Genomic DNA, 144,179 nt, shown 5'->3' with positions numbered 1-144,179 from the left:
GCTCAGTGGCCACAGTTATCTGCATGCAACGGTCAATTCCAACAGCAGGAACAAGATTTCGGCCACTAGGATTTGCAGCATGGTTGAATGCCTGTGCAAATGGTACCGTAGAGGGGATATTCAATTACATCCTCATGTGTCTTGGGGCAGGAAGTTAAAGCTGAAGTAAACCCTTATATCATTTTCAGCCATGGAAGCCGCCATCTTGGCCTCGGTTTAATATATTCAACTGCCATGATGCTGTACATGTGATCAGTTAGGACACCAGCCATTGGATGGTTTGACAGTTTGGTTGAGAGCACAACCAATATGATAGTTACATTCCAGGCATGTGCCAGAAATGTAAAATTTTTTGGAACTGTTAAATAGATGGGTTTACCTCCGCTAAGTGTAAAGCCTCGTACACACGATCAGATTATCGGACGATCTTTCGTCCGTTTTTTGTTGCACGCTAGTCTCATGTCGAAAGTGAAGAGGTTATTTTCATAAGAAAATTCTCGTACGACAGAATTCAACTTCAGGAGGTGATGTCATGTGTTGAATTGTTTTGTATGTGTTCTATGATATATGAGCATGCCTAGTCTTGCTCTTACGATTTTTTTCAGACGAAAACTGTACTAATTAAAATGAAAATCGGACGTTGTGTTGACGTACGATAAAAATTTTATAGCCTGCACATCCAGTTTTTGTCACCCGAAAATTTGTAATCGGCTGTCGAAAGCACCATACTAACAATCCGAAAATCGGCAGATCGTTCGTCAGACGAAATTTTACTTCCGATTTTCGTATCATGTGTATGGGCCTTAAGTGAAATCTCCCCAACAGACACAGAAGGGGGAAAAATAATCTGACAGGAGTTCTAATTATTCCCTTCTCTGTCCAAAACTTGTAAGCGTTTTTTTTTTTTTTGTTTTTTCTACACTTTAATGTTACTGGTTTATTTATTCCACCCCTTTTATGTAAATACGCTACATCAAAAATGTATGTAAAACATAGGCAGCTGCCTAGCAAATAAAAAGTTGATTCCAAAATCAAGCAAATACTATTTTTTCCCCCACATTTGAACAAGGCCGTGCATATTTGCCCTGCCTGCATAGAATCATACACATTGTGAGCCATAATTGGCTGTATTCCCTAGCTGCATGATTTGCCACAGAACAGACATATCTGCATGCACAGACACAAGCAAATTGAAATTTTTGCAAAGCACAGTCCCTGTTGACCTGACAGATGCATTTTTTTGAAAATGGCACAAATGGGATTTTTTTTTTTTTTTTTTTTTTTAACATAACAGCATTGGAATACAGTATGTGTTTGGGTTTAAAGGGATAAGGTGGCAAACCTAATTAGAAGAGTCTAAAAACATGTTGAAAATGCATAGAAACCACATCCAAAACACAGAAAAATACATACATTTCAAAGAATGTATACACATTTTCTAAAAATGCACATACTATATCCTTTTACACAATTATCCAAGTCATAGTAAACAGCAACTAAATCACTTTTTGTTTTTGAATTTGGGAAACATTGATTAGCAGTTCTGTAAATGTTACCATGTTATACATTTATTTTAAAGGCGTGTTTGGAATTTTAACATAATTTGGCCATCCTTGTTACCTTTCCTTATTATATTTAGCGACCAATAAAAAAAAAAAAAACTGAAAAGATTAAAAAAGGTAGATAACCAAAATAACTTACATTGCAAGCGAATTGGAGGATAGCACAGAGCGTGGGTCATGTAAACAGAATCCAGGTGGTGGAAGGGGAACTGCTTACCAATTCCTCTTAGGTATAATAAACCCATCAACCATACATTACACTCCTACTCCACACTGTACAGTTGGACTTAGATTATATACAGCTGGTTGCAGCCGTAACTTACTGAAGTATACAGGTTAGTTAGTAATTACAGAACTCTGGTTCTCAAAACCCCTACAGTCCATATATCTTAGATCTCTTCACAGACTCACAGGTGAGGTAATTAGTGTTTTCTTTAACACAGGTTCCTAATTTATTCAGCTGTGTCCCAGCCTGGCACGGAAGGAAGCATGCACTGTTCATGAGTCATTAAAATTGGGGTTGGGCATCACTGCAAAAATAACATGAGATTGTCCAATATATATATTTTTTTTACTGATAGAGAGCGTAGCCTTTCAGTCAATTTAAATCGAGCATCCATGGTCACCTGTACTCTAGCTGTTTTATTGGACTTGTACAGCATGGAGTGATAAAAAATAAAATCCTGTAGTACTCTTTCATCCAATACTTCTTATACTTTTTAGCTACTCAGGGAAAAGTTAACAGTGAAATGACTGAAGCGGCACGACTTCGGGGGCAACCTGTGAAGTCGCGCGCACCGCGACTTCGGCGCGACTTGCACGGACTTCATAAAATGAATGTCTATGCAAGACGCTCCAGGTCACCCCGAAGTAGTACAGGACCCTTTTTCTAAGTCGGAGCGACTTGTGTTTCTCCTATTAGAACCATTCCTGTACCACACAATGGACCGCGACGGTACACGACTTGTCAGGCTGACCAAGTCGCCTGACAAGTCGTACTAGTGTGAACCGGCACTTAGGGTCCTTTCACATGGAACGGAGTCCGTTCTGCTGAGCGGGGGATCGATCCGCCGATCCCAGCTGAGAAGGCAGATGACAGCTCCCTCTCCGCTCTCTGTGCGGAGAGGGAGCTGTCAGATTCCCGCTGTCCTCTATGGGGAGATCGGATGAGAACGGACTGCCTGTCCGATCCGAGAGACGGATGGAAAATAGGGTTTCCATCCGTCCGGATTTCACAGACAGGATCGGATTGGATAGCAATGGGTGTCAATGGCGATGTCTCCGCTGACATCCGCTGCTCCATAGGGATGCATGGAGCATCCGATCAGGTTCGCCTGAAAAACTGACAGGCGGATCGGATCGCCCGTGTGAAAGGGGCCTTACTCTACTCTATCTGTACTCTAGCTGTTTTATTGGACTTGTACAGCATGGAGTGATAAACAATTAAAAAATGTAGCGCTCCTTCATCCAATACTTCTTATACTTTTTAGCTACTCTGGGAAAAGTTAACCGGTTGCCGACCGCCGCACGACTATATACTGCGGCGGTCAGCCCCGGCCAGGCAGAGTGACGTATGGATACGTCACTCGCCTGTCACTGACTTGAGAGCCAATTGCGGGCGGGCGCGCGCCCGCCGCGGCTCGTTCATTGACAAGTCAGTGCGTGTGACCGGCGGACCCAATGTCCGCCGGTCACACTACGATCTCTCCGGTGAAGGGAGAAAGGCGGAGCGGCTTATGTAAACAAGCCGCCTGTCATTCTCCCTGGTGTAAAAATGAAGATCAGACGGTTCTACTATGTAGGACCGTTGATCTTTGTTTTTACACCAATAGCAATGTCCCTATACAGTTAGAAGCACGCCCCTAGGACACACTTAACCCCTCCCTGTCCAATAAAGTTAACCCCTTCCCTCCCAGTGTCATTTTTGCAGTAACAGTGCATATGTATAGCACTGATTACTGCAGTAATGTCACTGGTAACCCCAAAAGTGTCAAAAATGTCAGTCAAGGGTCCGATCTGTCCACCGCAATGTCGCAGTACCGAAAAAAAAATCACAGATCGCCGCCATTACGCGTTAAAAAAAACACCAAAAATGACAAAAATCTTTCCCTTTGTTAGTAAACGCGATAACTTTTGCGCAAACCAATCAAAATACGCTTTTTGCGATTTTTTTTACCAAACATATGTAGCATAAAACAAATTGGCCGAAAATGTTAAAAAATTTTGATTTTTACATTTTTTTTTGGGGAATTTCATATAAAAAAATGTGAAAAATATTGTTATTTTTGCAAAATTGACGCTCTTTTTTTGTTTATAGCGCATGATCAAAAAATCGCACAGGTGATCAAATACCACCAAAAGAAAGCTCTGTTTGTGGGAAAAAAAGGACATCGAATTCGTTTAGGTACAGTGTCGCATGACCGCGCAATTGTCCGTTAAAGTCAAGCAGTAAAAAATCGCAAAAAACCCCCTGGTCTTTTAGCAGCCAAATCCTCTGGGGCTTAAGTGGTTAACAGTGAAATGACTGTTACAAACAAAGCTTATCATAGGAAGGCAGATCTTTTCCAGAATGATGGATGAGGTAACATCTATACAAAGAAAAAGACAAAAATTTACATCAGTACTTTTTGGGGTGCTTGTTTTAGGACTGTGAGTACCACTTTCAATTATGATCATTTACATAGTAAAGCCCCGTACACACAAGAAGAAATTCGGCCGGGAAATCTCGTCCGACGACCGATCTGCCGATTTTCGGCTTGTTAGTATGGTGCTTCCGACATCCGACTGACTTTTCTGCCGAAAAAATCCTGGTGTGCAGGCTATATAATTTTTTGTCGACCGTCAACACACGTCCGATTTTCGTTTCGTTAGTACAGATTTTGACGGGGAAAAATCTTATGAGCAAGACTAGGCATGCTCAGAGACGAAAGAACACATAGAAAGCAATCCAACACATGACATCACTTCTGAAGTATAATTCTGTCTCACGGGAAAATTTGTGTGCAGTCTAGAGCACATTCCAACCAACAGACACGCATTCTGGACAAAAGACGGACGACCGGTCGGCGGAAATTCGTTGCGTGTGTACGAGGCTTTAGTCAGGTTGAAAAAAGACACAAGTTCACCTGGCTCAACCAATAAAAAACAAAAAACAGTAAAAAAAACCCAACCATACAATCTCATATACACAATCCTATACCCGCAGTTGATCCAGAGGAAGGCGAAAAACCCCAGCAAAGCATGATCCAATTTGCTACAGCAGGGGGAAAAAATGTCTTCCTGATCCCCCGAGAGACAATCTGATATTCCCTGGATTAACTTTACCTATAAACACTAGCATACTTGCCAACTGTCCCTTTTTTCCAGGGACAGTCCCTGCAAATTGGAGCCTGTCCCAGGTAATTTATATTGTCCCTGGAAGCGCCTGTTAATCAGGCTGCTCATAAATGTTACGCAGAAGTAGTGCAGCTGAAAGGGAGAATTATTCCAACTCTGCTACTGTGGCCTTAAGTTTGAAATGCCCTTTTTAATTTCCTGTAATTCTCTCTTTATTGAGTAGACTCTATAATTTGATAAGTAGGCGAGATTAATTATGCAGAGTGGGCGGGGCTTCAGGGAAGTGGGTGTGGTAATTAATAGCTGTGCTGCAATTTTTTTTTAAATGTTGGCAACTATGCACTAGTACCCATTTATATTATGAAATGAAAAGTTATGTTACCTTTCTCCTCAGCCTATTGCTTTTCACACACTTTTGTTAGAAGAAACAATCACATTTGTTATTTTCCCCTTCACACTTCCAGGCATGTTGTTTTCATTGGACCCCCCTGTGCTTTTGGCTGACCACCATAAAATGTACCAGCACAATGTTTCCAGCACAACTCAAAACAGTAAATGTGCCCTAAAACATTGTGCTGAGAGGGATGTGTGTTTGTTTTGGCAGTGCATATGCATTGGGGGCCGAATACACAAAAGTATGAATAGGCCCTAAAGAATTATGGGATGTTACATCCACAGGAAGTCAACTATGTCTTGAAAAAAAAAACCAAAGCATTCTCCACTATTATATATTATCTGTTCAGAAAACCTATTTATCGATGAAGTCTAATAAAATTCTTTTTATGCTAACCAGTTTATATCATTTTTTTTCTTTGGGAAAGCAAAACTGCTGTTTTGAAAATTATAACTTCACATAATGATGAAAAAAAAAAACACCTACTCTTGCTTTGGGGAAAAAAATATTATTTTGTATTGTGTCTCCGCAGTCCAGAGTTTTAACAGCCATATGTGGTGTGAAAGAAATACGTAAAAATGTGCAGCTTCTCCTCCTTAGCTCCTGCCTCTGCTGTGGGCAGAGACAGCACACCTCCCACTGCATCCTAATGATCTTTGTAGGGTGAGCAGAAAAAAGGTTTCAAATTCTAGTTGTTTGGTTTTAACCGCATACAGACAGGCTTTGTGCAGTCCTATAAGGATAGAGCTGCAGAGGTACTTTCCATGATACCATTTTTTATTTTCACTAACATCCAAATTTTTAGGACAAGCTTTTGGGGTATTCCCCCATCTTCAAGGTCCAAGCCGGTAATTATTACAAGCTTAACAACTTAAAGACCGGAAGGTTTTGCCCCCTTCCTGACCAGGCCCTATTTTGCGATTCAGCACTGCGTTACTTTAACGGACAATTGCGCGGTCGTGCGACGCTGTACCCAAATAAAATTGATGTCCTTTTTCCCCTCAAATAGAGCTTTCTTTTGGTAGTATTTGATCACCTGTGTGATTTTTATTATATAAACAAAAAAAGAGCGACAAAAAAACAATATTTTTCACATTCTGCTATATGACATTCTCAAAAAAAAATAAAAAAATCTAAATGTTTTAACATTTTAGACCAATTTGTTTTCTGCTACATATTTTTGGTAAAAAATTTGCGCCTACTAACTACAGGAAAGATTTGTCATTTTTATTGTTTTTTGTTTTTTTACTAGTAATGGCGGCGATAAGCGATTTTTTGCGGGACTGCGACATTGTGGCGGATCACAGAGGCTCTATGATCATTGCAGGGAGAAGAACGGTCAGCTGTGTTTACAACAGCCGACCGTCCTTCTCTCTCAGCGGGGAACGATCGTGGGTGTCAGGCGGCAATCAGAGCTGCCTGCGCCATGCATCGGCTTCACTGCTGACTAGTGGGGGCGGGAGCGTGCCACAGGCTAGCAGTCGCCCCCTAGCCATGTGTACGAGAGCTACGTACAGCTACAGCGATTTGCCTGGGAGCGGCTGCCTGCCGCTGTATAACTGCGGTGGGCGGTCGGCAACCAGTTAAAGCGGATCTTTATTTCTCTCTGAGCACCATAAACACTATTTAACTTCTTGCCGACCGCCCACCCCAGATATTCTGCGGCAGGCTGGTTTGACTGCGCGAACCCCTGTACCTGTACGGCAGTTCGCGGAAGCGCTCCGGGGGATGCGCACGTGCCCGCCCCCATTAGGCAGCGGGGAAGCTGGCGGCCACAACTGCCCCCAGGCACCCGCAATCGCTCCCTGTGGAGAGAGAGTCACAGTCTGCTGTTGTAAACACAGCAGACCGTTGATCTCTCTGGAATGAACACGGAGCACCTGTGTTTCTCCTATTTAGGATCACAGGTCTCTGTGTTGATTTCACAAGCCCACCCCCCTCACAGTTAGAAAACACCCCCTAGGTTCACATTTAACCCTTTGATCGCCCCTGGTTAACCCCTCCCCTGCCAGTGTCATTAATACAGTAACAGTGCACATTTTTAGCACTGATTACTGTAGTAATGTCACTGGTCCCCCCAAAAGTGTCAAAAATGTCAGTTAGGGGTCCTATTTGTCCACCGAAAAGTCGCAGATCGCCGCCATTACTAGTAAAAAAAAATTTTAAAAATAAAAATGACATAAATCTTTCCCCTAGTTTGTAGACACGATAACTTTTGCACAAACTAATCAAAATACGCTTATTGGGATTTTTTCTTACCAAAAATATGTAGAAGAATACAAATTGGCCTAAAGGATGAAAACATTTGATTTTTAATTTTTTTTTTTTTTGGGAATGTTATATAGAAGAAAGTGAAAAATATTGTTTTCCTTTTCAGAATTGTGGCCCTTTTTTGCTTATAGCGCAATAAATAAAAATCGCACAGGGGATCAAATACCACCAAAATAAATCTCTATTTGTGGGGAAAAAAAGTACATCAATTTTATTTGGGTATAGCGTCGCACTACCGTGCAATTGTCTGTTAAAGTAACGCAGTGCCGAATCGCAAAATAGGGCCTGGTCAGGAAGGGGGCAAATCCTTCCGGTCTTAAAGTTGTTAAGCTTGTAACAATTACCGGCTTGGACCTTGAAGATGGGGGGTATACCCCGAAAGCTTGTCCCAAAAATTTGGATTTTAGTGAAAATAAAAAATGGTATCATGGAAAGTACCTCTGTAGCTTGTTAAAGTACAGCGTTGCAAGACCACGCAATTGTCAGTTAAAGTAACGCAGTGCCGAATCGCAAAAAATGACCTGGTCATTAGGGGGAAAAAACCTTCCGGGGCTGGAGTGGTTAATTAATTTTTAATATTTAAAGCAAACTCCTCCATTCATCAAAGTGATCAATCACTTTGAAAAACAGCCACTAGCATTTTTTGGCTGTAGCCATCTTGAGTAAGGGCTTGTTGCATTTTCTTCCTGGAGTCCATCTGACCTTAGCTCAAGTATGCATGCAGAGAAGTGTGCTTAGCTGAGAAAACCCCTCCTCCTCTCCTCTCCTCCCCTCCTAATGACTCCTGGGATGTATAATTTGCCTAGGCAAGAAGCCAGGAAGTAACAGAAGAAATGTAAACAATTAAACCCGCAATTGATTTGCAGAGCCAACCTCCACCTCAAAGCACCCATCATCCCATGTTGAGGGCATGGGGCCTGGTATGGTTCAGGAGGGTGGGGGGCACTCGCTTGTCCCCTCACTTTCCTGACCTATCGGACTGCATGCTCAGACAAGGGTCTGGTATGGATTTTTTATGGGGGGGGGGACCCCATGCCGTTTTTTCTCAATTTTTGTTTTTTTGTGGGCAATTTTTTTTTTTTTATACATTCAGCTGTCAGTGGGGACCCCCGCTGACAGGTGCTGACTCATTGGTTGTTAAAGACGTGGCGGCTGGCTTCCTGTGTTTACAGTGTGTTTAAAGAGGAAACAACGTAAAACGCAAAATGTATGAAAAAAACGTATAAAAAAAAAGTGAAGGATTAAAAATGCAAAATGTGCCTGAAAAATGCATAAAGCGCAGCTGCATAGATGTGAACCTAGACTTAGTGGGATGTTAGCGCTAATCAGGTCCAACTGCCTTATGACCTTTTTATTACTACAGAGCAAATAGCTGAATGGTGTGTAAAGCAATCTATACGCTCACTATCTGGTCACAGCAGATAATTATTCAAAACAGTCACACCCAGGATGAGTTTTGTACTGTTTTGTAATATTTATGCAGGGGCCAAGAAGCTTGGCAGAAAACATTTATCTAATTAGAGAACTGCTGCACTGCCAACCCCCCACCCAAAAGAACAAACTAGTCACCACATGTAAACAAAAGGCATCATATACAGTATCTCACAAAAGTGAGTACACCCCTCACATTTTTGTAAATGTTTTATTATATCTTTTCATGTGACAACAGTATAACGGTGTAAATTTGCTGTCCCCTCAAAATCAGAGGCGTAACTAGATTTCTCAGGGCCCCGGTGCAAGAAATCATGAAGGCCCCCCCCCCCCCCCCCCAAAAAAAGCATGTTTTCGACACTTTTTTTTTTGCAAAGTATAACAAAGTAAGGTGGGTGGGAGCAGTGGTGGTGCGGGGTGTGGGATAAGAGGCGGTAATGGTGGTGCGGGTGCCCCCCCCGCACAACAATCGGGGAAGGCGGCAGCCAGACTCGTCTCTCAGCCACTAGTACCACTAGCGAACAGTCAGGACTCAGGCAGACGGACGGGCCCCCTCACCAGGGATAAGCACGGACCAAGGCTGTGGCGGACATTTTCCAAAGCACAGACCTTAGTGAAGGTACATTTAAAATTAAAACCATTAAAAAAACACTGTTTACTCTCTGGCTTTGTTCTACAAGTACAAATAGGTTTAAAATAACATTTATATAAAGACTGCTTGTGGTATACTGTTATAACAGTTTTCAAAATTTTTATATTTTTTGGCCAGGGCAGGTCCCCCATAGATCCCCTTTTGCACAGGCCTGGCCAGGGTGAGGTTCCCCCATATGGATTCCCCTTTAGAGCAGGCCAGGGTGAGGGCCCCCTAAATTTATACATCCCCCTTTAGAACAGGCATGGGCAGACAGGTCCCCCATAGATCCCCCTTTAGAGCAGGCCAGGGTGCGTGTCCCCCATATTTATACATTACCCTTTAGAGCAGGCAAGGGCAGGCAGATCCCGTTTTAGAGCAGACAAGGGCAGGCTGGTTCACATTCCCCCTATAGATCACCTTTAGTGCAGGCAAGTCTCCCATAGATCTCCCTTTAGCACAGGCAGGTCCCCCACAGATCCCCCTTTAGAGCAGGCCAGGGTGAGGGTCCCCCATATTTATACATCCCCCTTTAGAGCAGGCAAGGGAGGCAGGTCCCCCATAGATCCCCCTTTAGAACAGGCCTAGGCCAGGGTGAGGGTCCCCATATTTATACATCTTCCTTTAGAGCAGGCAAGGGAGGCAGGTCCACTGTCCCCAATAGATCCCCTTTTGGCATAGGAAAGGGCAGGCAGGTCCCCCATAGATCCCCTTAGAGCCGTCCAGGGTGACGGCCCCACTTATAGATCCCCCTAAGAGCAGACCAGGCCAGGCAGGGTTCCCCTCCCATATAAATCCCCCTCCTATATAAATCCCCCTTAGAGCAGGCCCCCCATAAAATAGATCCCACTTACTTAGTGACTTCTTCTTACTTTACTTCTCTTACCTTACCACACAGGGGCTCTCTCCAGCCTCTCTCCTCAGTCCCCCTGCAAAGAATTTAGTAACATACTGTAATATATATTTATCTCCAGTCCACCACAACCAACCGTCCTCCTTCACTTTTCCCAGGCTGGGCAGCCACTGCATACACAGAGTCAGACAGTCCCTCCCCCAGCCAGGGCCCAGAGTCAGCCGCGCACGCAGATCTCTCTCCAACACCACTCCACCTTGCGAGTGGTACCAGCAAGAGCCGAGCGGGAGGCGGGAGCAGCCAAGCCAAAAGGAGGCCTGAGGACCCGCCCCCCCCAACGCGAGGACCCCCCCCCCCCAACGCGCATCGGGGATTGATCTGAGACTCTGCAAAGTGAGTCAGATAGATACAACATAGTCAGTGGCGGCGCGGCGGACCCTGCAAGGACCGCTCACGGACACCAGTGTCCGTGTGCGCACACCTTGCCGACCCCTGCCCCTCACGCCGCGGCCGCGGTTAGAGAACGGGTGCTGGCGGGCCCCCCCTCAGGTAGCGGAACTCCAGGGCCCAGTCGCAGGCGCGACCGCTGCGACCCTGATAGTTCCGCTACTGCTCAAAATAACTTAAAGGGTAACTTCACTTTCGTGGGGGAAAAAAAATAGCAAATAAAAAAAAAAAAAACAATATGGCGTATACAATTGTGACACAAATCATATTGTAATTGAATGTTATTAAAAAAAATACCTTTCCTTTTCAATCTGCCGCTGTTGTAATTTTCTGAATATTTTCTGAAAATTCAATGCAATATGGCTACCTGGAGGTGTTCTGTACACAGAATGTATACTGACCGCACCCCAGAAACATCATTTCCTGCTTGTGTGATTGGCTCACTGATTTTTCCAGAAGTTTGCCTAAGATACAAGTCAGATTTCTGGCATACCCTGCAACAAAAATGTCATTTTTGGTGAGATACTCCAAATAGGAACATGTCTAAAGGGATGCAGGCCCAGCAGCTTCCCTCATTAGAGCCCTGCAGCTGCACAGCTGACAGATATTTATGAAACCACTCCCATTTGACCCACTCAGCACAGAGGCACAGAGGAACAAAACAATGATTTCTTCAGAATAACAAAAGGGAGGAATCTGCAACAAAGTTTGTTAAAATCCGTGTAATGTACAGAGATCACCCAGAGGGGAATGTTTTTTCTCAATAAAAGTGGAGTTACGCTTTAACACGCAGCCATTAATGTCTAAACCGCTGGCAACAAAAGTGAGTACACCCAAAAGTGAAAATGCCCAATTTGGGCCCAAAGTCTCAATATTTTGTGTGGCCACCATTATTTTCCAGCACTGCCTTAACCCTCTTGGGCATGGAGTTCACCAGAGCTTCACAGGTTGCCACTAGAGTCCTCTTCCACTGCTCCATGACAACATCATAGCTTTGCACTCCTCCACCTTCCATTTGAGGATGCCCCACAGATGCTCAATAGGGTTTAGGCCTATAGATATGCTTGGCCAGTCCATCACCTTTACCCTCCTTTAGCAAGGCAGTGGTCGTCTTGGAGGTGTGTTTGGGGTTGTTATTATGTTGGAAAACTGCCCTGCAGCCCAGTCTCTGAAGGGAGGGGATCATGTTCTGCTTCAGTATGTCACAGTACATGTTGGCATTTATGGTTCCCTCAATGAGCTGTAGCCCCCCAGTGCCGGCAGCACTCATGCAGCCCCAGACCCCCACCACCATGCTTGACTGTTGGGAAGACACAATTTTTTTTGTACTCCACACCTGGTTGCCACGACACACGCTTGACACCATCCGAACCAAATATGTTTATCTTGGTCTCATCAGACCACAGGACATGGTTCCGGTAATCCATGTCCTTAGTCTGCTTGTCTTCAGGAAACTGTGTGCGGGCTTTCTTGTGCATCATCTTTAGAAGAGGCTTCTTCTGGGACAACAGCCATGCAGACCAATTTGATGCAGTATGCAGCGTATGGTCTGAGCACTGACAGGCTGACCCCCAACCCCTTCAACCTCTGCAGCAATGCTGGCAGCACTCATATGACTATTTCCCAAAGACAACCTCTGGATATGACGCCGAGCATGTGCACTCAACTTCTTTGGTCGGCCATAGCGAGGCCTGTTCTGAGTGGAACCTGTCCTGTTAAACCGCTGTATGGTCTTGGCCACCGTGCTGCAGCTCAGTTTCAAGGTCTTGGCAATCTTCTTATAGCCTAGGCCATCTTTATGTAGAGCAACAATTCTTTTTTTCAGATCCTCAGAGAGTTCTTTGCCATGAGGTGCCATGTTGAACTTCCAGTGACCAGTATGAGAGAATGAGAGCAATAACACCAAATTTAACACACCTGCTCCCCATTCACACCTAAGACCTTGTAACACTAATGAGTCACATGACACTGGGGAGGGAAAATGGCTAATTGGGCCCAAATTGAACATTTTAACTTAGGTGTGTACTCATTTTTGTTGCCAGCAGTTTAGACATTAATGGCTGTGTGTTGAGCTATTTTGAGGGGACGGCAAATTTACACTGTTATACAAGCTGTCCACTCACTACTTTACATTGTAACAAAGTGTAATTTCTTCAATGTTGTCACATGAAAAGGTATAACAAAATATTTACAAAAATGTGAGGGGTGTACTCACTTTTGTGAGATACTGTATGTAATTTCCAGGTCTTTTACAATTCAGTTTTATAACACATCGGTCTGCAGCAAGAACAGACGCAGAAAAAAGATGTCTTGCAGAACGTCAAATACATGATCTTTAGCGCCCCCTGGCATCCATGGCAGAGCTATATGTACAAATGAGACACACACTTTGGTTCATTTATTAAACTTCTGACTTCTGCTAAAAATGAATCTCCATACTGTTTACACTTAAGCTGGCCATACATGTCAAGGTCTTTTCAATTCAGCCTGTAGGCTGAATGAAAAGAATCCAACTGATTCATCTGTCCAAGTTAGGCAGCTTGGGATGGATAAATCTTCCACTATGGCTACTGTCATTTGACAGCTGTGCTTGCAAAATGTCAAAATCTCCAAACAGTGGCTGCATCTGATTGGATGCAGCTGCTGTTAGGCTAACCATTTTACTACTCTGATTTGTAATTTGTGGGAGGGATTAGCTGACAAAGCCACCCACTGTATGAATTATGTGCCGTTCCATCATCTCCATCACTTTACCGGAGATATAATGTGTGAACTGCTCTAGGAGCAATGAACGAAAGCTCACATTTGAGTAAATCTGCCTTTAAATCAACTTTATTGTACTGTAAAAATGACTTTATAAACAAGTTCCCTTATAGGCCTTATTTAGACCATGGTGCCCCGGTGTGCTGCAGTAACACTCATTTGTTCACATGTATTCCCAAACATACTTTCCCTCACTGTAACCCTCTTCTTTTTAAAAAACCCAATAATTTTTGTATGTTCATTCACAGCTATTTTTTCCTCTGGCTTGCCCACCTGCCTCAATTTCAGAAGAGAATGACATGTGCTGCTCCTTCAGCCTCCTGGGATAACGTTGTCACATACCTCAGAAATCTGCAGGAGCAAGGACACGCAGTAGCTCTGGGGCGGACCTGGCGGTGCATCAATGGGGCTGACTGCAAAGGCCTGCAAGAGACAGCCAGCTCCTGATCATGTAGGAAGGAAAGATGAATGATACGCTTAGGTGCGGAGGCAAATAACATGCGTTGTGGTAACAATCTGGAGAGGTATGAATGGGCCCTTAGTAAAATTTACATTTATCCATGCTCCCTAGGCCCTTATCCTAAGCACACCTCTTTCCTCTTCATTTGTCCCTCATTTTGGTCTTATCGATAGAGTTGTATATAAAATGTACTGTGTCTTTAACGTCTCCTTTAACCGCTTGCCGACCGCTGCATAACTATTTACGTCGGCAGTCAGCCCCTCACAGGCAAAGCGACGTAGGGCTAGGGAGCGAGCGCGCGCCGCCAGAGACGAGCTCCCGCGTGGTCACGGACCGCCCCGCGTGTGTGCCTGGCGGACCCGATATCCGCCGGGCACTCACGATCGTCCGTTAGAGCGGGAGAAAGGCAGGCGGCTAATATAAACACAGCCGCCTGTCAGTCTCCCCTGTGTAAGAATGGAGATTAGACGGTTCTACTATGTAGGACCGTTGATCTCTGTTCTTACACTAGTAGCCCCAGCCAATCACAGTTAGAAACACGCCCCTAGGACACACTTAACCCCTCCCTCTCCAATACAGTTAACTCCTTCACTGCCAGTGTAATTTTTACAGTAACAGTGCATATGTATAGCACTGATTACTGCAGTAATGTCACTGATAACCCCAAAAGTGTCAAAAATGTCAGTCAAGGGTCCGATCTGTCCGGCGCAATGTCGCAGTCCCGCAAAAAAAAAATCGCAGATCGCCGCCATTACTCGTTAAAAAAAAAAAACAACAAAAATGACAAAAATCTTTCCCTTTGTTAGTAAACGCGATAACTTTTGCGCAAACCAATCAAAATACGCTTTTTGCGTTTTTTTTTACCAAACATATGTAGCATAAAACAAATTGGCCGAAAATGTTAAAAAATTTTGATTTTTACATTTTTTTGGGGGAATTTCATATAAAAAATTTGAAAAATATTGTTATTTTTGCAAAATTTACGCTCTTTTTTTGTTTATAGTGCATGATCAAAAAATCGCACAGGTGATCAAATACCACCAAAAGAAAGCTCTGTTTGTGGGAAAAAAGGACGTCAAATTAGTTTAGGTACAGCATCGCACGACCGCGCAATTGTCTGTTAAAGTCACGCAGTGTCGAATCGTAAAATAGGCCCTGGTCAGGAAGGGGGTAAAATCTTCCGGGGCTTAAGTGGTTAAGGAGGCGTGGCAGGGGTGTGTCCTATGCCTACATACTTTTGCTAATAGGTGTCCCTCGTTCTCATCTCAAAAAGTTGGGAGGTATGACTACTGAAATTTCTACTAAAACTTGGCTTTCCCTTTAAAGCAACCCTATCAGTAAGTGTACGGAGGTAAACTAAAACCAGCCTGTAAAAAAACGTAAAGGTATAACTAGATTTCTGGCAGCCTGTGTCTGATGTGTTTAATATCTGGTCCCTCACCACACCTTGATTCCCCCACAGCCTTCCAGGTCACTTCAGGAAACAAGGATCAGTAGGAGGAACCATAGCAAGATGTGTTATATGACTCATTCAGTGTTAGGACTCATTCAACTTTAAAGTGTATTTTCACTCTTACACCCAAATTGGGACAACACTAATTTTAAATGTGTTACCCATTACCATAGCACAACCTAAAAAAAAAAATTCAAAAATTACTGGGTACCTTTTTCCCTGCTATTTACATAAAAATCCTTGCATGCTCTCCCTGCTTTATAACGTTTAGGAGTGGGCTGCGGAGTAATGTTTAATGGCTTCTTGCCTGCGCCTCGGACTAAAGGGCCAATCACAGCGGCCCTATACCACACGATAAGCTGTCAGCCAATGACAGCTGATCACAGGATGTAAACACAAGCCAAGTATCGGCTTTTCTCTTCTCATGGTGACAGCGTGAGGAGAGAAGAAGAAAGTCAATAACCGACTTCTGTTACAGGGACATCGGTCCCAACAGTGCCTACCAGTGCTGCTAATCAGTGCCCACTAATGCTACTAATCAGTGCCACCAGTGCCACCTATCAGTGTCCATTAGTGCTGCCAATCAGTGCCCATCAATGCCTCATCATCAGTGTCACCTATTAATGCTGCCTATCAGTGCCCATTAGTGCCATCTATCAGTGCCCTTCAGTGCCACCTATCATTGCCCATCAGTACCACCTATCAGTGCCTCCTCATCAGTGCCCACCAGTGCCACCTCATTAGTGCCCATCAGTGCCTATCAGTGCCCATTAGTGCAGCTTATCAGTGCTATTAATTGCAGCTTCATCAGCGCACATCAGTAAGGAAGAAAATGTACCTGTTTGCAAAATTTTATAACAAACTATTTTTCTTTTTTTTTTAATTTTCGGTCCTTTTTGTTCAGCAAAAAATAAAAAACCCAGTGGTGAATAGATACCACCAAAAGAAAGCTCTATTTGTGTGAAAAAAATGATAAAATTTTGTATGAGTACAGCATTGTATGACTGAGTAATTGTCATTCAAAATGTGACAGCGCTGAAAGCTGAAAATTGGTCCGGGCAGGAAGGGGGTAAAAGTACCCAGTAGGCAAGTAGTTAACTTAACTAGCCCTGTCTGTACTGTGTTCGCAGTTTTTCAATATCAGCTGTAAATTTTGCATGTTTCCCCATCAACACAGATAGTGCTGTCAGGGGAATCAGCAATTGTCTTCTCCTGGTAGTGGGGGAAGCTGTCCCTGTCAGGAGAAGACTGGTAGCGGTTATAGCAGCCGCTAGCGTTAATCGCAAGAGAATCCAGCAGGCTGGTTGTACCCAAGTTGATCGATTAACGGTTCGAATCAGCAGGATCCGGGTGAGATATGAACCCTATATGGCCGGCCTAAGCTAGATTTGTACACAGTTTGTCCTAACAAAGGGATAACATTTAGGAAACCACCTCCTGCATTGTATGTTAATGAGGTATAGTTGAGACTGTCCACCACTGACAATGACACTTGAGACTGTCCAGAAATTCTTAACATTTTAAACTTTTGAAACGGCCCAGTGTCCGAAATAGGAGTGTGAGGTTTCCTCATACAGTGGAAACAGTGCCGCCCTGGTACAACATATACCGCCCCTCCTCCAGCGGAAGCTACAAGTTAAAAGACAGATAAGAATGTGATATTACAATTTCTGGATTTCCTTATAATGGAGCCCACCGAACTGTTATGTTCAACCTGTACAAATTACTACAATATAATTCAGTGCACTAAAGACTGTGTATAGAAAACATGGAAGATTGGGAAGGAAGGATTTTCCAGGCACATAATAGAGTTAAAATCAATATTTATTTGAATTACATAGAAGATAAAAAAAAGAACAGAACAAACAAATAAAGCAAACCTTTACAGTAAAAAAAAAACGATTGGGGCCCAAAATGGCTCACCAATCGTATGTATAACATACAGCAGTTCTAATGAATTTGATTCTACACAAATACATTGCTGTTAAACATGTCCTGAATATGAAAACTATACTGTAATACAGCAAAGAGATCCTGTCAGTGGTTGGTCCATAGAAGGCACCGTCTAGCCAGGGTCAAGTGATGATGACAAAAAGTAATAATTCAATTGCTCAACATGCTTCGCCTCATAAAGAGGCTTCGCCTGGAGCTTAGTTATGAATAAGTATTATAGATGGATTCTGTACGTTTATTCTGCAGGACGTGAGTCACCGCAATATAGTTGATAGTTAGTAACGAAGGGACACACATGGGTTAATCAGAGTTTGGTATCATACAGATAATTAGACGTGGCCCAGGAAAAATAGACACCTGTCTGCCATCAATAAATTGAATTTGCTGAGGACGTTTTCACATAACTATTTGGGTGGAACCCATAAGTTAGAAAACGTAGAGGTGATATTTTGAGAATTCCTTAAACCAGCTCTGTTTGTGTGTCCATGGTGTCCGCTCCGGATGGGGAACCGCCACCAAAATGTATTGATGGCAGACAGGTGTCTATTTTTCCTGGGCCACGTCTAATTATCTGTATGATACCAAACTCTGATTAACCCATGTGTGTCCCTTCGTTACTAACTATCAACTATATTGCGGTGACTCACGTCCTGCAGAATAAAAGTACAGAATCCATCTATAATACTTATTCATAACTAAGCTCCAGACGAAGCCTCTTTATGAGGCGAAACATGTTGAGCAATTGAATTATTACTTTTTGTCATCATCACTTGACCCTGGCTGGACGGTGCCTTCTATGGACCAACCATTGACAGGATCTCTTTGCTGTATTACAGTATAGTTTTCATATTCAGGACATGTTTAACAGCAATGTATTTGTTTAGAATCAAATTCATTATTGGTGAGCCATTTTGGGCCCCAATCGTTTTTTTACTGTAAAGGTTTGCTTTATTTGTTTGTTCTGTTCTTTTTTTATCTTCTATGTAATTCAAATAAATATTGATTTTAACTCTATTATGTGCCTGGAAAATCCTTCCTTCCCAATCTTCCATGTTTTCTGTTTAACAATTTTAGGATGTGGCACAATTATTAATTCTCCTATATGCTCAGATTGCTGCTGTCTGAAGGCATATTTCATTCGTTAAAGACTGTGTATGTTTACTCCTTGTCTGGGCCTATGTATCTGACTCCTCCCCTTCTGCCCACACACAGCACAGACTATGTACCTGACTCCACCACTTCTGCGCACACACAGCACAGACTATGTACCTGGCTTAACCCCTTCTGCCCACACACAGCACAGACTATGTACCTGGCTCAACCCCTTCTGCCCACACACAGCACAGACTAGGTACCTGACTCGACCACTTTTACCAAAACACAGCATAAATTATCTACCTGGCACCACCCCTTCTGCTCTTACCAAGGCTGGTGCTACCACTAGGCGAACTAAGCAGCTGCCTAGGGCGCACTGCCACCTAGGGTGCAGCCATGGCCAGTGCCACATTCCCCTCCTGTCACCACCTTATCCCCAGTGGATGTAACCTCTAGAGAGGGGGGCAGTGTGTACAGGAAGGGGCGTATAGGGTTAAAGGGGGGCAGTGTGTGCAAGTAGGTGGTGTTGCCTAGGGTGCAAAATAGTCTAGCACCAGCCTTGGCTTTTACACAGCATAGACTAGGAATCTGACTCCACACCCTCTGCTCATACACAGCGCAGACTATGCACCTGGCTCCACCCCTTATGCTCAGACACAGCATGAACTATGTACCTGGCTCCACCCTTTCTGCTCACAGACGTTGAATCTGATTCCACCCCTTCTGCTCACACAGCTCAGTGTACCTGATCTGACCCCTTCTGTGCTTCTACTAAGCCCATCGCCCACACTATGCTCCTGTGTTGTGTCCCACCTAATATGTGTTTGCTGTTCTTGCTATGTGTTGTATTGCATTATTTATGTAAGTCAGGAGTGGACATTTCATTTTCTCAAGAGGCCACATGAGAAACTAGGATTGTTGTGGAGGGCCTAACCAATAGGGTGGGTATTTATAAATTCCCTCTGATGTTATAAACTCCCTTGGCCCGTGGCATCACTTCTGCAGCAAGGTGAAAGTTAAGGCAGATTAATGGTGGGGGGCGTAGGCTCCACCCCTTACCTGTGGGTCTGAGAGTGGGACCTGGGAACACCTCCCCACACACCCTCACAGGTATTATATCTTTGTTGCCTACCTCCAATGGTCCATCCCAGTCGCTACAGGGGCAGCACCGCCACTCCTACATGTTCAAAGGCACTTGGGCGAAGTTCAGCTACTGCCATCTCCTTTAGACACCTGGTCTCCAATACTGTGAAGGTGCAAAGGCACATGTAAAATTGGAAGAAAATATCAGTCGGCTTCAAAATAAAAGCATTGCATGTGTTCTGTGTGCATGCATACACTTATTTACATTTGATTTCTAATTTCCGATTGACCTCACGTAGGCCAGCCAGGGACAGTCAAAGTGCCAGATGTGGCCCAGGGGCCATAAAATGCCCTGGCTTAATCTGATCTGTTCATCACAGAGACAAGGCCTTGGAAAGTAATTCAGGGGGAATTCAAAACCGAGAGAAACAAATTCTAAAATAATTACTGCCATTCTTATTCTAAAGAATTATATACTAAGAGATTCCCCAGCAAAAAACGAAATGTAAATGGGGAAACAAGTAACATCATTACTAAAATATGGACAATGGGCATATTTGGGAAATCCCTTGTCATTGAGTAGGCAGAGCCTGATGGGGAACTGAGCGACTAGTCCCTCTTCAGGTCCGCTTTACTTTTGATTTACAGGCCAAAACCACGAAAGTCTCTATTAGACTGAATAGCGGCTATAGTTCAGCCTACACACGTGTGCTGTCAATCAAAAGTGAAGTGGACCTAATGGGGGACTAGTCTCCTATGTCCCTATCAGGCTCAGCCCACCCCAGTAGAAAACTCCTTGACTATGCACCTTTCAGTGGGACAGACACAGTAGCTGGGAAGGGAGGGTGGCAGAGAGAGCACTGAGAAAGGAGTGTCCAGTGTGGACACTCCTTTCTCAGTACAGACATGGACAGATAAAGGTACTTGTCTGTGACAGGTACATGAATACGGTGCAAGCACCAACACCTTTGGTGCTGCACCCCGGTGGAACTATACTCACCTCAGCTCCAGCGATGCAGCCTCCCCAAGCTTCCTACCTGGCCGCTCACATCTTTGGGCGGCTACTTTCTGGTTGCTTTCTTTGGTCAGTTGGAAACAACATCACTCCCATGTATGCACAGGAGCTTAGTCATATACGGCATTTCCAAATTCAAACAGTGAGCTACAGGTGCTCTGTGCACTGTACAAGGGCGGACAGGCAGGTAAATATGCTTTATCTCTTCTGTATTAAAGTAGTCTCTTCTGACTTACAAATGCAGTATAATGAAGTATATATACCCCTTCCGCACACCACAACATTGTGTATACTGTGTTACTTTGACAATGCACTGAGGCTTGTTAAGAGTCAATAAAAAATGAATGGATTTCTTCAACACATGACATAATGTGCATGCAATGGTGTGACTGGGCCCCATAAATGAACTGACACATAGTTTATAATTTTAAGAACCAAATAGTTTGACTGTTTCTATAAACTCAGCTTAAAGTCAGCTTAAACTCAGCTTAAAGTGGTTGTTTAGCCACTCTGTAATCTCCATACAATCCTCTGTTCAATAATGACAATCTCAGTGATGCTATAGTGCAAATAAACAGTTGAATAAATTAATTCTGATGTACATAGAAGAATAAATTCATAAATAATACTAATTATTAAATTAAATAAAGTGACTAAGTGCAAAGAACGGTGTCCATGTGCAGAGAAGACTATGCACTATAGCATCACTGAGATTTTAGGAAGAGTGGGATCTATTCACCTATCCCCAGTTTACATCATTTCAACTTATCTATTTATATATAATTTCTTGCTCCAGGCAGCGCCATTCACCTCCTGGTTTTTATATTGATATTATATTCTCGATTGAGATTATATAGAGGTAGGCTGCAGCCAGGGAAATATATTAACTGTAGCACGGATTCCCTATACAAACAGATTTGAGAACTAGTTCCTGATTTTAATTTGGGAGGAACTGATATACACACAAAATAATTGTCTGTTTTATACTATCTCTAACCAATAGCAATATAAATGATAACCCATGTTCTGATATCCTGTATAATAATACACTGTATTTATATTGAATTGAAGATGATCTGATCCTCTGTTTGTCAAAAACATTATTAGTATTACATTTATATACAGACACAATAAGTTGATAGAATACCGATAAGGAACTAGCTTTAGATGGAGATAGCCAATCTCATTTTAATTTCAGTAGGCTCAATTCACAAAGATTTAGCACAAAGATAAGGATCTCGATTTTAGCCATGTGGACGTAACTAAAAATAATTTGTCATTTTTTTGTGAATTAGGCTTATTGTGTATTATCCGTTACTTTCATGTGGAATTGTGTATTTATTCAGTTCCTTCCTCCATTCATTTTTCCTTAATAATCAGGATTTTCAGAAATTTCTATTTCAGTGAATTTTTTATAAATATTGCTATTTTTTTATAAATACAAAATATATTTAAAATGAAACTATGAGCTAAAAAAAAAAGACAAATAATGCTAACAATAACCTTTTTTTTTTTTTTTTTTTTTTTTTTTTTATGAGCACTCCCTGTAACTTTTTTTTAAATCTGTTGACCCTGCCAGTAGAGCCTTTCAGCAGAATGGCAGTCACAGTTGGGAAAAATCATATTAGATTGGTGGGGGTACATTCATTGTTCAGCTTTTTATTCATATTGCCTAAACCTTTTCATAAAGAAAAAAACAGTTTAAAAGTAATAGCTGTGTTGGGCTTTAATGTGTCTAGCTTCTACTTCAAGCTGAATTCATTGTATGAACTGAATTGTATACAGTGCCTTGAAAAATTATTTGTACCCCTTGAAATGTTTCTACATTTTGTGATGTTACAACCAAAAACATAAATGTATTTTATTGGGATTTTATGTGCTAGATCAACACGGAAAGTGTCACATTATTGTGAAATGGAAGGAAAATGAGAAAAGGTTTTCAAAAGTTGTTACAAATAAATATCTGAAAAGTGTGGCGTGCATTTGCATTTAGCCCCCTTTACTCCAATACCCCTAACTAAAATCTAGTGGAACCAATTGCCTTCAGAAGTCATCTAATTAGTAAATAGAGTCCACCTGTATGTAATCTCATCTCAATATGTTCTGTTAAGCCCTCAGAGGTTTGTTAGAAAACCTTAGTGAACAAACAGCATCGTTAAGATCAAGGAACACACCAGATAGGTCAGGGATAAAGTTGTGGAGAAGTTTAAAGCACGGCTAGGCTATAAAAAAAAAAATATCCCAAGCTTTGAACATCTCACAGAGCATTGTTCAATCCATCATCCAAAAATGGAGAGTACAGCAGAACTGCAAGCCTACCAAGACAAGGCCCTCCACCTAAACTTACAGGCCGGGCAAGGAGAGCATTAATAAGAGAAGTAGCTCGGAGGTCCTTGGTAACTCCGGAGGAGCTGCAGAGATCCACAGCTCAGGTAGGAGAATCTGTCCACAGGACAACTATTAGTTGTGCACTCCACAAATCTGGCCTCTTTAAAAGTGTGGCAAGAAGATAGACATTGTTAAAAGAAAGCCATAATAAATCCCATTTGTAGTTTGCGGGAAGCCATGTGGGGGACACAGTAAACATGTGGAAGAGGGTGCTCTGGTCAGATGAGACCAAAATTGAACTTTTTGGCCTAAAAGAAAACACTATGTGTGGAAGAAAACTAACACTGCACATCACCCTGAACACACCATCCCCTCTGTGAGCCATGGTTGGTGCAGGATCATGTTGTGGGGATGCTTTTCTACTGCAGGGACAGGGAATCTGGTCAGAGTTCAAGGGAAGATGGATAGAGCTAAATACAGGGCAATCTTAGAAGAAAACCTGTTAAGAGTCTGAAAAAGCCTTGAGACCTTCCAACAGGACAAGGACCCTAAACATATATGAATGAAAATTGAAGTTCACAGATTCTCTCTATCCAATCAGACAGAGCATGAGCTTTTTTTTGCAAAGAAGAATGGGCAAAAATTCCACTCTCTAGCTGTGCAAAGCTGGTAGAGACATACCCAAAAACACTTGCAGCTGTAATTGCAGTGAAAGGTGGTTCTACAATGTATTGACTCAGGGTGGCTGAATACAAATGCCACTTTGTGTTTCACAGAAAATATGAAAAATATACATTTACATAATTGGTTATAATATAACAAAATATGGAAAATGTCAAGGGGTGTGAATACTTTTTCAAAGCACTGTATCTACAGTGGGGATCTAAAGTTTGGGCACCCCAGGTAAAAAATTGTATTAATGTGCATAAAGAAGCCAAGGAAAGATGGAAAAATCTCCAAAAGGCATCAAATTACAGATTAGACATTCTTATAACATGTCAACAAAAGTTAGATTTTATTTCCATCACTGAAACTTTCAAAATTACAGAAAACAAAAAAATGGCGTCTGCAAAAGTTTGGGCACCCTGCAGAATCTATAGCATGCACTGCCCCCTTTGCAAGGCTGAGACCTGCCAGTGTTATGGATTGTTCTCAATCATCGTCTGGGAAGACCAGGTGATGTCAATCTCAAAGGTTTTAAATGCCCAGACTCATCTGACCTTGCCCCAACAATCAGCACCATGGGATCTTCTAAGCAGTTGTCTAGAAAACTGAAACTGAATATAGTTGACGCTCACAAAGCTGTAGAAGGCTATAAGACGATAGCAAAGCGTTTTCAGATGTCAATATCCTCTGTTCGGAATGTAATTAAGAAATGGCAGACATCAGGAACAGTGGAAGTTAAAGCAAGATCTGGAAGACCAAGAAAAATATCAGACAGAACAGTTCGCAGGATTGTGAGAAAAACAATTCAAAACCCAAGTTTGACTGCACGATTCCTCCAGAAAGATCTGGCAGACACTGGAGTTGTGGTACATTATTCCACTATAAAGAGATACTTGTACAAATATGGTCTTCATTGAAGAGTCATCAGAAGAAAACCTCTTCTACGTCCTCACCACAAAAATCAGCGTTTGAACTTCGCAAATGAACATATAGACAAGCCTGATGCATTTTGGAAACAAGTTCTGTGGACCGATGAGGTTAAAATTGAACTTTTTGGCCGGAATGAGCAAAGGTACGTTTGGAGAAGAAGGGGCACAGAATTTAATGAAAAGAACCTCTGTCCAACTGTTAAGCATGGGGGTGGATCAATCATGCTTTGGGGTTGTATTGCAGCCAGTGGCACAGGGAACATTTCACAAGTAGAAGGAAAAATGGATTCAATAAAATGTCAGCAAATTTTGGATGGTAACTTGATAACTTTGTAACTTGAGAGGATGGCTTCTACAAATGGATAATGATCCTAAACACACCTCGAAATCCACAAGGGGATTATATCAAGAGGCGTAAACTGAAGGTTTTGCCATGGCCTTCACAATCTCCTGACCTCAACATAATTGAAAATCTATGGATAGACCTTAAAAGAGCAGTGCGTGACAGACAGCCCAGAAATCTCAAAAAACTGGACGACTTTTGTAAGGAAGAATGGGCAAAGATACCTCAAACAAGAATTGAAAGACTCTTGGCTGGCTACAAAAAGTGTTAACAAGCTGTGATGCTTGCCAAAGGGGACCGTACAAGATTTTAACTCTGCAGGGTGCCCAAACTTTTGCAGACATCATTTTTTTTGTTTTCTGTTATTTTGAAAGTGTAAATGATGGAAATAAAATCTAACTTTTCTAATCTGTAATTTTATGCCTTTTGGAGATTTTTCCATCTTTCCTTGGCTTCTTTATGCACATTAATACAAATTTTTACCTGGGGTGCCCAAACTTTCGATCCCCACTGTACATTGGTCCAGCAATATTTACTGTGCATAAAGAGGACAGTTTATTAAGCAATGTCTACAGTGTCTGGGAGATGCAGCAGCATCTTGACAAGTCCAAACTCACCTTGGGAGCTTTCTAAATACAGGAGCAGCTGGTAATATTGTTTCTAAGTCCCTTGTCAGAAGGTTTGCCTGTTCACTGGAGCTCCTTTTCCAACTCCTTTGAATCTCTGTTGTGGATGACACTATCTTTTGTTGGGGACTTTTCTTCTCTTATATAATGCCTGTTATGATGTCTGATGGCCTGCTTCGCCACAAGACTATCTCCTTTTTTCTTCCACAAGCTATGTCTACGGGTCACCCTGGGCTTCCCCTGCCTCCAAAATACTGCAGTGCTGTGCATTTTTGGCTCACTATATGAATGACCAGGATGTCTTTTCAAAATGCAAGGTGGATCAGTTGCCACTACATGATCCCTACGACTGCGCCATCAAACTTATTCCAGGCTCTGTACTTTTGCTGATGTACTGCATACTAAAAAGGACATATGACTCATCTAAGTGTCATCCAATGTCTGTGAGAAGACCTGTTTCTGTTTTCAGGTGCGTCAGTGGATGGTGGTCTTCAAGATAATGATAGAATTGCAGGAGTTAGCCACCACTGAACCTCTGGTGGCTGAGATGTTTGTGACTCGCGAGTTTAGACGTGTTTTTCAAAAACTTAATATGAACTTCTATTTGGGTCTCAATGAGTTTAAGGAGTTTGCGGTGTAGGTGTCTTGGTTTTTCTTGGGTTCTTTCTGAATATCACAGACTGGCAAAACTCCAAGGACTTTATATGGTGTCTGCAATTGTTTTTGCTGATGTGTGCTCTTTCGTTAAAGGTCAAAGTCTGATGCTTCCAGGAAACCGGAGTGTGTTCAAATTCTTCTGTGGGAACTGCAATGCATAGGATTGTGAGTCCCTTAAGATTATGGGCAAACAAATAGATGAGCAGTCTGTCGAGGAATGTAATGTATGGTTGTATTTACAGACCACTTTAGTTATGTTTTGGGTCCATTTTTTTGTTTCTGACTAGCTAAGTCTCTCAGCAGCTGTATCAGGGTGTAATTGAATCTTTTATATGCCCCATTGCATTGTGGATGGTTTAGGGTAGTGTGTGACTCCTCCTGACATGTTGAGTGTAAGTAAGTTGATGGTCAGCACTTCTAGTGGGGCAGACATGTGCCAAGTGAGAGGTGAAATTCAGACCTCAGTACCCTTTGACATTGAACAGACCATACAGTGTTGGCAAACTTGTTTACTCAACTGGAACAGACCTGCCAACATGACTTATCTCTTGAACCAGTTACCGTGAACAGTGTCCCGCTACCATGTGGAGTCTCTCTGCAACAAAAAGGGCATTGGCCATTGACAGTACAACTTTCCAGGTCACTGATGAGACATGCAGAACATTATTATGCAGTATCAAATACCATCCTAGACCATTCACTCAGCAGATTGACAGTTTCTGGTAGTAGCCTCAATCTTTCACTAGGATTGGGCTTATCGCCTCTATTAAGGAGGCCGCCCCTAGATCCTCACTCTGTGCTTACTACCAATTATGCACTTCTAGTACTTCCAGCACATGGATAAGCTTTACCTTAGACAAAACGGAGTGTGGCCTTGAGTAAAATCTTCAATAAAAACTCTCATAATAAAGGCTTCATATACTCCCAAAGGTGCTTAAAAGATAATTTTACCTTTTGTAAAATAAATAAATATTTTTGGTGCAATGTCAGGCTCTTGCAGACACTCAATATAGTTGTTTGCCCATGTCTCCTGTTACTGAATTGCAGGAAGAATCAATGGTGAGAGTGCTCATCATTGCATTTCATTGAGAGTTCAAGCCATCTGCCACGAGGGCCGACAGCACTTGTAGTTCATTCATTAACAGATCTGTGTAAATTAATGATCTGTGTGAATGAATGAATAATCTTTGTGAATGATTGATGTGGCTGTGTGGAAGGAGCTTCGCATAGATGCATTTTTTTTAAATGACAGTAGGTGCAGGGAGAGGAAACGCCCTGGGGTTGTGGGAACTGGAACACAGTAACATGCTACATGTTACACCCAACTGTAAATATGGATGCAACATGTTAAAAAAGGCGAACCTATCCTTTAAAAGCAAAGCATATCAAACATGGTATTCACCTAAATAAAAATAATGTCAATACACTGGATCAATATAACTAACTATAGAACTCGTTCAGTCACCCTCTAAAGTTGAATCTCTTGTGATGCAAAGAATTGATGTCAAATGGGAAAAAAAAAATATTTTTCAAAGCTAATGGTTGAAGAGTTCATTGTCTGGAGAGAGCTGGAAGGCCGAAGATATTGTCAGTTTACACTCCAATTGGATTATACAAAGTGATTTGTAAAACAATTTATCAGTGGTATTCTATCCATTTAGCACTTGATGCTGGCAGATTTTACACATTTTTATGAGGTTTAATTAAGGCTTACTCTTTGGTCGTTCTCCTGTCAAGTCTAGGATTTCTATTTCTTCAGCTTCCTCATCCACATTTTTGTTTTTTGAATGGGGAGACTTTCCACTTTGCTGCCCCACCACTTGGCTCCTGGCAGCAAGGTATTCTAGTCTAACGATTTTCACTGTGTATGTTTACAGCATTCTAACTGTTGATTGTAATATCTAACGAACAGGGCTCTCTGATTCCTCCTGTATTGATTGTACTGTCTGCCCTCACATTGTAAAGTGCTGCACAAACTGTTGGCGCTATATAAATCCTGAATAACTATAATAATAATCATAATATTTCTTAACTTGACAGTCTCAGCACGGGGATAGGGATTTTTGCTGCTTTCAAGGAGATATTCACCTATAAAGTGAGGCTGCTGCTATCACTAAATGTGTTCCCACATACAGTGCAATCGGTAAAGAAAAATGTTGTGATAGTGCTGCCCAATAGTGAACAATCAGTCATTCAATCGAGTGAAAAAACTAAAAATAGTGACTTCCATAAATATTGGGTAACAATAATCTCCTGTGCTATAAAATTGATATAAACATTGATAAATACATAAACACATATTAGGTAAATAGTTAAAGTCCCAACAATCCACACATAGTGCCTCTAGTGCATCTTCATATTTCAATATGTGCTCCACCATATAACAATAGTGTTCTGTCACCAGGAGAAATACTTGCTCACCTCAGGACAAGGCTCTCAAAAGGGCCAACACAACATAATGGTAGTCAACCCTGTACACCAGATAGTGGGTCCTCTGCTCACTTCCTCCTCTGATGATAAAACTTCCCCAGCTGGGATGAGTCCACAGAACTCTCAGAGTAACAGAAACAATCTCCAACAGTGCAGTATCATGGTTAAAATGCATAAGAGAATACCAGCCAAGCTTAAGGAAATGCACTCACATGTATTTAGTTAAAAATAAGCAATATGATATAACAGAGTAACAGGGTTTCGCAGCATCCTGACTAGTCTCCCAGTTCCTGCCGCTGAAAAACAACCCCAAAGCAATATGCTTCCACCACCATGCTTCACTGTAGGGATGGTATTAGCCAGGTGATGAGCGTTGCCTGGTTTCCTCCAGACATGATGCTTGCCATTCAGGCAAAAGAGTTCAATCTTTGTTTCATCAGACCAAAGAATTTTGTTTCTCATGGTCTAAGAGTCCTTCAGGTGCCTTTTGGCAAGCTCCATGCTGCCCGTCATATGGCTTTTACTGAGAAGAGGCTTCCGCCTGGCCACTCTACCATACAGGTCTGATTGGTGGACTGCTGCAGAGATGGTTGCTCTTCTGGAAGGTTCTCCTCGCTTCACAGAGAAACCCTGGAGCTCTGTCAGAGTGACCATCAGGTTCTTGGTCGCCTCCCTGACTAAGGCCCTTCTCCCCTGATCGCTCAGTTTGGGCGGGTGGTCCGCTCTAGGAAGAGCCCTCGTGGTTCCAAACTTCTTCCACCGTGGAGGCCACCGTGCTCATTTGGACCTTCAATGTTGCAAAAATGTTTCTGTACCCTTCCCCAGATCTGTGCCTCAATACAATCCTGTTTCGGACTTCATGGCTTGGTTTGTGCTCTGACATGCACTGTTAACTGTGGGACATTATATAGACAGGAGTGTCCCTTTCCAAATCATGCCCAATCAACTTTATTTACCACAGGTGGACTCCAATCAAGTTGTAGAAACATCTCAAGGATGATCAGTGGAAAAGGATGCACCTGAGCTAATATTTGAGTGCCATGGCAAAGGCTGTGAATACTTATGTACAAGTGATTTTCTCATTTGTTTTATTTTTAATAAATTTGCAAAGATTTCAAACAAACTTCTTTCACGTTATCATTATGGGGTATTGTTTATAGAAATTTTGAGGTAAATAATGAATTTAATCCATTTTGGAATAAGGCTGTAATATAACAAAATATGGAAAAAATTAAGCACTGTGAATACTTTCTGGATGCACTGTAGAACTGCACCCATCCTCCTTTGAAGCAGCTGTTGCCACACCCTCCATTTTTACAAGCATTCTACCCCCCCACCCCATCTTTCTAACCCCCTTATGCGGCTGAGAACAAAGATCATGTGATCATTTAGAAAACAAGAAAAAAACACAATTTATAATGATGTATAGTATATATATATATATATATATATATATATATATATATATATATATATATATTTAATATATATGAGAGAAGGGACACGATCTCCAATGCTGTTTACTGAGTAGTATTCTCCATACAATATGTGAAAATAAGCAGCAACTGTACAGTTCTGAGCGTACCATACTCTTCATCAAGCTGTGAGTGACTATATACAACACATTCCTACCTATATACTTACACAGCAGGGTACATCCTAAATTAACTCCTTCAGTTTATTATGTACAAAAGATTACAAAAGTGTATAAAGATTTGCTACACACAATAATAATTCTCTAGCTAAACATTAAAATATCAATTGTTTCCACTATACCAAACATGTGTCACATTTCTATACAATGTTTGTTTCCATATAATCGACTCCATCATTCAATCGATTATCTTTTTGTGTGTGTGTGTGTCTGTTCACACCTACAAGAAAGCATAGCAATTATCAAAATGTATCCCATTTACAAAAATGAACACAAATCGTCATCTCTATTCATCTCATTTCTTTATCGTACATCACAGGACACAGAGCCAAATTCATTAAGCATGGGTATAAGCTACCTTCAGGTGAATGGACACCGGCAACCAATTTTTTAATTTTTTTATTTATAAAGTTTATTGAATACAGCCAGGTACAGGTAATACAAAAGACATTAATAGGGGTTTGGCATCATCACATACGTGAATCAACCTCCCCCTTAAATACTGTAAAAAAAACCCTCTCTGGCATGCAAATTTTTCTTTTCTTTTTTTTTTAAGTAGACAGAAAGTCTACCACTAAGACCAAATAAGGAAAAAGAAAGTAGAGGAGAGAAAAAAGGAAGAGAAAAAAAAAAAAGAGAGAAAAGGGGAAGAGAGCAGGAAAAGGGATAGAGGGGGGGGGGACCTGTATCCCCAAGCCATATTTGACCCTGCCAACAGACCACGTGCTACCTTAGGCATGACTGTCTGTTAATTTAATCACTCCGCCATCAGATGTGCCCCCTTCTCCGGAAGTGATAAAAAGATCCCACATCCTCCATTTTTCTGCATGTCCATCTCCCCTATGCTGGGAAGTCGCGATCAGATTCTCCATCCTGTTAACCTCCTCAACCCTCTTGAGCCAGTGGGCAATCTGCGGAGAGGTCGTCTGTTTCCACAGAGGTGGTATACATGCCCGGGCGGCGTTCAAAAGAGTACAGAGCAGGGATCTTTTAAAGGCCCCAAATGGAACATCTACCACTTGAAGCAGAAAAAAAGCCGGGTCATCCGGAATCTTCCATTCCGTGAATCTTGCTAGTATTCTACGAGCCTCCCCCTAGAAAGATAACAGCATCGGGCATGACCAAAAAGTATGTAACAACGTACCCTTCTCACCTCTGCATCTCCAACACCGATCTGATGTCTCAGGGAAAAAACGATGGAGATGCTCCGGGGTATAATACCAACGTGTCAAGAGCTTAAAGTTCGTCTCCTGTGTCTTAGTGCAGATCAAAGAGTTCAGAACTAGGTGGATCATATTCTGTTTCTGCTGCATAGTAAGCTGGCGTCCAATATCTCCCACTTCTCAACCCAAGGTAGAACAACCTGATCAGGCTGAGGCTGAAGCAGACTATACGACTGAGAAAGGGTACGAGGAAGCACCTCTTTTTCCATACATAAAGCTTCAAACGGGGTCAGGGGCCTAGAATAGGCAGCCGGCGTTAGGAGACAGGCAAAGAAAATGATGAACTCTAATGGCAGACCAGAACTGGAGTGCAAAAGGTCCCCTTCTGACATCAATTCGAGGACAGTTGGCCAACGGGTCCCTATCAGAAAATGAGAGGCTTGATAAATCCCTCTATCCCGCAGAGCCACCAGAGCGCGATCCGAGGTTCCCGGAGGGAACAACGGATGGCCCAGCACCGGCAGGAGGGGTGAGGGTGAGGGGGCAAGGTGGAAAAGTTCACCCAGATGTTCCATCACTGTAAGAGTGACCCCAATCAGAGGATGTCGGCGAACCAAGGGTGGAACGTAACGGATGGACCATGGTGCTCCCCGTATTGGGAAGCCATATTGTGCCTGTTCCATCTGGACCCATAGCTTGGAGGTAGCATGTCTGCACCAATCCAGGGCCTGCAGAGGTGGGATGCCTGTTGATATTTATAAACATCTGGGAGGGCAAAACTCCCACCATGCATTTCGGCAACGTAAGGAGGTTTATAGGTAGCCTGGGTTTTTTACAAGCCCACACAAAACGAATAAAAAGAGAATAATCTGCCGCAAAAACTGCCTAGGGATCCTCACTGGCAGAGCCTGGTAACAGATACAGAAATTGGAGGAGAATGCACATTTTTAAGAGATTTCATCTGCCGAACCAAGAATGTGTTCCCGTCACCCATTTATCCAATAACAGCTGAGTCCGGGTCACAAGGGGAGGGAAGTTAAGAGAGTATACCTTCGAGGGATCCGGGGGTATCAAAGTACCCAGGTATTGAAGCGCGTTATCCGTCCACCGGAATCCAAAGCTAGCCTGCAAAGTGTTTGCCATAACAGTGAGCAACCGAACTCCCATCGCCTCCGACTTCCCAAAGTTGATTTTTAAATTGGACAATGTACCATACAGATCAAATTCTCTCATCAGATTCTGTAGGGAAACTACCGGATTAGAAATCGAAAAAAGCATATCATCGGCATAAGCCGAGACTTTATGATGACCCAGTCCAACCCGAATTCCTCCTATATCTGAATTTTGGCGGACCCTACCAAGGAAAGGTTCCAGGGTGAGGGCAAACAAAAGGGGCGACAGGGGACACCCCTGCCTTAAGCCATCCGAATTGCGAAATTATTGGATAATATACCGTTTGACTTTACTTGCGCACAAGGGTCAGTGTATACAGACCCAATCCAGTTATGCATAGTATCCCCTAGGCCAATGTGACGAAGTACTGAAAACATAAACCGCCAGTTCACACGGTCGAATGCTTTCTCAGCATCTATACTGAGAAAGACACTCGGGGTATTTTTGGTACTTGCCACATGTATCAGGTTAAGAACCTTGACCATGTCGTCCCTGGCCTCCCTCTTAGGGACAAAGCCCACCTGGTCAAGGTGCACCAAAGATGGCAGCTTTCCACTCAACCGAGGCGCCAAGATATTAGTGAAAAATTTAAGGTCTAGGTTGAGGAGGGAAATTGGTCTGTAACTGCCACAGGCAGTAGGATCCTTCCCTTCCTTAGGGAGGACGGTAATATGTGCCCGAAGCGTATCGGTCCGGAACAAAGAGCTCTCTCCTACGGAATTGAAAAGTCTCCACATTTTGTTTTTTCTAAAGAAGAAGAAAGAAGATTATGCTACAATCCCTGATCAAAGATCACTGAATCTAAGGGGGTGGCAATCAGATCCATCCAAAAATGTCAATGACTAAAAAGATGGCCTCAGGAAAGCAGATAAAAGGTTTTGCCTGTAACATTGTCCTTTTTAGGCACTGGACCCTGAGATCCGGACCCTTGTCAAAACCAATCTCAAAGGCGCTCCGGCAGGATACTCTAAAGGTCCAAGGGAGTCGCCCCTCAAAACAAGGGAACCCAGTCCTTGAAAGTCGGCAAGTGACAGTAACTCACCGTGATGGGTGAAGATTAGATTCTTGTTACAAAAACAGAATCCTGGGGCGGGACTGGTAAGTCCACTTTAAAAATATTTGTAAAAATATTTTTATGCACTGTTCCCTTTAAGATAACAGATACCGAGTGCCATGTTAGTCTCTACAAGAGAGAATAGGTGTATTAGCTATATCAAAGCACACCTGGTTAGTTTAAAAAATTTTGCTCTCCCTGTGCACGGCAGTAGGTGTATTAGCTGTGTCAAAGCACATCTTGTTTGTTTAAACATTTTCTTTGCTCCCTGTGCAAAACAGTAGGTGTATCAGCTTGTTTGTTTAAACACAATGTTTCCACCCTGGGCTGATTACCTGTAAGGTATCAGCTGTGACAAAGTGCATTTGATTGCTTATGCCGCTTTCACCCCATGTTGTTTGGCGTGTAACTTTTCGCCTTGGCGCAAAGAGCATGAGCATCAGTCTCCTCATAAGCTCCAGATCAAGCAGCGCCTTCAGTGGCATATCTGTGGCAAAGGATCATCCGCCACCATTTAAAAACAAGCATACGCTTGGAGCAGGAGATGCATGTCATGGCACGATTGGTGTGCACGTGGACGCCACATAGCAACTCGAGCATGCGCAGTACAACCGCAAACTGCACGATTTTAAAAGGAGATACTTCCTACGTGCAAGCCTCTGTCAGGGGGCTGGAGGGACACAGATCAGCAGCAGCTGGCTTGTGTGAGTCACTGTGGGTGCATGTTTACAGGCACAGTCAGGATCTGTATCTTTGGGATAATCAATGCTGTGTGCAATAAGCTGTATAGCTTTGCACAAGCCTTGAGTGCACTAAAGTTAGTACCTCAAGTTTGTCTTGCCTATGAGCAATGTCCTCTCAAAAGAGGAGTAGGGGGTGGGGGCACAGCTGGAAGAGGCACTATGGTGCCGCCATCAGACCTTGAAGGTCTTAGCCGTGCTTCCTCTGTGTCTACTCCCCCTGAAGGGACAGAGCCAACTATCCAATCTGAGCCATTACGGTTGTCAGGCATAGTGGCTACTCCTAGTGCTTCTGTCGCTACCTACGTCACTAAGGACAATTTGGAATCGGCGTTAGCCGGCCTTGAGGGTAAGATTGCTTCCATGATTGCAGCATCACAAGGAGGGAGAAAATGTGATAGATCCCCTTCACCTGAGCCCACCCCCTGTAAACGAAGTAGCTGTAAACAACCCTATAGAAGGTCAAGCTGAGGTTTCGGCTTCTTAGGAATCAGGATCTGAGGAGTTATACTCAGTTTCTCAATCCCAGAGATTGTTAATTGAGTCTCTCCCTGAAATGGTCCGGTTTGGATACAAATTACCTCCCTTAGAAATGTCTGAAGTCTCTTTTTCCTCTCTAGGCTCATTGCGCTCTCCTCATAGTCCTCAGGCTTTTTAATTACATCCACTCTTGGAGCAGGTAATGTATGCTGATTGGGATCATCTTGATAGGATTTTTATTCCTCCCAAAAGGTTTTCACTATTGTATCCAATGGAGGAAAAATTCACAAGAAAATTGAGGATATCTTCCGTGGATGCTGCCATTTCTTCATTTAACACAAGTTTAACTTGTCCTGTGGATAATGCCCAGGTTTTTAAAGATCCAGCTGCTAAGCTAAAAGCCTCCCTTGCTGTTACAGGGTCTGCGATACAACCAGCAGTAGCAGCTATAGGAGTTTGTCAGTCTTTAAAAGACTGTATTAAGTGAGTGTCTTGAACAGTTCCTTCTCAAGGGGAGTCTGTGGAAGATTTGACGGATCTTCCTCACACTTTATGTTTTGCAGTGGATGTTCTTAGAGACTCCATACAGCAAATGTCACAGTTTGCCCTTTTGACAGTGCATATGCGCAGAATCCTATGGCTAAAAGCTGGTCTGTGGAATTACCATGTAAAAAGTTGCTGGCTGGCTTTCCCTTTTGTGGAGAACGCCTATTTGGTGATGATGTGGATTAATATATATCAAAAAGATTTGGGGGGGGGGGGGGAGTGCATTGCTACCCTTTAAGAGGAAAGGCAAACGTCCTTCTTTTTTTTTTTTAATTTAATCATTTTTATTAATTTTTCAATCAAAGTATAACAAAAAACGAAATATACATTTTCCATGGCACAGTTACCCTTTATGAAGAAATGATCATGAAAAAGGAGATAAACAAATAAAAAAAAAAAAAAATACACCATTAGTGTTTGCCTAAAATATTTTAGATGTTGTGCTACAGTTGTTCTTGTCAGGGAGAAATGTAGATAGAAACCCACATCGTGGTCAGTGAAAAAATGTGAATATTAAACATCGTGATAGGGAGAAGAAAGAAAAATAAAAATAAAAAAGGGTTCAAACCGTATGATACACATTTCAACATTGTGATTTCCTCCTCGTGTCAATAAATATTAAAAATGCAAATTCAAACTTAAAACAACGTGATAAGTATACAAACTCCCTAAGTGAAAAAAAAAAAAACATATTAAATTGCGATGTTAGAGATCAGTGAAGAGAAAAACATTTTTTTTTCCCATAATGAGTCTCCTATCATCGTCATCCGAGTTAGAAAGGCACTTATCGTGCCTATCTCTGTGCCTTGGAAGAATGCCTACTATAATCTAACCCCAAAAAAAAAAAAAAAATCGGTTCAACATAGGGCCTTCAGGGTAGCCCAATACAAAAATCTAGTTCACTCCATAAAGAGCCACAATAAATTACTTCCAATTGATAAGCCTCTGTACCAGTGAAGTTCACCCAGGGCCTCCATTGGTGGCAGTTAACTCCTCCATCTTATAAATCTCATTCACTTTTGAGTACCATAATCTACTTCCCGGAGGTTGAGTTTGTCTCCACGTGGCTGGAATACATGCCTTTGCCGCATTAAGAAGTCGGAGTGTCAGGGACATCTTATATCTACGGATTGAACTTCTCGTGAGGTGAAGGAGACAATATGCTGGATCATCTCCCAGCTCAACTGCAGTCAGTTGCTTAATGACTGCCACAACTTTAATCCAAAAGGGTCGCAATAGGGGGCAAGTCCAAAAAATGTGGAGCATTGAACCCGCTTTCGACCCACAACGCCAGCACCTATCTGAACAATCTGCTCCCATCCTATGCATCAACACGGGAACTCTGTACCACCTAGTTAATATTTTATATTCCACCTCCTGATATTTGCAGTCCATAGAAGATTTATGCACCAGTGTTAGGATCTTATTCCTATGTGTTCTCGTCAAAGTAATTGCAAGTTCCCGCTCCCATTGAGATAGAAACGGCAGATGTTGTTCCTCCGGTTCCTCCGCCAGTATTGAATAGAATAGGGATAGAGTATGTTTGAGGGGATCCCCTGCTCTACATAAGGATTCGAAAGCAGTTAAAGCCCTTGGTATATAGCCCCTTTGTCCAACAGAAAGGAGGAAATGTCGTAATTGATAGATACTCAAGTGGTCCAGATCTAATCCGGGCCATGCAGCGATCTCCCCATGGGTGGGCACAGGGCCCTGCTGCCATACTTCAAATTATCGTATCTTTCCAATTTGGGCCAATCCACGTATCTTGGCACTTGTAAATCCCGGAGGGAAATCCGGGTTGCCAAGTATAGAGATAAGAGGGGAAGGCGCAGGAGCTATCTTTGGATGTTGTTGGACTCTCCGAGATACTCATAGAGTGGCACCTATCGTAGGGTGTGATAAGATAGGGTCCATAGGCGAAAAAAAGGACCAAGGGATCGGGGGGGTCAACTGGCCAGCTGCACCTATCTCCAAACCCACCCATCGCTTAGAGGCCAAATTACAATGCCAGTCTAAGACACGAACGAGGTGCGAGGCACGATAGTATCGGAGCATATCCGGAAGGCCTACTCCCCCCTTTGATTTTGGAAGAGACAGGACTTGAAGCCTGATCCTAGGAAATCTGGAGGCCCATAAAAAAGCGCAAAACATTATCCGAATCTGTTGAAAAAAGGACATAGGGACAGCAATTGGTAATGCCTGCAATAAATACAATAGTCTGGGCAAGATGTTCATCTTAAGCGCGCTACAGCATCCAAACCATGTCAGGGTTAATGATTGCCATATATGAAGGTCTCTCTTCACAATCCCCAACATAGGGATATGATTCTTCCTAAATAAATCAGCTGGATCAGCTGTAATCTGGATCCCCAGATAAGCTGACGATCCCTCAGCCCAATGAAATGGGAATGAGACTCGTAAAGCATGTTCCTCCTGCAATGATGTCGATACATTGAGAACTGCCGATTTCGTGAGATTAATCTTGTAATTAGAGAGGGTGCCATATTTGTTAATAGCAGCTAAGATGTTTGGAAGTGTTATAATCTGGTTGGTGACGAAAAACACAAGGTCGTCCACGAAAGCGGCCACCTTGTGCTGATCGCCAGCAACCCGAATGCCTGAAATGTCGCTAGATCGACGTATTGAGCACAAAAAGGGTTCCAACGTTAAAATAAATATAAGAGGTGATAATGGGCATCCCTGCCGGGTGCCATTCGAAATTGGGAAGTAATCTGAGCACCATTCATTTACTCGTACCGCCGCCGATGGTCTAGAGTATAGGCCTGGATGCATTGCTGCATCCATGGTCCCAGGTCTATATATGACAGGGTGGCTCGAATAAAGCTCCAGGCCACCCTGTCAAAGGCCTTCTCCACGTCTGTAGATAATAATACCATCGTAGTATGTGAGACCCGTGCTTCGTGTACCAGATCAATAGCCCTTATAGTGTTATCTCTTGCCTCGCGATGCGGCACAAACCCCACCTGGTCAAAATGCACAGGCGGGGATGTGTGGCACTAGACGATTCGCAAGGATCTTTGCAAACAATTTGGTATTGCAATTTAAAAGTGAAATAGGCCTATAGCTGCCGCAGAGCTGAGTGTCTTTCCCCTCTTTATGAATAAGGGCTATATAAGCCTTCAAAGAGTCAATAGGCAATATGGCACATTATTAAAGTGCTCCAAGAGGGGTTTACCTAAGTATGCCAAAAATTGCTTGTAGTATGGCAAAGAAAACCCATCTGGTCCAGGGGCCTTATGGGGTTTAGATTGTGAGAGGGCAGATGATAGTTCCTCAATAGTAATTGCCCCTTCCAAGGCAGATGCCTGCTCTGCTGTAAGGGTGGGCATTCCTGATTCTCGGAGATAGATCTCTGATAGTTCCCTCTCCTCGCTGGGGGAAGTTGTTCTCTTAGGGGTTGTTATGTTATAAAGAGAATGATAAAATTAATAAAACTCATCCGAGATAGCAGACGAGGTATGAACCTCTCGTCCACCAGCCGTTTGTATATGAGATATATGTGTTCTCTTTCTCAGGCCCCTTAAAGCCCGTGCAAGCATCGCACCTGTTTTTTTTTGAAAATTCATAGTAGTGTCTCCTAGCCCATGCCATACCTCTAATCGTCTTCTGAAACCAGAGGCAATTTAATTCTTCTCTAGCTTGAGTTAAGGGGACAATTTTTTTCCACAGCTAGGGATTGCTTATGTTGTTTACTAAGAGATTCTATCCGTGAGAAGAGGGCTATCAATCTACTTTCCTGTTCCCTTTTACGTCGAGCTCCTATTCGCATAAGGACCCCACGAATTACGCATTTATGCGCCTCCCAAATTACAGATGGGGATAATGAGTCATCCATATTGTCTTTAAAATAATTAGAAATCGCAGACTCTATCTCCACCCTGACTTCCGGGGTACTGGAGTAATGACTCATTGAGCCTCCAAATACATGGTTTTACATGGCCAGATTCCCATGCAATAACTACGTGGAGCGTGGTCTGATATAGAAAATAAATCGATATGCGAGGAGATAACCAAGGGGAGATCACTTTGAGGGAGTAAGATACGATCTATTCGAGTGTAGACATTGTGGGTTGGAGAGTAGTAGGTATAATCCCGCTCACCTGGGTGCATCAGTCGCCAAGGGTCAGTCAGGTCAAGGAGAGATAGTTCCCGCTGCAGTCGGCTTAGCCAGGTATGGGAAATAGATGAACTTCCCCTGGAAGAATCCAGGAGGGGTTCAGGTATAAAATGAAAGTCTCCACCCATCACGAGGTGCCCTTTTCGAAACCCCAAAACTACCGGAATCAATTGCTGTAAAAAAGATATATGATCTGAGTTAGGCATATGAACATTTAATAAAGTTACCATTATCTGACCGACCCTTCCCTTAATCAGCAAAAATCTTCCACCTGGGTCTATCAGCTCCTCTTTAAACACCCAGGGAAAACATTTAGAAATGAGAATACTCACTCCTTTTGATTTAGGTATTGGTGAGGGAGCATGATACACCCAGGGGAAATCCCTATTATATAGCCTGGGGATGGCATCTTTCCGAAAGTACGTTTCCTGTAGAAATGCCATATGTGAATGACTGTGTTTTAAATCTGATAGAAGACGTGACTGTTTCTCTGGGGTGGCTAAACCTCTTACATTAAGGGTGGTTACCTTATATCCTGAGACTGCTCGTGCAGGGCTAGGTGACATGGCTATCCTGGAGGCCCAAACCCCCCCCCCCTCCCCCCAACTATATACCAATACAGGTATTACTAAATTTGGTTATACCGTAACCGAGCGCAACCAGGCGCTACCTAATGTGGGAAAAGTGATCAGCAAAATGCCGTAAGATAAAAAGTGTTCACCGGCAAGCAAAAAATATAAAAAAAAAATAAATAAGAAAAAGAAAAAAGAGAAAAGATAATAAGGAGATGTGACCATAGGGTGTCGGCCTACAAAGCATCTTACTCATTTTTAAGCTACAACCCCCCTGCACAAACATTCAATACTTCATTTTTAAATAATCTGAAATAACAGTTATATCCCCCTCCCTTACCTTCATCTCCCCCCCCCCCCACCCCCAAAAGCAGCATCCCCACCTGATGTTTCCCAGGAATTACAGAAAAAAAAAAACATTGTGGAGTCCACAGACATCTCGAGTCAGTAGATCTTCAAAAATTGGAGAATGTATGGGACTCACACTACCAAACCTCATATCCTCAATGCGTGACCCCCAACCGACCAGGGAGAGGACATTACTCATCCGGGCGACGGGGAGTCAGCACCAGGGGGGAAGGGGCAAGGGGCAAGACAGAGGTCTCCAACAAAGTCCAGGATAATATATCTAGAGATATAATGAAAGAGTAAGAGAATATGAAGATTTTCCATGTAATTTTTAAACGTTATTAGGGGCCATGGCCTCCGCAGGAGTCTCTTCTTCTGACGGACCGGGACCCTCTCTCCGGGAATGTCTAAACTGTGACATGGGTGGTCCCCATGAGATCCAACTCCACGGATTGCTGAGCCAGTTGGGAATTGATATTGGAGGAGTCTCCAAGAAGGGGAATAGCTCTGGTATCTGTTCATGACATCTCAAAGCAAATGAATTTCCATTTCGTGAAACCACCAAATGAAACGGGTGACCCCAATGATATGTAGCGCCCACCTTTTGAATTTCAGCTAGCAATGGTTTTAATATGGCCCTCATCCGTAGAGTGCAACGTGAGAGGTCTGCTAGGAGCCGTGTTGGGGCTCCTTTAAAGTCTACAGGACCTTGATTCCATGCACGTCGCATAATATCTTCCTTAAGGGAGTAAAAATTTATTCTGACCAATGCATCACGTGGGTGGTCTTCTCCTACACTGTGGGGTGCCTGTACTCTATGTACTCTGGAGGAGAAGATAGGGGCAGTCAAGGGAGGGTTGCATGCAGAGGTTAGACCTGAAGAGGGGTGGAAATGAGATGTGGATGGGGGATGCAGAGGAAAGCAGCTGAGGAAGAAGGCTGAACTCTGCACTCTGTGTGTAGCACACCCCTGAACTCTGCACTCTGTGTGTAGCGCACCCCTGAACTCTGCACTCTGTATGCAGCGCACCCCTGAACTCTGCACTCTGTGTGTAACTACCCCACACCTCCCCAGAAAAAAAAGAAAACCCTGCACTCTGTACAACATGCATTCCTGGCATTTAGTGCCCCTTTATGACCCTCTCACTGTTAGTGTAATTGACCACACCCACTATTTGTTGCAGTTTGGGGTGTGTGTGTGTTTGCGGGGGGGGGGGGGATGGGCAGCGTGGACCAGTTCCTGCACCTATTTTCTGAGAAAAAAAAAAAGCCCTGTATTTAAATATATATATATATATATATATATATATATATATATATATATATATATATATATATATATACACACACACGGATGCACACACAAGACACACAAATCCTTTGCCTTTTATTTCTATTTAAAACTGAATGGGTGTGTTACAAGGTAAGGACTCATACATATTATAATCATTTATAGCTTAGGCAAAATCAATAGTGGTCCATCCCCAGTGGTTTAACACACCGCCTGTACTGTCACAACCGCTGTGTGGAGACACAGCTGTCAGAGCCCCATACATCTCTATGGGGGAATCGGATAGGAATGGACCGATCCGCTGGACGGATGGAAAATAGGGTTTCCATCTATCCAGATTTGACGGATCGGATGTCACGGACATGTCTCCGCTGACATCCGATGCCCCATAGGGATGCATGGGGGGACCGTTCAGATCCGCCAAAAAAACTGACAGGCGGATCTGAGCGGTCCGCCTGTGTGAAAGGGGCCTAATAAAGAACTAACTCTTTAGGTTCTCTGACTTTATCTGAGCTGTAAAAGCTTAAGCTATAATTGGGCTTTAAACATGAGTACTAGTACTCTATAATACACCATGTGGAGCTTTAGACATGATCCACTGCATTACCTGTACCTGCTGTTAGAGAGCGCTTCAAGTAGCAGGAATCAGACACCTAATTTCAACATCAATGGAAGATATTTATAAAACTAGGGCAAGCTAAAAACCGGGCAGTTTCTGCAGAATTAAAAAAAAGATGCAGTTTTGCTTATTATTAACACCTGACAAAATGGTATTAAAAGCAACTGTGTTCCATATAGGGCATGCTTTGTAAAATATACCATTTCTAAAAAAAAAAATAAACGCCACAGGAAAACATTTGTCTGGTGCAAAACAGTTTTTTTCAACTTGCCCCAGTTTTATATGCAAATAGCTTTGATGTGCACTGGCCCTTAGGACAGCTTAATGAAAGTTCCCCTTTAAGGGATAATTCAGCTTATGAGCAGACAAATCAAGTTAATTAAATAAGACTCTCTTGCAGGTAGTTAAGCAAGGATGTGTTTTCCCCACATGCTGCTGAGACTGATAAGACCCTGCTTTTCTGCTAATATTCGGATGCAGCTATAACTAACAAAGAAATACCTTTAATTTGTGCTTTTAGGCAGTTACAAGCTATAAACTGCATTGATAAAACCAAAGTCTGTGCAGGTAAGTTTATCAAATTCAATAAATATACTAGGTCTATACTATGAAGTTGTGTCCAACATGGTCTGTGTTAAGCTGGATACACACTATCCAACTTTTGTGGTTAGATTTCCTTCAGATTTACCTTTTCTATGTAGTGCAAGGGCCTGCCAGATTGCATACAAATTGAAAGTGTTTAGGTTTGACCTCATATTATATGGTTTTGGTAAGTCTAAAGGGAAAAAGTCTTCAGAAAATCTTATAGTGTGTATGGCCCATAAGGTTGGAGCAATTGTGAAACGGATGAATTTGAGCATAGATCTACTGCTATTTCTAGTGCCACAGTAGTTGAATTTTAAACATCAGTGTAATGATTTTTATGGCTCTGCGGATTAGGAAGTTTATGTAAGTTGTATGTATTGTATGTCTCAGAACTGCACAAAGCCAAGAAACAAAAGCTCAGACCACTTTTTATTGGTGTTAATACATACATGTTAGTTATGGCTCTGCTACTGTAAATCTAAAGTTCCCCACTCCTTTGAGGAACACCATGAATATACTAGCAACATAAAGTCTTGCTGTTTTAAGTTGAAAACTACTGCTTTAGCAAATGTATTCTGACCTCCCATGTTATCCTCCTCCACCCCTTATACCTGCCAGTGTCAGCAAACCCGCTTTTTTCTTTATTTATATAGCATAAATAGGACCACAGGGATTAGAGTTATTTTACTTTTTTATTACGTTGTAATATGGTGTTCTAAAGGCCTACAATCAGATGTTTTACATGTACTGCAAATTAGACCTCCAAAAGATCTTGTGAAGAGAAGGGGGGGGGGGGGAGTGTGTGTGTGTGTGTGTGTGTGTGTATATATATATATATATACACAGACCCTCTCTTTTCAGTTTGTTCTTGAACCAGCATGCATATCGAGAGTCAATGACTTCACTTGTTGCATACATGTTCTAGGTTAGTGATTTTTTAAAGCAGAACTCCAGTCAAATAAAAGACGCCCTGAGTATTTTAGTTTAAACAATGGGCGAGTCAACTCGCTACTTTCATATGCAGACTGACGTGCCCCAGTCTGTGATTGGACAGTAAAGAAGTAAAACAGTAATGAGGTCATCACTCTGCTGTCTCCTCCTTTTAGCGCTTCTTCCTCTTTGACACTGAGCTCTGCAGTACATGGAAGGAAACAGGCTGATATCAAATTAGACGCTGCTTGCATTTAAAAAAATAATTTATAGATGCTTGTTCAGCTTTTAAAGTGATTCTGTCATGAGACATGTGCAGGGGCTGGCAAAGCTGGACTTCCTTTGAAAATACTAGTTGCCTGGTTGACACCGCTATAGACCAAGTAAGTGTTAGAATTCTAAAGAACAGCAACCCAGACCGCACTGAAGTCGGGGCATTAGTATCCTTAAAGAGGGTTCAGCAATGACAGCCTCCATTACTCTTTAATAGGGATGGGCTCAGATGTGTTCGGGTCCTAATCCCGACCCTCCTGAGTAATTACACCTGCTGCCTATGATTGGCGGTGAGCAGTAATGGCTTCCTGGTGCATGTGCAGCTGCTGGCCAGGAAATGTCTCACTCCCTATGATTGGTGGTGTGCAGTGATGCTTCCTCGTGGGATTACTCGGGTAGGTTGGGACTATGATCTAAACACGCCTGAGCCCATCCCTACTCTCCAATAAAGATGGGCTCGGGCGTGTTCGAGTTCCCACATGCCCGATCCCGCCAGGAAGCTGACACTGCACTCCGCTGATCACAGGCAGTGAGACATTTTCCTGATTTGTGCAGCTGCGGATCGGGAAATCTCACTGCCTGTGATTAGCTGTGTGCAGTGTCGGCTTTCTGGTGGGATCGGGCATGTGGGAACTCGAACACACCCAAGCCCATCTCTGCTCTCCAATGATAGTCCCAAAAAAATAAATATTGAAGCCAGAGATGGCTAGGTGACTACAATTTTTTTAGAACCATGAAAGTATTTTTCTCAGCATGTTTTCTTTAAAAGCTATAATGAAAATCTCTACAATTGTCATGTGTGAGCACATGATGGTAATGGTGCTAAATGCTCTAAAAAGCCCCACTGAAAAAGCATGTTTCAGCCAGTTCTAATGGCTGCTATTCTGTTTATTTTTCGAGACCCTCTCAATTTTGCCAGTAGGAATAGGCTCAGGGGTGTTCAGGATCCCACTTGCCTGATCCCGCCAGAAAGCAGGCACTGCACTCCGCTAATCATTTCCCGATCTGTGCAGCTGCAGACCAGGAAATGTCTCCCTGCACACGGCTAATCACAGGCAGTATCGGCTTTAGGCAGAAGGGATCCTGAACATGCCCGAGCCCATTCCTCGCCAATTGACATAAACAAGTGGGTAAATATTTGAAGGGGGGAAAAAAAGCTTCAGATACATTATTCCCATCTGACCTTTCTGTTAGGACTGCAGTATAGTGCAGAGTTAATAAAACCTATCGTGAAAAAGGTCAGTTTTGTATGCTGCAAAAATAGGCCCCACCCACTTTATTGCTCACATTGCTAGATTTATTCTCATACTGTGCAGAGGTTTAATTAATGAAGCTCATTATTACATTGACCCATTGATGCCTGAATTTGTAATGCCACTTATACACTGCTCTAATAAACACATCTGCATGATCACTGACCCATGCAATGATAATTACAATTTTGATTTGACCACGCTCCATGTCACAACTATCTAACAGACCTTTTACCTGTTATGGAGTTGCCAGACAAGTAAAGTGTTGCTTCCTTAATGCAATTCCATTAAGGTAAGTGGAAGACTGTGCTTTTGTGATTTTGCTGCTGGCGATATGTTGCCAGTGGCAGAATCTCTCATGTTGCCTTAGCCCATCACCTTTGTCTTAGCCCAACACCTTTACAATAACAAACGGCTACAGTATCTCATGAAAGTGAGTATACCCCTTACATTTTTGTAAATATTTTATTATATCTTTTCATGTGACAACACTGAAGAAATGACACTTTGCTACAATTAAGTAGTGAGTGTACAGCTTGTATAACAGTGTAAATTTGCTGCCCCCCTCAAAAAAACTCAACACACAGCTATTAATATCTAAACCGATGGCAACAAAAGTGAGTACACCCTAAGTAAAAAATGTCAAAATTGGGCCTAAAGTGTCAATATTTTGTGAGACCATTATTTTCCAGCACTGCCTTAATTCTCTTGGGCATGGAGTTCACCAGAGCTTCACAGGTTGCCAATGGAGTCCTCTTCCACTTCTCCATGACCCTCAGATTCAGGGTCTTGCCAATTTTCTTATAGCCTAGGCCAGTGATGGCAAACCTTGGCACTCCAGATGTTGTGAAACTACATTTCCCATGAGGCTCATACACTCTGCAGTATAGTTGGGTATCATGGGAAATGTAGTTTCAAAACATCTGGGGTGCTAAGGTTCGCAATCACTGGCCTAGGCCATCTTTATGTAGAGCAACAATTTTTTTTTCAAATCCTCAGAGTTCCTTGCCATGAGGTGCCATGTTGAACTTCCAGTGACCAGTGTGAGAGCGATAACACGCATTTAACACACCTGCTCCCCATTCACACCTGAGACCTTGCAACACTGAGTCACATGACACCGGGGAGAGAAATGGCTAATTTGGGACATTGTCACTTAGGGGTGTACTCACTTTTGTTGCCAGCGGTTTAGACATTAATGGCTGTTTGAAGTTATTTTGAGGGGAAAGCAAATCTACACTGTTATACAAGCTGTACACTCACTACTTTACATTGTAGCAAAGTGTCATTTCTTCAGTGTTGTCACACAAAAAGCAAGGGGTGTACTCACTTTTGTGAGATGCTGTATCTCGTTGTTTTATGATCGTGATTAACATATTTACAACCATAGAATATGCAAGCAAATTATTTCCGCTGGATCAAGACAGTATCTTTCTCAGTTATGACTTTTTTATGTTGCTTCCTTCCTTCCTTCCTTCCTTCCTTCCTTCCTTCCTTCCTTCCTTCCTTCCTTCCCAGACTGGACCTGGAGGTAGCCGGGTGTAAATGGACACCATTATATTTGCATTCAGCGCTCAATGAAGGAGAATGGAGGGTCCGGCTGAAAAATGGACAGCTGGATCGGACTTCTTGTGTGAAAAGGGCCTTAGTAACACAAATGAAAAGCAAACCCAGCAGGATATACTGTTTCTTTCTAACACAAAGAAAATATCTTTTCATAAAGCCATTTTGTATCCTGGTCAAAGGAAGTGAAATGGCTGATTTCACATCTCACTCCTGTGGCTTTGAAGATGTTAGAACTGGTCATCAAATCCGCCAAAGGATTTTCCCAAGCTTCCTTTGTAACACACATAATTCTACCAGACATCAAGGCAATTAGGGTGAACCCACATTCTTTGTTAGAATTAGGCCTTGTGCACATGGGCATCAAAATACATGCATCTAGCTGCGTTTTGGATCTTTTTTCTAAATGCATGTGGAAGCATGTCATTCCTTTCTCTATCTGAATGCTCTTTAAATGGTCATGTGCTTACATGTGTCTTTGCTTCAATAGACCAGGCTAAAGGGTCCTGGGACCAAATATTTCTTTGTGTAAATGCAGCCAGACTGAATACACCGAGACATCAACTTTTTACCCCAAAGGAATCTTTGGTAAAAATTTTCAGGTCTCAGAGCCCCAATGGTGGTCAGGCTGCCACTCTTGTACAGCTAAAAAAAAGAGAATTGGTGTTATGTTGCTAGTTCTGCCAAGTGGTGTTGGTCCTGGAACTACAGTGCTTCTGGAGTATTCACAGCGCTTCACATTTTCCACATTGTTATGTTACAGCCTTATTCCAAAATAGATTAAATTCATTATTTTACTCAACAATCTACAAACAATACCCTATGACCATGTGAAAGAAGTTTGTTTGAAATCTTTGAAAATGTATTAAAAAATAAAAACAAATCACATGTACATAAGTATTCACGTACTTTGCTCAATACTTTGTTGAAGCAGCTCCTGACTGCCCCTTGCAGATATACAGCCACCCACTCCTGCTGGGATTAGACCCAGTGGGAGCTGATCTGCAGGTACTGCGCACTCAATGTCCATCAGCACCTGCCGATTGTTCGGCAGAGAGCCGAAACGGTGGGCAGCCTATGTAAACAAAGCAGATGCCGTTCTGTCAGCAGGGAAGGCATTGATCCTGTGTTCCTTCAAAGCAGGGTCATGGATCAATGCCCACCCACAGTACAAACACCTCCCACACAGTGAGAAAACACTGGCTTGGCACACAGTTAGCCCTTTGATCGCCCCTGATGTTAACCCCCTTCCCAGCGAGTGTCATTAGTACAGTTACCTTGTATATTTTTTGCACTGATCACTGTATTAGTGTCACTGGTCCCCAAAAAGTGTCAAAAGCATCAGGGTCCTGACTGTCTGCCGCAATATTGCTGTCCTGCTATAGTTCGCTGATCGCCCCCATTACTAGTAAAACAATAAATTAATTAAAACATCCCATAGTTTGTAGACGCTATAACTTTTGTGCAAACTAACAAATTTACGCTTATTAGGATTTTTTTTTTCTTTTATTTGTTTACCAAACATGTAGCAGAATACATATTGGCCTAAATTTATGAAGAAATTAGATTTTTATATAGTGCAAAAAAAAATAAAAACCAGACGTGATCAAATATCACCAAAAGAAAGCTCTATTTGGGGGGGGGGGGGGACATAAATTTTGTCTTGAGTCCAGTGTTGCACGACCACGCAATAATGTCAGTAAATTTTACGCAGTGCCGTATCTCAATAAATGGCCTAGTCATGAAGGGGGGGGGGGGGGTGGTGTATATCTTCCAGAGGGCAAATGGTTAAAAGACGTAAACATAATATCGCTTTCTATTTACTAATTCTAGTAGCATACGGGTTAAAAAAATAAATAAAATGTATGTTGCGCAAGCGTCATTTCACTGCCTACAGCCATAGAAAAACATTACGTGCTTCCAGATGTGCTTAGAAAATCTTCCAAACCCATCTGGATGCATCCATTTTGACATCTGTGTGCCGGGGGTTTCTTCTTTTTCTTTTTCTTTTTCTTTTTCTTTCTTCCCAAATCAATTTCTCCTGCATTTAAATAAAACAAATGCATGAGGACTTAAAGCCCAAACTAAATGTCCTCTTTTGCAGAATGGTTGCACCCACACTGCAAAGTCAATTGCTTGTTTCTATCTAGGGAATGGAAAAGGCACCTGTACTAACCTACTCCCCCTCCACCCTAAAGGCTAAGTTCTCCCTTCTGAACACGTAACATGTTAAACCTGTAGTTGGGGTGTAACATGTTCAGCATCCCCCATGGCCGCTTTCACAATATGAAAAATGTGTGGCCTTGCAGGGCTCCAGCCACCTAATTTCCTCAGTTTCCTGTGAATAGACTACACTACTTAGTTGTACTGTATACTAAAGTAGGCCACTCTCGATGACGACAGTGATGAAACGCGTGGGGTGGTACCTAGTATTGTTAAAAAAAAAAAAATATATATATATATATATATATATATATATATATATATATATATATAGCCCTTGCCTAAACCGTTTTACACTATGGGGGCTGTTTCTTTCTTATTATATTGACCACTTGGAGAATGTCACTATACCAGAACACAAGAGGGGGAACATAAGGAGGCCGAGGAGAGTAACCCCAACCAATATACACATACACAGCGAGATACCCCTGTTGTAAGCAGTAGGAAATCTGTTGAGTGAGATACCAGGTGGGGGACACGAGTGAAGACACCGGGACCTCTGTGTGGTTTTTGACATATAGTATATCTTTATATAGTTATACCACTCAATGCACCCCATCGGTGGCATTAAAAGGAGCAACAAGCTTATGAGTGTAATTTATAGACACAGTGCACCTTTTTTACTCACAGGACTTTACCAAAATTTTCTTCACAATTTATGGATTTTCTGCACAACTTATATTTTTCTCCATTGTTTGAACTTCTCTATTTATAATCTGTGCTTGCCAATTAATTCATATTCACTTAGTGTATTTAGCACTGGCACTTTTTGCGCATTTGCACCACTAAACATTTGCACAGATTAACTGGTTTGCTATTTGCACATATTTTATGATGTATTTTCAAGGTGATATATATTTTTGGGTGACATTTGTATTTATGTATTTTTCATATAAGCACAGTTTTTTTTTTTTTTTTTTTTTTAATGTATTTATACACTTAGGATGTAGGAACAAGTAGAGCAGCGCCGATACCCACTTTTGCTTGCATACTCCTTTTTACAAGTACCGTCAGCCATTGCGGCTGGCAGCATGTAATTCTTAATAAACTGCGAGGGAAACTCTCTTAGTTCATTGATCTTCCTGCTCTCAGGTAACTGCCTGCCCATATTGGAGGTATGGGCAGATGGCTATCCTGAGAGTCTGCAGGAGCAGTTATAACAATGTACCCGCGATCTGCTGATCATGGGTGCAATGCTTTACAGGCTGCTAGAAGAAAAATGATAAACCCATTTTTTTTTTTTCCCCTGCAAAAAAAATGTGCAATTTTTTTTTTTGGTTTTTCAAAAGGTGAACTTTAAAATTGAAGGAGCCGGGCAGAAAATATTTAGCCAAACAGCAGCTGCATCCAAACTAATGCGATCACTGTTAAGCATGCTAACATCTGTGAGCGTTGATGTCAAAATACAATTGTTGGCAGGAGAGATTCCTCTATCCATGCTGTTTAGCATGAATGGGAAAATCGATAGATTTTTCTTTCACACGGGGCTGAACAAAAGAAAAATATATTAGTGTATGTCCACATAAATACCGGTTGTATGTTTAAAAAAAAAAATGCTAGCCTAAAGGAATATGCAACTGTATTAAGTGTGTGGTGTTTTTTATCCCCCCCCCCCCCCCCATCAGCCAGACGCTTTAACCACTTAATACCGGGTACTTTCACCCCCTTCCTACCCAGGCCAATTTTCAGCTTTCAACACTGTCGCATTTTGAATGACAAGTGTGCAGTCATGCAACACTATATACCTCTAAAACTTTTTTTTATCCTTTTATTTGTGGGGAGGGGAAGAGCTTCCTTTTGGTGGAATTTGATCACCACTGAGTTTTTATAGTTTTTGCTAAACAAAAAAAAAAAAAAAAAAAGTAAAAATATTTTGGATAGATATATTTATTTTTTTTTGGGTATAAAATTTGGTAAATATGTTTTTTCTCCTTCACTGACGGGCATTGATGAGGCTGCACTAGTGAGGAACTAATATGCAGCACTGATGGGGAGGCAAGGGTTGGCATCCCTGCTGGCACGGATTGGCGTTTAGGTGGGCATCCTTGATGGGTCTGCACTGATTATCAGCGCAGACCCCCCCCCCCCCTTTCAAGAGAGACGCTGATCGGCTTTCCTCTACTCGTGCCTTGTCAGCACGAATAGAGGAAAAGCCGAAAAATGGCACTTTGATTGGACACAGCTGATCGCATGGTAAAGAGCCTATGTCACAGGCTCTTTACCCAGATTGGAGATGCAGTGTGTCATGTCAGAACGACACACCGTACCGCTGATCGCCACGTGCCCTCGAGTGGCTTCCCCTGCTGGACGTCATATGATGCCCAGTCAGGATAACTAAAAAAAATGACAGCCCTGCAGATTGAAATTTGCTTGCAGTTGTACTGTGTGTGTGTGTGTGTGTGTGTGTGTGTGTGTGTGTGTGTGTGTGTATATACTATATTCCTAAAAGTATTGGAACGCCTGCCTTTATATATACACACACACACACACACACACACACACACATGCACTTTAAGGGCATCCCAGTCTTAGTCCTAACCTGAGTTGGCCCACAATTTGCAGCTATAACAACTTCAACTCCTCTGGGAAGGCTGTCCACAAGGTTTAGGAGTGTGTCTATGGGAATGTTTGACCTTTTCTTCCAGAAGTACATTCGTGAGGTCAGACACTGATGTTGGATGAGAAGGCCTGGCTCGTAGCCTCCACTCCCAAAGGTGTTCTATTGGGTTGAGGTCAGGACTCTGTGCAGGCCAGTCAAGTCTTCCACCCCAAACTCGCTCATCCATGTCTTTTATAGACCTTTCTTTGTACACTGGTCCAAATGATTTGGTGGAGAAGGGGGAATTATGGTGTGGGGTTGTTTTTCAGGGTTTGGGCTTGGCCCCTTAGTTCCAGTGATAGGAATTCTGAAGGCGTCAGCTTACCAAGACATTTTGCACAATTTCATGCTCCCAACATTGTGGGAACAGTTTGGGGGTGGCCCCTTCCTTTTCCAACATGACTGCGCACCAGTGCACAAAGCAAGGTCCATAAAGGCAAGGATGAGTGAGTTTGGGGTGGAGGAATATGACTGGCCTGTACAGAATCCTGACCTCAACCGGACAGAACAACTTTTGGATGAATTAGATCTGAGACTGCGAGCCAGGCCTTCTCGTCCAACATCAGTGCCTGACCTTACAAATGCGCTTCTCGAAGAATGGACAAACATTCCCATAGACACACTCCTAAACCTTCTTATATACATTTTTTTTTTTTTTTTTTTTTTTTTTCTTCAAGCAGGTGAGGCAAGTGCACATCTGCTTTTCTCAGTGTAAAGCATTAGGCCATCCCAAGGGGACTTGAACTGTATTAATATACATAAAAATTACAAAAAACAAGTGTGTGTTTAATATAGATCAATTCCCCCCCCCCCCCCCCCCTGCAACGACACTGGAGTTACCCTTTAAATACTGTGCAGCACGTTTAGGCTGTCATGAGGACAGGACAGTGCAATATAGCGAAATGGCATGTGGAATAAAATATCAATATTTGGAAAGGGCAGTTGATACAGTTTCCTGTAGGGGGAATAATATACATTTGGAAAGGGCAGTTGATAAAGTACAGTTTCCTGTAGGGGGGGGAATAGGATATGATATACATTTGGAAAGGGCAGTTGATACAGTACAGTTTCCTGTAGGGGGGGGGGGGAATAGGATATAATATGGAAAGGGCAGTTGATACAGTACAGTTTCCTGTAGTGGGAATAGGATAGAATATACATTTGGAAAGGGCAGTTGATACAGTACAGTTTCCTGTAGGGGGGAATAGGATATAATATATATTTGGAAAAGGCAGTTGATACAGTACAGTTTCCTGTAGGGGGGGGGGGAATAGGATATAATATGGAAAGGGCAGTTGATGCAGTACAGTTTCCTGTATTGGGAATGGGATAGAATATACATTTGGAAAGGGCAGTTTCCTGTAGGGGGAATAGGACATATATATTTGGAAAGGGCAGTTGATTCAGTGTGGTTTCCTGTAGGGGGGAATAGGATATAATATATATTTGGGAAGGGCAGTTGATACAGTACATTTTCCTGTAGTGGGAATAGAATAGAATATACATTTGGAAAGGGCAGTTTCCTGTAGGGGGCAATATGTGCAGTGTGATAAAACTATGAAGCAAGTGCAGAGATGTGTATGTAATGTAGAAGGGCACAGTGCAGGGATGTGTATGTAATGTATAAGGGCACAGTGCAGGGATCAGTGTATGTAATGTATAAGGACACAGTGCAGGGATCAGTGTATGTAATGTATAAGGACACAGTGCAGGGATCAGTGTATGTAATGTATAAGGGCACAGTGCAGGGATGTGTATGTAATGTATAAGGGCACAGTGCAGGGATCAGTGTATGTAATGTATAAGGGCACAGTGCAGGGATGTGTATGTAATGTGTGTGTAATGTATAAGGGCACAGTGCAGGGATCAGTGTATGTAATGTAGAAGGGCACAGTGCAGGGATCAGTGTATGTAATGTATAAGGGCACAGTGCAGGGATGTGAATGTAATGTGTGTGTGTAATGTATAAGGGCACAGTGCAGGGATCAGTGTAGAGGGGGTATGGAAGAGGGCAGAGCATACACCACCACCCTGCTGTTACAGAGGGCAGTGCACATAGACGAAGGGGCTATGATCGAAGTGCAGTGAGAAGTAGAAGACTGTGTATTGTCTTCTCTCTTCGGCAGACCATGGGATTGCAGGCAAGGAGTTGAGATGCTGTTGGATGTGGTGCTGAGAAAGACGAGAGAAGAAGGCAGCAGCTGTCAGAAGAAGGTGGATGAGGTGTTGGAAGGACTTTGGAATCGTGTGATGTGTGGCAATGCTGTGACATGGAGAGGGACAGCCCGTGTCTTATCTCTATAAGGAGGTAGCAGCAGAGGGTTGGCTTTCTCCCTTTTTATTGATATAAAGACCTTACATCGTGACTCTTGTCTCACTACAGGGGAGGGGGACGAAGGTGAACCTGGGGAGCACCTGCTGGTCAGAGAGCTGAGATGGTCCGGACTGTCCTCCTGGGGCTGCTCCTGCTGGGTAGCACTCTAGCCCTGGACAACAGCTACAAGCCTGGTAATTACGGCTCCAGCGAATCGGAAGCACAGCGATTTGCCTTTGACTTCAACAGCACAGCCGAACTGATCTTCTACAAGGGCAATGAAGCCAGCTGGACCTACAACACTAACCTAACAGAGCACAACTCCCAGCTGCAGGTAAGCAATAAACCTCAGCTAGTCCGACATTGCTGACCGCCTGCCTGGGAACTGTCAGCGACCCTTCCCAGCATTGAGATCCCCTTCACCATAGTTGGCTACAATGTTACCCGATGTTAGATTGCATTCTGTGAGCTGATCATGAAAATGATAGAATGGGCTCAATAAATAGGTGTCTGTACTGAGCAAAAACCCAGATATTCCACCCAATCATCTAGAAGTTGAGACAGAGCCACAGGTATGATGCAAAGTACAAGATCTGTAAAGGTAGCTGAAGAAAGTATGGCTACATTGCCTATTGCAGCCTTTTTCAATTGGGGTGTCTTGGCAAATACCCCAAATTGCATACAAACCAGCATGTGGATGAAACCTGCCTTTTTAGTTATGCAAAGCCACAGGTTTTCATTGTGCAGCATTACAATCTTCTAGCCACTGGCATCCTAACAACCAATGACCCTTCTCTGCTCCTCTCTGTCATTGCTGGGGTCACATTAGCTAAGTGATGGAGAAAAACATTGGAATACTAGGCAGTGCCAGTGTGTAAATGCTGGGGTCACATTAGCTAAGTGATGGAGAAAAGAAACATTGGAATACTAGGCAGTACCAGTGTGTAAAAAAAATATATTTGCTTTGGAAGAATAAATCGCCTCTAACATTGGGTGTCCTACATGTATGGATGTTGATGTGTTATGTTAAACTATTAGAATAGTTTTTTACATTTTAGAATGGGGTGCCTGGAGACTGTCCATACTTTTTTATAGGGTGCCTTGACTAGAAAAAAGGTTGAGAAACGTTATTGTATTTTAAGGTCCATGAGCAAAGCCCTCCTATTCCTTCTGTATTGTAATTGTACTATCCGCCTCTACATTGTAAAGCACTGCGTATACTGCTGGCGCTATATAAATCCTGAAGAATGATGATGATGATGATGTAAAACAACCTGGACTGCAGTTATTTGCTAAATACTAATTCATATTATACAGGTTTTTATAGCCCCAACAGTTTGCACAGTGCTTTTACAATATAGAGACCATATGGTTACAATACAAGAGGGTTAGGAGGGTCCTGCACATGACAGATAACAACAATCTACAAGGGCCCTACGGGCAAATTATACAAAATGTAGTAACTGTGGGGATGAGTTGAAAGTTCAGGTTTCCCCAAAAAAAAAAAAATTATACTCTCCTAGGTGAATGCAGTATCCTGTCCTTCACCACCTCTACACTGAGAACTGAGCAATCAAACACCGCTGATCGCTCAGTTCTCCCCTCTGCTCTAAAGCAGAGAGCCGGGACTGTCAGTCACTGCCTCTCTGCTCCTCCAGCACTCACTGGAGCACTGGGCTGTGGAGGGGGCGGGAGCGGCTGGCTCAGTCTCCCAGTGTCTCGCTCTCCCAGTGTCTCGCTCAGAGGCTGAGCCAGCTACCGATCCCAGCTGCTGGATGGATCCCGACTGTAAAGTCAGGATCCAAACAGCACCTGGACTGGCTGAGTGACACCTGAAAATGGTCATAGGAGGGTAGAACAAACTGCATTTCTGTGATCCATAGGAGAAATGGGGCCAAAAAAAAGCTTTAACGGTGACCATTAAAATGGAATTCTGAGAACTCCAATTGCTCAAAAACTGCCTACTTCAGTCCACTCAGCCAGCACCGCTGCAGGTAGCGGAGGGAGCACTGACAACAGATGCACCACTGAAGTCTATGGGGGGAGTTCACTGTTTTAAGCTTTATTACCTGTTGTCAGAACACTCTGTCATCTCCCCTGCACCTGCTGCTGGCTGACATGGGAGATCACGTGACCAAACCAGACTGAAAATGGGTAAATATATACATCTTTCTTCCACATGTTAGAAAGTATAGGTGTTGGGAGGGGGGGAAGGGGGCAGCTATAAGAGTAGTTGGGATTATTCCAGGAATTCTACTTTAGGGCACTTTCACACTGGTTCACTTCAATTCTTCCAGTAAAATGCTCATGCATTAATGGAGCGTTTTTGCAGCGTTTGCACCAAAAAACGCTTAGCCGGGGCATTCTTGATGCAGTTCCCATTCAATGGGGGAGAAGCCTGTGGTGTTTTTTTTTTTTTTTTGATCTTCATATAGCAGATCAAAGTGGGGACGCTTTTATATCTACATTTCTAAAAGTTTAAGGCCCCTTCCATATAGGCGGGCTCCGTTGCAGTCTGCCTGCTTATACAGACACTGCCTGTTCTTCTCTATGGGCTGTTCGGCCTGTCCGTTTTACATTAGATTGTCCTCTGATCTGATCCGCCAGACAGACGGGGAACAGATAGCAGATCAGATATTTATTGGCAGGTGTCAACGGAAATGTATGGCCTGATCTGGTCCGTCTAAAAAAAAAAAAAAAACTGACTGGTGGACCAGTTTAGTCCACTCGTGTGAAAGGAGCCTTTGTCTCTGTTTCAGGAAAAAGACGCAAAATATTGAAGCTAGTGGGCAAACCTGATTGTAAGCAAACAACATCTACACAATGGGAGGTAGCAATTTTAGTCTTTGTTGTTCCCAGGAAGGGTTTCCTTCAAAGGGACCATTCCACAGGGTGACTTGTACAGTAAGAGAAAGCCCGCTCTATAAAAGAGTCCATCTATTAATTTTAATGCTTTTCTTTGCTGACTGGCACTCAAACAAAGGACCCCATTGCATGGCAGAAGTGCTAACCATTAAGTCACTGTGCTGCCCCTATAGCTATACTTAATTTTGCCTTGTGTCTTGAAACGCTGCTTCTAGGCTCCTGCTCCTTCTTTTAAAGAGCTGGTCTGGTCTTGTTTTATAAAACCACTTTGAGTATCATTTGGTCAATTAGTTGCTACAGGATGACCCATTCTTGTGGTGGACCAGAAGAGAAGGCCTAATCCATACTAGGAAACCGGTTCGGGGGGGGGGAATTGGATATGGATGTGGCCCAGACTTTTTCTGCAAAGTGTGGCTCTGGTCTGGGCTACTCGGTGAAGAACTTGAGAACCGAGCTCAAAGTTTGTATTTAGGTAAGTATCTGCCACTCAGGGTGGTAGGGAAAACAATGAAAGGACAACAAACCTGACATATTTTAGGTATATAGCAGATGAAAGTGGGAATCTTGCTTCTTGCATTGTCTTTCACCTTACAAAATGCCACTTGGAAACAAGTCTTGTGCACTCCAAACAGCAGTAATCCTCAGACATTATCTTCCATAGTTTGGAATACTTACCAGCTAAAAAAGATAATTCTGGCTGCTTTGCGTTCGACTAGCCATACGTTCGACTAGCCATACAAAGAGGAAAGGATCTTATTTAGTTTGAGAAAAGATTTGATTTACCTGTTCCTGTAATGATCAGCATGTGCATGCGCTGCAGTGAAATGATTGCCCTCAGGCACTCCTGGAGTTTAGTGCTAGACAGGAATGTTTGGCTTGGCTAAAGATTCTTGTGTAGGCAATGGAGAGAACAGCTGGCACTGGCAGATACTGCTGGCATCGCTTATTACAGGGAAGAACAATAGTAAGGTTAGACCACTTGTTATGATAGCTAATCGATGGTTCCTAGTTGGCTGACTGTCATGCACCAGACTTGTAGATACATGTTTGTCATTGGACAGGTCGTTGACATGGGGTAGCAGATCTAACCACCAAAACACTATTCTGTATGTTGGTAAGGTTGAAAAAGACACCAGTCCATCCAGTTCAACCTGTTGTATGTAAGAGTGTTTGAGTCAATAGTACATCCTATATCCCCGTATGTTATCGATAAAGTGCCCATTTAATAGTTTTTTTGACACTATCGACGCTTCCTGCTGATACCACTGCTTGTGGGAGAGAATGCCACGACCTTACCGCTCTGACCATAAAGAATCCTCTATGCAGTTTAAGAGTAAACCGCTTCTCTTCCAATTTCAGTGACTGGCCATGTGTCTTTTTAAATTCCCCTTTTTTTTTTTTTTTTTTTTTTTTTTTTACCCTATGCTAGGGTCACTAGTAAGGTATTGGTATGTTGCTTGTTTCCTAAGCCTTTTCCTTCCTCCACAATGCACACTTAGCTGGTAACCGCACATGCACAGATAGTGTTTTAGTAGTGTAGTTTAGTTACCTGTGTGGATATACAAGTTAGTGGGACTTCAGGACCGATATGGTTTTGAAACAGATTCTCATTTTGTCTGGGAAACCCATTTCAGTCAATTGGCTGACCCAAGGGGGCTACCGGTTTATAGTTTGTAATGTGCCTTATTATCACTCCCCAATATGACTGGTCAGGTGACATTCATCGATCTCTACCGGTACTCTTATATAGTATTTTGTTATTTCTGTGAGTTCGCATGTTTAAACCCTATACTTCCTAAGCGTTCAATTGGTAACAAACATTTGTGTGCAGCTAGCTGTTCTGCAAACCATTTGCAGTGGTATAAATAAATCTGGTACAGTTTTTGTATCTCTACAAAGCAACTTTCAATAATTTAAGTAGCACAGATCTCAGCTCTATGCAGCTTTCTGCTCTAGAGTCAGAGAAGGAAGAAAAAGCTCAGTCCTCCTGGGTTTTTCACTGGTGATTGCTCAACAAAGGCAGCAAATATGATTTCCTCATTGTTTGAAACTTCTCTACAACACGGTTATATTGGGTTTAAATGCTGTCTTCTATAACCTCAACTCAGCCAGCTTTTAAATCTTTGTTATGGCTGACATATTTTTTCTGGACGTAGATGCTCAGTTAGTTGCCAATTTCCTTCCTCTGTACTAAGTTGTAGTATCAGTTCCTCAGGTGCTAGGTTGTGCATTGAGCAATACGTTTTACTTTACCTGCTGTGCAAATACTACATTTTATACTACAACGTGGCAGGTAACTCAGGGATTTTTCCTATGTCAAATGGATAAAGTGTTTCCCCGAAAGTAAGACATCCCCCGAAAATAAGACCTACCAATAGTTTTGCCTCTCGCTGAAATATAAGGCATCCCCCCCAAAAATAAGACATACCTGATAATAGGGCCCCCCCCGAAGCTTACCGGTACCGTAACTCTGGACCGTAGCTGTGGGCGCCACCGCCGTGCAGCTCACTGTAGGCCGGAGCAGACAGGACAATCGGAGAGCCCACGCTGCTGCCTGCAGCTCGTGCTGCCTTGACAGTGAGTTGCGCGGGGCACAGTGGGTGGACAGTCAGGCACTCAGCACTGAGGTAGGAAATTTCTGATTAAGGTGTTGGGGGGGGGGGGTGACTGGCACAGGGGTGGGGGATCACTTGCCATAAAAGGATACAGGAGGATCAGAGGGGGCAATCAAAATGACACAGGAGGATCAGAAGGGGGGGGGGGGGTCAAAATGACACAGGAGGATGTAATTTGCTGGTTTGTGATGGCCACTACTACCATACCGTATACAGGTAATACATTTACTTTTTTTGTTCAACAATAAATGTGTACTGTATTCTTCTTCATGGAAAAATAAGACCTCCCCTGAAAATAAGACCTAGAGCATCTTTAGGAACAAAAATTGATATAAGACACTGTCTTATTTTTGGGGAAACAGGGTAATATAGTGATCCACATGAAATGGAGTGCTGGCTTATCAGTCATACAGACCATGTAAGGAGAAAAAAAAAAGGCTAATTAACCAATGTCACCCTCCAGGAGAGTAAGAATAAATCCTGACAGTAAGCATCTATGTTTCCTGTATTCCGCTTTGTAGTGTGTCAGAGAATTCCCAAAATAACTTGTAAATAGAGGGGGAAATTGAAACATTGCCTAGGGTAAAAGTACATTTCAAGATAAAAATGAAAGTGAATCATAAAACAAGAACAGCATTTTTCGTATACGGAGAAGCCGAATGTATCTTTTCTCTGCTGTGACATTTTTCTATTCCTTTTAAAGATGCTACACACGCTAATTTTGTGTTTTTATGTCCTCCATTAAGTACATCATTGTAAGGAGTGGGATTAAGGCCATCCATCTTTTACTACTGCATATGTGCATTATAAGTCAGTAATTGCTTTATTCAGCTCCAGCCTACCTCCACCTAAACCCAGACCTTTCAGCATTGGATATGTGCTGGTGAGCTGAATACCCCTCTCTTGCGTCATGGGAACTCTAGTAGCAAGACCTCCGCATTGTAGTTCTTCGCTGTCCCCGGCCCACCCACATGTTTGTAAAAATGAGGTCATTGAAGGATCGGAACACCCCCGGTCATTTTTATAGTGGGATAATTTGTTCAAACTGGAGAGTGCAAAAGTTGGTGCAGCTGTACATGGTAGCCAATTCTAACTTCAGCTTGTTCAATTTAACATTTGACCATAAAACTTGGAAGCTGACTAGTTTCTATGCAGAGCTGCACCAGATTTTGCGCACTCCAGTATAAATGAAAAAATAAAAGCCCCAATGTATTACTCCAAGTTCAAGGCTGGGCTGCAAATGTATTTGCATCTTCATGAGTGGGCTGCCACCCTTACACATTTAATTGGTAACTGGAACTATATATGTCCCCCTACTTTCCTTCTCTGAAATTCACTGCCTGCCACCTTCACACTACTCTCTGCCTGTCCGTCAAACTTCATGAAAAAATCAAGCAGCAATAGGATGGGGCCAGGAATTATGCTTATAGGTGGAATTGGTCTTCACTTTCTACCTCTTCATATGAAGCTGTGGCTATGCAAATGGCCTCTTCATAAGTTATTGGGTCTTTGATCCTCTATTTGAAGCATGGTTGGGTTTCTATAAGATACAGATGCCTGACAACTTTTTGAGAGGGGAATGAGGAACACCTTCCAGAAAAAGTATGTAGACATTGGACATGCCCCTTTTTTTAAAGGAGGATTAATTCCAAAAAATTAATTTGACCCACAAAGGCTTTTTTTTTTTTTTCCACCATTACTATTTTATATTGGCTTTTGAAATTTACTAATGCAGCAATTTAGAATTTGGATAAAATGTTCAGCACTGAGAAATGCTTTTTAAATGTAGCACTACCCCCATAAGGACTGCCAGAATCGCACTTCTTAGGGTCCCCCCTGAGTTACCAGCATACCGTTCTTTAGTTCTCTGGCTCGTTTCAATAATCAGTCCAAGGGTATTTGGTTGTTTATTTAAATTAGGGATAGGAGAAGGGGAATAGTGGTATACTCCAAAATAACTATGCACAATTATCTTCAGGTACAGCCAGGCTGTTAATTCATCCTGCCACTAAAGATTTGAATTAAGCCTATTTCCTAAGATGACTTGGTGAACTATAGATTATCTTCAGGACACTACTCAGCATCCTCCCTCTCTTGACAGCCAACACCCGTCCACTGACTACTCTACTCCTGAGGTGGCCCCCATCAGGTCAGGCCCCTTGACACGAGTCCCTGTACTCGCGATACTGTTTTTCCAGTGTCTCCTCTTTAGTCAGCTCTCCTGGACCTCTGGGTTCAGCTCCGTTCCTCCGGCCCTCAGGACAACCTCCTGTGACCACGTGCCACTGCTACAGAAGAGGAGGCAGCCGTCCCCTCCCTCCGGGACTCGGTTTTCCAGCCAAAGACCCCGCAGCACATGTGCTTCTGGCTTTTATACAGAATCCCAGAATGCACTGAGGCAACTTGCCCCTGCCAATCACCAGGACTGTATCAAAGCCTATGTATTCATTTGTCAGGTTTTCTCCCACTGTCCAACATGCCTCCCTATTGGACCAGTGTGAAGCACTCTCTAGACACAATGAATCACATACTGAGCACAATGAGCAGACCTCACTAACAGATCCGCTCTCTGGTAAGTAAAGAGTAATACAGATTTGCCTGCAGCCCCTCTAATAAGTAGACCGAGCCAAAAACTATTCGTTCTCACTAGCACCTCACTAGCACCTACCTAGGAGGGTGCTACATAAAGATAAGGCCCCTTTCACACTTATGCGACGTGATTTTACCATAATTTGTTGACGTGATTTTGAGCAATGGCTCAGGGCTATATACCTCAAAACACATTAAAACCGTGCCAAAGTAGTGCAGGAACTACTTTGAAGTCGGTGCGACTTCAAAACGCACTGATATGAATGGGGCTAATTGAAAATAATGGAAAACGACTTGTCATGCAAATTTTTTTTTTTTTTTTTGTGGTCCAAAATCGCGGGACAAGTCGCACTAGTGTGAAAGGGCCTAAATGGTGCATTTTATATACAACTATATAGATCAGACCAAAATGAGGAGGAAAGAGCCACAGAGAGACTTGGCTCCAAATCAAGGACCGTTGGGAGCTATGGATAAATACTGCAGCACAGCTGGAGAGGGCAGTTTAGGGCAAACCCTTGCGTCCATAAACCTTAAGGTTGCATACGTACACTGAGCAGAGTATGCATCCAGACGCTAACCGAATAGAGACCACATTTCAGAATGTGCTCAGTGATGAATTTATAAGTCAGTAGGCCTCTACTATGAACATTGCTTGTGTCTGATTTTGTGCACAGAAATGCCAATCATCCTAGCTAATCTTGGATGTAAATGTCTATTCTAGCCTCAATGACCAGACGACGAAAAAAGATTGAGAGCCTGGCTTGGGAGCAAAGAAGTGTGTTACAGATAAGCAAAAGAGCTCCTAAGTGTCAGTGTGTCTGCAGAAGTTTATATGTTTGTCTGTGTAAGCGGCCATTGTAGGCTAAAGCCGACTCAAAAGTGACCGCTAGCAGTATTCTTCAATATTCACTGACAAGAATTAGTTACCGATTGTACATTTTTGATTATGCCGTTGTTATGAGCTTGGACATTCAAAAAAAAAAAAGGAATTCATGAATTTTATTAAACCCTTCCCTTCTTGCTTCAATTTAACAATCTAACCAGACCGGCTATGAGTGAGATTCACGATTCGTGAAAGGCTGCTCCTAATTATTCTTGTACGTTTTAGTGTACAACAATAAAATAGTCGTGTTAACCATTCTCATTCAGATGTTTTTCTTACCCTTGTCAAGAATGAATCCATGTTTAGACAGCAGTAGTAGTATGGAGCATTATTCTAGGCGGTTATGACTCTGTTGCTGTACGGCTCTGCTATGCATTCCCAACATGTCTGTCAAGACAGATGTTAACAGATAAAGAAAGCAATTAGGCTTTAAATGCATACAGTATATCCAGCTGTACAAGAAGTGGGACAAACAACAAAAATAAACAACCCTGAAAAAATGAAAACAAGCTGATTTCCCTGAGTAGTGAGCTAACGAGCTGTAATCAGCAGAACGCAATGGCGATTAAATACTAATTGGATGGTAGAGAGAGCAGTGCTGTTGCAGTAGTGATAGGGTTGTGATGTAGAGTGACTTTGTCTTTGGGGCCGGATTACAGATGTCTGTAGACAACGGTGCAGCTAGTAGAGGATTAATAGAACTGCTTAACAATCTCTAGAACAGCTCTTCTGCCTGGGTAAAGTTTAAGAGCCAGGGGAACTTAATAATGAAAGTTGTATTTTTTTTTTTTTTTCAAAGAATGTCTAACAAAGCTTGCATCATGGTCACATCAAACTCATTTGAATAATGGGAACCTAGCAGGGTTTTGAGTGAAGCCTAGCAATAAGGGTGATTTTTGGTAGCTAATGCTTTGTTTCCACTGAGCAGTATGGTTCGGAACGGTACACCTCGAGGAGGCTTGCGTTTCCACCTCCAACAGTACCTCAGCTCAACAGTACCTCAAAAGTGTAGCCCCACCCTGCTGGTGCGGTACTAATGTGCTTGGTACCCCAACGAAAGAGTCCCAAAAAAGTGGTATGGTATGGTCCCGAAATGGGGTACCATTCACATTTTTTGACAATGGAAATGACAAATTGCGTACCATACCGAACTGAACCATACCGCTCAGTGGAAACGAGGCACTAGCATCACTACTGACCTCTCCAGAGATTTAATCGAATCGCTGATGGGACAAACTACTTTCTATGGGTCTGCTAAATGAAGGCATTTATAGGAAACCTTTCCAGAAACCTAAAAGTAGCCATTTCGTAAATCTCATTCTAGTAGTTGCTTCCCGTGCTGCTGACCCTTCTCCTCTGTGAATATCTAGTCTTGTGCAAGTTTCCTTACAGTTGTAAAGCTTAAAGCATAACTCCAGGCAAATTATTACTTATTTTATTTAGTTTTAGATAAAGTGGGAGAGAGAGAAAAAATTAAGTTTGTATGTATATGTGTAAAATGTATATAATTTTTTTTTTTTTTTTTCCATTTTATATTAGTGATGCAAGATGTGGGAAGTCTTGAGGTTATCAGGGTGGTACAGACAGCAATAAAAAAAACATTGCCAAGTCTTTTTAACTCTACCCCACCCTACTAAAAATGTTCTAATGTTTGCTCCCTGTCAAGAAATCTTTCTATCTTGACAGGAAGTGAGGTAAAATGTCCCCAGTAGGGGCACAGATGGAAATAAAACTCCTGACAGTCTCCAAGCCTTCTCTGCTTTATTCATAACGAAGGAAAAAAATGTGCATGGATCTGAGCTTCCAAAAAAATGCAGTTCTCTTTAAAAGAGAAATGCAGTGTGTACTTTACCATGAGGTCAAATGTAAATTGTGGAAGTACAAATGCACAATCTATGAATTTATTAGCAAATCGGGTATCCTATTGGCGCGTGCATTTTGAGGCCTGCAAACGAGTACCTACGTGACTCGCGTTACTAATTCTGAAGATTCCAAAGTTTTGAACTCAGCCCCAATTTGCTTAAACTTTCCAGCATTTCTTTTGTAAATTAAATAATCTTAGGGATTCCAATTTGGGCTCAGTCCTCAAGAGTGGACCCGATTTTTGCCTTTTTTACAGTCCTCAGTATGCCCACACTTTCCTTGCATGCTACAGAATAGATCGAAGGTCCAATTACAGCAGGAGAATTGGCAACTATGATCTATACCTCCTAAGCACGAGACCAGATAGCTTTTCCCTCGGCTACTACGTGCCTTTTCAGGAGATTCTCTTCCCTTTACTTTGTACAAGCTTACAATTCTGTCACATCAGGCCAATATCCTCCAAGGTCTATTGAGAGCCCACATTACAGTAATAGCAAAACCAGACCAAGAACTTGCTCAATGCAGTAATTTCTGGCCAATCTCCCTTTTAATTGTTGACCTCAAGCTGTTTTCATTTTAGCTAAATGGGATACTTCGATGTGTTCCCCAGCTGATCCACAGTGACCAGGTGGGTTCTGTTCTGAGAAGCGAGGGACAACACTACAAAAGTCCTTGATTCAGAGGCCCTAACCTTTTTGCACTTTTGTCTATGTTGGCAGAAAAGGCATTTGACTGGGTAGACTTGCAATTTTTGAAGTCCAGGTTGACTTTAGTGGTTCTGGGTCGTCACATGTCTTGTATTTCTGCCCTCTATTCTATATCTCAAGCAGCCATGCAAATGAACACGACCTAGATCCAAATACCTCCCCCCCCCCCCCCCCCTATCCAATGGCACTAGAAACGGGTGTCTCCTTTTAGTTCAGCAAGCATAATATGTTTTTCAAAGCACACAACCTCCAGCAGAATTTATCATTTTACATGGATGAGACAAACCACTTAACTTTGGCAGGTGTGATTTAAACTGGTCAGCTTTTATTTATTCATACAAAACCTTCATCCCAAAAGGTAAAAAAAAAAGTTTGCTGTAATACTGATTTATGAAATGTGAGCTGGAGTTTTTTGCTTAAAATTTTAGTGGTTCTAAATTTACCAATATATTTAACACCACCACCCCCCACCAACCTGGCAATGATATCTGTTGAGCCTCCTATGCTCGTTTCTCCAGAGTTGTCTCCCTAACACAAAGTGTTACTGGCCATATCACCAGGTGAAAACGGAGGGGAAAAATGCCAAACAAAAGAAAACTGATGCAGCCACCATAACTGATTTGGTATGCTGCAATATAGTACATTCTTTGGGTTATTACCACTTCATCTTCTGCCTTGTCACATACGAGTTGAGGAAAACATTCACTTTCCAGAAATGCCACATGTAGCTTTATGCATTTAAAATGCCTCCAAAATCAATATTGCACACAATTATCTGATATGTATACAAACACTAGAGCAGCCTTTTTTCAAACAGGGTGGCCAGGAACACTGGGGTGCCTTTTTTTAGGTTTCTTCAGGGGTACCTTGCCAAAATTCCTAAAAATTGTATACAAACCAGAGGGTGGATCAAATATGCCTGTTACAGAAACCCATAGGTTTTCATTTGTGCACCATTACAACCTTCTATTCGCTGGCCTCCTAAGAACCAATGACCTCCTTAGTTGATAAGAAAGTCAGGCTCCTGCACAGCATCCTTGTTTGCCTCTCCCCTGCCCCCTCCCCCAGCACTGGGGTCATATTAGCTGAGCGAGGAAGAGAAACATTTGAATACTAGTCAGTACCTGTGTGCAAAGGTGTGTTTTTGCTTTGGGAGAAACAGATTCTAACGCTGTGTATCCTACGCATGTGGATGTTGCTGCAATATGTAAAACTAAATTAGTTTAATTTTTTACATTTTTAGAATGGGGTGCCTTGACTGAAAAAAGGTTGAGAAACTGCTCTAGAGGAGTCATTTACTGCTTTGCTAGAAATAGCCTGTGTAAAGCAATTGCCATTTTAGGTCTATTAATATTATACATCTAGAACAATTGCAGTGCTCAAAACTATTAAAACCTAGTGAAAAAGTCCAACGTGAGTCCAAAAAAGTATACATGCAAGAAAGTGTCCCAGTGTGAAGAACAAAAAATTATTATTGTCACTCATGAACAATGTCCTCCACCATGTATATAAAGTGCACACTCACCAGAACTAGGTGCTGTCAAAATCATAAGATAGCAATAGCACATGTAGCTACTGGTGTCTAGGTCCTGAAGAGTGAAATTAGCCAATGCAGAGAGTCTCCTTGTGTTGAGCCATAGCATCAATTGGGGCGTATGGAAATCCAAACAAAGAATATAAAGATACTCCTAGTAGCAAATAGCAATCAATACAAAAAAATTAATAATTGCAAAATGGTAAAAATGACATTGACAAATCGCAGTATAAAAACAATGGAAAGTGGTTCAACCAAATGGAAAAGGCAAAGATGTATCTAGTCACTTACGGCAGGAGCCACCACCTCGGATATTAAAGTGTTGGCTGGACCTCAGGAATGTCTCAATAGGAGATTGTTCACGAGTGACAATATTTAACTTTTTGTTCTTCACACTAGGACACTTTTCTTATATTTAGTTTAGACTTTTTCACTATGTTTTATTAATTTTGAGTGCTGCAATTGTTCCATATTAATTATTTGGGTGTATGTATAATTTGCACTATTTTTTGCTAGCAGCTCTAGTTTTTTAATTTTTTACACGATTTGCACATATTATACATAGCCCAATGAGTTGAAGGTGGGACACAATACCTAAACCCTTATCCCTGCTAATTCACATGAATCTGTTTTGATCTTCTAGATTGTATGCTCTAACGAGCAGGGCCCTCAAGTTCCTCCTGTTTTGAATTGTATTGTCTTCCTTCACATTGTAAAGCGCTGCACAAACTGTTGGCGCTATATAAATCCTGTATAATAATAATAATAATTTATCAGTTAAAGGAAGCCAAAATGTACTCTGGCTGTATCTCCCTAATAGAAAGACTAGCAGTGCTGCATGTCCTTATTAGAAAGCTGGCACAAACTTCTAGGCAGTGGGAGTCTCAGTATCCATATTGTGAAGTTATCAACCCAGAGGACAAGGCGAATTTAAAAAGAAAAGGAGAGATGGGTGGCCTACCGATGTTTTCATTTCATAACAAGATACACAAAACCATTATATATATATATATATATATATATATATATATATATATATATATATATATATATATATATATATATATATATATATATATATATATATATATATATATATATATATATATATATATATATATATATATATATATATATATATATATATATATATATATATATAAATTTTTTTTTTTTTTTTTTTTTTTTTTTTTTTTTTCTTATGATGGTTTTGTGTATCTTATAAAATGTAAATACCGGTGGGCCACTCTTGAACACCCTTATTCCTTCTCTTCTTGAATTTCCTTATTAGCCCAGAATTGATGTGCCTCCTTCGTAGAAAGCCTAGCATGTTTTACAAATGAAGTGTAAAAGCACGCTATATACAGTTTTTAATTAAAAAAAAATTGTAAATATTAGTAATTTCACAAAAAAACAATGTATTGCCTAGTAAAAATCGCATTTGAACACATTTTCTTTTTAAATATGAAAGCTGTAGCACCACATCGCTTCCGCATCCTCCAGGCAATACACCAGCTTTGTGGAAGTGTCAGGAAAAAAAAACAGTACTATTTGCCGCAAGTGTTTTCAAATGTCTGCGCAAATTACCATCCTTGACATCTTCTCCCGTGGCCATATTTCTCCTTCCCAGAATCGCACTGTGAAGCAGGAAATGAGACGCTTTCCTCCTGCAAACCTTTCACTACTCTTCTTGGTAAATACGCTGTGAACCTAGGAGATTGGAAGAATCAATCAGCACTTATTGTGATTTAGAGCACCAAACATGCAGTTATCAAGAATGTGCTCCAGTGACATAATGGTACACAATCTTAAAGTGGAAAAAAGATAATAAAATCCGCGCTAAGGAATCAAAGGATATAAATAAGTACTAATAAGCTGCAGCCTCACTTAAACTATAGCCAAAAGACTATATAAATAGATAAAAATGGAGGTGATGGCGCTGCTTATATTATAAGGAGTAGTCAGGTGGATATTCCTATATAAATATATATCATCGGATGAATTGTATATAAAGAAGGCTATGAAGAATAGCCACCAGGTGGCGAAGTGCAATGTGCAAAAATGTGCTAAGATAAATAAATATGTGTATATATACGATATGCAATAGTGATAGGAATAAATAATCAACAAAGTGAATCTATAAACAACATTAAATAGATCAATCAATAAATAATATAGAATGACTCAAAAATCACGATGATAAAAAATTAGTAAAATAGTGCGGGAAAGGCTTGACCAAACAGAATAAATGTGCAAATATACAAGAGAGTATTATCCAAAGTGTACAAATAGGTGATAGTACTAAAAATAAAAATTATTATAAAAATTAAAGTTCGTGATCGAAAAATTGTGCAAAAGCAATAAAGTGCGGGAAACTTCTTTCCAAAGTGTGACAATACGTAATAATCAGTCAATACATCCGTAAATAGGTGAGTGTACCCAGTGAGATAGGTGGGCAGTGACTTACGGTGACCCCCAAGGTGGGTGACTGGTGAGCTGCAAAGTGGCTACTGATGAAAAACCTACTCACCAGATATACCCACCCCACACAGGGGTATAGAGTGGGTATTGTAGATATGCCTCGCTGGTCTTTACTCTATGTAGTAATTCCCTTCCTGGGGGAGAATGGTGTGGGGTCCGCGGGGTATCTCAGATATCCTAGCGTGGGGTCCAATACTAGGGTCTTGTTCCAATGTGCCCGATTCTCCGTGGAGGGATCTAGTATGGCCACTCTCAAGTATATGGATGGGAGGGTCATAGGAAGTGGAAAGACTCGATAGTGTGATATCGTAGGAGATGTTTTATTCAGCAGTAAACAATTAAATGAATACTCACATTCAATCAGATAGAAAACAGCGTGGTATTGGCGTCCCGGAACGCAATGCGTTCCAACTAGAAACCGGAACCGGAAATGACGTGACGGCGCTGTACGCGTTTCGTCATGTGACGTCTTCTGAAACGCGTACAGCGCCGTCACGTCATTTCCGGTTCCGGTTTCTAGTTGGAACGCATTGCGTTCCGGGACGCCAATACCACGCTGTTTTCTATCTGATTGAATGTGAGTATTCATTTAATTGTTTACTGCTGAATAAAACATCTCCTACGATATCACACTATCGAGTCTTTCCACTTCCTATGACCCTCCCATCCATATACTTGAGAGTGGCCATACTAGATCCCTCCACGGAGAATCGGGCACATTGGAACAAGACCCTAGTATTGGACCCCACGCTAGGATATCTGAGATACCCCGCGGACCCCACACCATTCTCCCCCAGGAAGGGAATTACTACATAGAGTAAAGACCAGCGAGGCATATCTACAATACCCACTCTATACCCCTGTGTGGGGTGGGTATATCTGGTGAGTAGGTTTTTCATCAGTAGCCACTTTGCAGCTCACCAGTCACCCACCTTGGGGGTCACCGTAAGTCACTGCCCACCTATCTCACTGGGTACACTCACCTATTTACGGATGTATTGACTGATTATTACGTATTGTCACACTTTGGAAAGAAGTTTCCCGCACTTTATTGCTTTTGCACAATTTTTCGATCACGAACTTTAATTTTTATAATAATTTTTATTTTTAGTACTATCACCTATTTGTACACTTTGGATAATACTCTCTTGTATATTTGCACATTTATTCTGTTTGGTCAAGCCTTTCCCGCACTATTTTACTAATTTTTTATCATCGTGATTTTTGAGTCATTCTATATTATTTATTGATTGATCTATTTAATGTTGTTTATAGATTCACTTTGTTGATTATTTATTCCTATCACTATTGCATATCGTATATATACACATATTTATTTATCTTAGCACATTTTTGCACATTGCACTTCGCCACCTGGTGGCTATTCTTCATAGCCTTCTTTATATACAATTCATCCGATGATATATATTTATATAGGAATATCCACCTGACTACTCCTTATAATATAAGCAGCGCCATCACCTCCATTTTTATTTAACAATCTTAAAGTGGGTTCTCTTTATATCCCCAAGCCAAGAACAGTTACAATAAACCCAGTTCGTATAACTTCAACATTGATGAATACACTAATTTTTTTTTAATTTTTTTCCTTCAGTAAAAACTCTGAAATCTAAATTGCACAGTATAAAGGGTTACGTATTCTACATTTTAGTGAGTGTGTGTGTGTGTGTAGATAGATAGCGGGACAAATTTAAATTTATCCTGCATACACATATTGGCAGCGGTAGGCAATATAATCAATAGCTGAGCTGTCAGAAATAGTGGCTTCATGGAGTTAAAATATTGTCCATAGGAAATGGTACACCTATCCTTTTAATCTTACCTGGAAACATCAAAAGATGTTTTGTCTCCCATAGACAAGTTTTCACTGGACACTTTGACGAAAAGGGAAACCTGACCTTTTGGGTAGTTTAGAGTCTGTGTAGTTGATCATTTATACACTCTTCCCAAAATGGATTTCAGTTTCTGGTAAGTACTAGAAAGTAAGTTTTTTTGTATGATGAGAGCTCAGGACTTCTCCCTGCGTTTCCGGGTTCCCCTACATCAGAGGAATTTCAGACTCATGGATTTTCCCAGGTATTCGGTTAATATAACGTGGAACTAACCCTCTCAATCAACATGAACTATTTTCAGACTAGATGGGAATATTCGTCTTTTTTTTTTTTTTTTTTTTTGGAAGTCCTGGAAGAGGACTTTCTTGGCTAAGCACACCCTTTCACCTGCATGCCAGAGCTAAGAGCAGATGGTTTCTAGGTAGTAAATGCTGTGTGAATCCTCTGCCCTTAAGATGGCTGCTACTAGAAATGTTAAGGGGTGTTTTTCAAAGTGATTTTTCATCAAAATAACTATAAGCACGGGGACATGGATGCAAAAGTGGGTTGGCTTTGAATATTAAAATTAAACCATTTTAAGTTTGTGGTACTCGGATACAGTTTAGTTCCACTTTAAAGGCATAATATACATTTTTAGCTACTGAAAAAGTAAAATTCCAGTGTTTGTTTTAGGGGGAAAAAAAAATAACTTTCCTGTTAGTGAACTATATATCGTAAGGATTTCCTTAGCAAACATGAATGCAGATTCAGGTCTGTCTCCTTTTTAGAAATGTTAGCCTGAGCATGTCATTTCTCTCTGGGATTGGGAAAGTTTGCTTTCATTACCCCAACTGATCAGCCCCAGTATTGTCAATAAGTAACATATGCAACATTTTTAAATCTTGGAAGTGTCTTCTAAACCGGTGGTCTCCAAACTGCAGCCTGGGGGCCAGATGTGGCCCTTTGCTTGCTTTTATCTGGTCCTTGGGGCACTACTTCATCCACTGATTTGAACAATGGGGCATAATCCCCCCCCCCCCCCACTGACACCAATGAAGGGGGCACAATTACTCCCAATTACACCAATGATAAGGCACCTACAATAGGGCACAATATTTCCCACTGAAACCAACAATAGGGTCCAATGATATCAATGATGGGGCACAATTCCTCCCACTTACACCAATAATGGGGCGCAATTATTCTTGGTATTATCTTTTCCCACTTTACATCAGGACCTTTAACTTCCTCTGGCTACAGTCCAGCCCATCTGAAGGACAGTAAACTGACCCTTTTTGTTTAAAAAGTTTAGAGACCACTGTTCTAAACTATCCCATCAACAATGGTTGCATTGAGCATGAGGGGCACGTGCTGTAGGAAGATGAGGAAATTGGAAAGCACTTTGTGTCTGGTAGTGACCTAGGATGGATGTTCATGGCAGTGTGTGGAACTTCAGAAAGCCCACAAAGATACTAGCCCTTTGGAAGCACTCTTGCCCTGATGGGGTTAGGTGAGGTGGTATATTTTTGGAAGTCCCCTGGGGACCTTGCCAACAGTAGCTAGGCCGGTACCCTGTGGGTAAATTGAGTAAGGCTAGATGCTTCTCAGAATTTTAAGTTTCCTCTGAAGTATGTGCTATTGCCACCAAACAAAGCCTGCAAGCCAAGCACTTTACACATTAGTCCTCACCCCTAAGAAGCTCTGAACCATTCACATTAGCCCCTGCCTCTGAGAAGTTTACAATCTAATGTCCCCATCACCTCAAAAAACTCTAGGACGAATAATAGCAGCCTTGGGTGTCCTGCTATAAAATGTAAGAATATTAACTCATGTTGGATTCTGTTATTACACACCTCTGTGAATTGCATCAGAGATTTGTTTTTAATCTGTTAGAGCTAATTGGTGAGTATCAGTTCCTTCTATTTGACGTGAAAGATATTTGATTAAGAACAAAGCATGACTGCGGGTGTGTAGTCACAGGTCTGCGCAGCCTGAAGTGGGGGAATGTGTGTTTTTGTTAATAACCTACAGAATTTTGCGATATTTTGAGTAACCAGGTAAAGGCCTGCAATTATAGATGTAAAAGTATTCTTGCAAATCTATTTCCTGCCTATAGTAAAGTCTTGAAAGATAACTTGTTATATTGTCAGAACACTTACAAGTGACCACTAGTTTGTCAGTATGTTACACCCTGTTAATGTTGCTTCCTTGTTCTTATGACTTAAAAGGTGCAGGCCTCCCTAGAAGAGCAGGAGTTCAATGAGGTATGGGGGCAAAAAGCCAAGGACCTTTTCAAAGATTCGTATCACACCTTCAATGATACACAGCTCAAGAAAATCATTAATTCTATCTGGACCTTGGGTGCTTCTAATCTGAATGCTACTGATCGCCTAGAGGTGAGTTCATTTTTATCCTCCTTTTGTGAAGGACATCTAAGTAACCTCCCTGTAATCGTTTCTGGTATGTTTTACACCCTTTAAATGAAAATTACTTGTACTGTGTGTGTTTTTTTTTTTTTTTTTTTAAGATTTTTGTTTCTTTTTGTGTGTGTGTGTGTGTGTGTGTGTGTGTGTATGTATGTTGTGTGTGTGTGTGTGTGTGTGTGTGTGTGTATGTATGTATGTGTATATATATATATATATATATATATATATATAATTAGTGCAATGACACTACATATATTGCATTCCTGATTTTTCAAGGAGTTTTTAAACCTGCAGTAGCAGAACAAGAAATTTAGGAAATGGATATTACTGGCACAGACAGTCCAAAAAAAAAAAAAAAAAAAGCTCTGAAGGTCCAAATTCTGAATTTGATTTTAAATCAACCTTGTCTAATGGCAAGTGACCTGTGGTGCTCTCCCATGGTTGCATTCTTCAAAATGCCTCCACTGTGTTCAAGGGTTTCCAGGAGACACTGCATCTCACAATGCAATGCAGGTGTGTTGGCAACCAATTGAGATGTACTAGCATTGTGTTTTAAGATGCAGTAGGGCAATACATATGCTGTGGCAAGTTTTCTGTCTCTGATGTCAAAACTTATTGGATGGCTTGGGGCTCCTGGGATCAAGTGTAGGCATAGGTGGCATTGGCTAACAGATGAGACTAATGCCTAGTAGGTTCAGGTACACATACAATACAGTCTTGGTTCCTGGCTTACCAGAAGGGCAGTACTGATTGTCTGTTGCAGAATTGTGTTTGTCTGGAACACATGATTGTACCTCCTGCTAGTTCTAGTTTATAATTTGCTAGGGGGGCTGTTAATAGAAAATGAACTTGTGAATCATTTCAGCAAGTCCTGAATAAATAAAACACTTCTGCAAAAAATCTCTCTCCATTGTGTCACATCACTTCTCCACCACAGCGCTTTACTTAAGATGTGCTTTTACCTTTTTAAGGAATGACCTGCACATTAGAGTTTTTATATAAAGCCATTTTTAGGCTCCTTTTACATGGGATGGACTCTGTAAAGCATATCCACCTGCCAGGGCATCTTTCCAGTGATTCCCGCTAAGCAGGTGGATGACGCTCCGGGTCCCCTCCGTTAAGCAGAGTGGACACAGCCCGGCTGTTTCCCCATTTTGCAGTTGGATGGAAATTGACTGCCTGTTCGTTTCCACCCGACTGTCATCCAATCCGCCTGTTTTTTGGCAGATAGGATCGAATGCCGGTGGGTGTCAGCAGACACAAGTCCGCTGGCATCCACCGCTACAAAGAGCACAATAGATGGTCCGATCAGGTCCACATGAAAACCTGACATGTGGACCTGTTCGGATCGTCCGTGTGAAACCAGCCAAACTGTTTATTCCCCCATTCCTGGGGTCTAGGTGTCCCAGATAGTGTTTTACATCCTCATGATCACTCGGGACAAACAGACACATACCACATTGGGGTTGATTTACTAAAGATGGTGCAGCTCTGCAAAGAAATCAACCGCTTCCAGTGTGGTGTGGTGTGTGTGTGTGTTGTGTGTGTGTGTGTGTTTTTTTTTTTTTTCCAAAGCTCAATGCTGACGATAGAAGCTGATTGGCTACCATGCACAGCTGCACCATGTTTTGCACTCTCCAGTTTGTCTATCAACCTAATAGGTTTTTTTTCCATTTTTAAAACTGAATTTATTAAAAACCATTTAAAAAAAAAACAAAAAAACTCTTGTAAACAGTGGGTGACCTAGATGTGTCGCCTAAATCTAGTAGAGAAGACTTGATGTGTAAATCTGATATACATTTTTTGACATGTGGCATATTTAGCAATGATATAAAAAAAAAAAAAAATATAAAGCAGCTGTCACAGTAGTAGAATGATATATAACCATTAAAACACAAAAGGTATCCATTTTTGTTTTTGTAAAATGGTACACAGACGTTGTTCTGTTACACATTATGCAGTCAGTCACCTACTTTCAATAAACAGTACAATCAATGACCTAGTAATTTAATAAAAATGCACTTCATTCCTGGAAAAAACAGTACATGGCCAATAAGTGGGCTCTTCATGACGCAGTGTTCATTGTATGCTTGTGATATAAATACAAGTCCTATGGCAGTACATGTTGTAAAGGAAATGGTGTCCTCTTCATTCTTCGTCCATTCACACAGCCCTCCTCCCTCTTCTCCTGTATCCCTGTTGTGGGGATTGTTGCCTGTACTGACCTTGAACAGGCCGTATGGAGCCTGCGACGGATGTAGAGAAATGTCAGGGATTGTTGGAGCTCTTCAGATGGAAAGCAATCCAAGCATTTAATGAGTTCAAACACCCGGCAACTGCACACTGGATCCTTGAAAGAAAGGAAAAGATTGCAGCCAGCCGGCATGCAAGAAAAGCTGAATGCACACCGATCTGTGCTTGCTACATACAGCCAAATTGCCATAGGGCAATGGGGCTGATTTTACTAAAGGAGTAGAGGTTGTTCAAAGTGTTAATTTTACAAAGTATTTATTCAACTAACTTGATAAGTTAAAGCTGTGTTCATTTTGAATACCTAAAAAATATATATATATAAATATAGTAAATAAGATTTGATGATTAAGTTGAACACAACTTCTTCACCTTTTTTAGCTAAGCTGAACCTTCACTTTTGAAAGTGAACATACTTTAATAAATTAAACTTGCAGTGCTGTAACCTGTTGAAGCCATGGAGTTCATTTCACACTGATCTGTCTTGGACTGTGCGCAATTGCAGTTTATTGCAATATTCCTGTTTAGCCTGCCACATAATACGACTAGGCCCCATCGGACTGTCACATTATAATTAGAATGGGTCTCACCTGATACAAAAAAAGAAACAACATTTTTCAGTGCTAGTTAAGAAAGTGAGTTCTGTTACCCAGAGAGGAGAAAATTTGTTTGTGAATAGTAAAGGCCTAATCTAAATTCCCTGGAAAAGATCCTTTATCCAAAGCCAGGTTCACACAGCCTGTCAAGTAATTGTGGGTGTAGAAATGAGGAAACGTATGCTGAATGCAGAAATATCCCTTTCCATACATGAAGAGGAATTCAGGTTTAATCCATGTGCTTTGCCCAGGATTTTCTTTGCCTCCATAGGTTAGGTTTATTGTAAAAGTATCTTAAGTTGCCCATAGCAATCCAATTCAAATGAGATTATGATGGGCATCCAGAGAATACCTGGTTGCTATGAGGAACAGGTTTAGTTCCAGGTTTCTTAAATGTGCCTCATTGTGTCATGGAATATTATGTTCTTTCACTGCCTGATATTCATTCAGCCAGTGTTACCTTATTTTGAAAGGATACAAATGTAAAAAGATGGAGAATAGTGTATTCTATTGTCGAAGTATGGCTAGTATCCATTCAGGATGCTTCATTTACAGCTAAAGTTTCATTGTTCCATACCCAGCAGTATTACAAAATCTCATGAGCAGAAGATGAATTGGTGAAAATAATAAATTTTTTTTTTTTTTTTTGTAAAGCAATTACATTTGTAAAATACTTCCAACCTCACAAAGTGGGAGTATAGTGTTTAAATAGTCGAAGTACTTTGTCATTTTAACTGATTGTTCTTATTTTTCTACTTCTTATCTAATCTTCAGTTAATATGCAACAACTGCCATATTTTGAGAGGTTTTGATAGAGAGATATTAATTTATGAGACTGATGACACAGATGCAGTTCTTTGTTTAAAAGTTGTGTTCAAACAAGGGGAAACAGTAAATGTTAAAATTTTTTATTGAAGGCTTATGTCAGAAGTTTTTATGTGTGTGTGTGTGCATATATACGTGATTTGGCTTTTCCGGTAGAGGGCTTCCGCTGTGATCACACACAGTGGGAGCCCAGCCGCGGATACCTCTGACTCGGGCACCCCCCGATCTTCCAGCAGAGAGGCAGAATGTGGTCTATGTAAACCAGGGAGATTGCCATTCTGACAGGAGGGAAGGCATGGATCCTGTGTCTCTGCAAAGCAGGGACATGGATCAATGCCTTCTCCTATAAAAGCACCTCCCACAGTAAATGTAAACACTGGTCAGGCACACAACCATTTGGCTGCCCCTGTTAATCCTTTCCCAGTCAGTGTCCTTAGTACAGTGACTTTTCATTGATGGGGGGGAAAAAAAAAACTGTATAGAAGTGTCACGGGTCCCCAAAAAGTGTCAATGTCTGTTGCAACATTGCAGTCCCTCTATAAGTTTCTAATCTCCACCACTACTGGTAAAAAAAAAAAAAAGGAAAAAAAGACGCAGTAAGGTATGTATGTATGTATGTATGTATGTATGTATTGCAGAAAGTTAAATATTGAGGGGTTTTTTTTTCTTTTTTTTTAATTTTGTAGGTAATTTTTGTAGGTAATTTTTTTTGTTTATATCGCAAACAAACACGGTGGTGATCAAATACCACCAAAATAAAGCTCTATTTGTGGGGAAAAAAGTACATACATTTTATTTGGGTACAGCATCCCATGACTGCGCAATTTTTAGTTAAAGTAACGCAATGCCAGCATACTGCAGTGAGGGACCCTCTCTATGCAGATGTCCAACATGCCTTTCTGTTGAGTAATAGCTAGAATTCTCCAACCAGCAGAAAATATGAGATTTACGGATTGCTGCAGCACTCATTCAGCAAGCGGCATGTTGGTCCTCTGCAGAGAATCCACTGCTTCCAAAAAGAGAGCTGAAGGTCATGCAATGAAGAATGCTGGCAGGAACAAGCTAATTTACCTAGAATGTGGCTGCTTTCTAAAGAAAACAAACTATATCTAAAAGCTTAATTGGACTTAAACATTTGAATTTGACACTACAGTGACTAGTAACAAGGGTTTAGGAGACAGTGACAGGGCAGATCGATTCTAGAACTGTACTATAGTTAATCTCGAATGGCTTCTTTTGTGAACCATTCACTTCTCCCCAATCCCATTACTCAACATGCTTTTTAGGCTCCATGTACACGGGACGCTGGAAATGGCCGTTTAGGAGCAGTTGGGTGTTTTTTTCAGAAGCCCCTGAACCCATCTACATTTTATCTTATCTGTCCATGTACACAGGGTCGTTTACAGTCATTTGCAGGCAGTTGCGTTCAGGGACTGTTTTTAGAACGCAATTATTTGCGTTCGAACGTGTGTTTCCCGGCGTTTCAAACGCACAAACGCGTCTGAACGCGATGACCCGCGTTTAGCGTTCGCGTTTTTTCCATTTTAAAGGGGAATCATTTTTATGACCTCTAGGAACACTTCTAAACGTAAACGCGGGTACAAACGCGACTGAACGGACGTTTCAAACGTCCTAAAAATTCCAGCATTCAAAGGGACTTTTAACAACGTCCCGTGTACATGGAGCCTTATTGCAGAGACTAGAAACACAATAACCGAGTTGGTGTCCTACTTTAAAAGTTATTAATGGAAGCTCTTTAGGCAATGGGAGGGAAGGGTACAGGATGACACTGTTTTTCTTACCTCGTGTTTTTGGACGAAAGCGCTTATGGAAAATTTGACTTCCTTAACAATGTGACTTTCTTAACACTATAAAAAGAGATCTCCCGCAGCAGCAAAAGAAGCCATTGAGAAGGGTGGGTGGTGCCTTTCGCCAAATGCTTTGTACATAAACACTGAAAGCAACTTCACGCAGTGCGCCCCATTGTTTTGTGTGGGCATCCAGGCCAGAGAAAAATAGTCTACCTGTGCAGGGGTTTATCACCTGGAACCCCTGTAAAAAAAAAAAAAAAAAAATCAAGACCTCCATGTCTTCTAAACTGTAGCTATGAGATTTTTATTACAACCCCCCCCTCATAAAAAAAAAAAAAAAAAATATATATATATATATATATACACACACATACTGTCACAGATGGCATCAAGGGGGGGGGGGGGCATATCAGTCTTCCAAAGCATACTTAAAAAAATCCTTTCTACCCCAAATAAGCCCCCCACAATGGAAGAGGTTTATTCCCTTGAGGATTTCTCTGTATCCTAGAATATCAGGGGAGACCAGATGACAGAGCTGCATTTACATGCATTTGATGGAAGGAATGGGGTACAGAATAGTGGAAGTGGGGGGGGGGGGGGATTGACCATCATAATAACTAAAGATTGATTTAATCCTCTTCGCCCATACAAATCAGTTTGGTTTTTGGTGGATCTGATCTTTCAACCTCCATTCCACTGTATTATGCAGCACACATGAGTCCCTAACCATTACTAGCTTCTCCATTAGACTGTTCAGTGCTTTTTATTGCGTTTTTTTTATAGAAATGTAAACCTTTTTTGCTCAGCTTTTCCAAATGTATTTGATCGTAACTTTTAAAAGCTCTTTCCCACAGTACAATACTATTCTCAGCGACATGGACAGAATCTATTCAACAGCCAAAGTGTGCCCTCCCAGCCAAACCACAAACTGCTGGTCCCTGGAACCAGGTATGCATTGTTTTATGCTTCAAGTGATACTGAGGGATAGCAGGGTATAGGAATTTGGTGCATTGAAAGTGAAATGCCTGCTTTAGAGGAAACCTTCCACAAGGAATACACAGACGTTGACTGCCTTTTACTTCTGAAAAACAGTTAAAGTAGAACTATGGGCAAAATTCTTCTTTTTTTTTTTTTTTTTTTTTTTTTCTTCCCCATTTCGGATAGAGTAAGGGAGGGTTATAACCCCTGTCCTGTCCCCAGAACTAACGTCCCCATTAGGTTCCCCCTCTTGCTTTTCTGGGGACAACCCAAAATTTTTTTTTTTTTTACTTTCAATGATGACAAATACTGTAGCTGCTGACTTTTTAATTGTGACACCTGCCTGTCAATGAATCCAGTGAGGTCTTCACCCAAGCTCTCGGTGCTGCCTCCTCCATTTCTTGTGAGGGGAACCGGCCAGCTCCCTACTGTGCCTTTGCAAAGCATGCTACACTTTGTGAATGGGCTGGCGGTGGAGGAAAGTCCGTGGCCACATCCAGTCACCCAGAGGTGGGAGATGATACCTGTAAAAACCATCAGGAAGCAAACAAGCTGAGCTCCGCTTTAAACTCAGAGTCCTTTTTGCACTTCACCTATGGGCCTATAAATTCTGTTGTAGCACTCTCCTAGGTAGGTGCTAGTGAGAGAGTATAGTTTTTTGCTCTGTCTGCCCATCAGAGCAGCAGCAGGGAAATCTGTATTGCTTTCTGCCTACCAGAGAGCAGGATCTGTGAGTTAGGTCTGCTCAGTGTGTGATTCATTGGGCCTAAATAGGCCTGTGTACCCATAACTTAATGCAGTCCCAGTGATTGGTAGAGACTGGCTGTCTCAGTGCATTATGGGATACTGTATGAAAGCCAGGAGCACATGTGCTGTGAGGTCTTTGGCTAATGAGCAGAGTCCCGGAGGGAGGGTGGCAGCTGCCTTCTTCTCTGTAGCAGTGGCACATGGCCACAGGCAGTCAGCCTGGGAACCAGAGGAAAGGAACTGAACCCAGAGGTCCAGGAGAACTGATGGGAGGGGCTGAGACACTGGAGACCCTCAAAAAACAGTATCGGGAGTACAGGGGATCGTGTCCTGAGGGGGGGCCACCCAGGTGTAGGATAAGCAGAGGACGGGTGTCAGTCTGTGGAATCAAAGGGGCTATTAGGCAGGTATCCTGAAGATAATCTACTCAACTGAGTCGTCCTGTAAAGAGACTTGATCCGGGTTCATCTAGTGGCGAGGTGAATCTGCAGCCTGGCTGCATCTTCAAACAGGAGTCCTTATCCATTGTGAATAGTTTAATTTGGAGTATCCCACTCTCTTCCCTTCTCCCATCCCTAATTAAAATTAAACACCAAAAACCACTACGTACCCCTGGACTGTTCATTGACTGAGCCAAGAAGTAAAGTGTTCTGTGATTGCCAGTGTTGCTAACGGTAACACAGGGGGACCCAAAATTGCTATGCAGCAGTCCTCAAGTGGGCAGTGCTACACTGTAATGACTTTATTACTTATAATGCAAAAGTTGTGTTTTTTGCGGAGGTGTTTACAGGGATTTCTGATGATATTGTCTTGCAAAAAATGTATTTCATGTCTGTTAAAGGCAAAAAGACTGCAGCAGTCCTGCAGCTTCACATAGCTTTAAATCTGAAAATAGAAATACTGATTTTACAGATCACTAGAGCCAGTTTTGATGGGAGAATCCTATACCATGGAGCTATTGTCTCCTAGTGGAGGCGGTGGTGGGTGCGCGCTACACCGTCCCTATCAGGAGAACACAATGATTATTCCTAGCAGCTATAGCCACTGGCAGTGTTTGCATGCTAAAAATTCAACACACTGGTTTTACCCAGGTCCATCAAAGGATTGACTTGGGTACAATCAGACTGCCCATACATGGATCCAATCTTGGCCAGTCTCTTCCATGATGGACCAACTCCTCTTTGTGGGATTTTAGGGGCAATTATGCAACAATATGCATATATAAAAAAAAAAGTATTCATCCCCAACAGTTAAAGGATTCTTTTGCATACACAAAAAGCTGTGAAGCTATACAGCTTTCCATAGAATCCATTGTGTATAGAGTGCCAAAACATCACATAATCTTACATAAAATGAATAAAGATAGTAGTAAATCGCAACTACTTAGGGCTTGGCTCCATCAGTGAAGATAGTCGACAAGATGACTCCAGGTAAGTGGGGAAGATACTCCCCACTTACCTGGAGTCTTCTTGGCAGCTATCTTCCCTGGGATGCTCCCCACTTACTTGGAGTCTTCTTGGCTGCTATCTTCACCGATGGAGCCAAGCCCTAAGTAGTTGGCAAACACCACTATTTCTGTTTTTATTCTATTTTTTATAATATCTTATGTCATGTTTTGGCACTTTATACACAATGGATTCTATGGAACGCTGCATAGCCTCACCACATTTTGTATATGCGAAATAATGTGTGTGTGTGTATGTATATGTATGTGTGTGTGTGTGTGTGTATGTGTGTATATATAGCACATTTCTATTTTGTTGCATAATTGCCCCTAAAATACCACTCAAAGGGGAGTTAGTCCATAATGGCAAAAGAAGGGATGTTGGCAATCGCAACCTCTGCCATTTTGAGTTTCCTTTTGAACTTGCCCAGTCTCTTCTAAACAAACCGAGATTTGATCGGTCTATGGACGGCTTTAGGGTAGCTCCTCTATTTTTCAGCCAGGCATCTAAACCAAGTAAAGCTAACTGATTCCTCCATCTACACATATCGGATGAATGGAGGGAATTCCCCCCCCCCCCCCCAGTTAAAGGTAAAAGCTGACAATTGTAAGCACCCCTGTCCGTGTTAAATGATTTCTCTCAACCCCTCCTTACGTCTTCTTTTGCTGCAGTTTGGTCTGTTAAATAAGTTTGAAAAAAATAAGAGGATCAGCAAGGAAAAAAAAAACTTTTACATGAGGGATCATTGTGATTTTGCCTTTAGTACAACTTTAATCTTCATAATCTGAAAATATGGCTCCATGCAGTTTTAACATTACGGAGTACCCAAAGGTGTTTGTTTTCAGTATTAAGAAAAATAAAAAAAAATAAAAAAATCAATTATTCTTATTTGTTTTAGAACTTACTGAGATCATGGCAACTTCGCGCAGCTACAAGAAGCTACTGTATGCCTGGGAAGGCTGGCATAACTCTGCTGGAAAACCTCTAAGAAACAAATATGAACAGTTTGTGCAACTCAGTAACAAGGCTTACAAATTGGATGGTAAGTTATTGTGCCACCTGTAATTAATGTGGATGCCAGTGGTGACTTTTTAGGGTTTAAAAGAAACTTTAAAAAGTTTTTAGGTGAAGTTATTGGTGCGCAAGTTCTACTTTTTTTTTTTTTTTTTTTTTTTTCCTTTTGAGCTTCTAGCTGCGCTCTAACTGAAGTGACCCATCCCCAGGCATCCTCTGCAGTTCTGGAAGTGCCATCACGCCTGGGAAGAAATGAGAGGCTGGAAACTAGAGAATCTGTTTGCGCGTGTATTCATTCGTAAATAGACTGCCATCTGTGGCATGATTTTCTGGTAACACAGCAGTAGCACATGGTATTCTTTACTCAAAAGGCATTTTACAATAATCTGGCTTGGGGGACCTGTGTTATGCATAAAATATGTACAGTATGTCACAAAACTGAGTAACACCCCTCACATTTTTGTAAATATTTTAACATATCTTTTCATTTGGGGGGATGTTTTCAAGGTTAAAAAGTTGTCTTCTAACCCAGCATATACAGTATATCTTTTCATGTGACAACACTGCAGAAATGACCCTTTTCTACAATGTAAAGTAGTGAGTGTACATCTTGTTAACAGTGTAAATTTGTTGTCCCCTCAAAATAACTCCACACACAGCCATTAATGTCTAAACCGCTGGCAACAAAAGTGAGTACACCCTAAATGAAAATGTCCAAACTGTGCCCAATTAGCCATTTTCCCTCTCCGGTGTCATGTGACTTGTTAGTGTTAAAAGGTTTAGGTGTGAATGGGGTGCAGGTGTGTTAGATTTGGCATTATCACTCTCACTCGCATACTGGTCACTGAAAGTTCAAAATGGCACCTCATGGCAAAGAGTGTGGCCTCCATTATTTTCCAGCACAGCCTTAACCCTCTTTGGCATGGAGTTCATCAGAGCTTCACAGGTTGCCACTGGAGTCCTCTTCCACTCCTCCATGACGACATCATGGAGCTGGTGGATGTTAGAGACCTTGCACTCCTCCACCTTCCATTTGAGGATGCTCAATAGGGTTTAGGTTTGGAGACATGCTTGGCCAGTCCATCACCTTTACCCTCAGCTTCTTTAGCGAGCGGTGGTCCTTTTTGGAGGTGTCACCATACATGCTGGCATTCATGGTTCCCTCAATGAACTGTAGCTCCCCAGTGCCAGCAGCACTCATGCAGCCCCAGACCATGACACTACCACTTCCATGCTTGACTGTAGGCAAGACACACTTGTCCTTGTATTCACCTGACTGCTGCCACACACGCTTGACACCATCTGAACCAAATAAGGTTATCTTGGTCTCATCAGACCACGGGACATGATTCCAGTAACTCATGTCCTTAGTCTGCTTGTCTTCAGCAAACTGTTTGCGGGCTTTCTTGTGCATCATCTTTAGAACAGGCTTCCTTCTGGGTCAACAGCCATGGAGACCAATTTGATGCAGTGTATGGTCTGAGCACTGACCGGAACACCCCCCACCCCAACCACAACTTCAACCTCTGCAGCAATGCTGGCGGCACTCGTACGTCTATTTCCCAAAGACAACCTCTGGATATGACGCTGAGCATGTGCACTCCACTTCTTTGGTGGACCATGGCGAGGCCTGTTCTGAGTGGAACCTGTCCTGTTAATTGCTGTATGGTCATGGCCACCATGCTGCAGGTCATTTTTGGGGTCTTGGCAGTCATCTTATAGCCTAGGCCATCTTTATGTAGAGCAACAATTCTTTTTTTCAGATCCTCAGACTTCTTTGCCATGAGGTGCCATGTTGAACTTCCAGTGACCAGTATGCAAGTGAGAGCGATAATACCAAATTTAACGCACCTGCTTCCCATTCACAACTGAGACCTTGCAATACTAATGAGTCACATGACACCAGGGAGGGAAAAATGGCTAATAGGGCCCAATTTGGACGTATATGCTGGCGTAGAAGACGACTTTTTAGCCTTAAAAACATCCCCCTAAAGCGGGGGTCGGAGTATAAAATATGAGGACTACTTTACATAGTTAGTTTGGGCCAATCTGGCCCAAAACTAACGTCCCTAATTTTTTCAACCCGCTGGATGTGCTGTAGTACTGTATGTACCGTAGCTTCGGCTACATGGAGTATACCGCGCTGAGCCAATCAGTGAGTGATGTATTCTATTAATACAAAGCCTGCTCGGATTGGCCGAGACAGAGGCGGGCGGATGTTACAACCGTTGACCATACTGTACATCTGGGAAAGACCGAACTCTTTACTACTCACACAAGCCAAACAAACCTCTTGCTAAATGTGAGTACTATTTGCCTTTTAGCAGCATCCAAAGCAGCCTGATGCACTCCTAGGGGAACAAAGACAAAATTTGAAACCTTGTTGTATTACAATACATCGCTCGCTGTGATTGCCTCAGCGCGGTATAGTGTATGTAGCCGATAGAAAGAATATAATTAAGTAAATCCTGGTTGGGAGCCGCAACTTAAACGTGAAAACGTAAAGGATGATAAAAAAAAAAATATTATATAGTAATATATAATGGCTGCGCTCAACCAATCTCATACACTTTAGTGTTGTGTGCAGAAAAATAAATATACTCTCAAATCCTATATTAAACAATATCAATTAGTTGCCAAGTGCACTAGTGTTGAGTGCAAGTGCCATAAATGGCTCTAAATAAATAACAAATAAGAACATGTGATAAATCAATATAAACTAATTGCCAAGTGCACATGCGAGTGTGTAATACACTTATAATACACTTGGAAATATGTGCAATAGATCAAACTCAAAAATACATATAAATATATATGAAATGACACAATATATATGAAATGACACAATTGGACTAATCTAATGAAGTACAATAAATAAATAGTTGATTAAATTCTTCAGTCAATAAAGGCATATGGTCCTGAGGTGCAAAGTGAAAAAACAAGTGCAATGTGCAGATGAAATTCAATCCGATAATGGTAAATAGGACCATAGAAAACGTAATCAATCCAATAATACCGTCCTATAATTAGAGTCTCTGTAAGATCCTGTAATAACACTTCCTAGGTCTCCAATACCTCCACCAAGACACAGGACCACCCGGTGTGCACAAAAATGCTTACTGGAATGGAACGGACCCCTTATTATAGGGGGTCGGTTCAGGCTGTAATTCACAAGTTGTAGACAGGGTGATTAGCGGGCGAGAACCGGTTATTCAATTTCCAGTAAGTAGCTCCAACCAATTTGCACCATCCACCTTAGAATATCCTCAAAGCCAGGAAATAGATTCCGCGTCCTGATCCACTGACTGCCTGGGAAAGACTTTCCCCGACAGTCAGCGGATCGGGACGCGGAATATAACGTGGATGGTGCAAATTGGTTGGAGCTACTTACTGGAAATACAGGTAGCACCATCGGCCATGAGAGATGATGTCCCGGGTGAAGATCGGAACATGGTCAATATATCCAGTGGAAAAAAGGGGGTAAAAATAAAAAGGAGAAAAAATGGTAAAAACTTCTATGGATAACCAAGCACGGGAAGCCATCGGGGGGGAAACGGTGGGAGACGCAGCTGACTCAGCAATCTCCACAGGAACAGCGTGCAATAAAACCGATAACTTGTTGTGAGGGTAAGCTGTACATGTAGATCAACCTCTGCCTAGAACAGGGTGTCATAGAGAGCACCCAATCCCAAAGGTAGTGAGAACAGTACAAAGTCACAGAGCCAACAATGCAGTTAGGGAGCCCCTCGTCTCGGGGGGCACATGGCCCGCCCCTCCACCTCCAGCCATTGGGCCGCAGCCGCAGGATTGTCAAAGAACTTCACTCCATCCCTCGCCACCACCCTAAGTTTAGAAGGATAAAGCATGGCATACTGTAGATTCAGATCTCTGTCTCCTCTTCACCTCCCAAAACTTCGCCCTCTGCTTCTGTACATCCACTGAGTAGTCCGGGAAAAGGGAAACTTTAGAGTTATCCACCACCAACTTTCCTTGCAGACCCCTTGCCTTGGTCAGGATGGCATCTCTATCCTTATAGTTAAGCAGTTTAAAGATGAAAGTGTGTGGTGGGGCTCCGGGGGAGGGGGCGCATGGGAACTCTGTGCGCCGCTCAACAGAGAACATGGGAGTGAACGAGTCCTGACCAAAAGTGGCTATCAACCAGTTTTCAATAAAGTTGATGGGGTTTTTACCCTCAGCCCTCTCTGGTATGCCGATTGCTCTAACATTGTTGCGCTAACATTGTTGCGCTTCATTCTGTTTTCAAGGTCTTCCAGCCTTGCGGCCTATTGTGCAGCCAGGAGCGCTGTATGTTTAACCTCCCGCTGCAATGGCGGCCTATCATCATCTATAGAGCTAACCCGGCCCTCCACAGCTGAAGTACGTTCTCTAAGCTTTTGCATGTCATGTCTTAGAAATGTGATTTCAGCCTTCACCCCCTTCAATTCCACAGTGAGCGCAGTAATGGAGGTATTACAAGTACTAACTGCAGTCATCATGTCTCTGTGTGGGTTCAGTAGTATGTACTGGAGAGGGAGGCTGAAAAGTGCAGGCAGTGTCCCAATCTGTAAGCTGTGCAGACAGATCCCCCAAAGGGGTAGTATCATCAGCGTCCGAATGGAAGTCTGGGGAGGTAGCAGGGGTGGCAGCCGCTACAGGTGCGGGTCTGGTGGCAGGCTTTGAAAATAATTTCTGTGCCGCTTCTCTGTAGGTCTCCTTCTGGGAGACATGCTGCGGCTGGACACCATCTTGGGCTTGCATCTCTGGAGCCTGCCAGTCGTTCGTCTGCCTTTTGGACATGAGACAGCGGGGATGGAGGACTCACTGATGGAACCGGGTAAGCAGGGGACCTCAGAGCTGCTGCGACCGGTAAGTTTTAAGCCGGATCGGGTGTCCGCAGGATAATCGGCGGAGCTAGTGCCTCGCACAGCCAGCTACATCCGTTGCTCGGCCACGCCCCAACAAAATGCAAACGATAAGTCGTCCGATTTATCTTTTGCATTTTGTCCTCGCTACATTCCATTCTCCAACTTGGTAATCGTTTTGTCAGGACTACGTGTTTATCATTTATCTGTGTGTACTTTGGTCAATTCCAATTACACTAGCAATGAGATGATGATGCATATGTGCTGTTGTTAGCATTACAGAATGGCTGCCTCATACAAAATAACATCTCCTTTTTAGATTAGTATAAAACTTTCTTAACAGACGAACAATGCACCATAATCTCTGCTTCCACTGGTGCATAGAGAAGGATATAACTATTTCATACCTTAGACACAGAGGCTATGGGTAGTAATAATACATTGCAAAATTTCTTCTAGGTCATTGATAAGACTCCTTTTTTTTTCTAGTGTTTTCCAAGTACTCTTTAGCCCCTCTGTTGAAAAAACATTTAGACCACTAGTTTCCCTTTTTAAATGATTGAAAAAACTAAAATGTATCAGCCTATTTTTATTTATGTCCCACAGCTACCCTTTTTCCGTATCTACATTTATTTCAGAACATGCTTGTGGCATGCTAAACATTTTTGTTGTAAATAGGTTGCTACGTGATAGTAAACAGCAGAAAAGATAGGTTTATGCTACCCAATAACTTAGCACAAGATAAAGATATTGGGTATTATAAACTAGTACAAGATAGCGCACCTGTTCGTTTTATAACACGACATAGAATGTCAGAATTTCTGGTTGACTGTTTCCCTCTAGTGGAGCTGATGTGTAATGCCCCGCTCTTGTAAAAAATAGTGAAAATTTAATGTAATATTACTAGACGTGCAATACCTCAGTGAGCAGATAGTGTGATGTTAAGATAATGTCGCCCCTAGCACCTTATCAGGTGGTGGGGCAAAAAATGAATGGTTGACTGAATGCTAAGTGCCTAATAAATATCCTACAAGAATGTGTGTATGATATAGACAAAATGCAAATATGTAGAAAGTCTTACTAAAGTGCATCAATGAACGAGCAATAAAGAAGAATAATATTCATATGAAGTGCATTGGTAAACAATATTGCAAGTGCCCATATAAAGTGCATCAAAGTAGCAATAAGTAGTGCAAAGGTTGGAGCAAATGATATCCTTATACAGTGCAATCGGTGTCCATATAAGGTGCATATAAAAAAGTTGCTGGTATATAAAGTCTCTTCAAGGTGCTATAGTGGACTAGTCCTTATCCGTCTTCCAGTCAATATGGAGTGCTATTGAGAACAATGATGGTGACACCCTCAGTGCTCGTGGGATATGATAGAAATGCACACTCACCAGAAGTTGTTGAGGTCAAAAATAACTTGGGACAATGGTCCAGGTCTTATCCGTCTGTGCCCGGGTGGTCCTAAGAATAGGTGTGTGGGGACACAAAATGCAGACTCCTCATGGTGTAGTAAGTTAAAAATTCCAAAGTTTATTAAAATACTCTCATAATTAAAACGTTGGTGGTACAGTGGAAAAACGCAAGTAAAAAACACACCGCCAGGGAGTAGTGGGAAGCCGGCTATCACAGCCGTACACAGCCCGCCGCTACATGGAACTTCCTGGAGAGTTAGCGGCTTACGTTCCAATGCGGGTACCAAAGCTAGGCTACGTGCGTTCCAGCTTGACGCATTTCATCATCGGATGTGATGTCTTTGGAAGCCCTCACAGGTTGTATGTTGGCCCTCACAGGTTGTATGTTGGATAAAGTAATGTTACTTTTTTTTTTGCTACAGATTTCGCAGACACTGGAGCATGGTGGCGTTCTTGGTACAACTCCTCTACTTTTGAGAATGATCTGGAGCAGCTTTACCAGCACCTGGAGCCCCTGTACCTCAATCTCCATGCCTTTGTTCGCAGAAAACTGTATGAGCGATATGGGGAAAAATACATAAACCTACAAGGCCCAATTCCTGCACATCTATTAGGTGAGTTTACTGACACAAATGTGGACATATTGATACAAGAGGACCCTATGACTTTGTAAGGTTTTTTTCCGAAGTGTTTTTTTTTTTTTTATATCCCTAGTGCAAAATATTGATATCTTTAACATCTAGATTATTTATTGCTGTTCATTGTAGTTAGGAAACGTACTCAATGTGTTAGTGTGGCCCCTCATTATAGACTTAGGGATTTGTTCTTGGTCCTGCACCTGAGAAGTACATGGTAGCGGCGTCAACAGACACTCGATGGAGGACAGACCTCTACTCGGATCAAGCCCAGACATAGAGGGGACCTTGATGCAAGAAGGGGCTCTGATGGGGACCCTGATGTAAAGGGGGATTCTGAGGATTCCTGATGTGGGGAGGATTCTGAACGGGACACTTGATCAAAGGGGGCACAGGCTCTGCCTAGTCATCTTAATTTTAAAGACTAATTCTGTACTAGTGTTCCCTGTTTACTCCTGCACCCCTTCTGCACTGTGCAATCTTGCGTGTAGTATATAGTATATTAACAGATTTATTGTGGTGAAAAGACAAATGGCAACTCACATTGTGACCTGAGGAAGTGGAAACAAACAAGATGGCAGAGAGCCCCATCTAAGATGTCATCCAGCCTGACGACCAGACATTCCAGGCTGCAAGTGGTAGGAAGAGGCTTCCCATCCTAAATGCATGAGCCGACCGCTCATGGATTGCATACAAAAAGTGCCATTTTCTTCCCATGGGAGTTGCTAATGTACTAGTATTTCTCAGTACAATTAATGCTGCACTTAGTTTGGTGCCCTGCAGTGTGTTCTCTTGGTCCTGCCGGAGTAACCATCAACCCAGTGTTTCTATCTTGGTCTGAGGCTCCTGGTTTGAAGAGCATAATTTTACCTGTCACAATTGTCTTTTCACCACCAAAAATCTATTGATTTACTACACTCAGATTGCACACTGTTGCGGTTCTTATTGGTTTGTCTAGAGATCCTTCAGAGGTGCTGCATCTGGTATATTGAGATCAGCAGAAAGTTACTCTGAATGCTCCAATTGGACTTAGTGAACTTTTCGCTGTTCTGCGTGCGTGTGTGTGTGTGTGTGTATATACACACGATCGAAAGTTTGGGCACCCCAGGTAAAAATGTTTATTAATGTGCATAAAGAAGCCAAGGAAAGATAGAAAAATCTCAAAGGCATCAAATTACAGATTAGTCTTATAATATGTCAACAAAAGTTAGATTTTATTTCCATCATTTACACTTTCAAAATAAAAGAAAACAAGAAAATGGCATCTGCAAAAGTTTGGGCACCCTGCAGAGTTAATATATTGTACTCCCCACCCCTTTGGCAAGAATTACAGCTTGTAAACACTTTGTGTAGCCAGCCAAGAGTCTTTCAATTCTTGTTTGAGGTATCTTTGCCCATTCTTCCTTTACAAAAGTCTTCCAGTTCTTTGAGATTTTTGGGCTGTCTGTCACGCACTGCTCTTTTAAGGTCTATCCATAGATTTTTCAATTATGTTGAGGTCAGGAGATTGTGAAGGCCATGGCAAAACCTTCAGTTTACGCCTCTTGATGTAATCCCCCGTGGATTTCGAGGTGTGTTTAGGATCATTATCTATTTGTAGAAGCCATCCTCTCTTTAACTTCAGCTTTTTCACAGATGGCATCAAGTTACCATCCAAAATTTGCTGAAATTTTATTGAATCCATTTTTCCTTCTACTCATGAGATGTTCCCTGTGCCACTGGCTGTAATACAACCCCAAAGCATGATTGATCCACCCCCATGCTTAACAGTTGGACAGAGGTTCTTTTAAAAATCTTTTTTATTGAGTTTTCAACAGAAAGAACAGAAACGATTCTAGGGTCCACACCGACCCAAACTACTAGGCATTACAGACATTAAGGCACAGTACCCACGCAGGGGTCCAAATGGGAAACATCAGCAGCAAATGCAACACAAAGGGCTAACACTTCTATCCCATGTAACCCGTCTTCAGCACAGGGAGCCGTCCAGGGACAAGATATGCTGCAGAGGCACAGGGGGGGGGGGGGACAGAGGTTCTTTTCATTAAATTCTGTGCCCCTTCTTCAAACGTACCTTTTGCTCATTCCGGCCAAAAAGTTAAATTTTAACCTCATCGGTCCCCAGAACTTGTTTCCAAAATGCATCAGGCTTGTCTATATGTTCATTTACAAAGTTCAAACGCTGATTTATGTGGTGAGGACGTAGAAGAGGTTTTCTTCTGATGACTCTTCCATGAAGACCATATTTGTACAAGTATCTCTTTATAGTGGAATAGTGTACCACAACTCCAGTGTCTGCCAGATCTTTCTGGAGGGATCGTGCAGTCAAACGTGGGTTTTGATTTTTCTCCCAATCCTGCAAGCTGTTCTGTCTGATATTTTTCTTGGTCTTCCAGATCTTGTTTTAACTTCTACTGTTCCTGATGACTGCCATTTCTTAATTACATTCCGAACAGAGGATATTGACATCTGAAAACGCTTTACTATCTTCTTATAGCTTTCTCCAGCTTTGGGAGCGTCAACTATTTTCAGTTTCAGTTTTCTAGACCACTGCTTAGAAGATCCAATGGTGCTGATTGTTGGGGCAAGATCAGATGAGTCTGGGCCACTCAAGCTGGGGAGGCCAAACACCCGCAGTCACCAGGGAGAAAGGTGCAGGCTGCCAAAGGTGCTCATCCGAAGCAATACATCTATAAAATCAAAGAAGCACCGTATGTCCTTCCAGCCAACCCAGTGTAGACTGCCTCAGCCCATGACTCTCAGCAAAAGCCACTCCCCTGACAGGTTTTGCTCTGCCTACTGGAGCTTAATCATAGGCTTCCTATATTAGCAAAATATATATTTAAAAAAAAAAAAAAAAAAGCTGCTGTGCCACTTTTCTGGCAATGAACACGTTTGTAAATGTATTGCGCCAACACTTTTTGGTTCTGACAACGGCTCATGAACCAAATTCAGGTAGTTCAAAAAAGACGTAATGGAGCCAAAAGGGTGTATAAGCCAATAATAAACTTCTGTTTTATGCTGACTTACGTAGTAGTAGTAGGTGAGGTTGAATAAAGACAATAGTCCATCCAGTTCAACCTGTGTAGGTGTGTGGCTGTAATCATCTCACATACCCCTGAAAGTTCTGATCCTTGAGATGTAAGTCTAAGAGTCTTTTGAAAGCCACCATACTACCCGCAGAAACCACCTCTTGTGGTAGAGAATTCCACAATCTTGTAGCCTTAACAGTAAAGAACCCCCCACGTTGCCTGAGGTTAAAACGCTTCTCCTCTAATCGCATTGTATGCCCCCGAGTCCTCATGCAATCCCTTCGAATGAACAGCTTTTTTTCTAAGCTGGGATCCCCATTAAGATATTTATAAATTGCTATCATGTCCCCCCTCAGACGTCTCTTCTCCAGGGAGAATAAATCGAGCGATTTGTAGACGCTCTTCATAGTCAAGGTCCTCCAATCCCCTAATTAGTTTAGTTGCCCTTCTCTGGACTCTCTCCAGCTCCAACACATCCCTCCTGAGGACTGGCGACCAGAACTGGACAGAATACTCCAGATGCGGTCGGACCAGAGTTTTATAAAGTGGAAGGATTATAGTCTTATCTCTGGAATACATCCCTTTCTTTATGCATGCCAATATTCTGCTGGCTTTGGCAGCTGCCGCTTGACATTGCATGCTGTTGCCTAATCTATCATCAACCAAGACTCCCAGATCCTTCTCCATTTTTTGATTCCCCCAAGGGTTCCCCTCCTAACGTGTATTGTGCTTTTATGTTTTTAGTCCCCAAGTGCAAAACCTTACACTTCTCCACGTTAAACCTCATTTGCCATGTCGTTGCCCACTCTGTAATTTTGTCCAGGTCATTCTGTAGGATATCTGCTTCATGCTGTGCAGTTATTGCTCTGGCCAATTTTGTGTCATCTGCAAAAACTGATATCGAACTACTGATCCCGACCTCAATGTTGTTTATGAATAATTGAACAAGGTTGGTCCCAGGACTGAGCCCTGGGGCACCCCGCTTACTACCTCAGACCAGTCTGAGTATGCGCTGTTTATTACCACTCTTTGGACACGCCCTTTAAGCCAATTCCGTATCCAAGAGCAAACCCTGCTGTCGATACCTGCAGATCTTATTTTATAAATTAAGCGCTTGTGGGGAACTGTATCAAACGCCTTAGCGAAATCCAAGTACACCACATCCACTGGTCTCCCCCTATCTAGCTCACTGCTCACCTCCTCGTAAAATGTTAATAGATTGGTTTGACAAGAACGCCCATTTGTAAACCCGTGCTGATTACTGCTGATGATGTTGTTGTCTTTAGCAAACTCTACGATATAGTCCCTTATCATCCCCTCCAGAAGTTTACATACTATTGATGTCAAACTGACAGGCCTATAATTTCCCGGGATATGCCTCTGGCCCTTTTTGAATATCGGAATCACGTTAGCTTTCTTCCAATCCCCTGGTACATCTCCTGTCCTAATACTGTCAGCAAAGATCAGGAACAGTGGTCTGGATATAGCCTTACTGAGTTCCTTGAGTACTCTCGGATGTACGCCATCCGGGCCTGGTGATTTGTTTGTGTTGAGTTTATCCAGCCTTTCCCTGATGTCACCCTCTGTTAGCCATAGTGGCAAGTCCTGTGTATTACTACTAACCAAACAGTCATGGTCAGTGTACCCCTCCGTTTCCTGTGTAAAGACTGACGAGAAAAAAGCATTCAGCACGGTTGCTTTTTCAGTGTCCTCTGTAACCATCCTCCCATCATTGTTAATTATGTGTGCAATATGCTCTGCCCTAGTTTTTTTGCTGTTGATATATTTAAAGAATTTCTTTGGGTTTTTTTTTACTATCCTCCGCTATTTGTCTCTCAAAGTTGATTTTAGCCATCTTGATTTCTTGTTTACTTTTCTTATTTGCCTCCTTGTATTGCTCGAGAGTCGATACTGTGCCTCTGATTTATACTTCTTGAAGGCCAATTTTTTTCCCCTAAAGTTTTTTGACGCTACGGTTTAGCCAGCCAGGTTTGGCTTTGTCTCTTCTAAATTTATTTACCCTAGACTGTTGTGTGTTGACTGACTAGTGTCACTTTCTACAGGTAATATGTGGTCACAAACTTGGAATAATATCTATGACATGATGATTCCCTTCCCTGACAAGACCAGTGTGGATGTAACCAACACTATGAGGGAAAAGGTAAACCAGCTAAGTGGTAATTTAATAAAGGGATTTCCAGTAGAGCAGCTATTCACGCAGGCTTGGTTAAATATGCGTGTGTGCTGTTCTACATGCCACAGGGTTAATTCTGTTGAGCTAGTTTTGTGAGTCGCACAGCTCTGGCACAATGCCACCACTATTTCCTGATTTGAGCATTACCAATATCTCATGTCGGCTCTGTGTAGTCAGGTTGCTCACTGGAAATCGGATTAGCATCATACCAGACACTGGATGAGCATCCTTTTGGCACAGGAAGTTTAACTCAGAAAATGGTGAGAATTACTCAAAATGTTCTCCTCCATCCCATCCCATCCCATCCCATCCCATCCCAATGGATTCTCTAGATGTATATAGCAATGTGCTCTCCTGAGGAAGAGACCAAACTTGTCTGCCCATAGCAGAGCCCTAACTGTCTCAGCTGTGGTAGTGGAGATCCTGCTGATTAGAAGCAAATTTAGAGTATCAAACCCTGCCTATATTTCAATATGGAACATGAAAAATAATAAACATTTTCTGCTATTTGCAGATAGAAATATGCAGTGACTTTTTCACTCTATGTAGGGCTGGAACGCCACCCACATGTTTGTGGTCTCAGAAGAATTCTTTACTTCTCTGGGTCTGTTGGAGATGCCACCAGAATTCTGGGAGAAGTCTATGCTGGAGAAGCCCACAGATGGTCGGGAAGTGGTGTGTCATGCCTCTGCATGGGACTTCTACAACAGGAAAGACTTCAGGTGAGTCAACACCTATAGGAGTGATTGTATATTCCAGACACTGCACTATGTTCCCTGCAGAAAACCAGGATGATTCTGTCATATTAGGCCATTGTGAAATAAGAGTCTTCAATAAATTATGATTTACTAAAGCTACGATCTGAATCTTTCCAGGAATCCATTTGGCTGCAATAAGTCTTTTTTTTTTTTTTTTTTTTTTTTTTTCACAAAAGTACACCCCTCACATTTTTGTAAATATTTTATTCTATCTTTTCATCTGACAACACTGAAAAAATGACACTTTGCTACAATGTAAAGTAGTGAGTGTACATCTTGTATAACCCCTAAGTCAAAATGTACAAATTAGTCCCATTTAGCCATTTTCCCTCCCCGTTGCCATGTGACTTGTTAGGGTTACAAGGTCTTAGACATTATTGGCTGTGTGTTGTTATTTTGAGGGGACAGCAAATGTACACTGTTCTACAAGCTGTACACTCACTACTTTACATCGTAGCAAAGGGTAATTTCTTCAGTGTTGTCACATGAAAAGATATGTTAAAATATTTACAAAAATTGTGAGATACGTGTGTGTGTGTGTGTGTGATAGAGAGAGAGGGAGAGATGTATAGATATATATTATAATATTGTCCTATTCTGTGGTGTGTGGGCTTTACTGTAAGCAAGCGTAATGTAGTGTAGTGGAGGCTGCAGACTTTAGTTATTGATTAGTGTATGGTGCTAGATTTCAGGTCAGTGGCTTTCCTGTTGCAACCATTGTAGGTAAATGTTGGTTGGCTAAATATAGTGATTGTGGCATTACCTGCTTTGAAAATACATATTTTATTCATTAGACTAGAATTACTATAGCATAGAACATCTGGGTCTATTTTACTTGTATACAGCAGTGATTTGTAAGGCTCCCCATGTACCAATAATTGTATGTGGAGGCTTGAATTGTATTGCTTTTTTTTTAGACTCTAGGTGCAACTAGGCATAATGAGATTTTGTATTAATGTAAATCACTGCAACAAACTTTTCTCCTGTCCAAAGAATCAAGCAGTGTACCACGGTTACCATGGAACAACTGTTCACCGTCCACCATGAGATGGGACATGTGGAGTATTACCTGCAATATAAAGACCAGCCAGTCTCATTCCGCCGAGGAGCTAATCCAGGTTTCCATGAAGCTATAGGAGATGTGCTATCTCTCTCCGTGTCCACCCCAGGACATCTGAAAACTATTGGCTTGCTCACTGATGTCACAGAAGATCCAGGTGAGTTTTTATCATAGCCTCCTAATGAAATGTGATTTCCACATTTACAGAGTAGGGAAAATAAATATATATTTTAGCTGATGATATGGTGTAGCCTGGACTGTAGCTACCAGGTGTGCATGGGGGGCCATTGGTTCCAGGGGTCTGGGCAGTACCGGGACAAGGTCATCCAGCGCCCAGGACAAAGATACCAAACTGCACCCCCCCTCCCCATTCATGATGTGTAAACTTGGGGGATCCTGTGCCCAGCAGTCAATTTCTTGTTAAAATCACTGCCGCTATCACTACCCCTGTCACCCTTGCAACAGAAGGAAGGTGCCCCCGTCCCTACAGTAAACCATTGCGTCAGGGCAAATAAACAAAACCGTAATTTTTTTTGTTTAACAGTCAGCAGCTACAAAAACTGTAGCTGCTCACATTGGCCTGTCCCAGGATCCAGTGATTTGCTCACCTGAGCTGTCCCTTCCCTCCATCTTCCGTCCTCCGCTTTGGTATCGCAACTTTGGGCACCTGGCTGTAATGGCTTGCAGCTTCAGACAGGTGGCCGCTGCACATTGTGAATGGTCTCAGTCTTCTGGGACCAGATGACTTGGGGGAGGAAGAAGGGGGAGGTCAATTGATACCCACCCCTCCCCCCACCTCAAAAAAAAAACGCAATGGGGGGAGGAGGCCTTAAAGCGGAACGTCCCCTTTTTAGAAACTTCCATTTTTTGTAATGTGCTTCTTTTAAAGAATGCAGCAACACATGACGCAACGAGACTGGTCCGCCGCATACATTACCTTCAGTGTTCTGTCTGATCTGCCCCTAAAAATGCTATACAAATATAGACCCTCCACAAGGTTATCAGAAATTTGTGTGTGTGTGTGTGTGTTGAGAGATATATATTTAAAACCTACTTTTATGCATTTTTCTTAGAGAGCGATATTAATTACCTCCTTAAGATGGCTTTGGAGAAGATTGCCTTCTTGCCCTTTGGCTACTTGATTGACCAGTGGAGATGGAATGTTTTTAATGGGCGAACCCCTCCCAGCCGATACAACTACGACTGGTGGAATCTCAGGTAGAGTTTGGTGGCAGCACAAGAAAAGTGGGCACAATTGCCCTGTTTGTGTTTGGGGGCGTGCTAAAAAACACTTGTACATCCCTGTGCGAGTAAACATGACCCTCTCGCGGGGTACATATCAAAACGCCCTGTGAACAAGGCCTCAGTCCAAAATTAAAACCTTAATCCCTCTACATTATATAATTGTAGCAAATTGAGTTTTCACTGTATTTACCCACTACCTGAATGAGGTGTTTTTTAGCACCCCGATACTGTTTTTTTTTTTAGAGCCGGCGGTCGGCTTTCCGGCGATAAAGACCGATGCGGCTTGGGAGCCGCTCGATCGTTACCCCAGCAAGCGGGAGACCCGAGCAACCAGTCGGCGAGTCCCCTGGCTGGTTGGACTCCCGATCAAAGCCAGATGTGGCTTTGATCGGGTCTTCGATGACGTAACCCAGCGGCGGCATTCATGACATCACGTCCAGGTTACTCGGCTGCTAAAGGCGCGGAATTTAAAAAGTGAATGTATTCAAAAATGCAGTTTTTGGCGTTTTGAATATATGGAAGTGTAGTGGAGGGGTCTTGGGTCTTTTAGACCCCTGATCCCGCCATAAAGAGTACCTGTCACTGCCTATTGCTGTCAAAAGGGATGTTTACATTGCTTGTGACAGCAATAAAAGTAATCAGATTTTTTTTTTTTTTTAAACCTGTGCTAAAATGTAAAAAAAATAAATAGGAAAAAACCTGTGCTAAAATAAAATAAAATAAGGGAAAAAAAATTATAGTCACTGTGAGCTCGCGCACGAAAGAAAACTTATACAGGAAGTCGCGCCGCAAATGAAATCGCTGTTCAAACCACACGTGAGGTATCGCCGCGATCGCCAGAGCGTAAGCAATAATTTATAAAAAAAGAGCTACACTCCAACTCTAAACTGGTAACCATTAAATTTTTTTTAAAGCGTCGCCTATGGAGACTTTTATTGACCGCAGTTTGTCGCCATTCCGCGGGTGTGCGCGATTTTAAACTGCAATATGTTGGGTATCTATTTACTCGGCGTGACATCTTTCACAATATACAAAAAAAAAAAAATGGGCTAACTTTACACTTTTTTTTTTTTTTTTTTTTTTTTTTTAAATGCAGTGAAATGTAATTTTTCGTAATGCTTCAAAAAAAAAAAAAATGGTGTTTTGAAACAACGCTGAGCAAATACCGCATGACAAAAAATATTGCAATGACCACCATTTTATTCTCCAGCATCTTTGCTAAAAAATTATATATATATATATATATATATATATATATATATATATATGTATGTGTATGTGTGTGTGTGTGTGTGTGTATATATTATGTTTGGGGGTTCCAAGTAGTTTTCTAGCAAAAAATACTGATTTTAACTTGTGAACAAAATGTGTCAAAAATGGGCTCAGTCCTTAAAGAGGAAGTAAACCCTCCTCTGACACTCCCTATAGGTAAGCCTATATTAAGGCTTACCTATAGGTACTGTAAATATCTCCTAAACATGCACAGTTTAGGAGATATTTACCTTAGATGTAGCCAGTGACGTCACTGGCGCATGCGCTCTGAAGGAACGGCCACTGGTGCCGTTTCTTCAAAGACCCGTGCCGTGACTGTCGGTTCCCGTGCGCGGGAGTGACGTCACCGCGGCTCCGGCCAATCAGATGGCCGGATGCCGCGATCCCGGAAGACGGGCGACTGGACATGTCACCCGTCATAGAGGTGAGTGGACGGCACGGCGGGGGCTCGTTCTAAAGTAAGTATTTCATAATGAGCTAGTATGCAATGCATACTAGCTCATTATGTCTTTCTCTTTCAGCTTGTAGAAAAAATAATAATAATTGAACTGAGTTTTCAACCTCTTTAAGTCTTATCAAATTGTATGATTCTGCAAGACATTAAATCAGATTGTTACATGTTTGACCACCATAAGGCCTTATACACACTAAAAGTGTCAAACCTACATTTTAAAGTACATTTCTATACACCCATAAATGCATGTAATGATTTTTCAGTGGTCCCATTTCCGCTGAGCATTTTTTTCCTGTTTTAGGTGCAGTCAGTTTAGCTGCGTTTAAAAAAGAATTCTGTACATCCATGATCTGATTGGACAATCTAAATACAGATAAACTCATGTAAATGTTGCCAATATCCTGAAGATGTAGGGATTTGGGAGATTTAAAGTGTTTTTTACATTCCAGCATTTTTGGAAAAGCTAAATGCGGAAAAGGAGTACAGATGTTTATATCTTTTTATGTTGTTGTGCATTTAGGACAAAGTATCAAGGTATCTGCCCTCCCGTGCCTAGAAATGATGTTGAATTTGATCCTGGTGCAAAATACCACATTCCAGGCAACACCCCATACATCAGGTAAGAACATGTTTCAGTGCTGGCCCAAATCATGCATGAAATAACCTGTACTGCAATCTCTACATCTCCTATGTGCAGATCTGTTCCCACTCTAAGCAAATTACATTTTAGATTGAAGCAAAACACATCCTAATATATTGAAGACACCGTTTTTTAAGTTTTTACAAAATGATATACCCTTTTCTTTTCTACATTAGCATCTAGACATTATCTGAAACATGCTACTCTAGAAATAAAAAGAACATGCATTCCTGTTTGGGACGATTGATGGTATTGATGCTAATCTTTGTTTTTGTATTTTAGATACTTTGTAAGTTTTGTACTGCAGTTCCAGTTTCACAAGGCACTATGCACAGCAGCCAAATACACAGGCCCCCTGCACAGATGTGATATTTACCGATCTAAAGAGGCAGGAGCACTCCTTGGGTGAGTATAGGAGGTTTATCATGAAAATAATCAAGCCTCCATTCTAATAGATTAGAATGGAACTACTGTTATTCTAACACTGGGCAGATCAGAGTGTGTGAATATCTTGGCTCACCTGTAGAAAGTAATTACGTTTTTTGCATGAAAGGTACAGAGCTGCCATTCGCCTGCTCAGCAGGGGATCGGCGAATCGATTCCCGGCTGAGAAAAACTGAGTCCGCCTGACTGATTCCCTGTGTGAAAGGGGCCTAAATAGAGGGAGGTTGCACAAAATGGCAGGAATCTCCAGTCCAACACAAGGGCACAATTAAAGCCCCATTACGTTAACTGCAAGGCATCAGCTGTAAAATACATAAAACTTAATTGATGGTAAAGTGTATGCAAAACTAATGAACGTCTCATATTTAAAAGTCTGGTGCATTATATAGGAGCTGAAAACTTGCAGCATTAGGTGAATACCTAATAGTAAAGAGAAGGTGACCAGCGCTATGGACTAAAGGTATATGAGGGGGGGGCAAATAAATAAAATAAAGGTGTAAGCTGCCACCAATCAACCCTTAAGTGCAAGGGTGAAAGTGCAATTTAATATTTGACGATTGGTATCGGCGCTACCTTGCAGTGTATGAAAGTGAAAAGCCGAAAATGTGGGTGAAAATAGTATTAGAGTGTCACCAAATATTTTGTGAGTGAACTCTTTAAGAAATTAATAAATAAATAAAAGAATAAATAGACAACCAGTGTGTTTATTAAATGTAACAAATATCAAATTAATAACTAATATAGTGATGCGTGTACATAATACATTGTATACAATAGTAATAAACATGAAAGAAAGGGGGGGGGGTTCCCACAACCACAAGTGTTTTATCAGGTATACACTTTCCTGATATATGTGCCACACATGTGATATAGAAGTAAATATGTGCTGCTGTATAGAGTCCAAGTTGGCCACTAGGTGGCATTTACAATACAACCTGTGCAGCGGTATGGGGGGGTCTCTTCTCCGTGGTGGGGGAGCAATTTCGAGCCGATGGTCTGGCGCCCTAAATGCTCACGAGAGAAGGCCCCATAGTGAATAGTTAATCCATACAATGACGGCAAAAAGGCGCAGTACACTCACTGTTTGGTTACGATGATCAGGATCAGAGTAAAAGTCAGTCCGCGCCGGGATGCTTCCGCGTTCCACGGACGACAACCGGAAGTGACGTTGAACGTACGAGACTCCGCCCTACGCGTTTCGTCAGAGGGACGTCAACTGGAGCGGCTCTCGTTGTGAGCATTTAGGGCGCCAGACCATCGGCTCAAAATTGCTCCCCCACCACGGAGAAGAGACCCCCCCATACCACTGCACAGGTTGTATTGTAAACGCCACCTAGTGGCCAACTTGGACTCTATACAGCAGCACATATTTACTTCTATATAATGTGTGGCACATATATCAGGAAAGTGTATACCTGATAAAACACTTGTGGTTGTGGGAACCCCCCCTTTCTTTCACGTTTATTACTATTGTATACAATGTATTATGTACACGCATCACTATATTAGTTATTAATTTGATATTTGTTACATTTAATAAACACACTGGTTGTTTGTTTATTCTTTTATTTATTTATTAATTTCTTAAATGGTTCACTCACAAAATATTTGACACTCTAATACTATTTTCACTTTCATACACTGCAAGGTAGCGCCGATACCAATCGTCACATATTAAATTAGGTGAATACCTGTTCTCAAAGTTCTTTCAAATTTGAAAATCACTTGGTATTTTGTGAATTTAAGCTTTTGTATAACCGTATTAGCCACAAATGAGATCTGTGTACAGACGCATGAAATTAGCACACAGTACAAGATGATACATTGATTATTTTTATGACCAGATAGCAAGGACAACTTGCCAAACATCTGTGGCAGTGTTGAATTGTAAGTCTGTTAACTTGCTGCACATTTTCACTGGAAAGTTGTACACTTGCAGAGCACTTGAAGCAAAGGTTCTAGTTGACACTTTTTCAATTTGTAGCAAAATTTTTTTGGCAAGTCTCTAACAAGAGCAGAGTTGCAGTGCTGAGTCTACAGCAAGAGCTCTGCAAGTCTACAGCATTAAAATTCAGCCACAGTAACCCCCACCTGTGGTGGGATGACTATTGCACAACATAACTGAACTAGAACTTGCAGAATGTTTGCAAAGTAAGTTCATCTGAGTCCCTATGATGGATATGTCCCTAGCTCACTTTGCTAGTTATACACAACACTCTGACAAATGATATGCTTGCCTACAATAAAACGTTAGATGGAATTCTATATAACTTTTACAATCCATGCCTATAGGACAAGTGAGGACAATTTCGCAAATACTGTTTATGGTTTGTTCTTTGTGTATATTGCATGATGTGTTGTACTGGGTTTTGTGTTTTTTTTTTTTTTTTTTTTCTGTATGTCTTTTTTTAAACATTTAACAATCCTATTTAAAAAAAAAAAAAAATCCATCTGGAGTCATGTGATAAGGATTTGCTGCAATTGTGCAGCAAACCTGTGAAGCCTGGCAAGTCTAGCAATAGCTTACCAAGTCATTTTCAAACTTGCAGCACCATTGCTTGCTATCTGGGAGGCTGTTTAAACCTTAGTATTTTACTGGTTTGAATCCCTCTCTATGCCCCTCTTCCTCTCTTCTGTTTTATTCTAATGCATCTGATAAATATGGTATTGCTTGTCGCTAATGAGGAATGCCACCTTCTCTTCCTAGCGATGTCCTTCGTGCAGGCTCTTCTCAGCCTTGGCAGGAGGTTCTAAGAAACATGACTGGATCAGACAAAATGGACGTTGGGCCTCTGATGGAATACTTTGAGCCAGTCACTAACTGGTTGAAAGAGCAGAATGCTAAAAATAATGAAACTCTGGGTTGGCCAGATTTTGCTTGGAGACCACCCTTGCCTGATGGATATCCTGGGGACATTGGTAAGCTCTCCGAGCCATACATTTTCCACTAAAAATTGTGTAATGAACAAATGTATTGTGTGAATGTACTCATCTGGGGGCTATGCATCGTTCACAATTATTTAGTGTAATGTAGTAAAAGAACAGTCCTGCAGTAAGCCTATTTATAAATGGATCACCAAGCATGAAGCTGAATTGAATAAGACTTTCTGCGCTACTAAAAGCAATGTCTCCATTTTTTTTATTTATTTTCTGGTTTAGCTCCATAACTTCTGTGTCACCTGCATGAACATTAGACAGCAAATCTGCAATGTGATGATGCTGATAAATGAGTAGGCAGTTGACACCTAAATTTACATCGCTGACATGCAAAATATTTTTGTAATGGCTTGACTATGCATTGTTGCTTGGCTATGCCGTGTAGCTAAAGTTTTTGAATTATAAAGAGTCTAAAAATGACAAGCCTGTGAGTGTATGCGTTGAGTTCATGCGCCCTGCACCAGTCCAGCGCATTTGTCGCATCACTCCCAGTGACAGAATGCACGAAAGACATGTTGTGTACTAGCGCAGACCTCATGTGTGCACATGGTTAACTCCTGCCCTCCCATACCAAGCAGCTAGACACCTGGGGTCTCTGTACAGTGGGTTCGGCCCCATACACTTTTGGGGGAACCGACCTCAAGGGAGGGAGCCTCGCTAGTGGAGGACCTGTCACCTACGCCAGGTACCACACTTTATTAGACTGGCTGCTGTTCTCTTCCCACCAGGTCTTGGTTACCCCTGGCAACTATTTTTCCTCACTCTCCTACCAAATTAACACTTTGTAGTGGTCTTCCATATCTCACGTGTTCTTCTGATACGCCGTGTACCACCATGTATCCCTTTCAATTACTTCAGACCGCACTTGAAACGGTTAACAAAGCTTTACTAAAACACTTGGAAACTGTGCAGTATAAACTGCAACACAGTCCCTCTGACTAACTAAATTGTGGCTGCCCAGGCATACCTGTACAGATATGCGTCCATAATTGGCAAAGTCCATTCCTGGTGAATCCCCTAAGGGTGGCAGAGGAAGGTTGCTTTGGGCTACATCCTTCATGGTGGTTGGGACCTTCCTGCTTCCCATGCAGTCCCATCCAGAGGCCCCCTTGAGCCTGGCCTTCCAAATATTTATATAGACTGAAAAGGAAGGCAGGACTCAAAAAGCCCAGGAAACCAGCACTGCAGAGCTTATCCCTTCCTTTCCCTGGGCAGCCTTATCTTGCTAGCTTACAACAACCTAATCCTATTAGGCACCTGCCTACAAGTGTACATATAACCCAATTACTATATCTTTTGGGGGTTTAAGTGAAAAGTGAAACCCACTAGAACACACAGTAGATGTATAAACTCAATGCAGATATGCTGTTGCTTTTGGGAAATGAACAAGTGCTAAAGTTGTAAAGTGATAAGACTTTCTCCATTGATATTGTGAGGCAAGGTCTACAATATATTTTAAATTATAATACTGTATATATGTTGGTATTTAAAAATATACATATGTTGTCTTTTGATTTCTAGAAAAAAATGCTAATGAAAGGCAGGCAGAGGATTTTTTAAGTGAATACAACCGTACAGCAGAACAGGTGTTGAATGATTATACAGAGGCATCATGGGCCTATAACACAAACATCACAGAACACAACAACAAAGTCATGGTAAGAAAGAGACACAAATTGTTGTTTTTTTATGTTAAACTGGCCAAAAAATTTACGTTTTATTGATAAGGTGGATTATCCTTGGCTATGCCAGAAACAGACACCCTTGCAGCTGGCCAAGGGGATAATTGGGCTGGGCAAGTGAAAACCTTGTTTTATAACTAATAGTTCCACCTGAGTTAAATTGGTACGGAGTACTGTCAGTCTGCTCCATCTCCTCCAGACAGTTGGCAAATGGGGTATAGAGAATGTTCAAAGGCAGAGGAGAAATGACTACAGTTGCACTTTTACCTTACCTTGCAAAGGGTCAGCAGCAAATATTGAGACTAAAGTCTGACTCTTTCTGTTCCTAACTCGTCCACTATTTCTTTATAACTAAAGGCAAAAAATATAGTTTTGGATGAAGCAGAAAGTGATTAGGTCGTGTTTTCCTTTTTGTCTGTGCCCACATTAGGGAAATTCACCATCTCGATTTTGTCCTGTTTACTTTTCTCACCGAAAGTAAAAGAAAATCCTTTATGGTTGTCACCAGAAGAATAGAGGGGGAAATGTCGCAATATGGGGACACTAGTTCTGGTGACAACCAGGGATTTCTTCACTTTTGGAGGGATTTCCTTATTTCCTTTCATTTCTGTTTTGGCTATGTGTCAGGAAGTCATTGGGATACAGATGGCAGTGGAAAAACACAGGAGTTTTAACCCTCACTTAGTCCATCTTTATCTGCCTTAGTGCTACTTTAGCTGTCCAACATATCCAAATGGGTATAACAAAATCAGGGGCGTAACTACAGGGGTTGCAGGGGGTGCAATTGCAACCGGGCCCCATGCTCCAGGGGGCCTTCACGGCTCCCCTGTACACCTGGGTAGGAGGGGCAGTGGGGGCAGGATGAAGAGAAATCACTGTCCTCCTTTTTTCCTCCTGTAGCTGCAGGAGGAAAATAGAGGAGATTGGTTATTCTGTATGCTGCCCCCCCCCCCCACTCCTCCCATCCAGTTCACTTGTGTTCTGCTGTCTTTGCAGGACTTGTGAAAGGGTCCCACTGCGGGACCGTAATAAAGGGCCAAGCTACGAGAGTAAAGGGTCCAAAGAGCAGTGGGAAGAGCCCCAGGCTTGAAGGAAAGGGCCCTGGCCAGGGGTCCGGGGGCCCTTTCTTGCACCGGGGCCCTGAAGGTTCTAGTTACGCCTCTGAACAAAATGTAGCCCTTTCCCCATAGGGCTTGCTGTATGATAACTTGTTGGGCCTCCTCTGATTACCAGCACACAGTCAGTTAGGGTACAGTTCACACATTCATCCTTACCCCCAATGGCTCGTTGCTCAATAAATAGTCCAGGGGTTTTGGTTTTTGGTGTTTATTTTGGAACTTGGATGGAAGAAGGGAATAGTGGGATACTCCAACTGGAACATTGTACATTTGATAAGGGCAACTTTCACTTGGCCTCACTAGGTTGCTTGTGAAAGCAGCTGCACTACTTGAACCATACTGCCACATGTATGGGAAGGGTCAAGTCTCCCTATCTCCCCCCCCTCTCCTTGGTGAACTATATTTTTGGGAAACTCTCTAGCATCCCCTTTAGTGACACCCATTCACTGACTCCTCTAGCTGCAGGGGTGGCCCCTTGACACAGATTTGTACTTGCTGTACTGCAGAATCAGATCCTCCAGTGTCTCCCCTTTCAGTCAGATTCATAGGATCTCTGGGTTCAGTTCCTCTCTAGCTCTCTCTAGGCCCTCAGGTTGACTACCTGAGGCTGCACGGCACCTCTACAGAGGAGGCAGCCGCCCCCTCCCTCCGGAACTCCACTATCCAGCCGAAAGACCCCAAGCACATGTGCTCTTGGCTTCTATGCAGGGCAGCATATCCCAGCATGCACTGAGGTACTTTCCTCTGCCAAATTTCCAGGGCTGTATTAAATGCCTGTGCACTCATTTGTCAGGTTTCCTCCCACTGTCCAATATGCCTCCCTATTGGACCAGTGCGAAACCCTCAGCAGACAGACTGAGCTGTATTGAGCAGACCTCACTAGCAGATACTGCTCTCTGGTAGGCAGAGAACAAATAAAGATTTACCTGCAATCCCTCTGGTAAGGCGAAAAACTATTCACTCTTCCTCTCACTCTCCCTCTCTCCCTCTCCCAGGAGGGTGCTACAAAAATATCTCGCTATGCTTTTTTTTTTTTTTTTTTTTTTTTTTTGCTTGCTGGATTGGAGCTATGGCAATATGCGTACGAGAATAATTGGCTACACCCCAAACAAATTGCCTGCAGATTGCATTAAGACCCTATAGAAAATGGTATGTTGCTGGACAGTATCTTGAGATAGGTCAAGGTCACGTCCGAAATCTGCACTGCTAACAAACCTAAATGCCCAAAAAAAAATCTGCTGGAACAGAATAGCATAGTTCCATTTTGAAGGGATATCCTGCAGTGTGATAATTAATATGCTGGCACAAACTGACATCTATAGCTGAAGCACATCTCCTGTAGCCAGATGGAAAATGTCACCTGATCCAAAGTGGACAAAATTTGAGCAGAGTTTATTCCCATGCTACAGAAGGAACCAGTACAATGCTAGTGTGTAATTATCATTATGTTGTCACTACCTCATACAATAAGATATACTGTATGCTACATTATGGGTGTTTAGCACGTTTGGTATTAAAAAAAAAAAAAAAATTGAACATGGAAATCTTCTTTATGCCCTGTCTCTGACCGTGATTTCAGGATTTTTTTTTTTTTTTTTTTTTTTTTTTTTTTTTGAGGGGGCTGTAATAGGTTGTGTAAATTTTAGCCCTGGTAACTTCATTCTGGTTGTATGCATGTCTTTAAAGTAAGCAATGTAGTAGATGGTCACTGTATAATATAGCTCATGATTCTTTACAGCTGGATAAGAACCTAGCTATGTCCAGCCACACTCTTCAGTATGGACGACAGGCCAGAAACTTTGACTACAGTGATTTCCAGAATATAGAGGTACAGCGACTATTGAAGAAGCTCAGTGATATTGATAAAGCAGCTTTGCCAGAGGTGGAGCAGAAAGAGGTAATTGTGCACTACAGGGCCTTCCCATTCTTGCCAACCAATGTGATTTACTAGACAAAGCAGTTCCATCATTCAATAATTCATCTTCTTTTTTTTTTTTTTTTTTTTTTTTTTACTCTAGTACAATCAAATTGTTTCTGACATGGAAACCATCTACAGCAAGGCCACAGTATGCAAGGATAATAAGTGCATACCTCTGGATCCAGGTAAGACTGCTTGTATTTCCAGATGGAACACTCCTTAGCAGAATTCCTCATGTGCAAAACAGATCTGTGATGTTCATTATTAGTGTAAATGATTATAGATGGAAGCAGAAATGAATCTTTCACTGTTTAAATTAGGGGACAGACAGAATGCATAGTTTTTTTTTTGCGATTTGATCTACCACTAAATGGTCTATTTAAAAAGAAGAGAATATGTCACCAAACATTCTCTGGTGGAGAATCTACTAGAATTGTCTGTCTGTTTTTAAATGGCAAAGATTGCTTTTGAACCAAATGGTGTTTGGTGAAAATCCCATTCTCTGCTTCATAATTGGACCCTTGAGTGTCAGTATAATGTTCAAAATGTTTGCGGGCTATCTAGGAACCTCCAGGGAGGGAGAACCTTTTACGGATGGCCTTGTGTCAGATCATTCTGGGTTTGCTGTTCTATAAGATAACCTGACAGTCTAGACCCATTTCTTCTCCTTGTACCCCATTGGCTAACCTCTGTGTCCCTCATTTGACCTCATTTTACCCCCATTGACTGATTTCGGTGTCGGATATTTTTCCCCATTGTTGCTGCAACATTCTAAAATTGGAGGCATCAGAGTTGGCAAGAAACAAGAATGACAGGTTTGGAAAGAGAATATTTTCAGCTATACATCCCCTTGATTTCAAATCACAGGGATATTTTTTTTTCATCCAATGTTCTAGTTAGTACCTGGCCTGCCATCAAAAAATTGTGAAGCACCTTCCCCTTCTAGGTTTACGAAGAAGGGACAAGTGTTACTAGTGCTTTGTCACATTTTCTTTCACATGCAATTGTACAGACCTGAACATTTACACTTTGCTTATATAATTTTTAAATATAATAATTTTAACATAACTAATTATATCTATCTTTTCTATCCATTTCAAGATATAACTGCACTCCTTGCCCAGTCACGTGACTATGATGAACTGTTATGGGCATGGAAAGGTTGGCGAGATTCTTCTGGCAAAAAAATGCGTAACCATTACAAGAGATATGTAGAGCTGGGTAACAAAGCAGCAACTCTCAATGGTAAAACGGATTCCCATCTCTGAATTTCTATTGTACGCTGTCATGCTTAGTTTCTCTGACAGTTAAACTGCCTAATCCTCTACATATTTCCCTTTAGTTCTTACTTTATGCCTCATTACATCATTTTGAAATGTAATTTCTGAACATTTTGTAGCACATAGCAGGGATATACTACTGCTTTTTTGCATACATACGTATCAATGTTTCACTTAGTTCCTTATCTGTTCTACCAGGTCATGCAGACAATGGTGCATACTGGAGGTCATGGTATGAGACGCCAACTTTGGAAAGTGATGTTGAGAGGCTTTATCATGAGCTGCAGCCTCTTTATCTTAACCTGCATGCATATGTACGCCGAGCCCTCTACAAGAAATATGGAGACAAGAAAATCAACCTTAAAGGACCCATCCCTGCCCATCTACTTGGTGAGATCCCTGTTAATTTTAATTGGATTCCTGTGTTTGTTTAATGATCATATACTGTGAGGTTGATTTACTAAAACTGAAGAGTGCAAAATCTGGTGCAGCTCTGCATAGAAACCAGTCGCCTTCCAGTTTTTTTTTTTTTTTTTTTTTTTGTCAAGGCTTCATTCACTTCATGCAAAATCACATACCTGTACATCATTTTGTTAAAGTAGTTGTACTGGGGTGATGCCTGTAGCTGCATACATCACCCTTTTTTAAGAGCCCCATCCCTCCATGCTCGTATGCCTAAGAAAACTTATACGTAAATCACGCCCGCAAATGTAAACCGCATTCAAATCCCATGTGAGGTATCGCCGCAATTGTTAGAGCGAGAGCAATAATTTTAGCACAAGACTTCTTCTGTAACTCTGCTACCTATGTTTGGGAAAAAAAATCACAATAAGCGTATTTTGATTGGTTTTCGCAAAAGTTATTGCGTTTACTAACTAAGGGAAAGATTTCTGTCTTTTTTTTTTTTTTTTTTGCGGGACTGCAACATTGCGGCGGACAGATCGGACCCTTGACTGACATTTTTGACACTTTTGGGGGTACCAGTGACATTACTACAGTAATCGGTGCTATAAATATGCACTGTTACTGTAAAAATGACACTGGCAGGGAAGGGGTTAATTTTATTGGAGAGGGAGGGGTTAATGTATGCCTGGTGCTTACTGACATGTGTTGGGGGAGGTGACTGAGTGACACAGGGACAGATCGCATGTTCAGCTATGCTGAACCCTGCAATCTGTCACTGTCTGTCACTTAGGAGATCCGCCCGCATTGTTTACACAAGCGGGCGGATCTCCAGACTCGATTCCCCTACGATCGGGGAAGAGCAGCGGCGATCGCCGCCGCTCCTCCCCTGGCCTGACTCCCGCTGTGACTGAATACAGCAGGAGCGAGCTGCCGGCGGCGCTCAAGTGCCGCCCACAAGGGGAGAAGTCCAGCGACGTAGGTCTACATCGCTGGACAGGAACTAACCACTTTGCCGCAGTAGAGCTCGAGTGAGCGGTCGGCAAGTGGTTAAAGAGCGACATGTTCGGTATTTATTTGGCATAACCTCATCTTTCACAGTATACAAAATTGGGCTAACTTTACAGTTTTTTATTGATTTTTTTATTTTTTTATTCAATGAAGTGTTGTAAGTGACAAACAAAGTCTAAAGTCTTCCTCCTTAGTGTCCTTGGTAAATAGTAAGTGGGTCATATATAAACATTGATATCATCAAATCAAACACTGGTTCCTAGGTAAACTCTAATACAGTGGTTAGAAAATGTGAAACCCAAATATGTACTGAAGGAGAAAAAAAAAAAAATGAATGGCGCGATTACAATATCGCAATATAAACAGAAATCCTTAAAAATGCTATATATAGACAGATATTTTCTGTATTAACAGATATTTTCTGTATTAAGGACACGAAGGAGGAAATTTTCAGACTTTGGTCGTACTGGTTTTTGGTAATAATGTGGATTCACTTATAAATTGCATATACATGTTGCATTTTTAAGGATTTTTTTTTTTTTTGTTTATGCGAATGATATTGTGACTTTGCAATCACCCCATTCAGGTGCGTGTGTTTTTTTTTTTTTTTTTTTTCAGTACATATTATTTGTGTTTTCACATTTTTTATAATCCCCGTTTTACAGTTTACCTAGGAACCAGTGTTTGATTTTACAATATTGATGTTTATATTTTGACCCACTTACTATTTACCAAGGACATGAAGGAGGAAGACTTTAGACTTTGTGTGCACCTTACAACCCCATTCTTTTACTGACACTACTAAGGGCATTAGGCGCAACAACACACACTCATTATTTGATTCACATTGTGGGAACACAATTAGGTTGTATGCAGCCACCCATCACAAGACGAGCCATATATTATATCTATAAGGTAGCGCGGGATATCCCACATTTGTCAATTCATTGAAGTGTACTTTTTTTTTTTTTTATATTGCATTTGAAAGATCGCTGTGCAAATACAGTGTGACATTGCCACGACCGCCATTTTATTCTCTAGGGTCTCTGCAAAAATAAATATAATATAATATATATAGATGGATATATATTTGCTTGGGGGTTCTAAGTAACCTTCTAGCAAAAAAAACTGATTTTACCTTGTAAGCAACAAATGTCAGAAATAGGCCTGGTCTTGAAGTGGTTAATTAAACAAGCTGAAGTTAGAAGCAGCTTGGTTACTATGCACAGCTGCAGATTTTGCACTCTCCAGTTTTAGTAAATCAACCCCTGTATGAGCAGTGTACAAACGGTCAAGATAGGTCTCTAAATAGTAGAGCTTGCGTTCTTCTCTTACTACCCTTCAACACACTCTAGCAGCAGGTTGAGGTGCTATTTAATCTACTGCTACACTTGTGGGTTGTGGGACAAAAGCACCTGGAGGAAACCATGCAAATATACGGAAGAATATGGGAGTGTGTCCTTAGTTGGAGCTTGCCTTGCAGCTCTGTTTGTCTGATTTCACGTCCCTCTATGGGTCCATGTACACGGGACGCTGGAAATGGCCGTTTAGGAGCAGTTGGGCGTTTTTTTCAGAAGCCCCTGAACGCAGCTCCAGGTTATCATCTGTCCATGTACACATGGTCGTTTACAGTAATTTGCAGGCAGTTGCGTTCAGGGACTTTTTTTAGAACGCAATTATTTGCGTTCGAACGTGTGTTTCCCGGCTTTTCAAACGCAGAAACGCAGCCGAATGTGACTAAACGTGATGAACCTATGTTCAGCCACGTTGTACGTTTTTTTTCTTCCATTCAAAATCAATGGTTCCCTATGGGAGCCTATTGATTTGAATGGAAGTCGGATCCGACTTGCGGCGCGACCTGCACTGTGAGAATCTTGAGGGGGGAACTCCACGCCAAAAATGGTAAAAAAAACTGCGTGGGGGTCCCCCCCCAGGTTCCAAACCAGGCCCTTCGGGTCCGGTATGGAATTTGAGGGTAGCCCCACGCCGAAAAAACGGCGTGGGGTCCCCCCCAAAATCCATACCAGACCCTTATCTGAGCATGCAGGCCAGGAAAGGGGAGGGGACCCACCCCCCCTGGACCACACCAGGCCACATGCCCTCAACATGGGGGGGTGTTGGTGCTTTGGGGCAGGGGGAGCTCTGCACCCCCCACCTCAAAGCACCTTGCCCCCATGTTGATGAGGACAAGGGCCTCATCCCCACAACCCTGGCCGGTGGTTGTGGGGGTCTGCGGGCAGGGGGCTCAACGAATCTGGAAGCCCCCTTTAACAAGGGGACCCCCCACATCCCGGACCCCCTCCCTATGTGAATTTTTTAAAAATCTTCATCCGGCTCTTCTTGTCTTCTCCTCTCCGGGGTCTTCTGCTCTTTTGCTGTCCGCTCTTCTTGTGTTCTCCTCTCCGGAGTCTTCTGCTGTCCTCTCGGTAATTATGCCGGTCTCTGCAGCTTATTATACAGCCATTAGGGGCGTGGCCCCGATGACATCATTGGGAGGCCCCGCCCCCTCGTGTCACAGATGACGACATATGTGACACGAGGGGGCGGGGCCTCCCGATGACGTCATCGGGGCCACGCCCCTAATGGCTATATAATAAGCTGCAGAGACCGGAGACCGGCATAATTACCGGAGACGTCGGAGGAAGAAGAAGAGCCGACAGCAAAAGAGCAGAAGACTGGAGAGGAGAAAAAAGAAGAGAGGACAGCAGAAGACCCCGGAGAGGAGAACACAAGAAGAGCGGACAGCAAAAGAGCAGAAGACCCCGGAGAGGAGAAGACGAGAAGAGCCAGATGAAGATTTTTAATAAACTTTCCAAAACGTCTCCTGTCATTTCCATACACTGCCTTTTATTTGGTGAATGAGTAGGGGTACAGTGTACCCCATACCCATTCACATAGGGAGGGGGTCCGGGATCTGGGGGGCCCCCTTGTTAAAGGGGGCTTCCAGATTCCGATGAGCCCCCTGCCCGCAGACCCCCACAACCACCGGCCAGGGTTGTGGGGATGAGGCCCTTGTCGTCATCAACATGGGGGCAAGGTGCTTTGAGGTGGGGGGTGCAGAGCTCCCCCTGCCCCAAAGCACCAACACCCCCCCCCCCATGTTGAGGGCATGTGGCCTGGTGTGGTCCAGGGGGGGTGGGGCCGCTCGCTCGTCCCCCCTCCCCTTTCATTGCCTGCTGGGCTGCATGCTTGGATAAGGGTCTGGTATGGATTTTGGGGGGGACCCCACGCCATTTTTTTTTTTTCGGCGTGGGGCTACCCTCAAATTCCATACTGGACCCGAAGGGCCTGGTTTGGAACTTGGGGGGACCCCCCCCCCCCACGCAGTTTTTTTTTTTTTCCCATTTTTGGCGTGGAGTTCCCCCTCAAGATTCTCACAGTGCAGATCGCGCCGCAAGTCGGATCCGACTTCCATTCAAATCAATAGGCTCCCATAGGGAACCATTGATTTTGAATGGAGGCAGAAAAACGCTGCTAAAAGCAATGTGGCCAAATGTGCAATAACGCAAATGGAAAAAGCTACTGAAAGCACGTTTAACAGCTGCTTTTTCCCGGTCAGAAATGGCTTTGCAGGACGTTTTTTCTAACGTCCCGTGTACATGGAGCCTAAGAAGCAATCAGGCTGCCCTAGGGGTTTGCCCTTTGTGAGACACACACAGAGATCTGCTTTCTGCAGGGATAGACACTCATTCCAGACACATGCTCTATGAAAGTGTAAATACCATTTCATAAGCTGTAATTGTTGCCACAAGTATGCTGATGGCATTCAGTAAAAAGTCGCCTCGCCTAGAATACTGCATCTTAAGGAATGGGAAGTTGTCCTTATAGCAGGCCCAGCTATTAAAACAACCTGAATTCACACCATAGACTACAATAATGTAGCATGATAAAGATCATTTCTGTCCTAGTTTTTTCAGTTTTAGCATATTTGGGGAGGGTGATGTTAGGCCTTATTCCTATAAAGTAGACTATAGACTATACCCCTGTAAAGTGGTTAGGCAGTTTTGGGTAATCATGGTGTTGAGAGGAGGAACACTTAAGCCTATCGCTTGTCTCTTACAACCTAGTCGACCTAGCTGGCATCGAAGAAGCCAAACAAGGTTTCCATAAAGGTCACGAGTAGGTGCCCAACTGCATGAAATAAACAACTTCAATTGAAGATTCAATTTATTTGCTATAGGGTTTACATTGCTGATCTACTTCTACTTCTACTTCTTCTTTTTACAAATGGTAGATATGCACATAACTATGGCTTTTTTTTTTTTTCTCTATTAGGTAACATGTGGGCCCAGTCATGGTCAAATATATTTGATCTTGTTGTTCCATATCCGAATGCAGCACAAGTGGATGCTACACCTGCGATGGTGGCTCAGGTTAGTCATCGGCATATCTACATTAGGCCCATTTAAGCCACCCAAAGGATACGTTTTACCTGTAAATAAAATCATACATACTTTTTTTTTTTGTGTGTTTTTTTTTTTTTTTTGTAAAGAATTGCAGCAGCAATCAGCAGATCGCTGATGTCATGCAGGACTCCTGCAGCCCTGTCAGTGTATGTTGGCTCGTATCCCATACGGGCAAGTAGAAAGTGACAGGAAGAATCAATGAACTACGAGAACACTCATAGCCACAAAGGCTGTCAACTTGTAGTTTTTCATTCATGGAACGCTGTAAATGAGTAACCTAGTGGTACGGGCATGACCCCTGCACAGCGCCGGTTTTTCTTTAACTTTGACAGCTAGCGGGGGGAGAGGGTGGGGAAGATCCCCTGCTAGCTGTCAAAATAGGGGATTGGGTGTTATGCCCTGAATATGGGTGTAACGTTACAAAAGGTGAACTTATCCTTTAATTCTGCCCAGAACAGCAGTAAATGCCAATTACTACACCTAGGTCACATAATTTTGAGTCAGTAGCTTGTAAGACTATCATATCATTATGGCTGTTATCTGAAATTATGCATTCAAGTTGTGGTTCCTGACTTTGCACATGGTAATGTCATTGTTCCCCCTTCTCACTACAAGCCTGTGGATCAACTCTGCCCCAACTGAAAACCAGGAACTCTCTAGAAGGCGAACCTAAGCTGCTTCTTGTTTTTTCTCCCAAAACTTCCTGAAACCGTTTTCCTCTTAATAAACCTTATCTACAAAAGTACAGATGGTAGCCTATGTGACAAGGAAGCTGTGGCTTTCACTGATCAATTTTTTTTTTTTTTTTCCCCCCCAGAAATGGACCGCCCAAAGAATGTTTGAAGTATCAGACAACTTCTTTACCTCTCTAGGACTCCTTCCTATGCCTCCAGAATTCTGGGAAAAATCCATGATTGAGAAACCTGTTGGCAGAGATGTGGTTTGTCATGCGTCCGCATGGGATTTCTACAACAGAAAAGATTTCAGGTATGGTTATGGGAATCCACAGTTAGGAATTCACACAGTAAACCAGATTAGTTAAACTAATTATTTTTATTAATAGGTGGTGCATATACCTTTTTATAAAGGCTGTAACATTTTACACCATCTACCAGTACTGTACTATCATCTATAAAGACCAATAGTATTGTTTAAAAAAAAAAAAAATCCTTCTAAATCCCTTTTTTATTTATTTGTGGGGTTATGTTTTTTTGTTTGCCTAACAAACTTTTTGTTACGCAATCTGTGGGGTTTTTTTTTCATTCTTTTTAACAGTACAAGCTTGCATGTTTGTAGTGGGGGCAGCACATGAAAATGCTAAATTTCGCCGGCAGATCACACACTACAAGAATAAACATAGAAAATTCTGATTTGTTATGATTAAGAAATGTTTACCCATTTAATTTGTTTGGAGGTATATCAATATTGCCATTATTATTCTATTGATTACATTATTGTACCAACTTTAAATAGACAAAATGCAATAAAAACGGAGGGATCAAAACTGCAACATGCCACAGCTTTAAGAGGTAACAGAAAACCATGTTAACTTTTGTATTAAAAAAAAAAAAAAAAAAAGGAAAACTGAGTGGAAAGAAAAAATATTATATAAACTTTAGCTATTGGTTTTTACTGGTTTTTTTTTTTTTTTTTTTACTTTTTTTTTTTTTTTTTTTCCCCTATCTTTTAATTGACCTGCCATATTCAGATCATTCAATCTTTAGCTACTCGCCTAGAAATTAAGGCTGGGTTCACACATATGTGGCCATGGGGTCCAGTGCGTCCCTGTTTACCGGTTCAGGTGCGAATCGGATCCAAATTTTTGCCTGACTTTACACCTGAATCAGAGCCAAAGTCGCACAGGACCTTTTTTTTTAATGCGGAGTGCTGCCGCCCCAGACCTGTGTGAACCAGCTCCATAAAGAGCCTGTCATACCCGCCTGTTGTGCAATTTGGATGCGGGAAAACCCAGCCTAATGCCAACTTAATTCAGTGGAAGAAAATGGTTCTAGTATTTAACCAGTAGAGCATTTCCCAATCCTAATTCTTTTGTACCTTGTTAGATGATTAAAAATCTAGTGAGGCAAGGCTTCCCCCCCCCCCCCCCACACCAATTTGTTGTCCTAGGGCAAATTGTCCATAAAAGGCGTTACCAAGTTGATTTCCATTCTTGTGGTGTTTTGATGAACTGTACAGGATTTCCATTAGAGATAGTATGGGATAATAATCTGTTTTATCGTCTTGTGGTCATGGCCTTTGCACTAATTGGATCATCATGCTTTATGATGTCTCATAAAGCAATAATCCTAAATACTAATGGAACACATCTGATGCTTATGGGCATATAAAATTAACACTACTGATAAATGAGGACTTCTGCAATGAGTTCCAGGATATGAGCTTCATCTCCTATTATCTGGGGAGATTTGTCCTCTGTTTGTCTTGGCGACCATTGTTACTAGAGTAGAAATGATGGGAAATCAAAAGGTTAACAGCTGTCACCTAAAAAGAGATAGAAAGGATGTCTTCCTATGAAAAAACATGTTTAAGTGCCAACGAACGTGCTTCCTGCTGTACCTCCATGACAGGAAATGGAGAGAAATCCCACCAAAGGGACACAGCAAATAAATCTCAGAGGTCTTTTAACCATTCCCTACTCCATAACAATGTTTTGGCTTTAGATATACTTGTTTAAAAAAGTATGCAGGTTCTCTTTACTGTTCTCTTTTAGCATCAGGCTGGGTTCACACTGGTGCGATGTGGGAACCACAGCGATTCCTGTGCAGGTTTCCGCATTGCATCTGACTCGCAGGCAGTTCACGCTGCTCTGTACGAACCGCTGCGGGTGTCAATATAAAGTTAATGACACCCTCGAATAGGTTCTCAGAACGCAGTGCAATCTGTGGAATTTGATTGCATGAGTCTAAACACCCATGCAAGCCAATTCCAGTGTAGACATTCCAGTGGTCCAAATGCGATAGTTGTATGGCTGGCTGAATTTTCACTGCACAAACATCGCATGTGATGTGTGCAGGCATGCGGTGCGAATCACATGCGATGTCTGGCATTGCACCAGTGTGAACCCAGCCTCAAGCAGAATTGGCACAATCAATGCTTGGCAAGAAAAAAAACAAATGTACTGGGTTCACAAGCAAATATCACTGATCGGTTTCATTTTTGTAGTTAACCAAAGTATATATTTTTTGGATAGTGTAGTAGAGTGAAATTTTTTTATTTGTGACCACCCTTGTGGAAGGTTCTCCATCACTTCCTGTCCCTGGGATAAAAAAAAGGGATGGAGTGGTTGTTACTGGGATGGGGAGGCACAGTAAGCAATAAAAACCCAGTCAGAAGATCAAACCCTTTTTTGCTTTCTGCAAAAATGTTTATTTTTCTGTGTCCCCATTGGAGAGTGATCCCATAACTTCCTTCCTGATAGGCAGTGAGGGGAATTCTCCCCCATTGTAACACAAATGGTTATTAAAACCTGACAGAGGCCCAAAGCCTTACTTCTCTATCCAAAATCAAATAAAGTTTTGGTTGGAGTTGGGCTTTATTGTGTTTTTTTTTATCCAAAGGTTCATGTTTGCTAAGCATGTGGTTGCCGTTGAGACTGATGAGCTGTTTAATAACAGGCTGAGTTATGGAAGAAAACCCAAAAACATGCATTTGTGAAACAGTAAAAGTGTTCTTATGGGCATCATTAAATACTAAATCTTGATTGTATTTTCTTTCAGAATCAAGCAATGCACAGTAGTCACCATGGATGACCTTATCACAGTCCACCATGAAATGGGCCATGTTCAGTACTTCCTGCAGTACAAAGATCAACCAGTTTCATTCAGAGAAGGAGCCAACCCTGGCTTTCATGAGGCCATTGGAGATGTATTGGCCCTGTCTGTGTCCACTCCTAAGCATCTCCACAGCATTGGGCTGTTGGACAAAGTTGAGGAAAATGCAGGTATGGCTTTTGGAACCTACAAAAAAAGATATTGCACAAAAAAAAACTAAAAGGGATATTTAAAAAGGATATTGATATTGCATTTACAATTTCAGAATTTAGTTTGTATCAGAACATACAACGCTTCTTACTTTGTATGTCCCGTTCTAGAGAGTGACATCAACTATCTTTTGAGTATTGCACTGGATAAAATAGCCTTCCTACCCTTTGGATACCTAATGGACCAGTGGCGCTGGAAAGTGTTTGATGGAAGAATTCCAGATTCCGAATACAACCAGCAGTGGTGGAATCTCAGGTATGCCCTTCCTTTTTTATAACCCTTTCAAACAGCAATATTTTACAGATCAACTTTTAAAGTTAGGCTTTGTTTAAACTTTTTTTTTTTTATTTAAATTCTGGGTAGACTTTTGCTGTCTCTAATCTTTCTCAATGGGATAGGTGAAGGAAAAATTTTAGGGTTGTCATCCGAACAGAAGAGTGGAATCTCACAAATGAGACCCTATTACAAGTGGCAACCTCCAACGCTGAGATTTCACCTGACTTTCATGAAATTTCCTGTCAGGAGAGAGTGTGGGAAAATCTTCCAAACAGGGAAAGAACTGGCAAAAAAAACAGATGGAGGTTCTAACCCTTTAACACTTTGCCCAAATAAAATTATAAGTGATTATAAAGTGATTATAAATTATCAACTTGTAAAACAACCCATTCAGTTTAAAAAAGAAATTTAAAAAAAGTAAAAATTTGTGTATAGATATAAAAAAACAAAAAACCTTATAAATAACTTTTTTCACATACCCTACCCTCTGTTTTTAGCTGCATAAGAGCTGGGGGGGAGGGGGGTCAGAGGCGGGACAGCAATACACTAAACTTGCCAGTGAATGGCTGTGCAGGGGGCCAAGTCCGATCATTGGAGGAGAGCAGCCTGAGTTCCCAGCACAGCTAGACAACTGACCACAGTGTGTTCTCCTTTTTGGTGTGGTCAGGTTTAATAGAAAAGCAGAGGGACTGTCAGGGACACCAGGGATTTCACACAAAGGAAGCAATACAAAGCAAACAGGATACTTTTTCATACAAGTACACAGTACAGCAGGCACATATCAGGAATATGAAATGTTAGGTTTACATATTCTTTAAGTTAGGATTTCATTACTCTATGGCACTCTGCATAGAAAGTGTCTATCAATCAAAAAAAATGTTTTTGTTTCAGATAGAATGGGAAGAATTGGCACCATGCCTGGATTTTATTTCTAATTTGACAACGCTTTTTTTTTTAAGACAGGAAGATTTGCTTCCTTACCTTCCTACCTCCTAAAATATTGTGAGTAGGCCTGAAAATCTTTCTAATGTTGACCTGGTTAGCAAAAAAAAAAAAAAAAATGTTTCTCACTTAAAATGCAAAATAGAAAATAGCTAAACCTAATAACAGACCTCAAATGCAGACCGAACGCAAGCTGAACTCTCCTGGCAAGTGCCGGGCTAGACACAATTTCACTCCATAGTATCATGCAGGAAGTGCATTCAGCTCATTCAGATGAATGCAAGATCTAGCAGGTCTTAAATTCATCAGGAGTCTAAAACTTACCAAAAAAAAAAAAATCTCCACTGGAGATCAAAAATGGCCTAGTATGGCCTAGGACTGTAAAGTGTGGTGCAGGCCCAGACTCGATCTGAGGTCTGTATAGCATTTTGTCATTTTGCAAAAAAAAAAACTCTTGGTTAATTTTTATGTAAAGTATAGTGACTTTTCAAAGCTAAATCCCTGGAAGGCAGCTAAATATGAAGCCAGATGTTCTTTACACAAATGTAAACTGGCTTCTATAACAAAGGGTTTGCAATTCTGTTCGGCTAGCAGCCTTGTAAACCTACAGTAGTACTCTATACCATTCTGGATTTACAATTTTTTCTAATTTTTTTTATTTTTTTTTTTTTAAAGCTGATTTATCAAATGTAACCATTATGTTGTCCTAGGTTGAAATATCAGGGATTGTGTCCTCCAGTCTTGAGGTCGGAAGATGATTTTGACCCTGGCGCTAAATTCCACATTCCTGCTAATGTCCCATACATCAGGTAACGGACTCAACTGGTGTGTTTTTTTTTTTATCATAGAGAATCTCCTTTAGGTCTTGAATGCTGGGATTTTATTTGATTCTAGAGTGTTATAGATAGGTTTTTTTTTTTTTTTTATTTTTTTTTTTATTTAGAGTTTAAAGATTAGTATTACGATTAATGCACTACTTGAAGGGTGGATTACAAAAAAACAGTTGATCAGCCAAGTTTCATGCTGCACAATGGTTAATCTTTTTAACAGAACAGTTTTCTGTATTCGATGGCCAACATAAAAAAGATAGCTAGGTTTTTTTTTCTGTGATCTATAAGAAAACGACAAGCAAAAAACTGCAGCAGGACCTACTGAGTGGTAATCTACAACAAGCTCTATGGATTAACCACTTAACGAGCGCCCGCTGCAGTTTTACTGTGACAGGTCTGCTCTGTCCCACGAAATGACGTAACTGTGCGTCTCTTCATGGAGCGGCTAGCGGGAGTGTGCTCCCGCCATTCACCACAGGGGAAGCCAACCAGCAGGTACGGCAGCGCGCTTGCCGCCGGGCATCTGTGATCGCCCCCCCATGGAAACAGAACGGCGGTTGTAAACACGACAGTCCGCTGTTCTGTCAGTGATGAACACGGGGATCCTGTGTTCCTCTTATTTAGGAACACAGGTCTCTGTGTTCGTGCATAAAGCCCCTCCCCCACAGTTAGAAAGCACCCCCTAGGGTCACATTTAACCCTTTGATCGCCCTTGGTGTTAGTGCATATTTTTAGCACTAGTTACTGTAGTAATGTCACTGGTCCCCCCCAAGTGTCAAAAATGTCAGTTTGGAGTCCGATCTGTCCGCCGTAGTGTCGCAGTCCTGCTAAAAAAAACGCAAATCGTCGGCTTTACTATGTGCAAACCAATCAAAATACACCTATTGGGATTTTTTTTTTTTTTTTGTTTATTAGTGCAAAAAATCACACAGGGGATCAAATACCACCATTTCCCCCATTTGTGGGGAAAAAATTTGAGTACAGCGTTGCACGACCGCGCAATTGTCAGTTAAAAGAACGCAGTGCGGTATCTCAAAAAATGGCCAGTCCATTAAGGGGGTAAATCCTTCCTTCAGGTACAGAAGTGGTTAATACATGTCATTTTTGTCAAGAATTTAAATGTATCATACTTTAATCACGGGAAAAACAATACATGGTAAGGCATCACTTTACAAATTCCACACAGCAGCATTATTTGTGGAGTCTGAAATGGTGATCGAGTTTAGCAGTCATTCAGAATACGTTTTGTATTGTAAAGTGTATACCAGTATGAGCTTCCAACACAGTTTTCAGTTTAAACATTTGGAGATTTTACAAAGAATGCATAAAACAGGAAATACAAAGGAAATATGTAAGTTTCCATTACAAAAACAAGTTTTTGGAGCTAAATAAATTTGGATTATATAGTTGAGCATTTGTTTCTAGCACTACTGGCCTACAAGAAACAAACATCACTGTTTCCTTTCATTGCTGCTCTTCGTAGAGTAACATGGCTGTCTTTTCTGGTTTTAAGGTATTTCATCAGCTTCGTCATTCAGTTCCAGTTCCACGAGGCTTTGTGTAATGCAGCCAAACAGACTGGACCCCTCCACACCTGTGATATTTATCAGTCCAAGGAGGCTGGAAAATTGCTTGGGTAAGATAAGCCATGCGTGAAATCTTGTGTATGTATATGTAAATATATATTTTATATATATATATATATATATATATATATATATATGTGTGTATATGTGTGTGTGTGTATATATATATATATATATATATATATATATATATATATATATATAATTATACATACATACATACATACATACATACATACATACATACATACATACATACATACATACATATACACAGTCAGGTCCATAAATATTGGGACATCAACACAATTCTAATATTTTTGGCTCTATACACCACCTCAATGGATTTGAAGTGAAACTAACAATGTGCTTTAACTGCAGACATTCAGCTTTAATGTGAGGGTATTTTACATCCAAATCAGGTGAAAGGTGTAGGAATTACAACAGTTTGTATATCTGCCTCCCACTTTTTAAGGGACCAAAAGTAATGGGACAGATTAACAATCATAAATCAAACTTTCACTTTTTAATACTTGGTTGCAAATCCTTTGCAGTCAATTACAGCCTGAAGCGCATAGATATCACCAAATGCTGGGTTTCATCGCTGTTGATGCTCTGCCAGGCCTCTACTGCAACTGTCTTTAGTTCCTGCTTGTCCTTGGGGCATTTTCCCTTCAGTTTTGTCTTCAGCAAGTGAAATGCATGCTCAATCTGATTCAGGTCAGATAATTGACTTGGCCATTGGATAACATTCCACTTCTTTTCCTTTAAAAAACTCTTTGGTTGCTTTCGCAGTATGCTTCGGGTCATTGTCCATCTGCACTGTGAAGCGCCATCCAATGAGTTCTGAAGCATTTGTCTGAATATGAGCAGATGATATTGCCCGAAACACTTCAGAATTCATCCTGCTGGCAAACAATGTTTATGGACCGGACTGTATATAGTGTGTTCATTTTTTTTTTTTTTTATTCTTTCCTTTCCATCAACCAGTGGGCTAATCTGGTAAACAAATCAAACTGATTCTTCCAGCACAAAAAGCAAGATGGAAGAAGGAATCAACATTGCAGAGCTCTTTCTATTTGCTGCCTGCATGTGCTCACATTCTGTCCTGATGCTAGCTACAGTGAGGGGAAAAAAGTATTTGATCCCCTGCTGATTTTGCATGTTTGCCCACTGACAAAGAAATAATCAATTTTAATGGTAGGTTTATTTTACCAGTGTGAGACAGAATAACAATAAAAATATCCAGTTAAGCGCTTTTCAAAAAAGTTATAAATTGATTTGCATTTTAATAAGTCAAATACGTATTTGATCCCCTAATCAGCAAGATTTCTGGCTCCCAGGTGTCTTCTATACAGGTAACGAGCTATTAAGGGCACTCTCTTAAAGGAGGTACTCCTAATTTTAGCTTGTTACCTGTATAAATGACACCTGTCCACAGAAGCAATCAATCAGATTCCACCATGGCCAAGACCAAAGAACTGTCCAAGGATGTCGGGGACAAGATTGTAGACCTACAGAAGGCTGGAATAGGCTACAAGACCATCGCCAAGCAGCTTGATGAGAGGGTGACAACAATTGGTGCGATTATTCGCGAATGGAAGAAACCCAAAATAACTGTCAATTCCCCCCCCCCCCCCCGTCTCTGGCTCCATGTAAGATCTCACTTCGTGGAGTTTCAATAATCATGAGAACGGTGAGGAATCAGCCCAGAACTAAATGGGAGAATCTTGTCAATGATCCCAAGACAGCCGGGACCATAGTCATCAAGAAAACAATTGGTAACACACTACGCCATGAACTAAATCCTGCAGCGCCCTAAAGTCCCCCTGCTCAAGAAAGTACGTGTACAGGCCAGTCTGAATTTTGGTAGTGAACATCTTAATGATTTAGAGAAGAACTGGGTGAAATTGTTGTGGTCACATGAGACCAAAATCTAGCTCTTTGGCATCAACTCAACTTGCCGTGTTTGGAGGAGGAGGAAGGCTGCCTATGACCCCAAGAACACCTTCCCCCATAGTAAAACATGGGAGGTGAAAACCTAATGCTTTAGGGGTGTTTTTCTGCTAAGGGGACAGGTCCACTTCACCGCATCAAAAGGAAGATGGACGGGGGCCATGTACCATCAAATCTTGGGTGAGGACCTCCTTCTCACAGCCAGGGCATTGAAAAGGGGTCGTGGATGGGTCTTCCAGCATGACAATGACCCAAAACACACAGCCAAGGCAACAAGAGTGTCTCAAAAAGAAGCACATTAAGGTCCTGAAGTGGCCTAGCCAGTCTCTAGTCCTTAATCCCATAGAAAATATGTGGAGGGAGCTAAAGGTTCGAGTTACCAAACATCAGCCTTGAAACCTTAATGACTTTGAGAGGATCTACAAAGAGGAGTGGGACAAAATCCCTTCTGAGATGTGTGCAGATCTGGTGGCCAACTTCAAGCAATGTCTGACCTCTGTGATTACCAACAAGAGTTTTCCCACCAAGTACCAAGTCATTTGTTACGAAGGGGGTCAAATATTTATTTCTCTTTAAATGCAAATCCATTTATATATATATTTTTTTTTTTTTTTAAATGCGTTCTGGATATTTTTTTTGTTCTGTCTCTCACGGTTAAAATAAACCTACAATTAAAATGATAGGCTGATCATTTCTTTGTCAGTGGGCAAACATACAAAATCAGCAGGGGATCAAATACTTTTCCCCCCCCCCACTGTAAGTGCTACCAAACGCATACCTGAAGGCTACATTCAAATTTTTGGGGAGTATTTGAGAAAACAGGGATGGAACGAGTTTCAGAGAATATGAAATAATTCTGAAGTGTTTTGGTACAATCTGTTTTGACGATACAATGTTGAGACATTGTATTCCGACAGCAGGACCCTCGTCTGTCGAAATGCACTGATCGGCAGCTGTAGCCCATTTGCTGCAGACTCTTATGCCCCATACACACGTGCAGATTATCTGCAGACTTTTGTCTGCAGACTTACCAAAACCATATAATATGAGGTCAAACCTAAACACTTTCAATTTGTATGCAATCCGGCAGGCCCTTGCACTACATAGAAAAGGTAAGTCTGCAGACAAAAGTCTGCAGATAATCTGCACGTGTGTACAGGGCATTATTGAGAGCAATTTTCTAATACTCCTGTTTGACAGGAGTCAAGCGTTTGATCACCTTCTGTTGAGTGGGAGCAGTTGCACGTAGATTCAAATTCAGCTGGTTCGGCAAGGACCATCTATGGCCAGCTGAACACCACAACTTTTAGCCCAAATTGTCCGAGTTGTAAGCACAACCTGTGAGATCATTTCATGTGGAACCTTAAATCTCCCATTTATCTGGGACGCCACATGAAAAACTTGAGCAGTGTTCATGAACTATTTGAAAAGATAGTCAGTCAGTTTTTTGGCCTGGGTTGTATATAAAAATTCAGCCTATTTGTTAACTCTGAAAGTCTTCCAAAATTGATTATTAACCTGTTGGGGTTTTCAAGCAATGAACCTTCCCTAGCAACCCATTCCTTGCAACATTACTAATATGTCTTCATAGCCTTTAGTATTTCAGGTAACTTAAATAGTTTTCTGGATTTGACTGTAAATTGGAAAACTGTTTCCACTTGCAGTGTTTTCTATCACATCTTTGAATGGGGCTTGCTCAGTGCAAAATCACTACATCTGCAAACCAGTAATGAATGACAGGGCTTGTCTTGCTTAGTCTATTAGTTTTTTTTTTTTTTTTTTTTTGTACAAAAAAAATGGAATTTTAATGCTCCTGAAATATTATACATTTTTTAAATAATATTTAAAACCACTATGCGTTTGTGTGTTTTTTTTTTTTTTTGTTTTTTTTTTTTTGTTTTTTTTTTTTGTTTTTGCATACCTGGTTTGACTGAATCATTTCCCAGAGTAAGTAGGAAACTATTCAGTCTCAGGAAGTGTAAGATGACACGGGGCCACACAATGAGATTGAAGGAGAAGCGGTTTAACCTTAAGCTGTGTAGGGGGTCTTTCACTATCAGGGCGATAAGGATGTGGAACTCCCTCACAATAGGTGTCAGCAGGAATTATTGATAGTTTGATCTATAAAAATATTGCTTTACCCTTTCTTCTCTGCTTGGTGGGTCACTGAGACACCTGACTAAGCACATTTTGTTTTGTGCCAGTGATTCATTAGACAGAGAAGCAAGGGTAATAACAGTCCTGGGGCATGTACCTTCAAAAACAAGTTCACAACCACTGATCCCCTAATTCTGTGCTGACAGAATTTCTTGGTTGACCTGTGGCTCAGAAATTGCTGGTTGATTGCCTATGGTTTATCACGGTTTTCTACATATATAAATGTTCCTATATCTGCAGAGATGCCATGAAGTTGGGTTACAGCAAGCCTTGGCCTGATGTGATGGAAGTTATTACTGGACAGAGAAATATGTCAGCTCATGCCCTCCTGAAATACTTTGAGCCTTTGACCAACTGGCTAATTGCAGAAAATGCCAAAAGTGTCGAAACCCTTGGTTGGCCAGAATACAACTGGAGCCCAGGTAGGTACCAGCCTCAGTGTGAAATACCTTGATCTCCCATTTAACTGGATTTCCAGGCAAAATAATATTAAAATTCTATTTTGAAATTTACTGACCAAATGGAGCCATCTCTACCTATCGCAGTTCCACGTCAACAAAATGTAGACCTTTGCTTTGTTGATATGCTTGGCTGACTAAGGTTTCATAACCTAGATAAGTTGAGTATCAGAAGAGCTGTTACATTTTCTTATCACTCAGATATCAGAGTTCATAATCAAGTGGAATTTTAGAAACCACGCAGGCAGATGAATTTTGTTATTCCAGCCCCTGGTCTTTTGTCTTTTAGCTCATTGGTTTTGCCAAACACAAATCCACTCCTTAAAGTCCATTTTTAGGGCTTTTTTCTGCCCACTTCTATTAAAAAGAAAGTAAAGATTTACAGCAGAATAGTTTTCCTTCACAGGGGTTCTCCCCATCAATGAGTCCAAACAAACAGTACTCCACCACATGGCTCTTCGCTACAGTATCTCTGCTTAGGCCTCCTGCCTTGATCCTCCAGACCGTCAAACACAGTCCCAGTGCTCACGCACTAAACACTGAACCGTCCTCATCTCTGTGTTTCTCCTGCAGCTCCCTGCTGCTACATATTTACAGGCTCAGCCTTTCACTGTCCCCACATGGACAGTACGGAGCAATGTGCTGCCAACAGCACCACCAACCAACCTCTAATCCCAACTCTATCAAAAGCTCAGTGCACAGCTGGCTCATTAGTCTGCAAATTCATCACAATTCTTTATTTCTGCTCTAAGGCCTGTATTTGGAGAAATATGTAGGCTGTTATTGTTGACATCTCATTCTAAAAATGCCAGTTGTCGGTTTGTTATGGTCAATACTTAAGTCACCAAGCTGGAATGTATTTGCATATCAGAAGTCCTGAATGAACTAATGTAGACTAATGTGGAATATTTTATAGGTGTATATACTATACTATACAATATTTTTATACTATAGTGGTGTGGCTATCTCTGGCAATTGATTTGTTTAAAATTAGCAGTAGTAGTAACCCAGAGAAAGCCACATAGCAACCATTTTCACACGGTTCAGGAATGGTAGCCTACATTTATCAATACAGATTTCTTTTTAGAAGTCTTTAAATACTGTGAAGATGTTTGATAAAGGAATTCAGTAGCATTTACGAATTTGATACTGTGAAGATGTTAAAAATAAATTTGGTGGCATTTACATGTACAATTTTCTCCTTTTTAGTTAATAATGACGTCTCAGCAGAACCTATACCACCACCACCAAAGGTCGACTTCCTGGGAATGAACTTGAACAGAGGGCAAGCATCAGCAGGAGCCTGGGTCCTCTTGGCTCTTGGAATAATTCTTGTCATCGTCACCATTGTCTTAGGCGTCAAATTCTCAAAAGTAAAACGTAGGGCAAAGAAATCCACTTCTGAACTAGAGTTGAAATAACGAAGCACCACCACCATTCAGCAAGGGGTCCTCTGTAAAAAGACGATTTCCTGCATTCCAAGACTTGGGGACACTAACTGTGCAAGTAACATCACAAATCTTGTTGACTATGCAAAGAAACTTCATCCTTGGAAGAACAATCCACTAGCTCCTTCAAAGCCAAAAAAAGATGAACTTTTACACAGGTGCTTAAGGGAGGGGAGGTTTGGGGCAAATGGGAAAGATTTAAATTGTTGTTGGAATAATTATGTGAGATTTTTCTCCAGCAATGGGAGCAATAAATATTGTAAGTGAAAACTTTAAAGCATTACCAGTCTCCATTATGTGGACAAACTATCATCCAAACAATTGTTTAATATGTGCACACACTATTCCCTTTTTCAAGCTGGATTCTGAAGGAGCATTACAAGCAACCATGCTGTTTTTTTTTTTTTTTTTTTCAATGGGGCTACCGAAACAGGCAGTTTAGATCTATGTAGGAAAATCTCACCCTAACAAAATCTAATTTAAGTTTAAGTGAAACCCCAGATAAATTGGAAAAGAGCAGGAAAGTGCTACAACCTTTGATTCTTCTTTGCTCTTTGTTTCATTGTGTAGATCTTCATTACTTTTATGGCCAGCACAATAGCAGAAAATGTATTAGGGGTTCAGCAATAAATCCTGTCTAATTTGAAATGCTCATCTCTCTTGGAAGTGAGCATAAAAAAACGGTCTGGGAAAATGGCAATGAAACAGGTTAAAACTGCCTGACCATTTTTTCACTAAAACAGAAATATTTGGTAGCCATTCACATCCACATAGTCTCAACTGTTGCTAGTGAGGTCTGAAACGGTTACAGTTCTAGGAAATGTTGAGTTGTGTATGGCCAGTCTCAAACCTATGCCAAGCGTTTCAGTTAATCCCATCATTTCTTTGATAAACTTTTTGTACATGAACCTAGCCTGAGGGAAATGGAAGCCCATCTGTCCTCACAGCTGTAATGGTGCAAACTTTGAAAATGATGGAGTGCCTTGTCTGTTGTTGGGCCGTTCTTACTGCAATAAAAGAAATGTCACTGGCATCTAATTGGGTCAGGGGTAACTGTTCAGTGCCAAGTCTTATTATGAACACAGTAGGAGCAAGTAGCCAACAATCCCAACGATCTGTAATGATGAGCAGACAGCTGCTAGCTCTGACACTAAATCCCATGCTGCCATCTAAAACACATGCTCCTGCTAAATGAGCAAATCAATTATTCACACAGCATGCCAAAACTGTGTTGCTGTCCTAACTTTCTTTACTTTTCACATAATCTGAACAAATTGCAATCTGGCAAGGATTGACTGAGGGTACACCTAGAGAGAAGAGGAAATCTCTTAACCTGCCCAATTCAGGATGGCTCACACAACCATAGATCTATGGCCAACCAGATTAAGGTATCCGTCACCTGAACTGTATTTTCCAGGTGGAATTACTGTTTTTTCCATGTGAGAAGGTTTAGACAATCGATGCAATCTTGGTCAAATGAGCATGCATGTTTGTCGTCATGAACTAAAGAATTATTTTTCACATCCATGCCTGAACCTGCACAAAGGACTACTGGGATCAATTTATACTAAAACTAGGTTATACAGTACTGGAACCTCCTCCCAATGTACCTAAAACCTGGACTTGACTCATGCCTATCTAAATGCAAATAAAGGTTTTTACTTCGCCAGCAGTTAAATGGGTGGGGGATTGGGGTTAAAAAATTTGTATTGTGCAGGAGCCCTTTGTTAATACTCACTGCTGCCATACTATGTTTAAGGTTATCCTTACTAGCTAGACATCTCAGATCTCTGGGTAGTCTTACCAGAGGACACCTTTCTTCTTTCTTTCTTCTTCCTTCTTCTTCTTTCTTCTTCCTTCTTCTTCCTTCTTCTTCCTTCTTCTTCCTTCTTCTTCCTTCTTCTTCCTTCTTCTTCCTTCTTCTTCCTTCTTTCTTCTTCTTCTTCTTCTTCTTCTTTTTCTCTTTCTTCCTTCTTTCTTCTTTCTTCTTTCTTCTTTCTTCTTTCTTCTTTCTTCTTTCTTCTTTCTTCTTTCTTCCTTCTTCCTTCTTCTTCTTTCTTCTTTTTTTTTTTTTTTTTTTTTTTTTTTTTTTAATAAAGCTCAAATTATGGGAAAACTCTTAATTTTCTACAGTTAGAAATATTCTTACAAAGAAAGCATAGAAGCCAGGAGCTTACTTATGGATACATTTCAGCCCACATTCCCTTTTCCCTATATTAATTTATGGTGAACTATTTAGCAATGGCACTTACCAGTTTTTGTTTGTGAGGAAAAGTTTATTGTACTTTTTTTATAATTCTGTGACAAAAAAACGCAATAAAACCAACCTATTGATTACACATGAATCTAATGGCGCTCAAGCTGAACTGCTAAGGATACAAATTCATCTTTTTACTAGTTCATAATATTGGGGGATGTATTGTTGCAAAGCTGTCAATCCCATACACTTGAAAAGGGTGATTTGTCTTTCGTTCGACAGACACAGCGCTCCATAAATCATAACTAGTGGTTATATTGCCTCCTCCCTGGAGTAGGACTAGGCAGAACAAAAACACCTGGCTATACCCATGGGTCGTTCTCAGCTGGTATATAACCCCCCTCTGCTCTAGGTAATCAGTCTAGTCAGGAATAAGGACCTAGGCTCCCGGCTGGACCTCTGGTCCTAGCAACTTTCCCCTTCCTGACCGTTTTTTTTTTTTTTTTTTCCTCTCAGGAGATCTACAATCAACTGCCGGGCTGGATAATCTAGATTCAGTGGTTCCCCTCCCCCCCCCCCCCCCCCCAGCCCAGGCAGCTACGTGCTAGGCCGACCATGACATAGCCTCACAGACAGAGGCTGGCCCACGAGTTAAACGTCTCACAGGGTTGCATATGACTGGGCTTGACCGGGATTGAGTCACAGCGTTCCCTTGGCCGACAGCTCCCCCTACTTCAGTGGCGAGGAGTTTTGTCTGGAGCGTTACCTGCACCATGGAAGACTAAGTACAGTCCCTATCTCCCCTTTTTCTTTGGGGGGGGGGGGGGACGCAGGTAACCTCCAGGGACGGTCGGACCTGCAGTTTCCCTCCTCCTCTCATCCCTAAATCCCTCACTTAGCTGGGTTTCTCCCACTCCCTCCCCCCCCTGTCTGGACCTGGAGTCTTTTGGGAGTCCCAGGGCAGAGAATGCACCAGAGACCCCTGGGGTCTCCCCCCTGCTATCCCCAATCTGTAAGGATCTTGGGATAGTGTGTGGTCCCACCCTGATAGTCTGGAGGGGTCCCAGTGTAGGAGACCCCTAGGTGCATGCCCTGCTGTTTGCAGTGTGGGTATAGTGTAGGGGGGTCTCAGTGCAGAGACCAGTGCAGAGTGCACAGCAGTCTCACCTAAACGTGTGCCCTACTTTCGGAGGGGGGGGGGGGTGGGGGGGCCGTCCCCTTGCAGAGGGTGCAGGAAACATCCTTTAGTCTAGCTGGTCTTCAGTTGGTGGACGGGTTTCTGTAGCAGATGTCACGGGGATGCTGGAGGACTGAGACCTCGTGGAGATGCCGAAGCTCCTCCTCTTCCTCAGTTTCCTCTTCCTGTGCCCGGGACATACTGTATGAACAAGGATAGCATCCATGAGGATGCTGGGTTCGAATTCTCTGTGCTCCTCCGCTCAGTAGGGTGAGTCTTTGGGGGTCCCTGTTGTAGATCTCTTTATCCCTCGCTATCTCTCTCGTGCCTTGGGGGATCCTTTAGTGGTGCCAAAAAGATTGTTTTCGTACTGCCAGGTCTTCCTTTCCTTATGGAACCTCAGGGTCACATTTCCCCCACTGACCCTCATGGTTGCACTGATGGTGGTCCTGCAGTCCTTAGTGTCCCGGGTGGAAGTGGCGTGTGGGCAAAGGCCCAGGAGGAAGTGTCCCCCGCCTTCCCCTGCTCAGTCTGTCTCATCTGATTCTTAGCCTGATGCTGTCCAGGGGGGCTTAATATCACATCCACAGATCCATCCGATAGTGGGGATGATTCCTCCATGGTCACAACAGCGAATGAAAAGGCGCTGGTAGATGCACTTATTACTGCAGTGAGACTTTAAAAATGGAGGATGCGGCTGATGTAGCCACAGACGTGGCTGTGTCGTTTGGTACACATAAGTCACCTCGCACTCCAAAGATGTTTCCTTATGTGCCTTTATTTTGACAGGTTTTCCTGTAAGGAGTGGAAAAACCAAATTTACCGTTTGCGGTCCCCAAATGTTTTGCTTTACGTTCCCTTTTTGAGGAGTCACTTTTAAAGAAGTGGACCAGTCCACCAGTGTGGACCCTCCTGTTTCCAGGTTGAATAAAGCAACCATGATCCCAGTAGAGGGATCCCTGACCTTTTAAGGACCCGGCTGATAAGGCGGAGGCTGTGGTACGCATGTTTACTATGGCTGGTTCGGCATTGCCCCAGTCCTGGTGTCTCAGACCCTAACTGAATGGACCAAGCTTTTGCACCAGGGCCTGGGGGGGGGGGGGTGAGCAGGAGCAGGTCCCTGCTGCTTATGTTGATTTAGCAGACCAGTTGGTCCATGGGCTACAGTTTTGTGGTGCAGCTCCTGTGTTGTCCAAACTTTCTGTTTCTGCGGTGGTGATTAGGCGCATGCTGTGGCTTAAGAATTGGTCCGCAGACCAAGCTTCTAAAAGCTCTCATTGATCTGCTCTTTCAAGGTGATCCTCTGTTTGGGGCTACCCTGGATGACATCATTAAGGTTAACACAGGGGGGGGGGAGAGAGAGTACCTTCCCTCCACAGTCCAGGAAAGGGAAGGAGCCTTGTCGCAGACGGGGGCCCCCCTCAGCCATTAGAAAATTATTTTGTGCTTCTGGGATGGAGAATAAGGGAAATAGAGCTTTTAAATCTTACCCGGGAGTTTCTAAGCAACCTTGGTCTGGTAAGCCTGGCGCTAGCTTCTCCGCACCCGCAGACAAGACCCATTCAACATAAAGGTCTGCCCTCACCCATTATTGCGGTGAGGGGACATCCTTGCTGGTTTCCGGCCACGTGGACTTTTTTTGAGCACCAAGGAGATCCGCAAAAGGATAAGCTTTGTCTTCCTTTTTGGGTAACCCCAAAAGAAACCTTTTTCAGGTTTCTTTTTTAGGTCCTGGGTCTCCTTCTACAGATTTAACTCCTGCAAAGGTTCAGGTTATGTCTGAACTACCCAAGGTCCCCCCTATCCCTGTCCAGGGAATTGATTTACCTAGGTCTGATTTTAATTCTGACCAGGATGGTCTTTCCTCTGGACAAATTTCAGGAACCACAGGCTGTTTTTTTACCAGCTGCTGTCACACTGACAGTTTTCTCTCCCGATTTTTGCATACAGGTTCTGAGTCTGGTGGTATCCACCTTCAAGACAGTTCTGTTTGCACAGTCCTACATGCAGCTCCTTTAGCAGGTTCGGCCCCACAGTAGGATACCGAAGTTTGTGGCGTGATCACGGGGTCCTTTTGACAGACAGCACAGGCTTCCAAGGGCCATGATAAGGCCAGCATTCTCAGCTCAGTCTTCTTCCGCAGTTCCTGCAAGGAATCGAGAGCGAGGATCTTCCAGCCATCCTGCTTTACAGTCGCTGGTTTTGGTGCCTTAGCTGTTGAAAGCCAGGTACTGAGGGATAGAGGTTTGTCGGGGTCAGTGATCTGTACTATGGTGAAGGCAAGGAAGTCATCTTCCAGCAAGATATACCATCGTACATAGAAAGGGTACATTTATTGGTGTGAGTCGTTTGGCACTCATCCTCGATCCTTTTCTGTGGCTTGGCTCTTAATCTTTCTTTAACGGGGCGTTGATCAGAAGTGGACCCTGAGTACCTTTTAAGGGCCAGGTGTATGCCTTGGCAATCTTCTTTCAGCAAACCATAGCCACACACTCTTTAGTTCGCACCTTCGTTCTGGGGGTTTGACATGTGGTCCCATCTGTCCGGTCTCTTTTGCCGCCATGGGATTTAAATTTAGTGCTTTCGGTTCTCCAGAAACCTCAATTTGAGAATATTTGGGAGTTTCCCTTGACTACGTTATCCCAGGTGGCATTCTTCGTGGCTATTACCTCGGCCCGCAGGGTATCTGAATTGGCGGCATTATCCTGTTGCAGTCCCTGGTTGGTGGTCCGTAGGGATAAAGTGGTTCTTTGTCCCTGTCCCTCATTCCTGCCCAAAGTTGTCTTGCTTCCATTTGAATGAGGACATTGTGTTGTCTTCCTTGTGTCCCAAGCCAGCTCATCCCAAAGAATTTGCTTTGCATACCTTGGATGTGGTTCGTGCGATTTGGGTGTATCTGGCAGCTACTGAGTCCTTTCGGAAGTCAGACTCTTTCTGTAGTTACGGACGGACCAAGAAAAGGGCTGGCCGCTTCTTTGGCTACCATCTTCAGATGGATCAGACAGACGGTGACTCAGGCCTAGTCCATTAAAAATCCGGTTCCACCTTTCCCTGTCACTGCACATTCTACTCGGGCGTTGAGTGCTTCTTGGGCCTTCTGTCATCAGGCTTCAATATCCCAAGTTTGCAAGGCAGCCACTTGGTCATCTGTGCATACCTTCACAAAATTCTAGAAGGTAGATACTTTGGCATCTGCGGATGCTTCTTTTGGCCGCAATGTTTTGCAGGCTGCTGTTTAAGAGGGGCTGTTCACTCTTGAGGGGTGTTTTTTTTCTTTTAAACTTTTATTTTTCAGACGGGGCTCCTGTGTCCTGGTAAGGGGAACTTATGTTTAGCTTTGGGTTATTTTCCCCACCCCTCAGGTTCCTTTTTGGCACTGCTTTTGGACGTCCCACTCAGAGCCGGTACAAGGGGTGGGCGGAAGGGGCGGGTGCCCTGGGCGGTAACATTTATTGGAGATATGGGGGCGCCAAAAGTGGCTGGACAACTTCTTTCACACACTGACTGTGTGTGTGTAATTCTGGCCGGCAAAAGCTCTGTGTGTCACTGCCTGGAATGTGTCGAGTGCGCTCCTGCACTCGACACAGCCTGAAGCATTACTTTCTGTTCTTCTGTCAGCGGAGCGGAGGAGAAAACTCCCCCCCCCCCCCCTCCGTAGTCCCGGCCGTGATGTCATTCACTGTCTAAGAAGACAGCCTGGATGGGAGGAGCATACCAACCACGAGGAGCCAAGAAGAACTGAAGTCACAGCACAGCCTGGCTTGTACACACACGGTCTCTCTGTCTGCAGCGCGTGAAGCCTGCCTGGTGAGGAGATCTCTACAAGTTGTTAACTAATTATATTCAGATGGGGGAGGGGGGTTTGTCTGGTGAGGAGATAACAAATTGGTGACTAACTATATTCAGATGGGGGGGGGGAGGGGGGTCTGTCTGTCTGTCTGTCTGGTGAGGTGATAAATACAAATTGGTATGACAGAAAAAACAGTAAGTGCCGGGTCAGACTTGTGCGATGCAGGAACGCTGCGAATATGCAGCGTGATCCCGCATCGCATCTGCAAAAGTGGCAGTTCACACTGCCATATGCGATACGCTGGGGGTGTCAATTAAATGTTAACGACACCCCCAGTTTGATAGCATATTACAGTGCGATCTGACAGTTCGCACAGGATCGGATCGCACAAGTGTGAACCACCGCGCGATCCGATCCTGATGTGGCTGACAAAATGCCTCATGTGCGTGTTTGGTGCAGATGCGTTGCGAATTCAGCCATACAAAGTGTATGGCTGAACTCGCCTCCGCACATCAGATCGCATGTCATGAAGGAGCAGTGCGCTCCGAATTACATGCGATCTCACAAGCCGCACTAGTGTGAATCGGCACTAAGTGCCTAATATAAAAATACATATAATTAAAATGTGTGAGTGAACTATGTTCCTATCGCATTAAGTGCCGGTTCACATATGTGCGACTGCGGAGATCGCATGTAATTCGGAGCCCACTGCTCCTTTATTACATGCGATCTGATGTGCGGATGCGAGTTTAGCCATACACTTTGTATGGCTGAATTCGCACTGTATCCGCACCAAACACGCACATGACCCTTTTTTTCAGCCGCATCAGGATCGGATCGCACAGTGGTTCACACTTGTGCAATCCGATCCTGTGCGAACTGTCAGATCGCACTGCGATATGCGATCAAACTGGGGGTGTCGTTAACATGTAATTGACACCCCCAGCGTATCGCATATGGCAGTGTGAACTGCCGGGGGTGCGTGTGCGATGCGGGAACAGGCTGTATATTCGCAGCCTTCCCGCATCTCAGAAGTGTGAACCGGCACTAAACCTAATTGAATTTGTATTGTTTTAAGTTATATTACACCCGGGACGGGGGGGGACGGGGACAGGGGGGGGGGGCGCAGTTTGCCATCTTCGCCCTGGGCACCAAATGACCTTGTCCCAGCCCTGGTCCCACTAGTTAGGATTTATGGAGCACTGTGTCCGTCGATTAACGTAAGAGAAAATTGTATTTATGTACTTACCGTAAAGTCCATTTCTCGGAGTTTGACGGACACAGCACCCACCCCTCTATGGAGTCCCGATACTTCTAATACTGCTTGCTACTAAACTGATTACCTTGAGCAGAGTTATATACCAGCTGAGGACGGCTCATGGGCGTAGCCAGGTGTTTTTTGTTCTGCCTAGTCCTACTCCTGGAGGAGGCAATATAACCAACCTGTTATAATTTATGGAGTGCTGTGTCCTTCGAACTCAGAGAAATGGGTTTTATGGTAAGTACAAAAATCCCTTTTTTTTTTTGTTTGTTTTTTAAAACTAGTTACATTTTGCTGAAAATGAATTGTGATGGCCTTGACTTTGCTAACTTAGCACAGTCAGAGTAAAATTGCTTTGTATCACTGTAGCTTCACAAGATACAGCTCCTAACCGAAGATATTGTATAATTTAAAGTATCCAAAGTGCAGAGGACATTCAGCAGGTGGCACTGTCACCCTTTCTGTGATACTGCAATGATACTACAAAGAACAGACGTTATTCAAAATGATGGAAGAAAAATCTTCACGTATGCCCAGTCATGTTCTCCTTTTTGGATTTCTAGATTCAAAAACAAAAGCAACATTATGGATGATAGGGGCAATAACCTTTTTAGTTAACTCTTGCATAATCCAGTAGTTGCCACTGCACACACATCAGAGCGAAAATGGGCCTAGGTGTGTAGGCAAAGCCTGTAGTACATACAGTGAGGAAGAAAGTATTTTGATCCCCTGCTGATTTTGTATGTTTTCCCACTGACAAATTATCAGTCTATAATTTTAATTGTAGGTTTATTTTAACAGTGAGAGATTCACAACAGAAATCCAGAAAAACGCATTTCAAAAAAGTAATTTGATTTGCATTTTGATGAGTAAAATAAGTATTTGACCCCTTCGCAAAACATGACTTGATACTTGGTGGCAAAACCCTTGTTGGCAATCAGAAGTCAGACATTTCTTATTATTAGCCTCCAGATTTGCACACGTCAGGAGAGATTTTGTCCCACTCCTCTTTGCAGATCCTTTCCAAGTCATTAAGGTTTTGAGGCTGACGTTGGTAAAACAAACCTTCAGCTCCCTCCACGTATTTTCTATGGGATTAAGATCTGGGGACTGGCTAGGCCACTACAGGACCTTAATGTGCTTCTTCTTGAGCCACTCCTTTGATGCCTTGGTCCTGTGTTTTGGGTCATTGTCATGCTGGATAACCCATCCACAACCCATTTTCAATGCCCTGGCTGAGGGAAAGAGGTTCTCGCCCACGATTTAACAGGGCATGGCCAAGTCCATCATCCCTTTTTGATGCAGTGAAGTTTTCCTGTCCCCTTAGTAGAAAAACCCCCCCAAAGCATAATGTTTGACGGTGGAGATGGTGTTCTTGGGTTCATGGTGGAGAGATTGGAATCTGGTTGTTTATGTGGACAGGTGTCTTTTTATACAGGTAACAAGCTGAGATTAGGAGCACTCCCTTTAAAAGAATGTGCCTTATCTCAGTTCATTACCTGTATAGAAGACACCTTGGAGCCAAAAATCTTGATAGGGGATCAGATTCTTTTTTCACTCCTTAAAATGCAAATCCATTTATAACTTTTTTGGAATGTGTTTTTTGGATATTGTTCTGTGTCTCAGACTGATCGTTTTTGTCAGTGGGCAAACCTACAAAATAAGCAGGGAATCAATTACTTTTTCCCTTTCATTCATCGTTTGACACAGCGCTCCATAAATCATTACTAGTGGGTTATATTGCCTCCTCCCAGGAGTAGGACTAGGCAGAACAAAAAACACCTAGCTACACCAATGGACCGTCCCCAGCTGGTATATAACCCCCCTCTCTACTATAGGTAATCAGTTTTAATCGGTCTAGTCAGGAGTAAGGATCTAGGCTCCCGGCTGGGATCTCTGGTCCTCTGTAGATCTCCAGAGAGAAATAACACCAATCAAATGCTGGGCTGGGCGACAGGCTGGATAATCTAGATCCAGTGGTCCCCACAGCCCAGCCAGGGAGCGCATGCAGACTGCAGCTACGCGCTAGGTCGGCTGCGACAAAGCCTCATGGACAGAGGCTCGCAAGTTAAACATCTTGCAGGGTCACCTATAACCGGGCTTGGGTCTGAGTCACAGCGGTCTCTTGGCCGACAGCTCCTCTACTTAACTGGCGAAGAGTTCTGTCTGGAGCGTTACCCGCACAATGTAAGGGTAAGTACAGTCCCCCCCTCTCCCCTTTTTGGTGGTTTTCTTTGGAGTGCACGCGGGTATCCTCCAGGGACGGTCGGATCTGCCTGCAGGTTCCTTCCTCCCATCCTTAAGTCCCTCACTGAGCTGGGCTTCCCCCACTCCCATTCCCCCTTGTCTGGACCTAGTCTGGTGGTGGTCCCAGGGCAGGGAATTCAGCAGAGAACCCTGGGGTCCCCCGCTATCCCCACTCTGTAAGGGTCCTGGGATAGTATGTGTCTCACCCTGGTAGTCTGGAGGGGTCCCAGTGTAGGAGACCCCTAGGTGCATGCCCTGCTGTTTGCAGTATGGGTATAGGGCAGAGGGGTCCCTGTGCAGAGACTGGCACAAGTTGCACAGCAGAGTCTCCCCTAAATGTGGGGGTCCCCTTGCAGAGGGTGCAGCATTGCAGAGGGCGCAGGAAAGATCCTGGCAGCATGCTTCAGTGTTTGTAGCTGATGGTGGCCATTTTCCCTTAGTCTGGCTGGTCTCCGGTTGGTGGCCATGTTTGTGTAGTCGGATGTCACGGGGGCCATTTTCCCTTAGGCTGGCTGGTCTCTGGTTGGCGGCCATGTTTGTGTAGCCGGAAGATGTCACAGGGGCCATTTTCCCTTAGTCTGGGAGGTGCTGGAGCCTCGTGGGGATGCCGAAGCTTCTCCTCTTCCTCTTTGATTTCCTCTTCCTATGCCCAGGACATATGAACAGGGATAGCGTCCATGATGATGCCGGGTTCGAATTCGCAGTGCTCCTTTGGTCGGTAGGGTCCCTGTTATCTCTCTCTCTCTCTCTCTCTGTTAGTAGGTACCCTGAGCCTTGAGGGGATCCTTTTTAGTGGTGCCAAAAGATCATTTTTGTACTACAAGGTCTTCCTTTCCTTATGGAGCCTCAGGGTCACATCTCCCCCACTGACCTCCTCATGGAGGGTTGCACTGACAGCGGATCTGCAGTCCTTAGTTTCCTGGGTGGAAGTGGCGTGTGGGCAAAGGCCCAGGAGAAAGCGTCCCATGCCTTCCCCTGCTCAGTCTGTCTCATCTGTTTCTGAACATACCAATTCTTTATTATATAGTGGCCTCTTTGTTCATGTGATTTGGCACTGATCTGCTTGGGGTGTGGTATCGATCGGTACACACCTTTAAATAGACCTTTGCTTTGTATGTGTGTAGGTGGTGAACAAGCACGACTTTACGTGTGAAACGTGTCTACCTTTTTGTATCCTGTATTGACTGTCTGTTGGTTTAAAAAAGAAGCATCATTATATCTGTTGGAGTGCGGCCATTTTCGTTGGTATTTTCAAGTTTGGCGGTGGTGAGCCGAGGTGAGCACCCACAGTTATTTGGAGCCTTCCTAGTTGGCATGAGCGGTGTGTGCACCTGTTGTTAATTTGGTTTCTCATCTGATTCTGAGCCAGATGCCCTCATGGACGTGGCCCATCCAGGGGGACATAATATCACATCCCCCTGATCCATCTGATAAAGTGGGTAATTCCTCCATGGTCGCAGCAGTGAATGAAAAAGCGCTGGTAGACGCACTTATCACTGCAGTGCGTGAGACTTTAAAAATGGAGGATGCGGCTGATATAGACACGGACGTGGCTGTGTCCTTTGGTACGCACAAGCTGCATCGTACCCCCAAGTGTTTCCTTATGTGCCTTATTTTGACAGGTATTTCCTGAAAGGAATGGGAGCAACCAAAATTACCCTTTGTGGTCCCTAAATGTTTTGCTGTACATTACCCTTTTGAGGAGTCACTTTAAAAAAAAAAGTGGGCTAGTCCACCAGTGGTGGACCCTCCTATTTCCAGGTTGAATAAAGTAACCATGATCCCAGTAGAAGAATCCCCGTTCTTTAAGGACCTGGCTGACAAAGCGGAGGCTGTGGCGCGCAGCATGTTTACTTTGGCTGGCTCGGCATTGCAGCCAGTCTTTGCCTCAGCCCTGGTGTCTCAGTCCCTAACTGAATGGGCCAAGCTTTTGCGCTAGTGCCTGGGGGGGTGAGTAGGTCCCCGCTGCTAATGTTGATTTAGCGGACCAGTTGGTCCATGGGCTGCAGCTTATTATGGGCTTATTTGTGATGCAGCTTTGGACACAGCTCCTGTGCTGTCCAAAATTTTGTTTCAGCGATGGTGATTAGGCGCATGCTGCGCCTTAAAGCAGTAGTATCCCGCTTTTTAACACTTTTACCTACAGGTAAGCCTATAAGGCATGGTTTAGGAGATATTTACAGTGTATGCAGCCGCTCGCGCGAGCGGCGCATGCGCTCTGAAGGTCCGGGGGACCTTCAATCTATTTGCCGGGAGCTTGCCGGAAAAATCACTCCCGCGCGCATGCACGGGAGTGACGTCATCGCGGCTCCGGCCAATCATCGCGCCGGAGCCGTCTCTTCCAGCCAATCACCGCGCCGGAGCCGCCGAACCCGGAAGAGACGGCGAGGGATCATGGTTTGACTCCACAGGAGGATACCGAAGTTTGTGACGAGGTCATGGGGTCCTCTGACAGACACCACAGGCGTCTAAAGGCCATGGTAAGGCCAGTCTCATCCTTGGCTAAGGCTTCTTCCACAGTTCCTGCAAGGAATCAAGAGTGAGAATCTTCCAATCATCATCCTGGTGGCTGTAAACGTCCCTTTGGGGCTTCATCTCAGAGAAGACCAGTTTTCCCAAGGGCTGATCTACCATCCCGCTTTACAGTTGCTGCTTTTAATGGCTTAGCTATTGAAAGCCAGGTACTAAGGGATAGAGGTCTGTCTAGATCAGTGTTTCTCAACTCCGGTCCTCAGGGCACACTAACAGGCCAGGTTTGCAAGAAAACTGAAATACATCACAGGTGTTATCATTTGCTGCTCAGTGATTGCAGTATTCTAGTCTGCATCTCCCCAAGGTAATACTTAAAATCTGGCCTGTTAGTGTGCCCTGAGGACCGGAGTTGAGAAACACTGGTCTAGATCAATGATCCCTACTATGGTGAAGGTGAGGAAGTCGTCTTCCAGCAAGATTTACCATTGTACGTGGAAAGCATACATTTCTTGGTGTGAATCAATTGGCACTCATCCTCGATACTTTTCCGTGGCTCGGATCTTAACCTTTCTTCGACAGGGCATTGATCAGAAGTTGGCCTTGAGTACCATCAAGGTGTCCGTCCTGGCAATCTTCTTTCAGCGACCCCTAGCCACGCACTCTTTAGTTCGTACCTTCATTCAGGGGGTTCGACATGAGGCTCCACCTGTATGGTCTCTTTTGCCTCCATGAGATTTAAATTTAGTGCTTTCGGTTCTCCAGAAACCTCCATTAAAGAATATTCGGAAGATTCCCTTGCCTACATTATCCCATAAGGTGACATTCTTGGTGGCTATTACCTCGGCTCGCAGGGCATCGGAATTGGCGGCATTAGTGATTAGGGATAAAGTGGTTCTTCATCCCTGT

At 42.4% G+C, this 144,179-nt stretch overlaps 1 protein-coding gene across 4 annotated transcripts; it reads left to right on the top strand.

Annotated features, from left to right (window-relative positions):
* Nucleotides 1-53,980: 53,980 nt before the first annotated feature.
* ACE (angiotensin I converting enzyme) lies at nt 53,981-130,406 on the top strand. 4 transcript variants are annotated; one of them, XM_082271455.1, is made up of 26 exons: nt 53,981-54,153; nt 54,314-54,578; nt 73,842-74,009; nt 80,376-80,469; nt 83,590-83,733; nt 90,410-90,601; nt 95,718-95,815; nt 96,398-96,570; nt 97,600-97,823; nt 98,740-98,884; nt 101,158-101,256; nt 101,560-101,682; nt 104,429-104,640; nt 106,180-106,316; nt 109,197-109,355; nt 109,477-109,561; nt 110,478-110,621; nt 110,855-111,046; nt 116,345-116,442; nt 117,293-117,462; nt 120,213-120,436; nt 120,587-120,731; nt 122,405-122,503; nt 124,038-124,160; nt 128,464-128,645; nt 129,891-130,406. In XM_082271455.1, exons 2-26 carry the CDS (start codon nt 54,366-54,368, stop codon nt 130,100-130,102), a joined length of 3,855 nt encoding a protein of 1,284 aa, XP_082127581.1. In that variant the 5' UTR covers nt 53,981-54,153; nt 54,314-54,365; the 3' UTR covers nt 130,103-130,406. The 4 variants fall into 4 exon arrangements, with proteins under 4 accessions (XP_082127581.1, XP_082127580.1, XP_082127582.1 ...); XM_082271454.1 differs by having other exon boundaries at nt 53,981-54,238; XM_082271456.1 differs by having other exon boundaries at nt 53,983-54,144.
* The last annotated feature ends 13,773 nt before the right edge of the window (nt 130,407-144,179 follow it).

The sequence above is a fragment of the Pelophylax lessonae genome (assembly GCF_965119305.1).
Source record: "Pelophylax lessonae genome assembly, chromosome: 11".
NCBI classification, from domain to species: domain Eukaryota; kingdom Metazoa; phylum Chordata; class Amphibia; order Anura; family Ranidae; genus Pelophylax; species Pelophylax lessonae.
This window is presented reverse-complemented; position numbering and strand designations above follow the sequence as displayed.

Excerpts from the sequence above, each read along its gene's own strand:
- ACE (XM_082271455.1), top strand. The coding sequence starts at position 54,366 with ATGGTCCGGACTGTCCTCCTGGGGCTGCTCCTGCTGGGTAGCACTCTA. Across the intron at positions 101,683-104,428 it reads GAGGCAGGAGCACTCCTTGG|CGATGTCCTTCGTGCAGGCT; the intron begins GTGAGTATAGGA and ends TTCTCTTCCTAG. Across the intron at positions 110,622-110,854 it reads CAAAGCAGCAACTCTCAATG|GTCATGCAGACAATGGTGCA; the intron begins GTAAAACGGATT and ends CTGTTCTACCAG.